At 40.1% G+C, this 133,830-nt stretch overlaps 1 long non-coding RNA gene across 1 annotated transcript; it reads right to left on the bottom strand.

Annotated features, from left to right (window-relative positions):
* Window positions 1–31,609: 31,609 nt before the first annotated feature.
* On the bottom strand, window positions 31,610–84,598 carry LOC141598210 (uncharacterized). Its single transcript, XR_012523329.1, has 3 exons — window positions 84,508–84,598; window positions 31,840–31,900; window positions 31,610–31,691 (listed from the first exon to the last, which is right to left on the bottom strand). It is a non-coding gene; the product is annotated as an uncharacterized LOC141598210 (long non-coding RNA).
* Window positions 84,599–133,830: the final 49,232 nt, after the last annotated feature.

Below are 133,830 nucleotides of genomic sequence, written 5' to 3'. Positions count from 1 at the left end.
TGGAACCGTTCGAATACCTCGCGTCATGTCAAGACACAAAGTAGTGACATGAACACTAAGTAATCGTTACCCTTAGCATTCTATGTCTAGACTGACTGTCGTGGATGCCAATGAACACGGGTGCTCACGGAGATCTGGAGTAAGGGGTGAGGGTACGTATTAGGAAGCTCTTTTGATCGAACACCTAATCCCGCCCGCCTCGATAGCGGCCTCTACTAATTATTAGGGAAGTTATTCGTACTTGATATATCGTCGTCTATATGCATGCAATGCAACATCCAAGTTTTAATCCTAACATGTGAGAATTAGGCTAAGTCGGTTGACACGTAATTAGCATACAATTGGGTCGAAGTTGGAATTTAATGTTGATTTACATGTGAAAACATACAAATGATAAAAGAAATACAATAACTATAAATTACAATAACGAAAATTACATTAATTACAACGGAATAGGCGATTTATGTCGAAAATACCTTTAAAACGGATAATTTGAGAAAACGAATAAAAGAATGAAGTTAAATAAACGAACAGGAATTAGCGTGATATTACGGATAATAGTCAGTTAATACATGGACTAATTAAACTAGGTCAAGGCAGAAACGGAGTTCAGAGACGAAATCATCCTGGAACAGCGCAGCGAGAGATCGCGCCCTGCTCGGAAGAGGCGCGGCCCGATTCTTTGCGTCTGTTCCAAGGGTGAGTTCTGGCTGTGAAGCCGGAACTGCAAATCGTTAAAATCGGTTTTAACGGTGTTTTCGACATAAATCTTACAATGGTGATACGATGAATAAAATACGATAAATAAAAGGATTATACACCCTCAGACTTACATGTTGACGAAACGAGAAGGAACTAAGATATCGATTAGTGAATGCTCGACGCGAATGCAAAGAGAGTGCCCTCGTAAGAGGAAAACGATTGATTAATTAAGTTGATTATTGGTGTAGTTGGTCAAATTGGTCGGTCATGCAACGGAGAGGCTGGTACCCGGAAAGATCCGAGCTTACGTGGTCGGAAGTCCAAGCACGTAGGCGCCAATTAGTAAGAACGAAGTCTAGAATGCAAAGGGAGAAGAGAAGGGCGGACACTCGCGTGAGAAATATGAGGAACGAAAGCTCCTATTTATACTAATCACGTGAAGGAATAGGGTTTCGGAGACTCTTTGGAAGTGAATCTCGGAAAGATATAAAAAGATACGTGGAACATGCAAAGAAGGGCTCGGGAAGAGGCGCAGCGAGCCCCATGCGTCCCTTGGAAGAGGCGCGACTGCTGCGTCTATTCCCGAGAGGTTTCCTCTGGCGCTCAAGAAAGATTTCCGCGTTTGAGTTATGGTAGGACGGAAATAATTCGATTATCTTATGAATATTACGAGATATTATTTGCCAAAAGATAGAATTTGTGAAATATGGAATAGAAATATCCGGAACATTCCAGAACATTCCGACTCGGGATTTAACAGTTATCAGAAAATGGAGACGGTTTTTGACCCGGACTCCGAATGTACTCTAATTACTGCCAAAATGACCGTATCAGGACGTAGATGACAACTAAGAGGTCGACATTAATATTTGAGCAATCACTTGACGATAATCTTACGAACTGTCACAAATCGTTCCGCGAATCAAACATGCGGCCCAATCATCACCGGGTGGTTTGCGGGAGGTGCAGAAATGAGGTATCTACAGAGCCCCCACTTTGACTGAGGCTTGGACAAGGCGAAAGTCAAAGTATAGCCACCAGGTCAATCGAAGATTACAACCTGACGACTATGGCGATGCGAGGCGGCTCAAGGGGTCTGAACCAAGGACCTGTCGTCGGGAACATTTTAGAGTCTGTTGACTATCGGGGAGGGTCGTTTAAAGTCCATTAGACTACGTAAGGAAGCTCGCCAGCCATAAGAAGAGACCATACCTGAGATACCCCCGGGCGAAATGGAACTGAAGACGCTTCGGCAAAACTCTTTGGTCTGAAGATAACTTGGTGTCTGAAGGTATTAGGGGTCACAGGGAACTTTGGAGAAACTCTGCGGGGAAACAAGAAATACTGAAAGCAGCAGGACGTCGTAGAAACTGCTGGGGAATCCGCTTGCGTTAGTCTCAAGCGAACTCTGGCAAAACTTGAGGTTGAATCTGCTTGCGTCGTTCTCAAACAAACTCTTGCTGGGGGAATATTTTGACGACTAGGAACATCTAAATCGTCGTGGGAGAAATCTTGAGTGAGCAGTACTGCAAAATACTACCGCGTTGGATATAATGATCTTGAGCAATACCGCAAAATACTGCTGCGCTGGATAAAATGAATTTGGACAATACTGCAAAATACTGTCGCGTTGGATAAAACACGGGCCGGAACGAAAGGAAATCATCGAAACGGACCAAAAGAATATAATAGCGTTGAAGAAGAGGCGCGCCAAAGCTGGGCCCACAAATAACGAACTCATAACGAATTTTTGAAAATCCGTATGGAGGGAACACAAGGAAGAGGCGCAGCAAGAGCTGCGTCTCTTGGAAGAGGCGCAGCGCCTGCTGCGTCTTTTCCCCAATTTGGCTATTTCTGCGTAAAAACGCGAACTCAGAAGGATTGTATTTCATTATTTCGAAACACAATTCACCCATTTCTCTCTCAAATCTTCACCAATTCCGTCGAGGTTTCATCCAAAAGCCTGCATTAAACATGACTAATCGAGGTATGTGTTCCAATCTTGCATTAATCATCTACATTTGTTGAATTTTGAGCCGCGAAAACTAGGGTTTTCGACCCTTTTGATCGAAAATTTGGGGCTTTTCCCCCAAATGATTTTGCTATGCCAAATTGATGTTAGAAATGGATAGTAGGCGATGTTAGGAACATAACCATGTATTTGCTTCGAATTTTCATCGAGTTTTGAGCCTTTGCATGAATTTTGAGACGGTTTTTACAACTGAACCGTAAATTGCTTCGAAAATAGCCTTAGGATTGCCCATTGGCGATGAAATTTGATATTTGGGATCCTTGGATGATGGGTAAACTTTCTACCATCTCGAAATTTTGGTTCGTGACAACTTTTTCAGGACACCTTTCTAGGGCATAATCGCCGTTATAACGAAATGCTGCCGAATTTTCGACTTGAACCCGGAACTAGGCTTTGACTTGGACTTGACTTGACCCAATTTATCACATGAGTGATTGGGTTGGCGGGAATATGGCCAAAGATGGCATGGAAAGGGCGGTTTTCAGGGCTCTGAAGGCTCGAAAACTCCTTAACAAAGGCTTGTCGTCATGTGACGCGGCCTGAATTTACTTTAACGTTGCAGGTGATGAGGCTTCTACTTCCGGGAGGACTCCCATGGAGATAGACGCCAGTACTGTTGAGGAGGCTTTAGAGCAGGCCTTCACCGCTGCGGTGATGGCCACTGGAGACGAGGCTCACGAGGAGGAGGCCGTCGAGGAGGAGGAGGAGGCCCCGAGACGGGCCAACGTTGGGCGAGGAGGTCGTCAGCTGAGAGGAGCTCCTGCGTGGGCTGAGACTTGGGAGAGTAGGCACCTTGTGTGGGCTGCAGAGGGTCACCTGTCCTACAGGACGGTGAAGAGCTTGGTAAATAAGAATTCACTACTCATTACCTATTCTCTTTCGTTCTTTTTGTCCAAACTTCTTGCAAATTTCATTCAAAACTAAAGATAGCTTTGTTTCAAATCATTATAGGAGGCTGGGAACATCAGGTCGTTCTCGGGTTACACGACGGCGATGGAGCACTACGAGCGGCTGTCGGCGGAGGAGAGGGCCATGATCGAGCGTGGAGCGTTCGGTCCTCTAGTTCAGGTCTGGAGGGATATCGTGAAGAGGAAGTTGCGGGCTAACCTTAGCCTGGTCCGCGCTTTCTTGGATCGATTCTGGATACGACTTCCACGTTTCACCCGCCTTTCGGTGAGGTGGGAGTTACTCGGAGGATTACGGCATGATTTCCAGTCCGTCGTGTGGGACCGAGGAGATGGTGTGGCGGAGACGCCATGAGAGCGGACTCGGCCGAGGCGAGGAGATTGATCGGTGGAACTTATCGCCGAAGGCTGTTGCGCGATCTTGGGTTTGGTACCCGTACCTACGTTCGAGACTACTTTGCGGGAAGACCCCGGCGCCGGTGACGATCGATGGGAGGGAGACAGCCTCCTCCTCCTTGTCACCGAGCGGGGCTCGTTTGTGGCTTTGGTGGTTCCTGTCTTCGATTTACCTCGGAGACAAGGGCGAGAGGCTATCGACGAAGCTCCTTCCCTTTCTTTCGACCCGAGTTCCCTAGAACGCTGGGACTGGGTCATCCTTCTTTGGTTTTGCGGTCCTCATCCGCTTTATGAGGGCCATGGTTCGTCCGGAGTTGATGGAGAAGGGGACTTCTCCCGGCGCCGTCGGACTGGACTACTTGTTGGAGGTATGAACCTTCCTTTAGACCAAAGTAAACTCCTTTCTTTATTGAATCACGAAAGATCGTCATTGATTATTCTGTTTTAAGGGCGTGGGTGTACTCTTACTTCCCGAGTCTCGCGCCCAAGAGGACGGAGCCGCTGGAGAAGGCTTATCCCGTGGTGAGGGATTGGGTCATGTCTTGGACGAAGAGCAAGCGCTCTTCGCAGAATGTCTAGCGGCGGGATGTGAACGCCCTTCACCGAGCAAATGAGTATCCCACTCGTATTCATTTATATTTCTTATCCTTTGCCTTCACTTGATCATAGGAATGATTTTTGCCTTATCTTGTCGCAAAGTGGGTGCCTGCACCTTGGGCGGAGTACGCTGGAGCGCCTCCTTTTGTCGCCGAGGTCCTTCGACCTAGGAGCCCGAGTCTTCTTTGTTGTGGGACGTCGATGGGTCCTGTGTGGTATCTGGGCGAGCGTTTGGCTCGTCGGTGCTCTCGGGACGCGTTGACGGTTCCCGTCGATCCTCCCGGACGATGTTTAGGAGCCTTCGAGGCCGAGAGGGAGGCGGACTTGGGCGGTGCCGGTGGCGACGACCTTCTTCTCGTCGGCGAGGACTACTCGGCGTTCCTTTACGGGAGGTTGGCGTACTGGCCGGTAGTGGTGAGTATCTTTTACTTTTTCTTGATTTTGATTTTGAGGATTGCGACGAAAGATCATCGATTAACGAGAGCTATTTGTCTTTGCAGGAGGTTGAGGCGGCGGGCATCGAGCCCCCAGTGTACCCCGAGACCCTTGAGTACACTGACGCGACTGGGAGGACGACGATATCCGAATTGCGTGACTTTGACGTAGCCGTGACGGATGCTGGCTTAGATGATTGGCAGCATCTGATTCGGAGGGTAAGCCTCCGACTTGTATGACTTTCGTGTAAGAACACATTTGGTTGAAATTGTTCAATTTACTGAGACTTTCTTTTGAAATGCAGGTCGCGCCATCTCGGTTCGTGGCACTATGGAGGGTGGCCAACCGGCTACGGGCTACCGCCATCGAGGCACTCGTCGGTGGTCGAGGTCGTCAGGTATGAACCTCATTTGATTTCTTTTGATTTTTGATTTTCAGTTTTGTTTGAATTGATTGGCATGAGCCAATTTATTGCTGTTTATAGGCTGGTCGTGAGCTGGAGCGAGAGTTGACCCAGTCTCGGGAGGAGACAGCTCGCTTGTTGAGGGAGCTCGAGTTTCGGGATGCCGAGATTGCTGCTCTTGCGGCGAGGGTTCTTTGAGTTGGAGGGTGCCCAGATAGTTCCGTGTAGTTTTGTACATTTGGACATCTGATTTTGAACATTTTTGGACTTTGTTTGGGCGCAAGCCCCCGCTTGTTGCTTGACTTTTGGACTTTGTTCGAGGCGCAAGCCCCGGTTTGCTTGTACATTTGTATATACGATGGCCCGAGTGCCTTTGCTTTGCCGGTCGTGTTGCTTGTACCGCAGTTAGTTTTTGAACAGGTTTGGTAGATAACGGTTTACGCCGTCATGCTGCCAAAATTTACATAGAAATCACGCAAAACATACATTTTATACATATGGCCTTTGACCAGCGCAAAATGAGACTCGAAAGAGCACGAAAAATGCAAAAATGCAAAAATTTTGTCGGAAATGACCGGACGGTAGGGAGGGTTACCCCCTAAAAAAAAGAAAAAAGAGAAATCTGTAAGTGTAGAAATGAAATGTTAAAATGAAAACAAAAGAAAATTATTTCCAAAATGAAATTTACTTCCTAAAAAAAGAATTTAAGTGTCATGAAATGGCGAAGGTGTCGATGTCGCCTCGAAATGCGTGCCCGCGAAAATAGGAAACTTGAAACATGGTAAACTGCTCGTATTTACCAAAATAAAATCCCGTAGGAATAGGAAATTATTCGTTACAGAATTAGGAAAGATCCAAACGCGGAAATCACAGAAGTGAGACTGGGGAAGAGGCGCAACATGAGCTGCGTCCCTTTGAAGAGGCGCAGCAGGTGTGCTGCGCCTGTTCCCAAGCTTGTCCGTTCTGGCGGATTTTTGGAAACAACAATTAGTATAAATAGAAGCGTCGACGGGGCGTTAATTCACACAATTCTTCCGTCTCTTCCTCGTCCATTCTCATAAAATTCTCAAAATAATTCTTCAAGAGAGAATTGTCATCATGAATACTTTGGAGATCCGCTTGAAGGAATGGACCAACGAGTTTTCGAATGTGGAGAAGCACGACATGGGTGCTTATAACCTTGGGTCTTTGTTGAGTTTGAAACTCATTAAGATTGTAAAACCGTTCTTGGATGCTTGCCTTGACTATTGGGACCCGAATTATCATGTTTTCGCGTTCCTGGGAGGTGACATTTGCCCATTTCCTGAACAAATAGCTGCTATTGGTGGATGGGATCCTGAACATTTACCTGCCATTCCTTCCACTTCACAAGGGTATAAGAGCAAATTCAGGACTTGCTTGGGTGACCGGACTTGAGGTGGATCGTCTAGTTACCCCGAAAGGCGTGAGAATGTTGGATTTTATTGATCGATTCATCAACAGGGTTGACCCTACTGTCTCTCATGTTGCTAGGAGGAGAGCATTTGGCTTTTGTTTGTTGGATATGTATGTCTTCCAAGGGCATGTTGACGAAGACTTGAGAGGTGACCCTCGTCTTTTGTGCCTTATCGAGCAAATGGAGCTGCGCAGGAGCCCAGCTTGCTTATGCTTAGGAGAGATTATTTTGGGCTTGGATAATAGGAAATCCAACCATGATCTGCCATTTTTGGGGAGTCCCGTCATCTTACAGGTAAAGACACCTTTCTTTCCATTTTTTTTTTTTTTTTTTTTTTTTTTTTTTTTTTTTTTTTTTTTTTTTTTTTTTTTTTTTTTTTTTTTTTTTTTTTTTTTGGTGTCTAATACTTGCTTTTGGTAGGTTTGGCTTATGGAACGGCTCCGACTGCTGGAGCCCCCAGTTCATGCACTTTCCTATCATTCCCGTATGATTGCGATGAGGACGCCGTTGTACATGGTGGACTTCACCCGGGTCTGTGACTATTGGAAGAACAAACTGAAGAATGATGATGGCCCGTTGATTAGGTGGGTTGTACCGTGGTGGCACCTCAAGTCCGTCACTGGAGTGTCTTCTTTGGATCCCACTAGGTCCGTGCGCATTCCGGGATTGGAGTTCATGGTATGCATCTTTCCGGAAAGATTGATGAGGCAAGTTGGGCTGAAGCAGACGATCCCGAGGCTTGACACCGTCCCGCAGACTTCTATGGCGCTTACTATAGAGAGCCGAAGAGAGTGGGCTATCAAATGGGCCCAAAGGAACATGTGGTTCTTGAGTTTCTCCGCCAATGCTTTGTGGGTGTCGGATTCCTATCTGAGGTGGAGAAAGGCTGCGACTTCGGAAGAGCGCGAGAGACTAAGGAAACGCGAACCTGTTGACTACAAGGTGCGCGAGGGCGAGAAAGAGAAGGAGAAGCATCTGACAGAAGGAGAAGAAGAAGCCGGTTTTCAGGTCATTCACCCTTCAAAGAAATCAAAGACTACTCCTGTCGCGGAAATGGTGGTTAGCAAGAATGGCAGAGTCAGGCCTCGAGAAAGACCGTTGGTGATTAGGTCTGAAGTGGTGCAAGAGCGCCCGGCTCGAGGTCGTGACAAGAAGTATGACAAGAGTGACAAGGGCAAGGGGAAGATGGAGGAATCGCCCGAGTCCTTATTTATTATTTGATTATTATTATTATTGTTGTTGTAATAAAAAGGAGGGATTTTTAGAATCCTAGCCTATTCTATTTTTATTATGCAACGTACTATTATTATTAGAAAGCGAATGGAATAAAAAAGGTTGAATGGTTATGAAACCGCTGTGATTTTCTTTTATTATTCTTGTCGAATTTCAAATGCAACGCAAATGTCCTTCTATTTACATTTTAGGTATAATGGGTTGAATCCTGTGAAGGATTGCCTACGTATTCACTTAAAAAGCGAAATCAAACCCTTGCGCGTAGTTCGAGTAAATGTAAAAGAATAATTGTCCGAAGCAAGAGCTTGTAATGAACATAGAAACTAAGCATGAGCTTTTGCTTGTTCTCAAGGTGCGAATTGTTAGGTTCATATACCTATTATTAGACTCCTCTAATAGTGAAATAATTAACTTGTTAATTATATGTTCTTTAGATCTAGTGCATGCATAACAAAATATAAGATTTATAAGAAAAACAATGTTCCTTACATTGATATGTGTTTCGAAATTATGGGCACAAGTAAGGTCACCTTCCTTCACTTGTTCTTGAGCTAAATAATGATGGATGATCCTCCTAAGACTCCAAGTATAGAAGCCACTCCAATAAATTGCACCCAAGATTAATCCCAAAAATTCCTACTAATATTAACTAGATATATAGTAGAAATATTTCCTTAAAAATACTAATGTTCTTGTATTACTACCTCTAGTAATATATATTATAAGTATTAGTATTTGTAGAGAGTTATTTGATATTGCATGTGAGGAAAGTTTAGAGAGAAGAATGAGCAAAACAAGCAAAAAAACATCAAGTGTCAAAAATGAGCAAAAATTGCCCATTTTAAGACACCAAAACCGGTGGCCTCAATGGCATGGGAGAATCTTTCCCATTTGTTTTTTAGCTCTTGTTTAGCATGTGTAGAGTATAGGGAACAATAGTGTAAGATATAGCATGATTAAAGCTACATATGACAAGTCACAATCGTGCTTTAATCCAAACAATTAAAGACAAAAGAGCATCTTGTGCTCTCTTGTTTTGGCCGAAATAATGGACTTGTTTTGGTCCATTTTGCCTTTTGTCATTTGTCCCACAAATGCTTATAAGTCATATGTTTAACTATCTTACATTTTTAATTATTAATGTAATCATTTAACACTTAAATATTCCAATTAATAATATAATATACACTCCACATTTTGAGTAGTATACTACCATTATATCAATATATAATGGGTCCCATAATTACTAGTTAGTTAAAATTACAACTTCTTGTAACTTTAAATAACTAATTACCTCTACCTCAAAACTTATATTAATACCTCAACTAATTTAGTAATATAACACTTAATTACTAAATTTAATCTTTATTTAATCACATTAAAATAAGACGCAAAATTGCACTCCCATAATTAAGGAATTAATTAATTCGTATCGCATACAATTAATTAAATATCTATTTGGGCCTCATCCTATAGGTGTGACCTAAAGGGATAAACTGACCACCACCGTCACACGACAGTAATGTCAAACTCTAGTTAGCCAATCATTACCGATTAATGACGGTCAGTTGACTGTATAAAGAATCATCCCTCACGTATTCTTAATTTGAGATTTAATTATGATATTTAAATCATGTGATCGCACTATTGTTGAGGACACATTTCCCAACAATCTCCCACTTGTCCTCGACAAGTGTGCGTCACCAATTCTCTTGTCCTATTACAATCTCCCACTCAATGCAAGGTGTCTTGCAGGTCGTACTTACATTTGATCATATCTTGAGTGGTTTTCTCGATCTGGAGATTAACTGTATGACCGAAATTATCTATCATAGATACCTTCCGAGCGTGGCCACGCATTTCCAGTTAACTACTCCTCGAGTGGCCTTGAGATTTCAAACAACCCTGACAAGGGGTGGACAATTCCTATCGCCCTATTCCCTTCGTTCAGCCACAGTCCATCATAACCCAAAGTATACCCAGTTTGACCTCATTTACGAAATCGTAGAGTATAAATCAAAGCTAGTCAGAAGTTGTGCTAACTTGGGCGAATAGTCTCTAGTCAAAAGAATTGACTCATAAGAATACTATAGTAGCTCTTGCCACGACCAGGCTTTATAAATTACCAGAACTCTATAAGCGGTCATCGCCGACGATTGTCCCATACATCCGCCTATGTGATCGACTAGTCATCCCATATGACTCTATGGCACTTGAACTTGCCATCATTCGCATCACACTCTAATCACTTGGAGACGTCACCTCATATAAGTAACTAGGGGCGAATACCATGTCAATCCAGTTCACTTTAATGGGGTTCAATTTGTCTCTACAACCCATTCGGATATGACAAGGTAGCGGGTGAGTTTAATAAAACTCAAACGATAAATGTGATTATCACATATGAATAGTCAATACACTTATACTACTTCATATTCTATAATCTCTAGTGTATTAAAACACTAGTTAAAATGCAATACAAGCTTGGCAAGTGGATATACCCGATATCCATATATTCCAACTTAATTAATTGCTATGTCCTTCCATTCAATGTCATCTCTTAATGACATGAATTTCTCTAATAAGTATATGTCTAGACTTCATACTAGACTTGAGCTCTTTAACTTGAAAGAAGCTCCCACTGTTATCACATAACATGTGATAAAGTCATTTGTAGAGAGATTCACCCTTAATCCCTACGTTGACCATTTTATCACAACTTACTTAGATTCCTTTTGTAGAATTTGCAATGCGCGAAACTAAAACACCTTTCTTAGTCTCTTACTCCTTTGTCAACAATTCATCCTAGGATTTCAACAAATCTCTTTTGGTTTGGAAACTAAAGTTTGTGTAACCCTTCAACACTTAATTTAGTTTATCATTCAAACATGTGAATGAATCCTTAACTCTTCTCAAGAATTTCAAGGATGTTCTTTAAGGCTCTCACAAGCCATATCATGGGAATTATCTTGTTATTGACTTATAATGCCCTAGGCATATTTTTCATCACAGCATGTGCGTCTGTTGGCATACGTAATTGTTCTAATGGCGGAAACATTAGCAATCGATTTCATGTAATCAACAACTTAATGGGTTCAGTGAACGACTATGATTCCATCATAGTAATTCCACTTTCATCATCATGAATAAGCCATTCATCCTTGTTGATGTTAAACAGATACGAAAGAACTTATCTTCATAAGACTCTCAACTCTATGCCAATTTACTCTTACATAGATTCAAAATCTAGAATACTTTGCATCCCTTTCCAAGTCTTCCAATTACTCTTACCAGAAGAGAGCATTGGTATATTATTCTCAATAAGTAATATGTTATCAACATATAAGACATGGAGAAACAATTATAGCTCCCACTTAACTTCATGTATATCATGATTCTTCAATCATGTGAATGAAACAATTCACTATAATCACATGAACGAAAAGTATAATCCTTTAATGCTAGCTTAAGATCATCTTGTGATCACTTAAGATAGCTACGCATAATATGTTAGGATTCTTAGATCTTCATCTAAGGATTTGTGTTTTAAACACTTCATTCTCTAAATTCCCATTTTAGAAAAGCGAATTATATTTGCCATTCTTCATAAAAATGAAATGCGGCAATTCCTAACACAATTTATCTTGATCAACATCTTCATGTAAATTTTATGCATTTGTGTACTCTGGAGTTCTATTTACTTTTGAGGAGACCTGCGCCTTAAAGTAAATCTACTCTTGAGCAACAGTTTTCGGATTGTAATGCTTCGGCTCGTATGTAACAAGGTCATGATACTATCACTTTCACAAAGTAATATTTTTGAACAATAAGACATGTGCGATAAACTCCCACTGAACTATGCTCTCATACTATCTTCATAGATAATAGTTCAATACCAACTCCCACTCTATAATTCAATTACTTTCACAAAGTAACATTTCAACTATAAGAGATGTTTGTGACGATTCAATCTACTCCCACTCTATCTCTCAGAAATATATCAATATTCATGAGAGATAGCTTTGTGAGTCACAAACATATATATTTAACGGAGTTTTAGGAGTTTATCTAGACTATGTATTAGCTTTTAATGGGCCATCCTAACATGGCAGCTAGATAATATACGAGTCTTATCCATGTCATCTCTTTAATAGACTCTCTATTCTATGTATCTCATGGTTGACCATCCAATTAGAATTACTTGTCCGTTTTGGATTGCAAATTCCCAAAATTGAGTTCATCAACTCAAACCGACTCATATTATTTTGATCTTATGGGTAGTGACGCTAGGTCATAATCCATCTTTAATAAATCAAATTTATTACTTAGATCTTTGCCACTACGACTGGGTCGTAATACTTAGAACTTTATTCAATTGGTTCTCTACGTCATTTTAGAAATTTCTCAAATCTCTCAAATGCTTCACCTTTTATTTGATCAAGTAAATATACCCTTATCTACTTGAATCAATGGTAAAAGTGACGAAGTAGTCATAAATTCCCCTTGCGGTGATGCTCATTAGAACACATACATCGGCATGTATTAGTCTCAACAAATCACTTGCTTGTGTCCCTTTACCACTAAAGGAAGTACAAATTATATTGCAAAGGAGACAAGATTCGCATATTCCATCTGATTGAAAATCAAATGGTCCAATAATACTAGTCGACACTAGCATTTAATGCGTTTCTCATTTATGTAACCTAATTGAAAAATCAAATGTACAGAACATTTGGATTACCTGTTATGAGTCTTTTGGTGCGTATTATGTAGATATCTTTACATGAGTTGGAACTGTCTAAAACTTGTGTATCATAAAGATATGTGACATGGCTCACATCCATGTCTATTTTCAATAAAATACAATAATTGTCTTTGAGGACAAAATATTGATCCTTTCATGTCTCACATGGAAATAATATTTTAGACTAAGTGGGAACATAATAACAATTATGTAAATCATAACTCAAAGCTATTAGCAAAAACAAGTATATAAATTTCTCTTGAAGTGGCGGCTACCCGAGCTCCCTTTCATTATCGCAAATTCATATCACTCTTGTTTAGCTTTTCCACATTTCCAAGTCCCACTTGGAGTAACAAGCCCAACTTTGATATCTTCTAAATACTTGGGGCAAATATGCTTCCATTGGCCCATGACATTAAAATAATGATATTCATGGTAGGATAGGATACCCATCTTGGTTTTGTGGTAGTCTCACTATCAACTTCCAATTCACAATCGGATTTGGGTTTCTCACCTATCTTTGCTCTTCCTTTATTAATACCAATACTCCTTTCATTTGCAAGTACACTCTTGCTCGAACTCCCACTTAATTTGATATTTCTCCTTGTTTCATCAAACAAGGATATCTTGTAATCTATGAGATTCCCCTCATATGAACCTCTTACCTGAGAGGTAGGCATGAGTATGTGAGTGGGAGGTGAAGAAGTAGTAAAAAGACAAAGACTTCCATCCTTACTAAAGCCAACTCGTAATTCTCTAATCGTATTATTGTCATAATCGGAGCATTTTTCATCGTATGATCGGAGCTATGAATTAAGGTGATGGATGTAGGAGTATAAGATGAATTCATTGCAAATAATTAACTACAAAAACGGAAATGAAGGAAATAATTATCATCTATCGTTTTAATAATACTCGTAAATTTAACTAAAAGCATTGCATTTATATAGTGACCTCCACCCAACTACATAAATGATTCCGAGATCCAAATTCATATCAACTCGGGCACGGTGAGCCGATTCATCCCTTATTAATATAATTCGGTGGATTAACTCTTTAATCGATTCTACTTTTAGAACTCTCGGTCGATAAAAATTACTCTAATTCTCATGTTTAGCCCGGAACACATGCGACTACGGTCAACAATACTTCCGTTGAGCTCAATCCAAATTTCGATGTAATAACAGTTTATTACCCCACTTCGCCAACGTAACAAGGTTTGTATTACGGTGAAGCCGGATTAACTCCCTTGTGAAATTGGTACTTCATGGGTTTCTACTATTTGGTAAGGCTTTTTCTCAATTTTTAATATGTGAGAGGTCTTGTCAATTTATTATCTATCACGTTTTAAGTGAACTAAAGCGGTGAACTACGATAATTATAATTGACACGGTCGATGACTCGATATGATATGCATGTATTGATATGGCGATTTGGCAATGCATGTAACATATTAAAAGAAATGCAAAGCAATAAATAAAATTCCTAGTATGGCCTTCCTAAAAATAGAAAATCAAATAATCTATTACATATTCGGAAACCAACTCCTTTGGTCCCTTGAATCTTCAATTGGCACGTTCCCAAGACACCGTCTTTGTCGGATCACCTTTCCGAATGGCACCGTCTTTGAAGATACTCCATAATTACAAATAATAATAAAAATACAAAGCTATTCCTATTATACATTTGTAAAATGGAAAAACAAATGAAATAAAAAATAAAAAAATAAAGGTGATACGAGATCACATTAAATTACAACCGAATCAATATTCCCTTTCATTACGGGTAATATCGATTAAAACTAAGGCCATACTAAGATAAAATTACATAATTCAAAATTATATAAATAAAAGACATTCAACAATTGAAATATGCAGCATTATAATATGTACCTTTCATGCAAAATCATTTGCCAAATCGCCCTATTTAATTTATGTCGTACATATAGCCCGGTTTCATGGAAATGCGTGATAATAACCTTTTAAAATCACTAATTAACACTTAAATCAGATCTAAGCCCAAGTTAATTATCCTAACACATTTTAGGACTCAAAAATTAGTCATCACTAAATTTTTGATAATAATTCAACTTGATTTAATTTTATGCTCATTTTTGACCTTAAAAACACAATATTTATGAATTAAATCCAAATTAAATCATAAAAGTTTCAAAATTTGAATTTTAAATTTTTTAACATTCTGGAATAATTGCATGACCCTCATAATGTCAAAAAACATGGTTAAAATTTTCGAATTAAATTTGAGAAAATATAGTTGCATTTTTATCGGTTTTATCTCATAAAATGTATAAAGTATACTAAAATTAAACCAATAATTTAAAACTTTAGATCTGATTAGTGGGATAATAATACAACTTAAAATAATTTTCTCAAGCCATGCAATACGTTTTAGCTAATTTTTGCTAAAATAGTCACTATTTCTGCCATTTTTACTCAAAAATCCATAAATCATGCTAAAGAAGATATTTAAATCTAGAAATTTACATACTCTCTGTAAATCTTGCATGTGACATCATATTAGAAGATCATGGCTTAATTCGAAATTTTACTATTTTAACCATTTTACCTCTTTTAATCCATTTTTATCTCATAAAAATCATAAATCATGCAAAATTAATCAAATTAACTCGTCCTTTTACACACAACTTGTAAAATATGCATGTGAGGTCATATAAATTTTCCAAAGTCAGAAACGAAATTTAACTATTTTTAGCATTTTAATTCCCATTTTAGTCATAAAAATGTAATAAAATGACCAAAAATCCTTAAAGTGAGCAATAAATTTCCATGAATCATAAAAATGACCTAAAAACATTTTAGGACCAGAATATATAACATGCATGGTGATTTCGTGGCTTATACTTACAAATCACAAATTTTTAAGTTTTATATGTTAACCTTTTAACTCGGAAAAACAATAACCGATTATGCATGCAACATCCTATGCTCTGATACCACTTGTTAGGTTCATATACCTATTATTAGACTCCTCTAATAGTGAACTAATTAACTTGTTAATTATATGTTCTTTAGATCTAGTGCATGCATAACAAAATATAAGATTTATAAGAAAAACAATGTTCCTTACATTGATATGTGTTTTAAATTATGGGCACAAGTAAGGTCACCTTCCTTCACTTGTTCTTGAGCTAAATAATGATGGATGATCCTCCTAAGACTCCAAGTATAGAAGCCACTCCAATAAATTGCACCCAAGATTAATCCCAAAAATTCCTACTAATATTAACTAGATATATAGTAGAAATATTTCCTTAAAAATACTAATGTTCTTGTATTACTACCTCTAGTAATATATATTATAAGTATTAGTATTTGTAGAGAGTTATTTGATATTGCATGTGAGGAAAGTTTAGAGAGAAGAATGAGCAAAACAAGCAAAAAAACATCAAGTGTCAAAAATGAGCAAAAATTGCCCATTTTAAGACACCAAAACCGGTGGCCTCAAAGGCATGGGAGAATCTTTCCCATTTGTTTTTTAGCTCTTGTTTAGCATGTGTAGAGTATAGGGAACAATAGTGTAAGATATAGCATGATTAAAGCTACATATGACAAGTCACAATCATGCTTTAATCCAAACAATTAAAGACAAAAGAGCATCTTGTACTCTCTTGTTTTGGCCGAAATAATGGACTTGTTTTGGTCCATTTTGCCTTTTGTCATTTGTCCCACAAATGCTTATAAGTCATATGTTTAACTATCTTACATTTTTAATTATTAATGTAATCATTTAACACTTAAATATTCCAATTAATAATATAATATACACTCCACATTTTGAGTAGTATACTACCATTATATCAATATATAATGGGTCCCATAATTACTAGTTAGTTAAAATTACAACTTCTTGTAACTTTAAATAACTAATTACCTCTACCTCAAAACTTATATTAATACCTCAACTAATTTAGTAATATAACACTTAATTACTAAATTTAATCTTTATTTAATCACATTAAAATAAGACGCAAAATTGCACTCCCATAATTAAGGAATTAATTAATTCGTATCGCATACAATTAATTAAATATCTATTTGGGCCTCATCCTATAGGTGTGACCTAAAGGGATCAACTGACCACCACCGTCACACGACAGTAATGTCAAACTCTAGTTAGCCAATCATTACCGATTAATGACGGTCAGTTGACTGTATAAAGAATCATCCCTCACGTATTCTTAATTTGAGATTTAATTATGATATTTAAATCATGTGATCGCACTATTGTTGAGGACACATTTCCCAACACGAATTTAGTTTATTTGATGATATGAGGATGACAAATTTGTCAAAATGCAAGAGCATGGTGACACTTAGCTTATTTCAGCTGGGCCAGGGGCCGTTTATTTAGTGCCACAAGAGCGACACATGGGTTTACGCGAGGCGCGTGTGTGGTCCTATTCTAGGCATAGTATCGTTTCAGTTGGTCAAGGTTTGTGGGGTTTGAAAATTCATTCCCATCTAGGTCTGTGATTCTAACCGCACCCCCTGGGAGTATGGATTTGACTAGATATGGTCCGGCCCAATTAGGTTTGAATTTTCCCCTTGGGTCGACAGGTAAAAGAGCTCTAACCGATTTGAGTACTAGGTCTCCTTCTTTGATGTTTCTTGGCTAACCCTTTTGTTGAAAGCTCGTTTGATACGTGCTTGATAGGTTTGGACATTATGTAAGGCGCGTAGCCTACGTTCATCCAGGAGGATGAGTTCTTCGTATCTATCCTTCTTCCAATCGGCTTCAGAGATTTGGCTTTCTAGTAGAATACGCAAGGATGGTATTTCTAGCTCGACTGGTTGTACGGCCTCCATGCCGTAGGTCAAATAGAAAGGAGTAGCCCCAGTGGGCGTCCTAACTGATGTACGGTATCCCCATAGGGCAAAAGGTATCTTGCTTGGCCAATCTCTGTAGTTGTCAGTCATTTTCTTGAGAATTGTGACAACATTCTTGTTTGCCGCCTCTACCGCGCCGTTAGTCTGTGGTCTATAGGGCGAAGAGTGGTGATGCTTAATCTTATATTTGGCTAGCAATTGCTTGGAAGTGTGACCCATTATCGCTAATGATCTCATGTGGGCAACCATATCGACAGATGATGTTGTTTTGTATGAATTTTGCCACATTTTTAGCCATAAGACCAGTGTAGGAAGCTGCTTCTACCCATTTGGTGAAATAGACAATCGCCACTAGATTGAAACAGTGACCTTTTGTTCCGGCTGGGGTTATTTTTCCGATTATGTCAATTCCCCATGCGGAAAATGGCCAAGGAGATGTCATCGTGTATAGCAACGAAGGAGGGACATGTTGTACATTCCCGAAGATTTGGCAATTGTTTTAATGTCTCACGTATTTGATGCAATCGGATTCCATTGTGGTCCAATAATACCCTAAACGTGTGATTTTCTTTGCCATCATAGGCCCACTCATGTGGGGACCGCATTCTCCGTCGTGGACTTCTTCCATCACCTTTCGTACCTGTGAATGATCGAGGCAACGTAGGACTACACCAAGAGGTGTTCTTTTGTATAACTCTCCTTGCATCAGGATGTATTGGGAAGCTAATAGGCGTATAGCACGTTGTCCCCTTTTGTCCATATCCGGTGGATAGGTACCATCAAGCTTGAAATTCAGGATTGCTTGGAACCAGGGTTCCTGTGCGATTTCCTCTTCATCGGTGATTTGATGGACGTAAGCCGGTTCTGATCGTCGTTCGATACACAAAGGCATTTCCATCATGTGATCTGGCATATTTATCAAAGATGCCGGTTTAAAAGAGCGTCTGCAAATTGATTTTCCTCTCGAGGTAGGTGTAAGTAGGTTACGTGATCAAAGAATTGAGCGACTCGGTCTATCCTAGCCTGATAGGGTGCGAGGCTATCACTTCGGATTTTCCAGGATCCTGTAACTTGGTTGATGATCAGCGATGAGTCCCCATGTACTCGGAGGTTTTTGATGCCTAAGCTTACTGCCGCTTGCAGTCCGATGAGACAGGCTTCATACTCTGCAGCGTTGTTTGTCACCTCGAAGTCGAGTTTGACAGCAATTGGTGTATGCTCACCTTCAGGAGAAATGAGCAACACTCCTATTCCGAATCCTCTTAAATTTGATGCTCCATCAAAGTATAGATCCCAGGAATCTACATCTGTTTGAAGTATATCCTCGTCGGGAAATGACCAAGTATCTATGGTTTGTGCGTCGTTGATAGGATTTTCTGCGAAGAATTCGGCGACGGCGCGACCTTTTATAACTTTTAGTGGCACATATTTGAGGTCGAATTCTGAGAGCATCAGAGTCCACCTTGCAAGACGTCCGTTGAGGATGGGTTTCTCGAAGAGGTATTTGACTGGATCCATTTTGGAATATATTTTGACGGAGTAGCTAAGCATGTAGTGACGTAGCTTCTTCGTTGCCCACACAAGAGCGAGGCATGTCTTTTCGAGTTGCGAGTATTTGCACTCATATTCCAAGAACTTCTTACTTAGATAGTAAATAGCTCTTTCTTCACTTCCTACGATTTGAGCCAAAGATAGCACCCATGGCGCTTTCGATTCTTGTGAGATATAAACCAAGAGGTTGATCTTGTTGTGGCGGCATGAGCACTGGTGGTTTAGCCAATATCTCTTTGATTCGGTCGAACGCCTTTTGACAATCATCATCCCACATGGTGTGGTCTGTTTTCTTGAGTTTCTTGAAGATAGGCTCGCAAATCATTGTAAGTTTCGATATGAATCGACTTATGTATTGCACTTTTCCCAGAATCCTCTGACTTCTTTTTCTGTTTGAGGTTGTGGCATCTCGATCAGAGCTTTGATTTTTGAAGGATCTATTTCTATACCTCTTTGACTAACGACGTATCCCAGAGTTTGCCGGATGTTACCCCAAATGTGCATTTACGGGGTTGAGTCTCATGTTGTACTTCCGTAGCCTTGCGAAGAATTTGCGAAGGTTCGCAATATGTCCCTCTCTTTCCTTGGATTTGACGATCATGTCATCTACATATACCTCAACTTCTTTGTGCATCATGTCATGTAGGAGTGTAGTTGCGGTGCGTTGGTATGTAGCTCCGGCGTTGATCAATCCGAATGGCATCACTGTATAGCAATATGTTCCCCATTGGGTGACGAATGCGGTCTTGTGCATATCTTCCATGGCCATCTTGATTTGGTTATAACCCGCATATCCATCCATGAAGGATAGTAATGCGTGGTCTGCAGTGTTGTCTACCAATATGTCAATGTGGGGTAGAGGAAAGTCATCTTTTGGACTCGCTTTGTTTAAGTCCCTAAAGTCAACACAAACACGGATTCTCCCATCCTTTTTGGGTACGGGTACTATGTTAGCCACCCAATCCGAATACTCGGAAACTTTGATGAACCCGGCTTTGAATTGTTTATCAACTTCTTCCTTAATCTTTAGAGCCCATTCTGTTCTCATTCGTCGAAGCTTCTTTCACAGTTTGAAACCTGGCTTAATCGGAATCCTATGTTCGGCGATATCCCTGTCGATCCCTGGCATGTCTTTGTAGGACCAAGCGAAAACGTCTTTGAATTCATTTAGGAGGTCTATGAAATCGGCCCTTTCGGTAGAGCTCAAGGTAGTCCCTATCCTAAGTTCTTTGGGTTCTAGTTCGGTTCCTACGTTGATGGGTTCGGTATTTTCTATTACTGGTCCCCCTTCCCCTTCTTGTAATATTTCTTTGGCTACGTAGGGAGGTATTTCGGTCAAGTCTAGGTCTTGGTCATCCTCAGTGTCATCATAAACAGAATTGCACTCGAAAGAACACAGAGAGTAAGCAGAACCTGATTTATTCATATTAAGATTTGAGTAAAGTTGAAACAAAGAAGCGAACTGATCCATGGTCAGTGGTGGCAAAGGAACAGTAGTTGGGGCATTTTCCGAACTACCGTGACTACTCGAGGCTAAGCTAGGAGAAACGAAGGGAGTGGGGATGACAACAGGAGTAGACTCTCTAATGACTTCTCTAGACTCCGACTCTGACTCCGACTCCGATTCGAACTCATCGTCTTCTGGTTCTCCTTTGAACATCTCTCCTTCTCCAGTAGTGAGCTTGAAGAGTCTTCCTTGGTTGTTGGTCCATTTGATAGATTTTCTCCATCCTTTCTGCTGCTTTGTGTCGATTTCTGTGATCAACGCGGCGGGGTTGAAGCGATCGTCCTGAAGTATCATAGTAATGATCTCATCCTGCGCGGCCCTAATGAATCGATCTTCTCCAAACAATAGGCTCACAGCTTGCTCGTCGAAGCAAGGTGCTTGATGGGTTTTGACGGTAGGAACCGTTTCGGGAGGAATGAAGTAGCAATCGTGAAAGATCTCGATTCCGGCTAATTTCCTCTCAAGATAATGCCAAGGTTCGGGAAATCCATGGAAGAGTTCTGAACTTCCTTCTTGAACGAAGTACCCATTTAGAGTGGGGAGATATGGTCTCATTTGGACTCCCACGTGCTTGCGATTTTGGACTTGAGCGAGCATTTCGAGAACTTCTTCTTTTGTGGGTTTGTACCCTAGTCCAAGTGGTATCCTTGTCGAGTTGCCTTCCTTGTATGGTGCGAAGGTGTTCTTTCGAATTGGGTTCAAAGGCATTCCAGGGAAGTATCCCTGAGATTTGAGTATGTGGTTGACCACCAAGTTGGAGTAGGGATTATAGTATAAGGGTGCCAACTCACTTTCTATGACATTCACACTTTGGAAGCCCCCAAGTTCGTATATGAGATCTGCAAGGACTTGATTGTTTGATTGTTTCTCGATTATTGCCTTGATGGGTGACGAAGTGATCGTCACAACTTTGCCATTTAGTGGGATCTTGATCTTTTGATGAAGGGTGGATGTTACTGCTTTGGAAGCATGAATCCAAGGCCTTCCCAGAAGTATGTTGAATGAAGCTTCGATGTCCACTATTTGGAAGCTAACTTTTCGTTCGATTGGTCCCGTGGCTATGGTTAGGCTAGCAAGTCCAACCACTTTTCGTCGTGTACCGTCATATGCACATACACCTTGATTTGTAGGAGTCCAATCCGACTCCTTCATGCCTAGCTTGTATGCCGTTTTGAGGGGTATGACGTTAACCGCGGAGCCATCATCTACCAAAGTCATTGGCACAGTTTTCTTTAGACAAATGACAGTGATGTATAGAGCAAGGTTGTGACTAGCGCCAAAAGGTGGCAAGTCTTCATCTGAGAAAGTAATAGGATTACTTAGCTTCGGTGATTCTTGGAAGACCAAGTTGACTACGTCTTCGGGAGTGGAGTTATGTGCTACATTCAATTTGGCCAAAGCTTGCAGTAAAGCTTGGCGATGCGGAAATGAGCTTGCCACTAGTTGCCGGGGCCGAAAGATCAGCCTTGGTTTTCTGTAATTGCTTGAGCAAATGATCAGTGGGGTCATCTTCGTTGTCATTTGGTGTGATGACGTTGGTTGGACCGTTTTGAGTAGTGCTTTGATATGGGCGACCCGAACGAGTTAGGTGATCCACATCTTGGTCTTCACCATTTTGGACTATTTCCTTGACTAAGGAGTTTTCAATGAGGTATTCGTCTTCATCGTCATCGGCCCAAACCCCATTGACTGCAGCTAGTTCTTTCATTCTCATGATGTCACTTTCTAGTCGTATGATTTGATCGACTAGTTTATCGACCACGGTGACTACTTCTTGCATAGTGGCATTTTGAGAGAAGATCAATGGTACGCGTTCTTTAGCTATTGCGTTGGGATTGCGCAAGGCCGTTACCATGTTTTCTAGTTCCCACACTTGTCTATCTACACTCCTTGCCCATGTGATGAAGTCGGAAATGGTAGGGGAGATAGTAGAGTAGAGCCTTTCTTTCTCAATTGCATGAATTTCATTTTCGGTAGGAGAAATGAGGTGTGAGTAATCTAAGGTAGATTCGTCACTTGTAATCACTAGAACTCCAAGAGGATTCTGAGTGTTGTTGGGCTTACCTCCTGGTGGAATTGGGAGTCGACCATCTTCAATCATATCTTGAAGCACGTGTTTCAACTTGTAGCATTTTTCTGTGTCGTGCCCTTTGCCCCTATGGTATTCACAGTAGGAATTTTCATCCCAGAATTTGGACTTCTTTTCGGGTTCGGGAGTAGGTCCAATGGGTTGGAGTTTACCTTGCTTCATTAGCCTTTTTAGAGCGTTGGAGTACGTATCCCCAAGGTTTGTGAACTTCCTTGGTGGGCTAGTTTTCTTGGATGGCTCGAGAAGGTTAACCTCATCGGTCTTGCTAGTAGAGCCGTATGAACGACTCGTGGACCCTTGATATCCTCTACCTACCGTTTTCGACAAGAGTCCTTTACGGATGTCATCTTCAATTTGCGTCCCTAGTACAGTTAAGTCTTTGAAAGTCTTGATGTTTTGATATCTCAAATGGTTGGCATATATGGGCTTGAGATTATCCACAAACTTTTCCACAAGAGTAGCCTCATCCGGGCGTTCAACTAGTTGAGTACTAGTCTTCCTCCACCTACTTAGGAAGTCGGTGAATCCTTCTTTGTCATTTTGGGTAAGAACCTCTAGAGTACGCATGTTGACTTGGATCTCGGCATTATCTGCGTATTGTTTCGAGAACTCAATTGCGGCGTCTTTCCAAGTAGCGACCTTTTTGTGATCTAAAGTGTAGAACCATTGCTTCGGAATGGTGTCAAGAGATGAAGGAAAGATCCTTAAGAACATCTCGGGTTTGATGCCTTTGATAGACATGTAGTCCTTGAAGGCGCGGATGTGGTTCAAAGGGTTCTCATGTCCTTTAAACTTAGGGATATCCGTCATGCTAAAGTTAGTGGGCATTTGGAATTGACGGCTTCATATTTGCGATTGTTTTCCCTATAAATGTCATCCCCCTTAAGGTACATCAATTGCTCCTCTAGGTATTGGAGTCTCTTCTCGGCTGCAGTTGTTCCTATGATAGGATTCTCATCTTTAGACTCGTCATCGGAGAAACGTAGTACTTCACCTTTAAGGGGAGGCAACCTTCCCTCTACATCAAAGATACGGCCTTCGATAAGTTCAAGGCGGTCATAGGTTTGTTCTTGAGTGATTTGCATTTGGGCTAGCGCGGCTAGGATTCGATCATTACTCTCTTGAATTTGCTGGAGGTTTGTTTCATCACTTGATCCGGGCATCTTGGAAACTAGATAAGAGATCGGCAACGAATCAAAACACGATCGACCATTCTATCACACTTGCTAAAAGAGGAAAAGTTTTGACTCGTGAAGTGGGTGTGTGCCACTTGTGTTGAGTGGATTTTGAAGAAAGACAAGGTCTTTGAAAATGTGTATCCTAGTCAACTGTAGTGTAGTTGTAGGAGTGGACACGAAGTGAGGTTTTGAAATGGGCTTGTGGCCCGAAATTTGACGCGACAAACGGACGGAGTTTTGACCGGATTTTGCGCTAATTAAAGGCCCTATTTCGAAATTCTTGTTTGAAAATAAGGATTTTGATTTTTTGAAAATTCGTCATGGTTTTGTTTAGAAGTGGTGATCACGTAGGGTTTACACATTTATACAGGCATTATAACGGGATGCTGAGTGCATTTAGAAGGGTTTTGGTTTAAAGGGTAGGTTGCCATACCGAACCATCAAACCCGAAGTCTGTGGAGAGGCTCGTGCCAAACAAGAGTAAGGCCGATTCCTAGTCCATTTCCTCAAGTAGTGAAGGCCCTTGATACAAACAAGAGTAAGCATCATGGTATGGATAACGTCAATCGCTATCCATCCTTAGGCCCAAATAAGAATTAGGACCGTTTAGACGGGACGATTGGTCGAATGGGTTGGGTTGGGCCTAGGAAGGCCGAATTAAACGGTCTAGGAAGACCGAGTTATGAAAACCGACAATTGTCTTGTACAAACTATTCTCTAACCTTGTTCGAGTTTCACCCTAGCTACACGTAAGTGTATAATCCCCAGTGGAGTCGCCAAACTGTGGACAGCGGGCCGCCCACGGGGGCGCTTGGTGAAGGTCGGAAAAACAAGCGTTTGCATTTTGTATGGAGTCGCCACCAATTTTTATGGGAAATTGGAACCGTTCGAATACCTCGCGTCATGTCAAGACACAAAGTAGTGACATGAACACTAAGCAATCGTTACCCTTAGCATTCTATGTCTAGAATGACTCTCGTGGATGCCAATTAACACGGGTGCTCACGGAGATCTGGAGTAAGGGGTGAGGGTACGTATTAGGAAGCTCTTTTGATCGAACACCTAATCCCGCCCGCCTCGATAGCGGCCTCTACTAATGATTAGGGAAGTTATTCGTACTTGATATATCGTCGGCTATATGCATGCAATGCAACATCCAAGTTTTAATCCTAACATGTGAGAATTAGGCTAAGTCGGTTGACACGTAATTAGCATACAATTGGGTCGAAGTTGGAATTTAATGTTGATTTACATGTGAAAACATACAAATGATAAAAGAAATACAATAACTATAAATTACAATAACGAAAATTACATTAATTACAACGGAATAGGCGATTTATGTCGAAAATACCTTTAAAACGGATAATTTGAGAAAACGAAAAAAAGAATGAAGTTAAATAAACGAACAGGAATTAGCATGATATTACGGATAATAGTCAGTTAATACATGGACTAATTAAACTAGGTCAAGGCAGAAACGGAGTTCAGGGACAGAAATCATCCTGGAACAGGCGCAGCAGAGACTGCGCCCTCTGGAAGAGGCGCAGCAGTTGCTGCGTCTGTTCCAAGGGTGAGTTCTGGCTGTGAAGCCGGAACTGCAAATCGTTAACGTCAATTGATGATTTTATGGATCGATTAAATTATTTACTCGGATGAAAGTGATTAATACTTTTATTACATGTCAATGATGGTCATGAAAGCGATAAACATGAACGAGACGAATGCAAACGGATTATTTACATGAAATTATGATGAAAACATTAATGAGTCCTCTATTGAAATAAGTCAATTGGGCTAAATATGACGGATATACAACGAATATGCGAAGAACATGCGAATAAACAGATGAAAATTATATCAATGACGAATTCCAGAAACTCAATATGAACAAATCGAATCTCCAAAACCCGGGTTGAATTTAATGACGAAAACCCGCAAATATGAATTATTTAGGATTTAAGCCGGATTTGAGACAATTAAAACGTATTAATGAATGATGAATTATATGATACAATATGCATGTGAATTATCAGTGACGATTATATCAAAGAATTAACGGACGAACAAATAACAAATAAAAAGAAGCGAATTACAGAGGACGAGGAAGAAGAAAAGAAGCAGGAACTGCGGCAGCCTCACGAAGAGGCGCAGCAGGAACTACGCTCCTTTGAAGAGGCGCAGCAGTTGCTGCGTCTTTTCTCGACGTCTGTCTACTGGAAATCCGCAAAAGCAGAGTTTTAAAGCACGGTTTTAGAAATCGGTTTTAACGGTGTTTTCGACATAAATCTTACAATGGCGATACGATGAATAAAATACGATAAATAAAAGGATTATACACCCTCAGACTTACATGTTGACGAAACGAGAAGGAACTAAGATATCGATTAGTGAATGCTCGACGCGAATGCAAAGAGAGTGCCCTCGTAAGAGGAAAACGATTGATTAATTAAGTTGATTATTGGTGTAGTTGGTCAAATTGGTCAGTCATGCAACGGAGAGGCTGGTACCCGGAAAGATCCGAGCTTACGTGGTCGGAAGTCCAAGCACGTAGGCGCCAATTAGTAAGAACGAAGTCTAGAATGCAAAGGAAGAAGAGAAGGGCGGACACTCGCGTGAGAAATATGAGGAACGAAAGCTCCTATTTATACTAATCCCGTGAAGGAATAGGGTTTCGGAGACTCTTTGGAAGTGAATCTCGGAAAGATATAAAAAAGATACGTGGAACATGCAAAGAAGGGCCTGGGAAGAGGCGCAAGATAGCATCGCGTCCCTTGGAAGAGGCGCAAAGACTGCTGCGTCTATTCCCAAGAGGTTTCCTCCTGCTGAAGAAAGATTTCCGCGTTTGAGTTATGGTAGGACGGAAATAATTCGATTATCTTATGAATATTACGGGATATAATTTGCCAAAAGATAGAATTTGTGAAATATGGAATAGAAATATCCGGAACATTCCAGAACATTCCGACTCGGGATTTAACAGTTATCAGAAAATGGAGACGGTTTTTTGACCCGGACTCCGAATGTACTCTAATTACTGCCAAAACGACCGTATCAGGACGTAGATGACAACTAAGAGGTCGACATTAATATTTGAGCAATCACTTGACGATAATCTTACGAACTGTCACAAATCGTTCCGCGAATCAAACATGCGGCCCAATCATCACCGGGTGGTTTGCGGGAGGTGCAGAAATGAGGTATCTACAACAGTCGGCCTGTGTGATCGACTAGTCATCTCACATGACTCTATGGCACTTGAACTTGTCATTAATCGCATCATACTCTAGTCACTTCGAGACGTCACCTCATATAAGTGACTATGGGCGAATACCATGTTAATCCGGGTTCACTTTAACGGGGTTCAATATTGTCTCTACAACCCGTTTGGATGTAACAAAGTATAAAAGGAGTTTTTAGATATAAAAACTCGAACGACAAATGTGATTATCACATATGAATAGTCAATACCTGATTACTATTTCATATTCTATAATCCAGTTTGATCTTGAATGTAGTTGTTCATCTCAATTCAATTGAAATGACATGACCCATTGATATGACCATAATTAGAGCATATTTAGTCTCCGAATTAGCCTTGTTCCCATGCTCTTTAGTGCATATTTGGGTCATTTATTGTCTTTAGTTCTTTGTTTTGCATATTCTTTGAGGTTTTGATCCCTTGGTAGGAAAGGAGTGCAAACCTTGCATTTTCATGGCAAAACGAGACTAAATTTATAGAATTCAAATGATCAAGCATCAAGGAGAGACAAGATTAGAAGGCCTTTGTACATACTATAGTAAATGGGCAATGATGAGAAAAGATCCTTGCATCCCCGAGGAAATCCCCAAGGATCTATGAAGAAAAAGGAAGAAAAGAAGAAGAAATGAAACTGCACAGCAATCCGTGCGGATTGTCCTGAAGACGCCTGTCCTCCACCCTTACAATCCGTGCGTCTTCACTCCAAGACGCCCGGGCAGCAACTCCAGAAGACGCCCGTCTTCTCCCCAAGACGCCCGGGCAGAGACCCTAGAATCCGCCCGTCCCATGTTAAAGACGCACGGATTCCCAGGCAGACAATTTCGTTTCTTCAACCTTCAAGAAAGATGCCCATCCATCCAAAAATACCGGCGTTTCCTTATGTAGGGACTTAATCGTCATTTAAGCCCTTAGTTAACCCTAATTCCTACACCTAATCCCCACTATAAATACCCCATTAGTCTAATTAGAATAGCATGTTCTTCTTAGCAATCTTTAGTGTAGTTAATATCAATCAAATCTCTCTTTAATATTGTAATCAACAATTAATCAAGTTTTAATACAAGTTTTATTTCCTTAATCTCTCTCTTGTTCATCCTTTATTTTGGGTAATTGAAGATTATTTGGGTTATTATTGGGAGATTGACAACCTCTCAATCAAGCATCAAGTACTTCTTTTATTCTTTGCTTTATTATTGGAATCATTAGTAGGTATAATTCTCTTAATCCCTTTTTAATTATTGTTAACCACTTTCATTTATTCATCATGTTTCACTTTGTTGGTATGATTGACAACCTTGCTAGCATGTTCAACATGATAATGAGTGAGTAGTTCCTTAGCTAGGGTTAATGGGTAATTAGGGGTAACCAACATGGGGAATGATTCATGCTTAAATTAATATGCTTTCATGGTTTATTTGCTTGCTTGTTTTGATCTCAACTCATGCACATGTTATATTTGATGAAATGCGAGCCTAGGAATCCTTGCATTTTTTACCCATCACCTATCTTTTCAATGAGACTTGTAAGACATAAACCAACTCGAGTCTCGTTAGACCATGCATGTTGTTGAGTAGGGAAGACTAAGTCGACTTGTAGGTGTTGTACAATCTAATCGATTCGGCTCCGAGACCCAAACTTTCCTAGGATTGTAAGAAATAAACCAACTCAATCCATGACAACAATAATTGCTTGCTTATAATTTGAGAACATGTTTGTATGATCAATTCCCATGAATCCCCTATGACCCCATGACACCCTAGTGCTTTTTATCAATTGTTTACATCCCTTTTAATTCATCTTGCTTGTTTACTTTCATTGCTATTTAGTTTAGTGATCTTCTACATCAACCCTAATTGTGATACCCCTAAGACACCGCTAGTTGCAATAGAAATCTCATCTCAATTCCCGTCCCTTGCGATCCGACCTTTACTTGCCTCTTTACTAATTGTAGAGTTGTTGGTGAAGTTATAAATTGTGTTTTGGTCTAGGTGCTCCTAACGACAAGTAACCGAAAAGATATAGTCCGACCAGCCATAATGTTATGCCTATGAGAAGGCTTTGGTTAGTAGGTTTTATCAACTTCTTGTAACTTACTCAACCTTACTACACACTCGTTTTCCTTTGTAATGTATAAATTTGCATTACAAAACTTTCTGAGTGCGTGTCGAGATCCAATCAAGACATAGGCCCTCTAGCCTTAGAATAGCTCCCACTGTTTTCACAGTGTGCGGGACTCATCCCTCTTGCACATCCTATGATTGCAAGTGTACTCAATTTCCATTGTAAATATTTCTCATTGTTCTTTATTGCCTAGAACGATTCTAAAAAATCTATTTCTTAAACAACATAGTCACAATGGTACCTTAACCATCCTAATGTGTTTTGATTATGGTTTTGTCAAAAACCATGCGCAATCTCAATTGTCAATTGTCATTTGTGTAACACCCTTACATAAAATTGCACCAAAAACACTTTGCTTTACATCCTTAATGCTTCTGCAAGCACTTAAGGGTAATTTTTATGGCATACTTGGTAACTATTACTTAAATTCGATTTGAAGCAATTCATCATACTCAAAGTATATGAAGTGTTATACATCATTTCCTATTTAATTGATTCGGCAGCGGAAGTAAATGGAATCAATCAAATATGTTCAATCTTGATTGAACTAGTCATGAATCAAGTGTTATACATCATTTGCTATTCAAGTATGATGATCACTCAAGCAAAAGGCTCGATCAAGTCTATAACAAGCTCAAGATGAAGAGTTTATGATCAAGATAAAAAGAAGATCCTATCACTGAAGATCTCCAGGAAGATTAGCTAGTATAGGTCTTTGATCTAATAACAGTATCTTAAGTAGTAATATTGGGAAGATAAAGTTATAGCTATTTCACCTATAACTTTACTTACCAAACTTAAGGTTATAGTCATTCCTACTATAACTTTGGGTTGCATTTTAAAGGCACGATTTTAATAATTTTAAAATATATTTTTCAAAGCTTAAATCATAAAATCTTTAAAGAAAAGTGTGCTTATAGTAGAGCGAGATTTGGCACATAATTAAGTCGAATGAGTTTGAGGTTATCCTATTGATTAGTAAAACAACTTATGAGTTGTCATGCTATCTAGGGTTTTCCTTCTACTCTTATCTAAACCCTAATTATCTAACCTAATATCTTACCTAGGATTTCGAGTTGGGTGCCCGGCCTGTGAGCCGTTTTTCCTCCTTGTTCAAATACTCCTTGTACAAGTTAGGGTTTGGAATAAATCTAGTGATAATATTTGTTTAGAGATTTGTTATCTCTTTTATATTATTAAGATTTATTCTTTCCTATCTTTTAGGATATTATTGTTGTAAAGATAGAAGAATAAAATTGAGTAAATCTCAAGGTTAATATTTGTTAGAGATAATCTATCTCTTTATATTATTTGATTTATTCTTTCCTATCTTCTAAGATATTGTTGGATTAAATATAGGAAGATTAGATTGCTTTCTTGCTCTCTATTTCACACGAGATCAACGGATATCTAGGGTTTAGGTAAATATCTTAGATAAAATATTTGTTAAAGATATTTTATCTCCTTATATTTATTCCATATCTTTTACTAAGATTTTATTAGAATAAATAAATGGATTAAGATCTTTTTCTCACTTAGATAAGAATTAAAGTAGATCAAAATAATATTTGTTAGAGATTTCTTATCTCCTTATATTATTTTTATTCTTTCTTATTTTCCAAGATTAAGGAAGATTTGACCTAATCTCCTTCTTGCCTCTCACGACACACATACACGCCATCTAGGGTTTTATTCCTAAGTCTATATCTCCTCTCTACTATAAATACAAACACTTATTCATTCTTTCAAATCACTTTTCAAATACTAGTTGGAAAGGCGTGCTACGCACGCGGCATCCAATTTTTAATTTTTTTTCAAAATGATAAAATTATTCAAAGACGTCATACACAATGGACACATGCTTTATCTAAACATCATGAGTAATACATAGAGTACATGTGTGCGCATTCTCGATTATACATATGCTTCTATTTATACAACGGTTTTATGTAAAATACACGATACATTTATGTCGTCGCTTAAGATAAGTAGTGTCTACCGTGATGGCATTAGCTGACGGTATTTACGCTTTAGCACATACATATGTTTAAAATATTCTAGGTCATAGTAGACGAAATCAAGAACATCAAGCTCATTCATCTCACAAATAAATTGCATCGCTTGGCCGATGCAATTTTGATGGAATGAATTAATATTGAGATTTATTTGAGCCTTGTAAACAACATTCGTTGTTTTGTATTCAGATATGTCCACGAGACGAGATACCTTCGTCCTGACAGAAAGTAGATTGCCAAGAGTAAACGTTTGCACTCACAATCTCCCATCAATATACAGACTAAGAATTATTGACGCAAAATATGTAACATACTGAACCATCTCACGGCAGAATAGGTTACTAACGAAGAATACATGGATATTACCTTACTCACGACCGAGAGGATTTGTGTCTCATACGCAAAGGTAAATACCATCGTCATAAACCTGTAAAAATAGGACAATGATAACCATAAGTGTGAAACACAGACATTGCGCAACACACTATAGAAGTTTCCCATAACGCAAATTGTTAGAGATAATTATGAGCAAGAGTTCCTCTTAAGCATACAGTAGGGTGGAAAGCATTATCGTACTTTGTTTATAGTTCATATCTCAAAATGCTTTAACCCGTAAAATATAAATCAACAAACTAACATGTGGGTGAAGCGATGGCTTATAATCTCACGTCAGAGAACATTATATTTGGCACAAAAATTTAAGGTCATGATTGAATCTTAAGCCTTATCAAAAGTCTGATTGATAGGCGAGTCATTGTATATTGGAAATTGATGTAAATTTACCTATCACAAAACAAGACAAACAATCCAATCGGGTCTTTGCGTCAATTAAAATTCCCAAAGCAAGATCTCCCCTAATATTCTAACAATGAACATTAAACTGGAGTATAATACACGTTAATTCGTACATTCAAGGACAACAAACGGGAAAAAGTTGAAAATAATCGATTGATATGGCGCTCTTATATCAGGATACAAAAGTAGCTAACACAAACAAATTTAACGCACGAGCTCTTCATGTCGAAACTCACCAAGCAAATACCAGCTAATCTAAGGCTTGAGGAATTCATTTGTATGTTGTTAAAGAGTTTTGTCCAAGGAACAGCAATGAAGTTTTGGGAAAAGCAAACATGTACATGTTGAAACACAAGAAACAACAAGTTAAAAAAAACTTGACTGTTAAACCGAAATACAGACAGATTGTGACTAATGCATAATGCATGGATAATACTGTTGGAGTAGTGTCCTCCACAATAAGTGCGTTTACATAATAAATCTCGTAAAATGAATATCAGGGATTTATTTATTTATTTGTGAGCTGGTCATCGTTAATCGGTAATGATTGGCTGACTAGAGTTTGACATTACTGTCGTGTGACGGCGGTGATCAGCTGATCCCTTTAGGTCACACTTATAGGATGATGCCCAAATTGGATAAATTAATTATTTGTATGAGATACGATATAATTAATTCTTTGTATTAATTGACTTTTAATAAGTCGTGTGAATGTATTATTTGATGACGGGTTACGAACTCGGGCCAAGAGGATTTATTATTTAATTATGTCATAATTAATTAATAAATATAAATTAGAATTTATTAATTAATTGTTAATTAATTAAATTTATACGATATATGTATAAGTTTTGAGGTAAAGATAAATTAGCTATTTTAATTTACAAGAGGTTGTAAAATTAGCTAAATGGGGTAGTATTAACACAATATATGTTGATAAAATGGTATCATGATTACTTAATAGTTAAGTAATCATTAGTGGTTAATTTGTATTATTTAACTGTTAAATAATTAAATTAATATTTAATTATGTAAGATAGTTAAATATAAGACTTATAAGCATTTGTGGGACAAATGTCGGAAATCGAAATGGACCAAAATATTACATGTGGGTTGATACTTGTATAAGATAAGTGTTATTACATGTGGCATAACCCACTAAGAAATGTTTAACTCATTTCTTTACATTTTGTTCTCTATAAATACCCCACTATTTACACTCATTAGATGATGATTTTGGAGACCAAAAAAAACCTCAAAATAGACCATTGGTCGTGCCATATTGAAGAGAAAAAGAGAAAGAAAAAAAAACCTTATTTTCTTCATATTTTCTCATCAAAAACTTGATCAAATTGTGAATCATCATAAAAAATAATTCACTAAACTATAATATACATAAACTAATATTATTAGTGTAATAATATTACATAGTATACAAGGTTATCCTACTAATTATCTAGTTAGTAATTGTTAGGATTTTTGGGTTTAATCTTGGGTGCATCCAAAGGAGATTACCTATTTTGGTAATTGTGGTGTATTTGGAGGATCATCCATATTCCTATAGCTCAAGAACTAAAAAGGTAGGAGACCTTTGTAGTGCCTTTACTTGCCTTAAACCATTGTAAGGATTTTTGTCTTCAGATGGTTTTATATCATTTTTTTATATTTTTATTTGCATGCATGTAGATTTAGACCATATTAAATTAATTTGTAATTTTAATATCATAAGATGAGTATTAATGTGGTCTAATTGACTAAAAAGTGGTATAAGAGCAATGTTAAATACATGCATGTTGTCTTAAGACGATTTTAGTAATTTATGAGATAAATTAATAAAATTGATATTATGTTACTAAAATTAGTTTTATCACATAATATGGTCTTGCATGTAAATAATCTAGTCTTAGGATGATATGGGACGAAAATTTGATTTTTGTTAAATTTTTCCACTTTTTATAACTTAAAATGGCATAAAATTGAGTAAAAATGCATTAAAATTAATTATGAGTTAATTAAAATTGATTGCATGTTAATTTTATGCATATTTATTTAGAAATAACCACATGCATGTTCTATTTATGAGGTAAGTAGATACTTTAGATTAATTTGATTAATTTAGATAGTTTATTGAGTTTTATTTGATAAAAATCGGTAAATAATGGTTATTTTGTAAATAAATATTGATTTAAATTTAGGGCTCGAAATTTCTGAATTTTTAGCTCCTGGAAATTGTTCCAAAATGTACAAAAATTTATTTTAAGTCATTTCAATTTTATGGTTTGATTTAGAATTAAATCGTAAAAATTGTCGCTTTACCGATTAAATTGTGAAATCATTTTAAATAAATTTTAAAAACAAAAATTTTCTTTTGCATGGCATATTTGGTGTAAGACCAGAATGTTCATGGCTTTGAAATTTATTTTTCCATAAATTTTTAAATTAAATGGAATTTTTGTGTGATAATTGTGAATTATTATATCATTTTTGTCATAATTGTGTTTTAATTCCCATATAAATTCAAGATAATTGTTGAGAATAATTATTTTGATATATGACCAGATTAGTATGATGAGTATGTATTAAAATTGTTTTAAGAATTGATTATGAATTTTTATTGGTAAAAATTCCGTCAAAGCAAGCTCAAATGATCGTTGTTGGTAAGTTGGACGATTTGGCATGTCATTTTCCATAATGCATTTTATTATTCATTTGGATGAATGTTTTTTTTTTTTGCATTATAATAATGTAATTTTTCCTAATATGGCCATAGGTAGAAGTTGGTATTTTCCGTAATGTAAAGGAATATCGACTTGTTTTATAATAATTGCGATTTCGTATCGTCTACTTTGTAATTAATTAATAGTTTTATTTTAATTTTATTAAAAATTGTATAATAGGGTATTGTTATGTAATTTAATTATTAGTAATTAGATGAAGTATCTAAAGACGGATTTTCATGAAGACGGTGTTTTCGGAAAGGCGTTCCGAAATCCTAAAGAAGAAGGCCAATTTATGAAGACTCAAGGGACCAAGGAGTTGGTTTCCGAAGTATAATAATTTTAGTTAATTAGATTAACTAGGTGGCCATATTAGGACTTGTTTGTTTTAATTCTTTTATGCATTCATGCCAAATCGTCACTACATGTTTTATTTTTGTTGTTATCGATTTAATTGTCGAGCATTCACCAATTTAGTTCACTTAAAAGTGATAGACAATTAATTTGATAAGATCTCTCACATTTGTTTAAAATTGAGATTAAGCCTTGCCAAATAATAGCACCTATGAATCCCTTCTTCATTAGAGGTAGGTTCGGATCACCGAGGTACACTCTTTTTACGTTGGGTAAGTAGGGTAATAAAAGTTATTACACGTGAAAATTGGTTGGACTCAACTGGATAAATATGGGCTGAATCGGTTCACCGTGCCCATATTTATTCTGGGGCTAAAAGATAGATTTTAAGAAAATCCGTCAACCAAGAGTTCTAGTAGTAGAATCAGTCAAAGTTGTTGACTCACCAAATTTATATAAATGTGGGTTGAATTGGTCCACCGTGCCCGTGTTTATATAAAATTGGATCTTGGAATCATTTATATAATTCAGTGGGAGATCATTATATAAATGGGAACTTGTTAAATAGTTTCACAAGTTAAATATTTCTAGACGATAAATGTTAATCTTTCCTTTATTTCCTTTGTAGTAATCACGATGACTTCTACTAGTGAAACCGTCACCATAGCTAGAGATTCATGGCTACGTTCTTTTATGGACAAATATGTTTTAAAAGCCGACGGTAGTAATTTTAAATATTGGGAGGAACAACTTCGATTAGCGGCCGCAGGTGATGGTAAATTACGCTACCTTGTCGATCCCTCTCCCCCCTTCGCCTAGTACTAGGGCCACTGCCGATGTAAGGGAGGCTTTTTCAAATTATCAAAAGGAATCCACTGCAATAAAAAAATATTTTGTTTTTTTCAATGGATCCTGCTTTACAAAGGCAATGTGTCAAGTTTCGCGATGCACATGAAGTATTCTCGAGGCTTTCTACTGTGTTTTCTCAAGCCCCGATAATAATTCAGTATGACACCGTTGTTCGTTTCTTTGAGGCTAACCTCAAAGATGGTCAACCTGTAAGTTCACACGTACATAAAATGATTGAGTACGTGGAAACTTTAGAGGGGTTGGGATGTAAAATCCTCGATGAACTAGTGGTGGACCGAGTGCTCCACTCTCTCTCTCACGTCAAAGGATTTACCCAATTTAGGGTAAATTATAATATGACAAACATGAGAAAGAGTTTACATGAGCTCCATTCTCTACTTGTACAAGAATAGAAGGACATGGGATTGAGTGGGAGTACAAGGAAACATGTGCTTGCGATTAACGTGAAGGGGAAGAAGCAGTTTAAGAGGAACGCAAGTAAGAAGCCCGTTCAGGTGGAGGGCAAAGGTAAAGCAATTGCGAATTGCTCTACCAAGCCAAAACCTATAAAGGGTAATCCTCTTAAGGATACTTGTAATTATTGTAATAACAAGGGACATTGGAGACGTAATTGTACAAAGTACCTGGATGACATAAAAGCTGGCATTGTGAAGCCGACATGTAATTTCTCAACTGAATCTTTTATGATAGACATAAATTATGCTTCAAATACAACTTGGGTATTAGATACTGGTTGTGGTTCTCACTTGTGTAATCATTTGCAGGGCACTAAAAAGCATAAGAAAGCTAAACAAGGGTGATGTCGATCTCCGAATGGGAAACGGGTCTAAAGTAGCTGCCGTCTCAGTAGGAACTTATGTACTTAGTTTAGCTTCGGGGTTGGAGTTACATCTTAATAATTGTTATTTTGTACCAACGCTATCTAGAAATATAATATCCGTATCTGTGTTAGACACAGAAGGGTTTTCCTTTGTAAATAAAGACAAGTGTTGTACTTTTTCCCTTAATGGGATTGTATATAGTCAAGCTATTTCAATCAATGGTATTTATATTCTAGATACTTGCAACGATGTTTATCATTTAGATAATAAAAGACTCAAAACAGGTGATCCTGATCAATCTTATTTATGGCATTGTCGATTATGACACATCAACGAGAAGCGCATTAAAAGACTAGTGTCGACTAGTGTAATTAAACCTTTTGATTTCAAATGATTTGGTACATGCGAATCTTGTCTTCTTGGCAAGATGACTCGTTCACCTTTTCTAGGAAAAGGATCTCGAGCTAGTGAGTTATTGGGTTTAATACATACCGATGTATGTGGCCCAATGACAGTCACTACTAGAGATAATTATGACTATTTCATTACTTTACCGATGACATGAGTAGATATGGGTTTATCTACTTAATGAGGTATAAAAGTGAAGCTTTTGATAAGTTCAAAGAGTTTCAGAATGAAGTAGAAAACCAATTAAATAAGAAGATTAAAGCATTACGATCAGATCGTGGTGGGGAATATTTAAGCAGTGACTTTAAAGATCACCTTAAAAACTGCGGTATTGTATCTCATTTAACTCCTCCTGGCACACCACAATTAAATGGTGTGGCTGAAAGGAGGAATCGAACTTTATTAGATATGGTTCGATCGATGATGAGTCAAACAGAGTTACCTAAGTCATTCTGGGGTTTTGCCATTTTATCTGCTATACAATCACTTAATAAAAGTCCCACTAAAGCAACTGACAAAACTCCATATGAGATATGGAAAGGGAAAGTCCCGAATCTGCGATACATGAAAGTATGGGGTTGTGTTGCTTATGTCAAGAGCAAGTCTGATGATAAGCTTGCACCTCGTTCTGAAAAGTGTATTTTAGTAGGCTATCCTAAGGAAACTTGTGGATATTACTTCTACAATAGTAACGAGAACAAAGTGTTTGTGGCTCGTGAAGCTGTCTTTCTAGAAAAAGAGTTTATTTCTAGAAGACAGAGTGGGAGAAAATTTGAACTTGACGAAGTTCAAGAGCCACAAACTGATTTGACAATACAGGAAGATGTTCCTTCTACGTCTGAATCAGTTATTGTTCCCTCTAAACCTAGGAGGTCAGAAAGGGTTAGTCGCCAGACTGATAGATACCTTGGTATTATCCTGGAAGATGGTGACCATTGATACCCGTCGTTGTGAGTACCAAAAATAATATTTATAATACCTATTAAAACTAACAGAAGCTAGTGGTAACAGGGTCGAACCACAGAGAGGCAGATGTAATTATTAGTTATCTAATTTAAGTCTAAGGTAACGAATGTGGGGGTTGAGTTGATTTGGTCTATAGCTAAAACAATAAAATACAATAAACTAAATAAACGGATGAAACAGATATTAAAAAGGGTGCTAAGGATGGTCGGTTCACTGTAGTTTCGGCGGCAGCAAACTAGGTAGGTCTAAAACAAACACGTGAGACGGGAAAATAAGAGGTCCTCTCGGTCCACTCTTACAAGTAACATCTTTCGATCTCGCTACAAGTCCCTAATATCACTAATACTAACTTTCGTCCTGAAAAGTGACTAAAAGGCTAAACTAACTTATCTTCCGATCTCGTTAATCTAGTCGTCTTAATTAGGTAGGCTATCTCCCTTCCCTATCTTTCGATCTTTAGTGGGTCGGTCAAAGCCTAAACATTCAACTAGTCGCGTGCACTCGATTCGTCAAAAGTAGAAATTAAATTAATTAAAACGAAGCATATCTCATGAGGCCAGTCGATCGACCAAGGTAGGCGGTCGATCGACTGTGGCGCGATTCAGGGTTCCCTGTTCTAATGCCGCCTACACTAAAGATTCCCTACATTCTAGCACATGGTATTTAGCTACTCATGACTACGATAAAAACAACAATAAAATTGATTAATAAAACTACTGAATTCATGCTTGAAATAATTGAACAAACAAATAGCATAAGATGATGGTTTCGGCTTTGGGAAACTAACTAGCAATTCCTATACTACGAATGAAATAAGCAACGAGACAGAACAGAAGAATACCGAAAGGGAATCGCAGGCAAAGATCCAGAACCGAAAGCGAAAGTAACTGTCTTGAACACGGAATAAAATTTGGAACCCTAATTCTCAATGCTAAACTAAAACTGAATAAAAACTCGACAAAAGGGAACTGCCTTATGCTGAAACAAAAGCTACGTTATATAGGAATACAACGTAGTTCTTATTTCCTAAAACCTAATACAATGGGCTTCAAACTTCTCGATCTTTTAATTCATGTCTGAAAGAGCGTCTTGGTCGATCGACCATACAAGGCAGTCGATCGACTGCTCTTCGCTGAACAGTAGCTACTGGAACTCGTGGGTTGGTCGATCGACTATGGGCATCGGTCGATCGACTGAAGTAGCTGATATTTGACTTCTAACTTCTCGTGGATTTGTCTTTCGGGCCTCGAAATGCGCACCAAGCTCGTTCCTTGAGCAAATACTTCACGTCAAATGAAATGCAAGATACTCGGGGACGGATTTGGCTCAATATCTACTCATTTCCGCATAAATCTGCAATATTACATAAAAATACGAAAGTAGACGAAATGGGGCAAATAGTAGCATTAAACCACATAAATGAGCTCTGAAATGCGTGTAAAATAGGGTGTAAAACATCATATAATTGACACGCATAAAACTTCCCCAAACCAAACCCTTGCTTGTCCCCAAGCAAGAACTAGACTCGATCTTAAAACCTAATGGAACGAGTTCAATCTCAGAGCGAAATGCACAAGTAAAACCTAAACCATTTTAATGCAAAAACCACAATCAATTAGAAATGTGAATCATGCAAACGAGTTATGTAGTCGTCAAAAACCGCTGAACCGTCAACTATAGAGACTTATCAAATTGGACTCTCACGGGTCGCTCAAATCACTCAATAAATACAGGTGAATATATGTGAAAGATAGAAAGAATTCATTTTGTTAGTGACACTCACCTAACTACGACCTAGAAGAACATGCCTGCAATATAATATGAAAGTAATCTCTACAACCGTACATATGCATTCCAACCGAACAAATGACCATAACACATGCCGAGGTAAATAAGGGATATGTGAGGTAATGGGCAGGAAAGGCAAAACATTTATGGGAATGTGGGGGTACAGGTGATCAAGCTAGTACCATAACAAAACCATATGACAATATCCACTTCTTGCTCAAACTTCAATCCACACGGTGCTATAGCAAGCACAAAACTCACAATCTCCGAAATAATCAACTCCCCATAAGATACAAATGAAACATGGGAGCAAAAATCGCCATTTGAATAAAGACTTGAATCATGCGAATTGATTTCTTTTCTTCTCGGGCATCGGTCGATCGACCAAGTAGAGCAGTCGATCGACTGCATTAAACAGTACAACACTCTCTTTTTCGTTTTCGAATCATTTTTCTTCTCTTTTTTTTTCTTTGTTCCTTTTTTTCCTCTTCCATTTTCCCAACAACATCTCAAAATGAGCATATGCCACCAAAAACGTAGTAACAATCCCAAAAACTAAACTACTAGCTTGACAAGGGCAGGCTAAATGTAAACGGGACAAAAAGGCTATTTTTGGCAGTGTGGGGCTTATGGGTACGATGAGAAAAAGGGGACCTCTACCACATGTGTCAACAAACCACAAACCGAATGCACACAGGTATTAAGCAGATTAAGTTCATATTTATGTAAATTAATGAAACATGTCTCATAAGGAGTAACTACTCACATCCTAGATAAACTGGTCATAGATGACACCAGTTATAAGCTCTAACAACTCATAAAATGATGTAGTTTTCCAAATTTCTAAGTCAAGTCCAAAGTCCAGCAGGAAATATAACGAAAACTCGTAGACTACGCAATTGATTATACTAATAACATGTCAATTAGCAAGGCTTAGGCGATAAAACAGATGCAAATGCAATGTCATCATTGAAATATTACCGTTCCGACTCAACCTATATGCTAAAATAAACGTGCATTTTTTGAATTTTTCAATTTTTTGAATTTTTTTTGTAAATATGGAGAAATTAAACAACAATGCAAGACAAAATGTAAACATGAATGCAAAAACATATGAAATGCAACGCAAAACCCTTCCCCAAACCAAATCGCACAATGTCCCCATTGTGCAAAATCATGTAATGAAGAAAAGAAAAACGGGAATTTGCCAGAAAATTAAGTAAACAAGACATGAAGTGAAGACATGGAGACTCACAAGACTTTAAGTGCAGCAAAAGGAAACCTCCCCAAACCAGCGTGAGCTAGGAGGTTTCAGTAGCCAGCAGTGCTACTAATAGGTACCTGAAAAGACAACAATACCACGCATAAAACCGAGAAAGCAGAGTGGGAGCGGTAATTACGTGCATAAGATGAAGAAATTGAAGAAAACAAAATTATGTCGGAAAATAAAGAGGAGGAAAGACTCCCTCAATTCCGCAAAACGACCAAACACAGCAGGGGAAAGGTCGTGAACAGGTACAGCAGCGACAATGGTCGATCGACCATAGCAGGCAGTCGATCGACTGGAATGAAAAGGAACAAAAGCTCCTGGAATTCGCACCTCAGTCGATCGACTAGGGTAGGAGGTCGACCGACTGGAAATACTGCTGTAATTTTCTAATTTCTTTGAATTAGCTCGAGAACTTGAGCTAATATGGTCTATAAACCTGCATACACACATAATAACGCGCCCAAAATTGCGCAAAAACCCAAAGCAATAGTCTAAAGTATATAAAATCCTAAGCAAACTTAAAATGCGAAGTCTCGCGCACACAAAACAATAAAAAGTTCAACGAAAGCAATAAAGTGTATAGTTTATGAAAAAGTCTTAATCAACTAATAGTTGATCAAGAATGGCCACGGAATGGCCCACTTGGTCGGCTTCTGGCTATAAGAGGTAGCCTCAATAATGCTCATCTTCTCAGTTGCACTCTTCTCAGCTCCAGCATTCGCAGAACTCAACGGATCAACATGTCGGACATCTTCCCATTCAATTACCTTTTCGAACTCGTCGGAATCTAGATCAGACTCCGTTGCTTTGACTGGCTCATCTTCGGGCTCCTCATCCGTGCCATAGCTAAGGCATCCTAGACCGCCTCTTTGAACTATTGGCTCCTTCACAGCTGGAGCAACATGCGGCTTTTCCTTCCCCAAACCAGCTCCTGCAATATCTAAAACAGAAAAATCTTCCTCCACTTTGCTCCCAGTCTGGGGCGGAGGTGTCACAACAGGAGTAGGGGTAGAGATAGGCATATCAGAAAGTATAAAATAAGATTTCTTTTCAGAAACCGTATTGCAAGTGACGGGCCACATGGGGTCTTTCTTCCTAGCTGTCTGAGCAAAGATAATGGAGTGCTTCCCTACCTTAAATGTCAAAGTACCCGAACCAACATCAATAACTGCACCAGCAGTGTGTGTAGATACCCGGTATCTGCTAAGACTCCACAAACACCCGATGATTATCGGACTACAACATGTTTTGGGATCGCAGCGTTTGATCGACAGTTTGTGTACAACTTTACGTCGGAAAACTTAAAACGATTTCAAAAACAAAACAAAACAAAACATTTCAAAAATACCTGGAGTGTTTAATGCACAACGAGGGGGTCGCAATGACACTAACTAGAGTCAAAACCGACACCGGACCAAAAACCGACTCAAAAATTCAAATCCCAACTCCAACAACGAGTCAAACCGAGTCAACCACAAAAACAAAATATCTTCAAGCCATCTATACTAAGTTTTCCCGGATTCATGTTGGTCAAGTACCAAACATGTTACTAAAAAACCTAGGATAGAACAAATCATGATTGCGTTTGTTGTGATAGTGACAACACAACTCGAAGTGCCGCGACGTGGCTCGCGCCTCTTTGAGTAGCCTAGGTGGCCACGTCGCTCAAAACTCACACAACCACTCATTCTCCTATAAATACCCCTCAAATTCCACCCATTTGAGACTTACTCGAGTGTCCGCCCCCTCTTTTCTCCCTTAAAATTCTCGACTCGACTTCTAAAGTCACAATCCGACGCGTGTTTACGACCTACCGATCGTAAACACGAGCCTTACACATTGTTTGGTACCGTCATCGTGCATTAAACCACTTGACCTACCACTTCGACCACTACACCATCACTAAACTTTTAAAACACTCTTTTTACTTACCAAAACGGTTTTGCTTCAACCCATTTTTCATATTTGTAATCGGTTTTTACCATTTCAAGTATTTTCGAAACCTTTTTGTTTCATTTCACATGTTTTAACCATAAAGCATTTTTCACCCTTGGTTCTTCATACCATGACGGTTAAATCCGTGTTTTGGTGATAATATTTGGTTAATTATATTTAAAAGGTATTTTAAAGCCTTTTATTTCATTTCTTTACATTTTCAAACAAACATATTAGTCACCAACACAAAATCATCCTTGGTTCTACATACCATGCTGGATTTTAACTCGTGTACGATGACGAGTATCGACTAATTACATTCAAAATGGACTTAAAACAATTAGTCCATAATCATTTTTAAAACTATTCATGTCAAGTGTGTCAAACCGAACCCGACACCGAATATTATCAAATGATGATGATTATTCGAGTCTAGTTCTTCAAATCGACAAATGCGGTCTAAACGACCCCTTCAATTCAAACCGGGTTCAAATACCCATTTTCAACATGTTTTATAACGTTTTCTAAAAGTCAGAATACGGCATACAACCGTTGGCTAACCCACGCCTCAAGCAAGCCTTTTCTTTCTCATTTTCAAAACCAGAGGGAGGCCCCTTACACCGTCGGCTGGCTCAAGCCTCTTATAGTCGTCTAGTACAGGGCCTGTTCCCTTCCAGCATTAGTCTGGGACGATCCCGACTCCGGTTAACCCGGATATAGGACGGATCAGATGACTATTCGATTATTCAAAACCATATTTGCAAAATGCCTTACTAAGACAAATGGATCATGTTATGCACCCTAAACCTAATACGGTAAATGGATGTTTAATTTCCGTCTTGCATGCAAATCAATCATTAATCCAACTCGATATCTTATAATTGATATTTGGATTAAATCAACCGACTTAGAAAGCTCTTACATGTTAGGTTTAAATTATTGGATGCGCATTCATGCATTTAAACCGTTTTATCAACTTTTGCATTCAACCAACCAAGATCGATCAGTAGAGGCCGCTAAACGCGGGCGGGATTAGGTGTCTGATTAAAGGGCTTCCCAATACGTACCTTCACCTCTTACTCAGAAACTTTGGATAGTGGACGACCTTATCCAGGGCGTACGAGAGTCATTCTAGAGATAGGATGCTAAAGAGGGACGATTTCCTTATCTTTAGTACCTATGTCAAACGCTGCTTTGTGCTTCGATTTGACCGAGGTATAAAGTGGAATTCGAACGGGTTCCAGGCATCTCACAAATGCTTGGTGGCGACTCCAAACATCTCTAATAGTTTCGAGACCCTTACCGAGACGAAACCGACCGATCTAAAACGATCCGGTCGAAGGCATTTTTACGCCGCCGAGCGTGGCTTTCAAAAGACCGCTATACGTCCACAGATTGGCTGGGCTTGTAGGTGGGCCATGTCCACAGATTGGCGACTCCGCTGGGGAAAACTAGGACACTTACGTCTTTGTGATCCCTAGATGGTGAGACTCGAACGAGGTCTTGGTTGGAATGCATTAATTGATATTACGGTCACGGTCGGGTTCTTTGTCCGGGCCCACAACCTAACCCTTTTCGACCAATTGGGTCGTCCCGTCGGCGTGATTTTTCTCATCCCTGCGTTTCGAATCCCGATTGAGTCAAGCATACCATTGACGTCACACATTTCTGTTTCGTCAAAGAGCTTTCATCACTTTCGAGCACGAGGCTAGGGCACCCTCCTTACACATTTTGTTTGGATTGGTATCCCTCTCGCAAATTGGGGTTTGATTGCTTGGTGTGTAACCCACCCTTCTAGGCCAAAACCCGGGTCAGCATGATGCATAATATAACGAACTGTGAGTGCTTATGTGCTATTTGATCATAAGTCCTTCCGTGTCATTTTCGAACTTTCAAAAACACCCTTTTTGCGCCGTTATAATGGCCATTTCAAACCTCGGTCTTTCGCCGACCGATGCACGCCTTTCTAGGCCGTCATAATGACGATTTTAAACCCGGTTTTGTATAACCATTTCAACACGCCTTTCTAGGCCGTCGTAATGACGATTTTCAAACCCGGTTTTGTATAACCATTTCAACACGCCTTTCTAGGCCGTCATAATGACGATTTTCAAACCCGGTTTTGTATAACCATTTCAACACGCCTTTATAGGCCGTCTTAATGACGATTTTCAAACCCGGTTTTGTATAACCATTTCAAATCACCTTTTTACGCCATTATAATCGTCGCGTCTAGACACGGATTTTAACCCGTTTCGCGCCGACAATGGCTCCCTTTCAAAACCCGAGAAAAGCACACACCCTTTTCTCGAGACACTTTCGAGATCCCGAGGACCATGCACCGTCCCCGAGACCTTTTCGAACATTTCAAACCCGATTTTCAAAACATACAATTTTGAATTTCAAATCCGTCTTGGGAAGCACCATACTGTTTTCCGGGCGACTCAAGCTCAAACCGTCTTTTGCAAATAAAGTTAAGACAACCCTTTCAACTGATCGACTTGCGGAGATTTCTATCTTCGGAAGCCACCGATTAAAGCGACAAATGAATCTTTTTGAAAATTTCTATTTTCGAAAAGTTCAGTCCACCATTCCAATTCCGCCTCGTGTATATCGAGTCAAAGCAAACGTACTTATGGGTCTTTACTTATGAGTCGTCTCACCACGAGACCCGTCCATTGGCGTCGCGCCGTCATGATTGGACTCGTGTCAAAGGTTCGGTCAAACACCGTCACGTCACAAATCGAGTCAGCACCGAGGGACCACACACGGTCACCCCGTCTTATTGAGTCGATCTTTGTCTCGTCCTCTGTGTTGTCTGCGTTCAGTCTTGGAACCGTGTCGGATTGGGTTGTAATGTGAGCCGTTTTTCTGCCTCAGAGCCATGGCCCCGTCTTCAACTTCGTCTGTCAACCACAACAACAATGATAACAACAGAGATGTCACAACTGATCAGCTAGCCAGCCTGCTTACCGCTCTTAAGGTCACTCTGGATCGCGTCGAGACACGTATCGACACCCTCGAGAAAAAGGAAATTGGGGAACACAACACCCCACCTCTGACTGAAACTGAGAAGAGGCTTAAACTCTTGGAAGATCAGCTCCTAGCCCGGGGTAACAACATCCACCTTGAAAATAACCGACGGTTCGAACCTGTCGGGGACCAGTTACCTGACAACTTCACCCTGACTGATGTGCCTAAGTTCAAGGGAGTGGAGGACCCACTCAACCACATCCGCGCTTTCAAAGACTACATGGCCGTTAAGGGGGGTCAAACAGGAGCTCTTTACCTGGATCTTCCCATCCTCTCTGGACCCGATTCCTCGCCAATGGTACTAATCCTTGGATCCGAAAAACCTAACCACTTGGGATGAGATCGCAGTTGAGTTTGCTAAACAGTATGCCGACAACGTCGAAATCCAGGCCAACACCCGTACTCTCGAGGTGCTAACCCAAAACGACAAGGAGGGGTTCACTGAGTTCCTAACCCGTTGGAGGAGGGTGAGTACTCAACTGGTCAGTAAGCCGAGTGAATCAACTATGGTGGAAAAATTTGTCAACAACCTCCGCCCGGTTTATGCCAACCTACTGAGGTATCAAAATATCAAAACTTTTCAAGATCTGCAGATTCTGGGGACACGTATTGAGGACGACCTCCGAAAGGGTGTCTTAGCAAAGACCACTGGCAGGGGTTATCAAGGATCCACCTCAACCGGATCTCGCCCTTACGGTCAGACAAACAAGATTGATGAGGTCAACCTCGTCGAACCATCTGCCAAGAAAACTGAACGCCCCCAGAGAGTGTTCACCAACATAGGGTCGACTTATGCAAGTGCCTTGAAAAGGCTCATAGACCAAGGGAAGTTACAACCGATCGGGCCCACCCCGGACCCGGCCGACGCCAAGAAATCCCGATTCTGGAACCCCAACGCCTACTGCCAGTATCATCGAGGGAAAGGGCATGATACCGAAAATTGCTTCAAACTCAAGCACCTCATTCAGGACATGATTGAGAAGGGAGATTTGCCTATACCCCCACCAACTAAGCCGAACAACAAAACGAATCCCCTGGGAATTCACGCCATCTCTGACGATGAGCCGACCCTAGACTGCTCTCATCTCATCTTACCGATTGACGACGAGGTGAATGTTCTGGAAAAGGATCCTTCAGACGGAGTGTTCGTGTTCAGTGCTGCAACTATGCTCACTATGTTTCAGCAAGTCGAAGAGGCCATAGCCAGCCTCTCTGAGAGAATCACCCGACTCGACGACGCCTATCGTCGACTCATCTTCAATCCCCCAACACCGCGTCCGAGGGAGAATTCCCCAAACATTCAAAACTATCCACCCCAGGATGGATTGCTCCCGCGACCATTCTGGCATAGACCTCACGAGAATCACCCTCAAAATAACTACCCTCAAAATAATTACCCACAAAATAACTACCCCCATAAAAATCGCCCTCACAAAAACATTCCCCACAAGAACTACCCACCGTGGAATACCCCTCCAAGGTATCCTCGAGACCCTGAAATTAACGGCATATGGCGGGATGATGTTGAGGATGTATATGTCATCCCGGGGAAGGAAAAGCGGACGAAGAAAATCGGACACCTCACCCGGCCGGACGTCCCTATCAGAATCCGAGCAACTCAACGGCCGTTCCAACAACGAATGACCAAATCGTCCCGGAAGCGGACACTCAACCAAAGGCTCCCGAGAACTCAATCCTGAGACAGCTCCAGAAAGCAAAAGCCGAAATCTCAATTTGGCAACTGATCGCAACGTCTTTTGAGCACCGACAGGCCTTACTGCAGGCCTTGGGAAAATTAACCGTGCCCTCCACCTCTTCCCCAGAAGAAATAGTGGCACACATGACTAGAGACGCTCCTGATCTGAGTAACCCGGTCGTCTTCTCCGACGAGGATATCCCCCTCTTCGGAGCCAATCATGACATGGCTCTGTACATCACCGTACAATGCCTCCAGAAAAATATACCAATGGTCCTCGTGGATGACGGTTCCGCCGTGAATGTCATTCCTCTCAAAACTGCCCACAGGCTGGGTATCAAGGAATCTGATCTAATCCCAACGAATCAAGGAGTACACGCCTACGACGGCACTAGTCGCAAGGTCGCCGGGCTAGTCACTTTGGCTGTCGCAACAGGGCCGCTGGAAAGGCAAACCAGTTTTCAAGTGGTCGACATCGACGCGTCCTTCAACATGCTCCTGGGACGTCCCTGGATTCACGCCGTCAAGGCGGTCACATCAACGCTCCACCAAAAGATCAGGGTCCCCTTCAACGAGAAAACGATCACGATCCCCGCTTCCCCAATCAAAGCAGTTATGAGAAGAGGGGTAACCTCCCAAGCCATTGAGGAGGACAACAATGAAATGTGGGGTTTCCAAGCCGTGAACGCCATAAATGATGAACCTGCAACCTCTGAGTGTGACCCGTTCACCAACCTCACGATCAACCATATCATGATGCGTCAGGGTTACTTCCCGGGTTTGCCGCTCAATCCACTAAAGGACCCATTGCCTCCCTTGAAACAAGCTAAGGTCCCCAACATCCCCTTTGGGCTGGGATACGAACCTACTGACAAAGATATCCAGGAGATGAACCTCCTAGTCCGAAAACGCAAGAAGCACGGGGTTATCCTCCGTCCCTACCACCTGACTCTCAACGGATACTTTGTCCCCGAGGGAGAGTCTGAACTCTACCACGGCTTTCCGGAGCCAATCTATGACTCTGTGGCCAGGGCTAGATACCCGGGAGTGGAAGTCTTCCAGGACTGCTACTTTATCCCCGACAACATCGAAGCGGCATCAACTGAGTCCAAACCGTCACCATGCCTTGACGGACAAGCTGTCACACTCCTCTTCGGGGAAGATAACATCAAACACCTCGACTATGAGGACATCATCAACGTCGCCCTGAAAGACAATCAGTTTGATCCAACCGCCTTGATCTCCGATACTGACCCGGAGAAAGCTACCCAGGGCTGGAGGAAAACCATCAAGTGGACCGATCGCCAAGGCCGCATTCTCAAGATAACAACTGGAGAAGGCCCTATGTTCAAGGAGGGAAGTGAGGAAGAGTCTGAGTCTGAGTCGGAGTCAGAGTCTGTCTTAGCTCCTAACACTCCAGATGTCCCAGTCAAGGTCCCCTTCCCACTGTTTTATCACAAAGTCGTGGCTGATTCAGAGGCTGAGTCTGCTAGGGTCACCCCCACTCCCATGAAAGGTGACAACCTGGAGCCTGTTCCAGGGGCCACTTCCTCTGTCGTGTCGCCTCTGACTGACCACGAGATGTTTGTCCTTTCCGAGCTTTTCGCTCGTGTCAACTTAATGAACGCTAAGTTTGCTTATGACTCGTCTCAATTTAACTACAATGCAATTCTGAATAATTATGAGGAATTTGACTTGAGTGACTACCCACCTCACTTAGCCAAAGAACTTGACAAACGGGAAACCAGAACCCCCATCATTGAGGAAACCGAGCCTATTAACGTAGGAAGCGACAACACACCTCAAGAACTTAGGATAGGGACAACCCTGGACCCCTCGCAAAGACAACAGTTCATTGACCTCCTCCACGAATACAAGGACGTGTTCGCCTGGTCTTACAGAGATATGCCTGGGATTGACAGAGAAATCGTAGAGCACCGGATACCCATTAAACCCGGGGCTAAACCTGTGAAACAGAAGCTACTACGGATGCGTCCTGAGTGGGCCCTAAAAATCAAAGAAGAAGTGGACAAACAGTTCAAGGCTGGGTTCATCAAAGTGTCTGAATACTCGGATTGGGTGGCCAACATTGTGCCGGTACCAAAGAAAGACGGAAGAATTCGGGTTTGCGTCGACTTCAGGGATCTGAACAAGGCGAGTCCAAAAGACGACTTCCCTTTGCCACATGTTGACATTCTGGTAGACAACACTGCCGAGCATTCTCTCTTATCATTCATGGACGGGTATGCCGGGTACAACCAGATTAAGATGGCTGAGGAAGACATGCACAAAACTGCGTTCACTACACAGTGGGGTACATATTGCTACAAGGTCATGCCTTTCGGCCTCATCAACGCCGGAGCAACCTATTAGAGAACCGCTACCACTCTCCTACATGATATGATGCACAAGGAGGTAGAGGTATATGTCGATGACATGATCGTCAAATCAAAAGAACGGGACGGCCACATCAGTGCCCTCCGGAAATTCTTCGCTCGTCTGCGGAAATATAACATGAGACTAAATCCTCAGAAGTGTGCATTGGGGGTCACCTCTGGAAAACTCTTGAGACATATCGTTAGCAAAAGAGGCATTGAGATTGATCCAACCAAAATCAAAGCCCTACAACAAATGCCTCGGCCTAAGAATGAGAAGGAGATTCGGGGATTTCTCGGTCAGGTCCAGTACATCAGCCGGTTCATTGCCAAGCTCACTATGATCTGTGAACCAATATTCAAGAAGCTTCGTGCATCCGATCACACCGATTGGGACGACGACTGTCAGAAGGCGTTCGACCGAGTAAAGGAGATCCTATCCAAACCTCCTGTCCTCATGGCACCTCAACCGGGGATTCCTCTATCCCTGTACCTGACTGTTACCAACACATCCATGGGAACAATGCTAGCACAAACAGTTGGCAACGAGGAGCGAGCCATCTACTACATTAGCAAAAAGTTCATTGAGTACGAGATGAGGTATACCTAACTGGAAAAGACATGCCTTGCCCTAGTATGGTCAACAAAGAAGTTGCGGCATTACATGCTCAGCTACACGGTCCACATCTACTCCAAGATGGACCCGGTTAAATACATCTTCGAAAATCCCGTACTAAACAGAAGGCTGTCTAGATGGACACTCATGTTGTCCGAGTTTGAACTCAAGTTTGTACCCCTCAAGGTTATCAAGGGAAGAGCAGTCGCTGCTGATTTCCTAGCAGAAAATCCCGTCAACGAGGATCCAACGACCGACACATGGTCACTTCCTGACGAAGACATCCTTTGTGCCGACTCCGACGCATGGGACCTATTCTTTGATGGTGCATCTAATCTGAGAGGCTTCGGGGGTAGGAATCCTTCTAATATCACCAGAGGGAGAACATGTTCCGATCTCGGTCAAGCTGGACTTCGCCGTCACCAACAATGCCGTTGAATATGAAGCATGTCTCATCGGCCTACAAGCAGCCATCACACTTGGCATCAAGAGACTGAGGGTCCATGCCGATTCCTCGCTCATCATCAATCAGGTATCCGGATCATGGAAAATCCGATCTGACAGCCTAGCTCCCTATCAAGCGAAGATCAATCAAGAGGCCGAGTTCTTCGACCAAATCGACTACTTCCACTTGCCGCGAGAGGAAAATCAATTTGCTGATGCCCTGGCAAAACTTGCCGCGCTCGTCAACATCCCCGACGACATGACATCGATGCCCCTATGTGTCGAAAGACAGAGCGAGCCAGCTCACATTTGTGCTATTATCGACGACGAGGAAAGCCATGATGAACCCTGGTACCAAGCCATCCTCAATTATAAAACCAAAAACGAATTCCCTCCCAACTCTGATCAAAGAGGACAAAGAACACCCCAAGGAATTCTCCTCCTTTGCATTGACCATCACAAAGCCAAAAAAGTCATGGGAGAGGTTCACGACGGAGAATGTGGCCCTCACATAAGTGCAATGATGCTTACACGGAAAATCATGCGGCTAGGTTACTACTGGACAACCATGGAAGCCGATTGCCGTAACTACGTCAAACATTGCCACAATTGCCAAATCTCCGCCAACATACAACACATACCACCATCCCTTTTATACACCATGACATCACCCTGGCCATTCTCAACCTGGGGCATCGACATCATCGGGAAAGTCAACCCGGTAGGCACCAAGGGGCATTGCTTCGTCCTCGTCGCCATCGACTACTTCACCAAATGGGTGGAAGCACAGTCATATGTAGTCTTGACCGCCAAACAAGTGGCCAAGTTCATTCAAAACAACATCATCTGTCGGTATGGGGTACCCCATGAAATTATCAGCGATCAAGGCTCTCACTTCCGGGCGGAAACTCAAGCTTTGCCGGACAAATATAAGATCAAACGGCATCGATCATCCCCCTACCGTCCCCAAACTAACTGAGCGGTGGAGGCAGCAAACAAAACTCTTGTTACCATTATCAAGAAAATGCAAGACGACTACCGCGATTGGCCGAGCAAACTCCCATTCGCACTCTGGGGATACCGAACCTCCATTTGAACACCGACAGGCGCCACGCCCTTCTACCTAGCATACGGTATGGAGGCGGTTCAACCGGTAGAATTAGAGGTCCCATCCCTACGCATCCTACTGGAGAGTCAAGTCCCTGAGGCGGAATGGACCCGTCGAAGGTACGAACAACTCACTCTTCTAGACGAATGGCGACTCAACGCCTTGCACAACGTCCAGCTATACCAACGACGTATACAACGGGCATTCAACCAGAAGGTCAAACCCAGAAACATCCAGGAGGGCGACTTGGTCCTCAAGTCAGTTCGAGCACCATTACCCGTCGATCCGTGGGGAAAATTCAAACCCAACTGGGCCGGACCATACCTGGTCAAGAAGATACTTTCGGGGGGCGCAGTGAGACTGAGTGACCTAGACGGGGAGGACTTTACAAACCCGACCAACCTAGACCAACTCAAGAAATACTACCCTTGAACCATAGCAACCAACAAACTAGCCTAGTTTTGCAACTAGCAACCACCTCAACCCTTTTCAAGTCAAGTTCCTCAATATGTTATGATTTGAAATTGCATGTTTTATCGAGTCTAAGCTGCGGCACCTTGCCCATTTCGAATGTCCTTTGATCCATCAAAGGCAACGTCCATTTGCACTACAAAAACAAACCCCCTGAACTACGAGCATGGTTTGATTTCACCTCTTCAGGTGGATACGTAGGCAGTCCCTCTTATGCCTGAGGGATACAACCACAAAACCCAATTCTAATTTACAAAACATTTCGAACTACGATCATGGTTTGATTTCACCTCTTCAGGTGGATACGTAGACAGTCCTTTCTTACACAAGAAGGATACAACCATCCCCCCCAATAAAAAAAACATCCCCATCAAAAAAGAGAAAGGGAAAACCATTCCCTTTCCCCACAAAATACAAAAATGAGCCTTTCTCCCTTTCCACAAAATACCACTTTCCCAAGTGAAAACGTTTAGGACGATTCAAATTGAATTGCCTTTACCAATGGATGGAAGAAACAAGCGTTCACAATTTTCGACACGAGCAATCCTCTTATTTAATTAATAATGGGAGGGATTACATTTTCAACAACAAATAAAGCTCAACGAGTCTACAACTTGTCAAAGCTAAGGCGTCCACTAACACGCCTCACATAATAAAACTAGCACAAAACACACAATAACTAGCTAGTACAACATAATAAAAGCTCACAACAATAATACAACATAATAATAGAACGGGTAATGGAGATCTTCACTCTTCCATTCTACCCTTGCCTTTTCCTTCGGGGTACATCTTCCCCTTGTTCTTCTTGTTGGCCCGCCTAGCATGGACTTCTCCCTCGGAACGGATCCTAAACAGATCTAAGACGGCGACGGCCTCCGGTCTAGCACAAGACCCCATATTTGACCCAAGGCGAGCCAATGCACGGCGGTCTCATCACATCGGGGGTAGCTCCATCAACATATTCCTCAAAGAAGGCACGGTTGGCCTTGCCAACCTCTCGATACTTCAAATCGACAATCTCGTCCTTACGAAATTTGGATCTCTCTTCCAAGGACGGAGAACGTGACCATTTGACATAAGCGGGAGTCACCCATGTCGTGGCAATGGGGTTTGGTACCTCCCAAAGGGGCCGAGCGGCCCACTACCTTTCAAAGAATTCCACGAGCTCGGAGTTCCGGAAAACATTCTCTTGGACAAGAGTATCTTGAGCGGGCACCTTTTGTTGACGCCCCATTTGCCTCATGAGCCTTTCGGGGTAAATGAAGGAAACAACCTTCAAGCCCACCACCATCAAAGAACGAGGACTAGCACCCGAAGCGGGCAACCTCGTGAAGGACCTCAAGTGCCACCACGGCACCACCCAACAGATATGAGGACCAGCCTCCTCCGCCAATCTTGTGGCCCAATAGACCTCGGTGGAAGCAAAACTATCCGGGTACAATTTCTTCCTCATGGTAAGGTGACGGAAGGAATAAGAAGAAGGATTAACCGGAGGCTCTACATACCTTAGCCTCTCCAATAGCCACACTTGGAGGATCCTTGGCGATCCAAAAGAGGAAGCTTCTCCACAAGGGCCATCCTTGTCCAAAACTTGGATAATCTCTCCAAGCACCAACCATGATGGATCTCTATCATGCTCCATTTGCTCAATCACATGGATAAGGGTCATGCTACCATGGCATCTCGGCCCCTCCTTCCTCAAGACATCAACAAAGAGGTACACATGGACAAGGCAAAATGCAAGAGCCCTTTTCCTAGCAACCTCCGAGGCATTAGCATCTAACCGATTCGAGAAGATGTTGATAAGAGCCAACATATCCACACCATGTGGAGCAAGAAGAAAGTTGATTTGGCTTGTTGACAAGCCTAACATGAAAAGGAATTTCTCCTTGTAGCACAACCGAGTCGGAGGAAGCACCGGAGCACAACCCGGCCACCCACCAATGGCTCTAAGTTCTTCAGCAAGAGGACAAATTTCACCTTTCGGGAAAACAAAAACATGATGCTTCGAATCCCAAAACTGAGAACATGCTTCAAGAAACGAAGGTTGCACCTTGACTTGACGAAGCACCAACAATTGACCAACTCCCATACAATCGAGTTGATACTTCTCGGGAGGCGACAAATCCCGACACCATTGTCGCAATGCATTCTCAAAAGCATCCATGAAATATTTTTGTCGAAGAAGAAGAGGTTTTGTAGAGATGTTTTTGTGTTTCGGATGACGAAACAATGAAGCGCAAACGTCCCTATTTATACAAAATGATCAGCGCATTTTTCAGGAAAAGAGGAGAGCTGGCTTCCATCGCCAAGCTGCTCGCGCCTCTTTCAGGCTTCCCCAGGATTCCCGCTGTTGACTTGTCTATTTCAACATGTGTTTTCTCCTGACACCTCAAACCTCCCGCCAGGAACCTCGCGCCTCTTCAAGATGATTCCGGGAAATTTTGTGTTTTTTCACACTCATATATTCTTGTTTTCGCGTTTTACGAAATCCGACACGGTTTCCATGACGCAGCTTTAAACATACGGATTTTTCTTTCTTTTTTTAAGGGGGGAAGGGCTAGTCGCCCCGATCCGCGATGGATCGTTTCCATGTCGATCGAAATTCAAAATTTTTTTTCGCTTTTTCGCAATTTTCCTAAAAAAAAAATCAAAATCGAAAATTGATAACACGACATCAATTTTCCTCAAAAATCCAAGCACTCACAAATTCGAGTCTTGACATCAAAAGCCAAATATACTCGTAAAAATCCTTTTCTAAAATTCTTTTCTGACGGTTTGAGTTTCATATTTTTTCGAGTCAATTTTCAAAATTTCGATGCAATTTAATTCACGACACGAGTTAATTGCTCAAATTTTCAGCAATTCCTTTGAATTCCGAACGTGACGATTTGTCACGGAATTTTCAAAATTCATTTCAAATTTCAAATTTTAACTTCAAGACATCTTGGTTAATTTTGTTTTCAATCAAATGCTTTTACGTGTTTGCGTTTATGCGTATGTGCTATCTATCGCATGTTTTCTACAGCTAACAATGCAGGAACTGGTGCAAAGCAAAAGGAGAATCAACAGCCGACAACGCTCCTCCGAAACACAACACAAAAAGCCAACAATCACAAAACAAACTACAGTCCAAAAACACATATATACAAACCGCCTTACGCAAAATACATCGACAAACGTCTATCATACAGACACTAGGCCTAAAACAAACGTCTATCATACAGACACAGGCCTAAAACAAACGTCTATCATACAGACACTGGCCTAAAATAAACGTCTATCATACAGACACAGGCCTAAGACAACGAACTGGGGGCTATCCGCCACCTACCGAACTAAGCACTCTCTATCCTCTCAAACGGAAAAGAAAGAGAGTAACATGGGAAACAAAGGAGCAACAGCGGAAGCAGAGGTGGTTACCATGACGGTAACAACTCGTTCCTGCTCCATGAGAAAAAAGAAGACAGTGTCTTGCAGACTTCGGATGATGATGAGGCCAAAAACCATGATGCGATGCACCATTCCGATACTGAACCCCACTCATCAGCCACCCTGTCTATGAGCCACAACGAAAAGGACAAACCGGCCATATCAGCCGCCTATCCCCCTCTACGGAAGCATCCTCCACCACCGCCTCGAATACGGCAGCCTCCTCGGCCACTACATCCCCTCCAGGATCGACTTCCTCCTCCAAAGACTCAACAACGGATCCCATCGGTCCCAGACAATACCCTGCGATAAAAAAAACAAACAAATAAAACGTCAGCCGAAATTTCGGCATTACGACGGCATGAAATGGATAAATCCAAAAACAACAGACTCAACCTGCAATACAAAAACAAGGGGCAATCCCGCCCCAAACCACTCACAAAAAAAAGACACAAAAACGACTCGCCCCTCTTTTCAAGCAAAAGACGAGTCAAAACCACAAAAACGGCATTTCAAGACCCATACAAGGTCTCTCAATAAACCAAAATACATTCCCGACACAATGGGGATTTTTCTACGGTTCAAAAAGGCAATTCACACGCTAATTTGAGACCAAACCGGTCAAAATTCAAAGACGACCGCAAAAGGCAAACGTGATTTTATCACGCCTCAAGGTGACCTAAAATACCAATAAGGTCCATTTCAAGGCAAACTGACTCAATTCAAGCCCAAACAGACGCTTATTTTGTCAGACGTAAGACCGTCGCAAAAGGCAAAAATTCACTTTTGCCCACAAACACCCAACGAAGGTCCTTAAATGGCAAACACGGGTTTTCCCAACTACAATGCAACCTAGTGGGACCCACTACCCGAGCAAATAAACTTGGCATTGTGAAATGAGACGGTTTCTCGCCTCACTCACGTTTTTTTTTAGCATAGGGAGCGGGAACGGGGACCAAAACTCAAACTAAAAGCACCCATATACTCCTAAACAGGTTTCTAACCTAATGCAAACATCAATTTCACTCGAAATTGGCTCAATGAAAAACGCCCAATTCGATTTTTAGGGCAAAATTTCGCCCTAATTTAATCAAGCTAAAATCGACAAATTTGAAAGGATTCAAGAGGGAATACTTACCTTGAGATGACATTTGTTGACAATGGCATAAGAGAAATCAAGCTAGATGGTCCTTTAATGGCGATTTTGCGAGATTGTTGAGGTTGAAGATGAATGATCATCCGCAGCTCAACCTCGCGTCTTTTTAACAGAAAATAGGGAAGCCGGCTTCTATCGCCAGATGGCTCGCGCCTAAACCAGGCCTCCTCTTTTCTTTTTCAGCGAAATTTGGGCTTTGGCCCAATTCCCCACAACAAATTCGAATTTTCGTTGACGATATTGAATGTCGTCATTTCCTCGAAAACAAACAAAACCAAATAGTGAAAATTCAAATTCGCTATTTTCAAAAACTTCAAGCAAACGGTGATCGAAACCGCCAACTTCAAAAACAATAGCGAAAATTCAAAATCGCTATTTTCCTCCAACTTCAAAATAACAGCGAAAATTCAAAAACCGCTATTTCTCCAAATCACATGTCAACGGCGGCACATAAACCGTCACTTCGATCAATAGTGAAGATTCTAAATTCACTATTTTCATCACATGTCAACGGCGGCACATAAACCTTCACTTCAGTTAATAGTGAAGATTCCAAATTCACTATTTCTTACAAACGTCAACGGCGGCACATAAACCGTCACTTCAAACGCTATAGCAAACTCAAATTTAATATTTTTTTCCTTCAAAATTAGAACAAACGACGATCAAAACCGCCACTGCAAATTCAAGCAAACGAATGGTGAAGATTCCAAATTCACTATTCCTTCAAATACCAGCAGGGGGCTTCCTCGCGAAACCCACTCATTCCAAAAACGGTGATAATGAAAATCCAGATTCACTATTTCTAAAGCGGCATCACGAGTTCGCTACTTTCAAAACAAGCCCATTTGACGCGGCTACTCCCATGGTCCATTAACCGACCTTACAACGGCTGGCGAGCCTTTGTCCGCACCCTTTCAAGGACAGATCCCGAAGATGCCTCGGGTACATTTCCTTGTCGCGGCTGGCGAGCCTTACAATGCATCGCGGCTGGCGAGCCCTCCTCGGATACTCACCACGGCTGGCGAGCCTTTGTCCGCACCCTTTCAAGGACAGATCCCGAAGATGCCTCTGGTACATTTCCTTGTCTCGGCTGGCGAGCCTTACAACGCATCGCGACTGGCGAGCCCTCCTCACATACGCACCACGGCTGGCGAGCCTTACAACGCATCGCGGCTGGCGAGCCCTCCTCACATACGCACCACAGCTGGCGAGCCTTTGTCCACACCCTTTCAAGGACAGATCCCGAAGATGCCTCGGGTACATTTCCTTATCTTGTCTAGTGAGCCTTACAACGCATCGCGGCTGGCGAGCCCTCCTCACATACGCGCCATGGCTGGCGAGCCTTGGTCCGCAACACATCAAGGATACATCCCGAAGATGCCTCAGGTACATTTCCTTACCGTCAGCTGGCGAGCCTTTGTCCGCACCCTTTCAAGGACAGATCCCGAAGATGCCTCAGATACATTTCCTTGTCGCGGCTGGCGAGCCTTACAACGCATCGCAGCAGGCGAGCCCTCCTCATATACGCACCATGGCTGGCGAGCGTTTGTCCGCACCCTTTCAAGGACAGATCCGGAAGATGCCTCGAGTACATTTCCTTGTCTCGGCTGGCGAGCCTTACAAAGCATCGCAGCTGGCGAGCCCTCCTCACAAACGCACCACGGCTGGCGAGCCTTTTTCCGCACCCTTTCAAGGACAGATCCCGAAGATGCCTCGGGTACATTTCCTTTTCGCGGCTGGCGAGCCTTACAACGCATCGCGGCTGGCGAGCCTTCCTCACATACGCACCACGGCTGGCGAGCCTTTGTCCGCACCCTTTCAAGGACAGATCCCGAAGATGCCTCGGGTACATTTCCTTGTCGCGGCTGGCGAGCCTTACAACTCATCGCGGCTGGCGAGCCCTCCTCACATACGCACCGAAACTGGCGAGCATTTATCCGCAAACATGCAAGGACATATCTGAAGATGCCTCAGGTATGACTCCTTCTTATGGTTGGCGAGCCTTTGTACGTAGTCTAACGGACTTTAAATGACCCGCATGGACAGTCGACATACTCTAAAATTTTTCCGACGACAGGTCCTTGACTCATACCCTCGAGTCGCCTTGGCGTCGCCCTTCCCGACGGCAGGTCCTTGGCCTGAATCCTTTCGAGCCGCCTCGACGTCGCTTGGGTCTTCAGGTTGTAATCTTCGATTGACCTGGGGACTCTACTTTGACTTTCGCCCTGTCCAAGCCTCAGTCAAAGTGGGGGCTCTGTAGATACCCGGTATCTGCTAAGACTCCAACAAACACCCGATGATTATCGGACTACAACATGTTTTGGGATCGCAGCGTTTGATCGACAGTTTGTGTACAACTTTACGTCGGAAAACATAAAACGATTTCGAAAACAAAACAAAACAAAACATTTCAAATATACCTGGAGTGTTTAATGCACCACGACGGGGTCGCAATGACATTAACTAGAGTCAAAACCGACACCGGACCAAAAACCGACTCAAAAATTCAAATCCCGACTCCAACAACGAGTCAAACCGAGTCAACCACAAAAAACAAAATATCTTCAAGCCTTCTATACTAAGTTTTCCCGGATTCATGTTGGTCAAGTACCAAACATGTGACTACAAAACCTAGGATAGAACAAATCATGATTGCGTTTGTTGTGATAGTGACAACACAACTCGAAGTGCCGCGACGTGGCTCGCGCCTCTTTGAGCAGCCCAGGTGGCCACGTCTCTAAAAACTCACACAACCACTCATTCTCCTATAAATACCCCTCAAATGCCACCCATTTGAGACTTACGCGAGTGTCCGCCCCCTCTTTTCTCCCTTAAAATTCTCGACTCGACTTCTAAAGTCACAATCCGACGCGTGTTTACGACCTACCGATCGTAAACACGAGCCTTACACATTGTCTGGTACCGTCATCGTGCATTAAACCACTTGACCTACCACTTCGACCACTACACCATCACTTAACTTTTAAAACACTCTTTTTACTTACCAAAACGGTTTTATACCGAGTTTTTTCCGATCAAACGAGTTGTTACACTTACGTCGGTCACTCGCCATAACCAAACATGTAAGTATGAGGGTGTAAAAATACTTTTTTATTATGTTTTCATTTGTTTCATGACTCTAACATGCTAAAACATGCATAACATGAACCAAAACATGGAATAGACGAGCCAAAACTGATTTTTGGTCTGAGGCAGAAGCCTCTTAGGTCGCCAAATGGCTCGCGCCTAAATGGGGGTGCTCAGACTAGAGATCAACCGTGTTTCTTATCGTCATTTCCTTCAACCCATTTTTCATATTTGTAATCGGTTTTTACCATTTCAAGTATTTTTGAAACCTTTTTGTTTCACTTCACATGTTTTAACCATAAAGCATTTTTCACCCTTGGTTCTTCATACCATGACTGTTAAATCCGTGTTTCGGTGATAATATTTGATTAATGACATTTAAAAGGTATTTCTTTCCATTTTCAAACAAACATATTAGTCACCAACACAAAAGCATCCTTGGTTCTACATACCATGCCAGATTTTAACCCAGGTACGATGACGAGTATCGATTAATTACATTCAAATTGGACTTAAAACAATTAGTCCATAATCATTTTCAAAACTATTCATGTCATCAAGTGTGTCAAACTGAACCCGACACCGAATATTATCAAATGATGATGATTATTCGAGTCTAGTTCTTCAAATCGACAAATGCGGTCTAAACGACCCCTTCAAATCAAACCGGGTTCAAATACCCATTTTCAACACGTTTTATAACGTTTTCTAAAATTCAGAACACGGCATACAACCGTTGGCTAACCCGCGCCTCAAGAAGGCCTTTTCTTTCTCATTTTCAAAACCAGAGGGAGGCCCCTTACACCGCCGGCTGGCTCGCGCCTCTTATAGCCGTCTGGTACAGGGCCTGTTCCCTTCCTGCATTAGTCTAGGACGATCCCGACTCCGGTTAACCCGGATATAGGACGGATCAGATGACTATTCGATTATTCAAAACCCTATTTGCAAAATGCCTTACTAAGACAAATGGATCATGTTATGCACCCTAAACCTAATACGGTAAATGGATGTTTAATTTCCGTCTTGCATTCAAATCAATCATTAATCCAACTCGACATCTTATACTTGATATTTGGATTAAATCAACCGACTTAGAAAGCTCTCACATGTTAGGTTTAAATTATTGGATGCGCATTCATGCATTTAAACCGTTTTATCAACTTTTGCATTCAACCAACCAAGATCGATCAGTAGAGGCCGCTAAACGCGGGCGGGATTGGGTGTCTGATTAAAGGGCTTCCCAATACGTACCTTCACCTCTTACTCAGAAACTTTGGATAGTGGACAACCTTATCCAGGGCGTACGAAAGTCATTCTAGAGATAGGATGCTAAAGAGGGACGATTTCCTTATCTTTAGTACCTATGTCAAACGCTGCTTTGTGCTTCGATTTGACCGAGGTATAAAGTGGAATTCGAACGGGTTCCAGGCATCCCACAAATGCTTGGTGGCGACTCCGAACATCTCTAATCGTTTCGAGACCCTTACCGAGACGAAACCGACCGATCTAAAACGATCCGGTCGAAGGCATTTTTACGCCGCCGAGCGTGGCTTTCAAAAGACCGCTATACGTCCACAGATTAGCTGGGCGTGTAGGTGGGCCATGTCCACAGTGTGCAGGAATGGTCTACCTAGAATAATAGGAATGTGGGCATCTTCGGGCATATCTAGTACCCCGAAGTCAATAGGGAAGAAAAACTTTCCTATTTGTACAGAAATGTCCTCTAAGACTCATATTGGCTGGACCGCAGAACGATCAGCCATCTGTACTATCATGTTCGTGACTGCAAACCTATTCAACTTTAACTTCCTAGCAAGACTCAAAGGCATTACACTAATACTGGCTCCTAGGTCACACAAGGCCTTCTCAATAGAAAAGGTGCCAATATTACATGGGACTGAAAAACTACCTGGGTCTTCTAGCTTAAGGGGTGCAGTATGGGTCAAATAAGAGCATGACTCCTCACTGAGTGCGACAGTGTGCACAGTTTCAAGTGACTTCGTTTTAGACAAGAGTTGCTTCATGAATTTCATGTAAGCAGGCACTTGATTTACTAACTCAAGAAAAGGAACTTGTACATTTAAGCTACGGATAACATTTTCAAACTTATTAAATGATACATATTCCTTTGTCAGCACCAATCTCTCCAGATAGGGGGCTGAAAGTAGCAACTTAGCCCTCTCCTCTAAATCTCTCATGCCGGCATCGGTGGATTTAGGCTGAAAATCCACCACCTTCTTCTTGTTGTAGCATGACCCTTCTTCAGACCATCTCAAATGTGAACCATTAATCGACAAAGGGTCGTGCCGGGCCGAACCGAACGGACCCATCAAAGATTCGGTCTGGCCTCAATATTTTCGGGGCAGTAGTACCCCGAAACAAGTGGTCCCTCAAGTTATCGGGCATCGGAGGACGAAAAGAATCACCTTCAGCAGCTTGGTCAGTCGATCGACCATGTTGGTCAGTCGATTGACTGAGTTCTACAGTTCCAGAAGCTGTCTCTTTGCGCGGACTGGTCGATCGACTGGGTATGTCAGTCGATCGACTGACATACTTGCTGATCCTCTTTTTCTTGTTATTAATCGTTACAGATTTCTTTTGACTCGGTTCCACCTCATCTTTTTCAGCGACATCCTCAACCATAGCGGGCCCATCAAGGGTAGAACCACTCCTCAAGGTAATTGCATTTAAGATCTCCTTTTGATCAATTTGAGTCGGTAAATGTCCCGGAGCTCGAGTTGAATTCTTGCTAGCCAATTGGGCAATTTGGCTCTCCAACATCTTCATCCCGGCCTCTCTAGCTTGGGATTCTTTCAACAACAAATTCTTCAACTCGGCAAACTCGGAATTTTGGGATTGCTGTTGCTGCTGAGGAACATATGGAGGCTTTTGGAACTGTTGTTGCTTATGAGGGGGCACATAATTCTGCTGCTGTTGTGGAGGTTGAGTCGGATTCAAGACATTTTGGCTGCTCCACCTCAGATTCGGATGGACATTCGGCTCATATTAAGTGTTTGTCTGCCTATAATGTTTAAAGGCAGCACAGGACTCAAAGGGATTAGGACAGTTGTCTGAAACATGTCCCTCGGCTCCACATCTTTTGAAGACGAAAGGACCGTCTGAAACAGCATTCACATGGTAGATCCCCCTTTTTGAAGCTTCTCCCAACTCGTACTTATCAAATCTCGCCGTGAGAGCCTCTAATGCAGCTACTGAAGGAGATTCAGCAGCTCTCCTTTGATTTCCCCTGGAATTTCCATACTCAGCTTTATGGGTGGCCAAGTCATCAATAATCTTCCACCCCTTAGTTTCTCCCTTATTCTCCTGGAATCGGCCACTGGCTGCCGCATCCAGGATAGCCCTCTGATCGTCATAGAGCCCATTGTAGAACTTAGGCTCCACTTCTCAAACCCATCATGCGGAATGGTTCGCACCAGCTTCTTGAAACGGACCCACGCCTCATGAAAGTTCTCATCCGGACCCTGTTTAAAGCTCGTGATCTGAGCTCTAATGGCATTTGTCTTCGAGGCAGAGAAATATTTCTTTTTGAATGCCAAGGCCAAAGAATTTCAATCGGTGATCCCATTAGCAGCTCGATCCAGGTCTCTATACCACTCCCTTGCAGCATCGCGGAGTGAGAATATAAACATTGTCTCCTTCACCTGGTCCTGGGTCACACCGGTCGGCGGGGGTATAGAGCAGCAATAATCAATAAATATCTTCATATGCTTGGCTGCATCTTCATTTGCAGCTCCCCCCCGAATTGGTTTCTCTCAACCAAGTTGATATAAGAAGGCTTCGGTTCGAATTTCCTATCAGCTCCCGGTAATTCGAACCCCTTATATAGATTTGCAGCTGCCGGCTCAGAGTGACTTGCTACAGTCGCTTCTTCAGCCATTTCTAGAAAATCTGGAGAAGTGACGGTCTCAGCTGATGAAGTGGAAATGGGAGATGAAGGTGGGTCCTCCTCGAACAGCTCGTTCTCGTAGTAACTAGACAGAGTACTCAGCTCTTCCTCTGTCGGCAATATCCTAGATGATCGTCTCAAATCGCGCAAAGTCTTCTCAATCTCAGGATTGAACGGTACTAATTCACCATCCTGTGACCTGCGCATAAGAGGAAACTACAAAAAGAATATGAGAATAGCTTAAGGAACGAATGTCCCCTAAACTAAGAAACAGACTAAAATAAAACAACTAAAAATTAGAATAATTGCCTCCCCGGCAACGGCGCCAAAATTTGATACCCGTCGTTGTGAGTAACAAAAATAATATTTATAATACCTATTAAAACTAATAGAAGCTAGTGGTAACAGGGTCGAACCCACAGAGAGGCAGATGTAATTATTAGTTATCTAATTTCAGTCTAAGGTAACGAATGTGGGGGTTGAGTTGATTTGGTCTATAGCTAAAACAATAAAAGACAATAAACTAAATAAACGGATGAAACAGATATTAAAAAGGGTGCTAAGGATGGTCGGTTCACTGTAGTTTCGGCGGCAGCAAACTAGGTAGGTCTAAAACAAACACGTGAGACGGGAAAATAAGAGGTCCTCTCGGTCCACTCATACAAGTAACATCTTTCGATCTCGCTACAAGTCCCTAATATCACTAATACTAACTTTCGTCCTGAAAAGTGACTAAAAGGCTAAACTAACTTATCTTCCGATCTCGTTAATCTAGTCGTCTTAATTAGGTAGGCTATCTCCCTTCCCAATCTTTCAATCTTTATTGGGTCGGTCAAATCCTAAACATTCAACTAGTCGCGTGCACTCGATTCGTCAAAAATAGAAATTAAATTAATTAAAATGAATCATATCTCACGAGGCCAGTCGATCGACCAAGGTAGGCGGTCCATCGACCGTGGCGCGATTCAGGGTTCCCTGCTCTAATGCCGCCTACACTTCAGATTCTCTACATCCTAGCACAGGGTATTTAGCTACTCATGACTACGATAAAAACAACAATAAAATTGATTAATAAAACTACTGAATTCATGCTTGAAATAATTGAACAAACAAATAGCATAAGATGATGGTTTCGGCTTTGGGAAACTAACTAGCAATTCCTATACTACGAATGAAATAAGCAACGAGATAGAACGGAAGAATACCGAAAGGGAATCACAGGCAAAGATCCAGAACCGAAAGCGAAAGTAACTATCTTGAACAGGGAATAAAATTTAGAAACCTAATTCTCAATGCTAAACTAAAACTGAATAAAAACTCGACAAAAGGGAACTGCCTTATGCTGAAACTAAAGCTACGTTATATAGGAATACAATGTAGTTCTTATTTCCTAAAACCTAATACAATGGGCTTCAAACTTCTCGATCTTTTAATTCACATCTGAAAGAGCGTCATGGTCGATCGACCATACAAGGCAGTCGATCGACTGCTCTTCGCTGAACAGTGGCTACTGGAACTCGTGGGTTGGTCGATCGACAATGGGCAGCGGTCGATCGACTGAAGTAGCTGATATTTGACTTCTAACTTCTCGTGGATTTGTCTTTCGGGCCTCGAAATGCGCACCAAGATCGTTCCTTGAGCAAATACTTCACGTCAAATGAAATGCAAGATACTCGGGGACGGATTTGGCTCAATATCTACTCATTTTCGCATAAATCTGCAATATTACATAAAAATACGAAAGTAGACGAAATGGGGCAAATAGTAGCCTTAAACCACATAAATGAGCTCTGAAATGCGTGTAAAATAGGGTGTAAAACATCATATAATTGACACGCATCAACAATGAGGTTTTACTTTTAGAAAGTGATGAAACCAAGACCTATAAAGCAGCTATTATGAGTTCTGACTCTAAACTATGGCTCGAGGCCATCCAATCCGAAATGGATTCCATGTACGATAATCAGGTATGGGACCTGGTTGACTTACCTAAAGATGTTCGACCTGTTCAGTGTAAGTGGATATTCAAGATTAAAATCGGTATGGATGGACATAAAGATGTCTACAAAGCTAGATTTGTTGCAAAAGGTTTCACTCAGGTTCATGGTTTACACTATGATGAAACTTTTGCACCAGTTGCTATGCTTAGATCTGTTCGAATAATGTTAGCGATTGCTGCATTTCATGATTATGAGATATGGCAAATGGTTGTCAAAACCGCTTTCCTGAACGGGTTTTTGAAAGAGGAAGTGTTCATGACACAACCTGAGGGTTTTGTGGATCCTAAAAATCCTAACAAAGTATGCAAACTTAAGAGATTCATTTATGGTCTTAAGCAAGCGTTAAGGAGTTAGAATAATCGTTTTGATCATGTTATTAAACAGAATGGTTTTTCTCGAAGTGTTGAGGAACCATGTTTATACATGAAGTTTAGTGGGAGTAAAGTTGTTTTCTTGCTTCTTTATGTGGACGACATATTACTCATTGGGAATGATGTTGATATGCTTGCTTCTGTTAAGAAGTGGTTGGGAAATCACTTCCAAATAAAAGATTTGGTAGAAGCTCGGCGCATCTTGGGTATCCGGATCTATAGGGATAAATCCAAAAGGATATTAGCATTGAGTCAAGAAGCCTATATCGATAATATTCTTGACCGATTCAATATGAAAAAATCCAAGAGAGGTTTTCTACCTATGGGTAGTGGGATCACTTTGAGTAAGTCACAGTGTCCCACTGAGCCTAAGGATATTGAACGCATGAAATCAATTCCCTATGCTTCCGCTGTTGGATCGATCATGTATGCTATGATGTGCTCTCGTCCTGACGTCTCGTATGCTTTGAGTATGACTAGTCGTTTTCAGAAAACTCCAGGTGAGAGTCACTGGATAGCCGTCAAGAATATTCTAAAGTACTTGAGAAGGACTAAAGATTCATTCTTAGTGTTTGGAGGAGAATCTGAATTACGTGTAAGAGGTTATACGGATGCCAGTTTCCAAACCGATAGGGATGATTTGAAATCCCAGGCTGGTTTTGTCTTTTTGTTGAACGGAGGGGCGGTTTCTTTGGAGAAGTTTCAAAGAGTCTGGATCGCTGATTCTACAATGGAAGGCGAGTACATTGCAGCCTCTGAAGCTGCAAAGGAAGCTGTTTAGATTAGGCAATTTTTAGAGGGACTGAAAGTAGTTCCGACGGCCGAGGATCCTATCACTTTGTATTGTGATAACAGTGGGGCAATTTTTCAAGCAAAAGAGCCCAAGTCTAGTAACAAATCTAGACATGTACTTAGGAAATTTCATGTAATAAGAGATTTAATCGAAAGGAAAGAAATTACAGTTTGTAAGGTTGGGACAACTGACAACATCGCTGATCCTTTAACCAAACCTTTGTCTCAAGCTAAACATGATAGTCATGTAGTTTCGATGGGGTTGAGACGAATGCCAGAACTGTTGTAAATTATATGATATATAATAATCAAAATATTATATTTATTATTTCATATATGATAACTTGCATTTATCGTCATATTCAGTTTTATGTCTGAATTTTATATACTTTGTTTTATCCAAATAGATTGTAGTGACAATGTCGAACTCTATTAAAGTGAATTGGATTAACATTGTATTTTGTCTCTAGTTACTTAATGAGGTGACGTCTCGGAGTGACTAGATTGTAAGGCGATAGATGACAGGTTCGACTGTCATATGGTCATAGTGATGGCTGGTCGATTACATTGGCAGATTGTGAGACAATTTGTCGGCCAGTGACCGTTTGTAGAGTCCTTTTGTTGCTAGGTCGTGGCGAGGATTTCTATTTATTCCTTCGAGTCAATTCTTTAGACTGGTGACTATTTGTCTGAGTTGGTACGGTTTTCCGGTGGCTTTGGTTTTTGTTCTAGGTCGCACCGTAAAAGGAGGCCGATGAGCATTTACTGGGTCATTGTGATCTGTATTGAATGAAGAAAAGGTCAACAGGATTGTCCTTTTAAGTCATATTTTATCTCAAGGTCACTCGAGGAGAGATGGCTGTGAATGCGTGGCCACGCTCGGATACGATCTATAGTAGATTATTCGGTCATACAGTCATACTCCTGATCGAGGAAACCACTTTATGATATGATGAACCCAAGACCTATAAAGCAGCTATTATGAGTTCTGACTCTTAACTATGGCTCGAGGCCATCCAATCCGAAATGGATTCCATGTACGATAATCAGGTATGGGACCTGGTTGACTTACCTAAAGATGTTCGACCTGTTCAGTGTAAGTGGATATTCAAGATTAAAATCGGTATGGATGGACATAAAGATGTCTACAAATCTAGATTTGTTGCAAAAGGTTTCACTCAGGTTCATGGTTTACACTATGATGAAACTTTTGCACCAGTTGCTATGCTTAGATCTGTTCGGATAATGTTAGCGATTGCTGCATTTCATGATTATGAGATATGGCAAATGGTTGTCAAAACCGCTTTCCTGAACAGGTTTTTGAAAGAGGAAGTGTTCATGACACAACCTGAGGGTTTTGTGGATCCTAAAAATCCTAACAAAATATGCAAACTTAAGAGATTCATTTATGGTCTTAAGCAAGCGTTAAGGAGTTAGAATCATCGTTTTGATCATGTTATTAAACAGAATGGTTTTTCTCGAAGTGTTGAGGAACCATGTTTATACATGAAGTTTAGTGGGAGTAAAGTTGTTTTCTTACTTCTTTATGTGGACGACATATTACTCATTGGGAATGATGTTGATATGCTTGCTTCTGTTAAGAAGTGGTTGGGAAATCACTTCCAAATGAAAGATTTGGGAGAAGCTCGGCGCATCTTGGGTATCCGGATCTATAGGGATAGATCCAAAAGGATATTAGCATTGAGTCAAGAAGCTTATATCGATAAGATTCTTGACCGATTCAATATGAAAAACTCCAAGAGAGGTTTTCTACGTATGGGCAGTGGGATCACTTTGAGTAAGTCACAGTGTCCTACTGAGCCTAAGGATATTGAACGCATGAAATTGATTCTCTATGCTTCCGCTGTTGGATCGATCATGTATGCTATGATGTGTTCTCGTCCTGACGTCTCGTATGCTTCGAGTATGACGAGTCGTTTTCAGAAAACTCCAGGTGAGAGTCACTGGATAGCCGTCAAGAATATTCTAAAGTACTTGAGAAGGACTAAAGATTCATTCTTAGTGTTTGGAGAAGAATCTGAATTACGTGAAAGAGGTTATACGGATGCCAGTTTCCAAACCGATAGGGATGATTTGAAATCCCAGGCTGGTTTTGTCTTTTTGTTGAACGGAGGGGCGGTTTGCTGGAGAATGGAAGCTGAGTACATTGCAGCCTCTGAAGCTACAAAGGAAGCTGTTTAGATTAGGCAATTTTTAAAGGGACTGAAAGTAGTTCCGACGGCCGAGGATCCTATCACTTTGTATTGTGATAACAGTGGGACAATTTTTCAAGGAAAAGAGCTCAAGTCTAGTAACAAATCTAGACATGTACTTATGAAATTTCATGTAATTAGAGATTTAATCGAAAGGAAAGTGTGGACAAGGCCCTCGGGAATTGCGTCCGCGGGATCCACACTAGGCATAATCGACTCGAGGTTCTTTCGAATCGAATTAAGACAAATTAGAGTCGCCACCAAGTTTTTTGGGAACTTGGAACCGTTCAAGTCAACTTTACACCTTTCATAGAAAAACATAAAGCCAATCGACTACGAGTGATTAAAGATAAAGACTTGTACCCTATATCACTCGATTTGAATGACTCTCGTAATCCAATGGTATTTTGACGGATCCACAAACCATAGATCTTGAGTAAGGGGTGAGGGTACGTGTTAGGAAGCCCATAAGGACACCTAACCCCGCCCGTCGATAACGGCCTCTACTAAGTCAAGTGTCGGATTTCAAACAAGGTCATAGCTACTACGATATATGATATGCAAACATCGTTTTAAAACACTAACATGTGAAGTTTCTATGTTGATTTAGATGCAACTAAATTAACTTTGTCAAAGTTGTAATTTAGCATGTGGGTTGATTGATCTAACAACATATAAACGAAACAAACAAGGCTTGATGGGAATGGGGGAGCCGTTGGGATCTACTTTATTACAACCCAGGCATTTCATGCCGACACAACGATAAATTAAAGATACAACTCGATCTAAATACAATTGCTATATACGATACCATACACGACACACGGCCATTCGGCCTAGGAAAACGTGCACAAAGGGGTGGCCCACGGCTTACATGACTCACGGCCTTGGGTCACTCCTCGTGATGCGTGCTTTCACTTAATCTTATCGAATTAGACATTGGGTCACACACCAAAGATGCATTAGCATAAATCGGGCCATGTTGCTTTAAACAACGTGCGATTTACTACGCTCTTACTTGCATTGGGGCACAACCATCTAACCAAACAAGACTAAGGTTTTTGAAAGAGGTTTTGACTCGATAAAAGAAAGCTAACTTGAAAATTACAACTAGACGAACAAACGATAAATTACAAGCGACAAAACAAATAAAGAACAAACAATTCATAAAAGCAAAGCAAGAAAGACCAAAGGACACGGCCAAGCCACGGCCACTCTAGACACGGCTACCCTAGGTCCTAGGTCAGGTTCATTAGTTAGATCAATTGATTGCGAAACAAGTTCGAAAGCGGGCTAGAAAACTAGTTAGAAACGACGTTGATCGATGAAAAGATGTCTTGCAAACGTGTATTCTACACGGCCTAAAGGGGTCCAATTAGGTCAAGTTCTCTAATTAATTTAACTCATCGAGTATTAATAAGACGGTGCTAATCACGCACTCTTATACTAGCGAGAAATTAGGTGAAAGAGAGAGAGGCATTCAATTAAGTTACAGAATCGTCAGTTGATTTTTAAAGCTATGTCGATGTACCCTAACATGTCTAATTAGGTTATTAAATTGATCTAATGTCATCTAAACGAGTTATATGTTAACAATCAGAGGTCGAACTAACATGTGAACGGTCCTAGGGTGGGTCGAATTACACGAAACAAGAGAGGGGTCAAAAGCGAAAAGCGAAGTTAGAATTTGTTTTATTAATGCCCTACCTTGAACACGAGGATATGTAAATGAGACGGGGGTTACGACCGACTGATATAGCGGATTTCTTTCCCATCTCAAGTCAATGCGGGTGTTCATGGTGGTACTTTAACTCATACTCGGACTAAACTAGTTTCATAGTTAATAATAACAATCGATAAACAAAATAAAACGAAACAATAAAAAACAAACATAAAAAAACGAAATAAAAGGGAGAAAGAGGAGGATTTGATGCACGCTCAACCTACATGTATCGTTGACACCGTCTTGGGTCGTAATCAATGGTAGATTTTATCTCGAGAGGACGTCGTCGACGAAGAAACAAAGCAAACAACACGTTTTTTGCAAATCTGGACAGCAACTTTCAAACTGCGATTTCTCTCTCCTTTCACGGTGAAAATTCGATTTAAAAGATGTTTTGAAAACTAGAAAGAGAGGAGAACAGAGATCTTAAAACAATCCCTGCTCGTTTTGAGTTATTGGGCACGAAAAACGAGCACAAACAGAACTGGACAGACAGAAAAGCACAAAACAGAGTGTATAACACTCTGTTTTTCGAGGGAATTCGTGTACTCTCAAGGGCAATTTTGCTCGTAAATATTTGTCTAATGTGTGGATGGATGTTGTATGGTTAATTTGGAACAAGAAACTCGAATTTTGATGGAGGTTTGAAGGGGGAACGAAGGGTTTCAAAGAGGACACAGAAACTGATTCTCAGTTTGTAAGTCGGTTTTGTGGAGGGTTTTTGAGAGGCAATTAGGGTTTGTTTCTGGAGTTTAAAGCTTGTGAATGACGGTTGTATCTATGGAGAACTTAGAGGAATGAATTTATGGTGAAGGGGGGTATTTATAAGGAGTTAAGGTAGGGTTTTAGAGGGGAGAGGCAGACGGGCTCCGTTTGCACATAGCTGCTGTCCAGCAGCTTTTGTGAGGGTTTGAGAGGTTTTGTGAGGGGTTTTCTTGGTGGTTAAGCTAAGGTAATATGGGTAGGATACTTGGGTATGGGTTAGGGTTAATGGGCACGGGTTTTGGTGGTATTTGCAGCGGGTTTTGGGCTCGGGATTTAGCACGCAAAACAGGGGGGGCTGCTCGTGTTTCATGCGGGCTGTTGGGGAGTGTATGGGACGGGATTTGGGCCGTGGTTAAGGGGGTTTGAACTGAGGTTGGATGGGTAGAGGCTTAGGTTGGTTAGTGTACTCGAGATTCGTGCCAACTCGTAAAGAAAACGGGCTCAAAAACCGAGCTATAATCGAGCTCCAAAACGCGTGTTTAAAACGAGTTTTTTTCGATTTTTAAATCGATTTTTCAAATCGATTAACACATTAAAATAAATGATTTTTCAAATCAAATATACTCATAAAATGATTTTTCAAATCAAATATTTATTTTATTTTCAATAAAATAAACTTGAGAAAATAAATTCAAAATAAAATAAAAAAATGAGTTCACTTAAAAACATTTAATTTAAATATCATTTAAATTAATAAAATACTCCGTCGACAACGCTCATTCTACATCGTAAAACGAACCCAAATAATGACAATGACAACTAATAAATACATGTGTCCTATCATCATCGGGTGTTTGTCGGGTTCTCTATAAATTCCAATATCGACGGATACGGGTATCTACAGAGCCCCCACTTTGACTGAGGCTTGGACAAGGCAAAAGTCAAAGTATACCCCAGGTCCCTTTCGACCTGAGGATTCTGCGGGTCGTTTATAGTCCATTAGACTTGCGTATATAAGCTCGCCAGCCATAAGAAAAGATCATACCTGAAACTTCGTTGGGGATTGACTCTTGCTTCTGTTGTGTCAAGTTGTCATCGTTGGTCATCGACCCATAAAATTGCATATATGGTGGATTGAGCCTTATCCTTAGGCACCTACGTATCCGTTTCTGACGGAATCAAACCCGCGTCGTAGTTCGGCAACTCGCCGACACATGCCCAAAGTTTATCATCTGCAAGGCGTATGTCCAAAATTCATCATCTGCTGACATTTGCCAAAAATTTATCATCTGCTGGCGCTTGTCCGAATGGGACGGGACTTTCCAAGGAGGTTGTCGCCGCTTTCATCATTTGCTTTCAGCTACGGAATTCTTCCATTTCATACTCTTGTATTGAATTGAATTCTTGGTGGATGTTATCCTTTACATCTCGATAATGGTCTCTGAAGCCAACCAACGGCCAGAGCCCCCAGATTTGAATGGCTCTAAAGTCGAAGACTTTAGAGCCCCCAGTTGAAGCATATCCTGCTATATTTGAAACATAGAAAATGTACTAGCAATAATCATCACATAAGCACATTTGGATCATCGATCTTAAAATTGGATTATTTGAAATACTGGGTCATCGACCCGAAAATTGAATTTGAAAATTTTGAATAATTGGGTCATCGACCCGAATTTTGAATTTGACATCACTTGGAATGTTGGGTCATCGACCCGAAATTTGAGTTTGAAAGACTGGGTCATCGACCCGAAATTTGAACATGTTGAAAATTTTGAATAATTGGGCTATCGAACCAAATTTTGAATTTGAAATGAATCACTTGGATGTTGGGTCGTCGACCCAAAATTTTATTTTGAACTTTGAGATTTGAACCTTGACTTGAAATGTACCACTACTTGGATCATCTATCCCATAATTCGCAAAAAGTTTTTGAAATTTCGGAATTCTGAAATCTTTGGCATTTTGAAATCGAACCTTGACGGGTGAGCAGGAAATACGACTCAGACACACTGTATGACCCGTAAACAAACGTGGGCGTAGCCCGCTACCGTAAAACAAAAAAGGAAAATAAAACCGTAAGTGTGCACGGGTTTTAATTCAATTATTGACTTGTTAGGGGTAGAAAGGTAAATTGGCCATTACGGCGCCAAAAGATGGCAAATGGGAATCACAAGGTCGTCGAACTTGGGACGGAGATATCGTATGGCATGAGCGTGCTCCCGAGGGCACATGGGAATCAAGATCACTTGGCATTGACAAGGTGGATTAAACTCACAGAGCAACAACGTTGGCTTCGCCTGAAAACTAAACACGATCGATTTTATGAGAACACTTAGACATCATACATCACTCTTGTTGGGAACATTCCGTCACTCTTCTCCTCACCTCCTTTCTTTTCAGCGAGTTTCATCATTTCTTGCCACCGCCTTCTTTCTTTTCAGCGGGCTTTTACTATTTTTTCTTCCACGCCTTCTTTCTTTTCAGCGGGTTTTTCATATTTTCTGTTCCCAACACAAACCCACATCTATGTGACTCAGCATCTTTGCCTACACCGTTAGATAAAGCTCATTCCAAGACTTGATACTATTCATCCGAACCTATATCCTTATCCTAGCTTACATCGAGTACTAAGACCATCTCAAACAAATTTGGCTTCATTTGGACTTGGTTAAGACCCGTAAGAAACCGACAAGATGACAACTTGGTTGATGAGTGGATTGAATCCCTTGTTCAGAAGGACTGCCTACGTATTCGCGTGGAGCGAAATCAAATCCGACATAGTTCGATGTTGGTGCATAAACATGGCATTTTGATTGTGTGTACACACTCAAAGGTTTCACCTAAGGTATCATGTCGTATCCCATTCTAGCCTGTAAGGTACCGTTGTATCCCGTGTCTAGGGTTGGTACAAAAGGTTTTGATTCTTTGGGATGTGGAGCTTGGTAAAAATAGGTTGGAATGGTTAACCATCATTCTGAAGGTTTGTTTTGTGGTTCTAAGGCCAAGGGCTATGGCTGCTGATGTGGTTGGAATGGGTGTCTCGGGTTTGATGAACCACAAGTGCAAATGGGTTGAAAAATGACGTGGGTTCAAATTTCCATGTCTGGACCCTAAAGGCTAGGTATAACAACACAAGCGGAATGATTCTCAAAATTCCCGACTATCCCCTTGTAACTGTCTCAGGAAGGACTTAGGGGTAAAGAGGTTACTACTTAAGCTTTTGGGCTTCGCCCATTGAACTTCAACTATGGGTACTTGACATGACTTCTGGCTTCCGTAACTACGACATTCAACCAAAAAGCATTCCGCAATAACTTCAACATCTTTTTTTCTTTTTTCTTTTTCTTTCATCTTTTTTCATTTTTCTTTTTTTTTTCATTTTTTCATTTTTTTTCATCTTTTTCTCTCTTTGAAAATGATCTTCTATTCATTCTCTTAGTCATAAATGGATACACCTTGAAAACTGGGCTTCGCCAACTAATTTGGGTAAGAACTAACAATTCCTTGTTAGAACGGGTTGATATCTTCTCTCTTCGAGATGGGATGATTTTGTTGGGGAATGGGCTTACCTTCCTTCATCGATATGGGAAACAAAGAGCTAGTCCGGGTTTGTCATAGAATCATCTAAAAGCTTGTCATAAGCACTGGTTCTGATGGAGGTTTTCTACCGCCAGACATAGAATAGGTAAAGGAATCAAACACGGGATCCTATTGCACCTTACGTTTTGAAACGAGACATATTTCTACCCCAGGGATGCCTTTTAGTGTGTTGTGCATTTTATCATGTTTTCGGAATGATTGAGGATTGAAAACAAGAGATATTTGGAAACGAAACTGCGACTTTTTATTGGGAAGGCAAATGCTTAACAGACTCGAAGGAACGATTCCTAGGACACACCCTAGGTCATCGTGGAACAAACGACTCAACTTCAAGAAAAGAAAGTCCTAGACTCGACTCGACTCGACTCGACTAAGATAAGAAAACAGATCCCGACTCATAATTTTCAAATCTGGTTTTGAGCTTTCTCTTGTTCAGCTGTCAGCTTAAATGCTCGGCTCTGGTTCTTGATCCCTATGATGGTCTGCCTCCATCCCGAGGTAGTCCTCTGAGGATCTACGCCAGTGATGTAGGTTCGTGAATCGAATTGTCTTTTATTAACTTCGTTAATGAGAGGAGTACATTCTAGAGCAAGTCTCCCGATTTGAATTTCATTCTTCGGGTTTGGCAAGAATTCAAAGCAATACACAAATATTTTCCCGATAAACACCCCTTTCAAGTGACATGGGCGGATAAGATGGGAATAATCGACATTGTCTTCGACAGAAACAAAGTTGGCGTGATCGCCAAATGGATTGGTGATGTTATTGGGTTTTATGGCAGGGATTGGGAGCGTCCCGTTCTCAATCATGTCTTGAATTTCGTGCTTCAGTCGATAGCACCTTTCAGTATCATGGCCTTTCCCTTGATGAAAGGCACAGTAGGCATTTGGTTTATACCATTTACCTTGATGATCAGCAGGAGGGTCCGGAGTTGGACCAATAGGCTTCAGCTTTCCTTGGGCTATGAGCCTTTGGAGAGCGTATGTATAAGTGCATCCGATATCGGTGAATGCCCTAGGTGTTTGGCGCTGCGACTTCTTGGATTGCCCTTCAAAGAGATTGATGGCTTCATCAATATGGACGGTTGCTGGGGCCTTGCCCTTAGACGATGAGGCCCCTTGGTACCCTTTCGGCCTTTCAGCCTCTGCCCTTATGACATCATCTTCTATCTTTATCCCGATTCTTATCAATTCTTTGAAAGAGACAAAATTCTGGTATTTCAGAGCATTGCGGTAAATAGGTCGTAGATTCTTTACGAACTTATCTACCATTTCAACTTCATCAGGGCTTCTTGGCTAATTTCACGCTTTCAAATACGCCATCTTGCAAAGAATTCAGTAAAACCTTCTTTTTCTTTCTGTGTCATCACCTCCAATGTTCTTATGTTGGTTTGAATCTCGACATTATCAGCATAGTGCTTGCAGAACTCCACCGTAATATCTTCGAAAGTGTGGAAGTTCTTAAGGTCCAGATTGTAGAACCACGCCTTCGGGTGTTCATCCGAGATTGAGCGAAAATTTTCGAGAGCATGTCGGCAGTACTCCCTTCGATGCTAAGTACCCTTTATAGGCCTTAACATGGTGGATGGATCTTCTGTGCCCTTGAACTTTGGGATGTCGGTGAGTACCATGTTCGGGGGCAACTTATCTGAATCGGGGCATAGGCCCTAGCATTTTCATAGTGGATGTTCTTCCCCAGGAGAGAGTTTCAGACGGTCTTCGATGAACTTGAACCGTTTCTCCAGATTAGTCAGCGGTGGGGTAGATGGAGGGGAATCTTCACCCAGCTTAGATTCGATTGCATCCATTCGGGTCATCATGAGGTTCATGGCCTCAGTGAGTTTGTTAACAGCATCTTCCATTGCTTGACGTCGGGTTTTTGGCGGCCTTTCTACAAGAAAACCCCGAACCGAGTCAATATTTAAAGTAAGAGCCCCTGCACACTTAAGGACACGACACCAACTTGACTTAAGCAAAGACTCGACTTGAGACTGACTAACCAAAGGTTCGACTCACGGTTGGATTTAGACCTCAATTCATTTTAGACTCGACAGAACGACATGACTCAAACTGTCATAGCACGATTCTAAACTGGACTCGGTGTGACTAAAGCCGTGATTGTACCGACATAGTCCTTAGGTTCGAGTGAAACGCCCTAAATGGCCTAGCTTGGACGTTTCTGTGGACTATCCTAGACCAATTGGTCGACCCACATGACTCGAAGCCCAAGAGGTGAGCTTGGGCGACCCAACAAGGTCGGGTTCTAGACTCTTAGAACGAAACACGCCTGGCCTAACACGGCCAGGACCCGGACACGACTCGACGCACTTCATGCTTGGTTGAGGTTCGAGAAACATTTTGGATTGAATTTGAAAAAAACGAATGATTGATTTGAAAATGAGATTTGAAATGGGCAGCATGCCGGCTATAAAAGCTTATTTTGGGCCGAAAAATCTAGTCCTATTTGGGCAGCATTCCGCGTTTTTTTAAAACCATGCTATTTTGAAAGTAAGTTGCTCAAAAGTTCGGTTTTGAAATTGATATGGAAAATTTTGAAAAGACTCGGGAAATTCATTTCGCACATTGTCATTCACATGTTATAAGGATGTATGCTCCTAGACATCTCTAAGTCTCGGCAAGTCTTCTACAAGAAGGTCTATGCCCTCCATCCTTTTTGGGTCTTATAGAGCAAGGGCCTTTAGGTAGAGTACCTAGAAGAGCATCCCCACCATCAAGAACCACGACGAGGAGGAGCGGAAGCAAGCAATGTGCAAGTTCCTGGCATAGTGGGACGTCGCCCCCCACGCATCACAAAGAAACGCTGGGACGGCCCGGGAAAGTCCTTAAGGGTTTATGCATGAATCGTAGCACTATGAGTAATGTTTTACTTTCCAATACTTTCTTTTCAAGTTTCACCTCGGAGGAAAAGACCCTAGAAACAAAGTGTAACTAGTCCTCTTTTCCCAAATGAGTCGCCAAATCGTGGACAAGGCCCTCGGGAACTGCGTCCGCGGGATCCACACTAAGCATAATCGACTCGAGGTTCTTTCGAATCGAATTAAGACAAATTAGAGTCGCCACCAAGTTTTTTGGGAACTTGGAACCGTTCAAGTCAACTTTACACCTTTCATCGAAAAGCATAAAGCCAATCGACTACGAGTGATTAAAGATAAAGACTTGTACCCTATATCACTCGATTTGAATGACTCTTGTAATCCAATGGTATTTAGACGGATCCACAAACCATAGATCTTGAGTAAGGGGTGAGGGTACGTGTTAGGAAGCCCATAAGGACACCTAACCCCGCCCGTCGATAACGACCTCTATTAAGTCAAGTGTCGGATTTCAAACAAGGTCATAGCTACTACGATATATGATATGCAAACATCGTTTTAAAACCCTAACATGTGAAGTTTGTATGTTGATTTAGATGCAACTAAACTAACTTTGTCAAAGTTGTAATTTAGCATGTGGGTTGATTGATCTAACAACATATAAATGAAACAAACAAGGCTTGATGGGAATGGGGGAGCCGTTGGGATCTACTTTATTACAACCCAGGCATTTCATGCCGACACAACGATAAATTAAAGATACAACTCGATCTAAATACAATTGCTATATACGACACCATACACGACACACGGCCATTCGGCCTAGGAAAACGTGCACAAAGGGGTGGCCCACGGCTTACATGACTCACGGCCTTGGGTCACTCCTCGTGATGCGTGCTTTCACTTAATCTTATCGAATTAGACATTGGGTCACACACCAAAGCATGCATTAGCATAAATCGGGCCATGTTGCTTTAAACAACGTGCGATTTACTACGCTCTTACTTGCATTGGGGCACAACCATCTAACCAAACAAGACTAAGGTTTTTGAAAGAGGTTTTGACTCGATAAAAGAAAGCTAACTTGAAAATTACAACTCGACGAACAAACGATAAATTAAAAGCGACAAAACAAATAAAGAACAAACGTTTCATAAAAAACAAAGCAAGAAAGACCAAAGGACACGGCCAAGCCACGACCACTATAGACATGGCTACCCTAGGTCCTAGGTCAGGTTCATTAGTTAGATCAATTGATTGCGAAACAAGTTCGAAAGCGGGCTAGAAAACAAGTTAGAAACGACGTTGATCGATTGAAAAGATGTCTTGCAAACGTGTATTCAACACGGCCTAAAGGGGTCCAATTAGGTCAAGTTCGCTAATTAATTTAACTCATCGAGTGTTAATAAGACGGTGCTAATCACGCACTCTTATACTAGCGAGAAATTAGGTGAAAGAGAGAGAGAGGCATTCAATTAAGTTACAGAATCGTCAGTTGATTTTTAAAGCTATGTCGATGTACCCTAACATGTCTAATTAGGTTATTAAATTGATCTAATTTCATCTAAACGAGTTATATGTTAACAATCAGATGTCGAACTAACATGTGAACGGTCCTAGGGTGGCTCGAATTACACGAAACAAGAGAGGGGTCAAAAGCGAAAAGCGAAGTTAGAATTTGTTTTATTAATGCCCTACCTTGAACACGAGGATATGTAAATGAGACGGGGGTTATGACCGACTGATGTAGCGGATTTATTTCCCATCTCAAGTCAACGCGGGTGTTCATGGTGGTACTTTAACTCATACTCGGACTAAACTAGTTTCATAGTTAATAATAACAATCGATAAACAAAATAAAACGAAACAATAAAAAACGAAATAAAAGGGAGAAAGAGGAGAATTTGATGCACCCTCAACCTACATGTATCGTTGACACCGTCTTGGGTCGTAATCAATGGTAGATTTTATCTCAAGAGGCCGTCGTCGACGAAGAAACAAAGCAAACAACACGTTTTTTGCAAATCAGGACAGCAACTTTCAAACTGCAATTTCTCTCTCGTTTCACGGTGAAAATTCGATTTAAAAGATGTTTTGAAAACTATAAAGAGAGGAGAACATAGATCTTAAAACAATACCTGCTCGTTTTGAGTTATTGGGCACGAAAAATGAGCACAAACAGAATCGGCAGAAAAGCGCAAAAACAGAGTGTATAACACTCTGTTTTTCGAGGGAATTCGTGTACTCTCAAGGGCAATTTGGCTCTTAAATCTTTGTCTAATGTGTGGATGGATGTTGTATGGTTAATTTGGAACAAGAAACTCGAATTTTGATGGAGGTTTGAAGGGGGAACGAAGGGTTTCAAAGAGGACACACAAACTGATTCTCAGTTTGTAAGTCGGTTTTGTGGAGGGTTTTTGAGAGGCAATTAGGGTTTTTTTCTGGAGTTTAAATCTTGTGAATGACGGTTGTATCTATGGAGAACTTAGAGGAATGAGTGTATGGTGAAGGGGGGGTATTTATAAGGAGTTAAGGTAGGGTTTTAGAGGGGAGAGGCAGACGGGCTCCGTTTGCACATAGCTGCTGACCAGCAGCTTTTGTGAGGGTTTGAGAGGTTTTGTGAGGGGTTTTCTTGGTGGTTAAGCTAAGGTAATATGGGTAGGATAGTTGGGTATGGGTTAGGGTTAATGGGCACGGGTTTTGGTGGTATTTGGAGCGGGTTTTCGGCTCGGGATTTAGCACGCAAAACAGGGGGGGCTGCTCGTGTTTCATGCGGGCTGTTGGGGAGTGTTTGGGACGGGATTTGGGCCGTGGTTAAGGGGGTTCGAACTGGGGTTGGATGGGTAGAGGCTTAGGTTGGTTAGTGTACTCGAGATTCATGCCAACTCGTAAAGAAAACGGGCTCAAAAACCGAGCTATAATCGAGCTCCAAAACGCGTGTTTAAAACGAGTCTTTTTCGATTTTTAAATCGATTTTTCAAATCGATTAACACATTAAAATAAATGATTTTTCAAATCAAATATACTCATAAAATGATTTTTCAAATCAAATATTTATTTTATTTTCAATAAAATAAACTTGAGAAAATAAATTCAAAATAAAATAAAAAAATGAGTTCACTTAAAAAAACATTTAATTTAAATATCATTTAAATTAATAAAATACTCCGTCGACAACGCTCATTCTACATCGTAAAACGAACCCAAATAATGACAATGACAACTGATAAATACATGTGTCCTATCATCATCGGGTGTTTGTCGGGTTCTCTATAAATTCCAATATCGACGGATACGGGTATCTACAGAAAGAAATTACAGTTTGTAAGGTTAGGACAGCTGACAACATCGCTGATCCTTTAACCAAACCTTTGTCTCAAGCTAAACATGATAGTCATGTAGTTTCGATGGGGTTGAGACGAATGCCAGAACTGTTGTAAATTATATGATATGTAATAATCAAAATATTGTATTTATTATTTCATATATGATAAGTTGCATTTATCGTCATATTCAGTTTTATGTCTGAATTTTATATACTTTGTTTTATCCAAATAGATTGTAGTGACAATGTCGAACTCTATTAAAGTGAACTGGATTAACATTGTCTTTTGTCCCTAGTTACTTAATGAGGTGACGTCTCGGAGTGACTAGATTGTAAGGCGATAGATGACAGGTCGACTGTCATATGGTCATAGTGATGGCTGGTCGATTACATAGGCAGATTGTGAGACAATTTGTCGGACAGTGACCGTTTGTAGAGTCCTTTTGTTGCTAGGTCGTGGCGAGGATTTCTATTTATTCCTTCGAGTCAATTCTTTAGACTGATGACTATTTGTCTGAGTTGGTACGGTTTTCCGGTGGCTTTGGTTTTTGTTCTAGGTCGCACCGTAAAAGGAGGCCGATGAGCATTTACTGGGTCATTGTGATCTGTATCGAATGAAGAAAAGGTCAACAGGATTGTCCTTTTAAGTCATATTTTATCACAAGGTCACTCGAGGAGAGATGGGTGTGAATGCGTAGCCACGCTCGGATGCGATCTATAGTAGATTATCCGGTCATACAGTCATTGTCCTGATCGAGGAAACCACTTTATGATATGATCACGTTCAAGAACGACCTAAAAGACATCTTGCATTGAGTGGGAGATATTATTGGACAAGAAAATTGGTAACGCACACTTGTCTCAGACAAGTGGGAGATTGTTGGAGTAGTGTCCTCCACAATAAGTGCGTTTACATAATAAATCTCGTAAAAGGAATATTAGGGATTTATTTATTTATTTATTTGTCAGCTGGTCATCGTTAATCGGTAATGATTGGCTGACTAGAGTTTGACATTACTGTCGTGTGACGGCGGTGATCAGCTGATCCCTTTAGGTCACACCTATAGGATGATGCACAAATTGGATAAATTAATTATTTGTATGAGATACGATATAATTAATTCCTTGTATTAATTGACTTTTAATAAGTCGTGTGAATGTATTATTTGATGACGGGTCACGAACTCGGGCCAAGAGGATTTATTATTTAATTATGTGATAATTAATTAATAAATATTAATTAGAATTTATTAATTAATTAATTGTTAACTAATTAAATTTATACGATATATGTATAAGTTTTGAGGTAAAGATAATTAGCTATTTTAATTTACAAGAGGTTGTAAAATTAGCTAAATGGGGTAGTATTGATACAATATATGTTGATAAAATGGTCTCATGATTGCTTAATAGTTAAGTAATCATTAGTGGTTAATTTGTATTATTTAACTGTTAAATAATTAAATTAATATTTAATTATGTAAGATAATTAAATATAAGATTTATAAACATTTGTGGGACAAATGTCGGAAATGGAAATGGACCAAAATATTACATGTGGGTTGACACTTGTATAAAATAAGTGTTATTACATGTGGCATAACCCACTAAGAAATGTTTAACTCATTACTTTACATTTTGTTCTCTATAAATACCCCACTATTTACACTCATTAGATGATGATTTTGGAGACCAAAAAAACCTCAAAATAGACCCTTGGTCGTGCCATATTGAAGAGAAAAAGAGAAAGAAAAAAAAAACCTTATTTTCTTCATATTTTCTCATCAAAAACTTGATCAAATTGTTGATCATCATTAAAAATAATTCACAAAACTATAATATACATAAACTAATATTATTAGTGTAATAATATTACATAGTATACAAGGTTATCCTACTAATTATCTAGTTAGTAATTATTAGGATTTTTGGGTTTAATCTTGGGTGCATCCAAAGGAGATTACCTATTTTGGTAATTGTGGTGTATTTGGAGGATCATCCATATTCCTATAGCTCAAGAACTACAAAGGTAGGAGACCTTTGTAGTCCCCTTACTTGCCTTAAACCATTGTAAGGATTTTTGTCTTAAGATGGTTTTATACCATTTTTTTATATTTTTCTCTGCATGCATGTAGATTTAGACCATATTAAATTAATTTGTAATTTTAATATCATAAGATGAGTATTAACATGGTCTAAATGACTAACAAATACCTTACGCACGACCAAGAGGATTTGTGTCCAAATGCAAATATCATCTTCATAAACCTGTTAAAATAGGACAACGATAATCATAACACAATGCAAAGATAACAATATATTTTTTGCTAAAAAGTATTAAAATAGAACTGTTTGCTATCATTATAGGCTTATAGCACAGCTATTTTGTATTCTATTTAGTACTCCATACGTATTACTTCCTAAAAATTTAAACTTCGGCATTGGTCAGACTATACAAAGAGAGCTTTCTCCAGCACCAATAAATCAAGGGAAATGCAACATTACCAAACTAAATCCACTAGCTTATAATTCATGTTTACACATTTGCTCGCATCTTTACACATTTTCTCTAAGGCAAATGAAGCAATCAAAAAGAGCATGAATATATCAATTTGAGTAAGTAATAATGTAAGATGCTCGTATATAGAGACACATAACCGATGTACAGAAACAATGGATTAAGGATCCCTTTGACAATTTAAGGGGGACATGTCTTTTATTCCCTTTCACTACCACTTATTATTTCATATCCACAAAATGAGGGTCAGACTGCCAAAAACTGCATATTGATCTGCTTTTGCCGTTTGATTATCATTTCCATTACAATACAGATTTACGCAGTGGCGGAACCAGGATTTTAAGGCAACGGGGACGGATATTTTCAGCAGGGGCGAAAGGGAAATGTTACAAGGGGGCCTCAATAAAATTCGAAAATTTTAACTAAAAATTTCGAAATTTTCAAAAATTACCTATATGTAACACTAAGAAAAAGCGATTTTTTTTTGCAAGAAATGCAACTCTTGCATACACTACAATAACGAAAGATAAACTTTTGTATTATTGTACTCCCTAATATTTTTGTTTTCCATTTAGAATTCCAAACGAATTGTAAGCTCTATAACAAACATAGTTTTACATGTGTATATTCTACTCGATTTTTTTAAGCTGGAACACCGGATTCCTAAATAGGCATGAGGCCAGTAAAGAACAAGAGGCAATCCCACATTTTACGTCACAATAGGAATTAAAAAAACCTTAGAAAGTGAGGCACTGACACACATAAGGATATGTCTTGTTCTATTTTCGATGAGATTTCATTTGCTTAACCTATAAAAATAGGAGCAAACAAACTGGGAGACGATTGCACTTTGATAACCCAATCATTATCACAGCTCCAAATTTATAGCTAGCCAAGTCAGACTTGAATATGACCCGCTAAAGAACGAAATAAAGTACAGATAATAAGATAACCATTTCAGCAAATGCTCCATAAATTGAGTAAGATCAAAGCTTCAATTCTGGCTCTAAAAATTGAATGACAAAAAGCACACGCAATGGAGGGTTTTACATGGAGAGGTAGTAATATACATGAACATGAAAATTTGATGATAAATAGTCATTAAGATAGCATTGTCATTCCTCTACGACAATTAATCAAACACTTGGTGTTCACTAATCACTATAAAATGATATTCATGTTCAGGTACATAAGACAAGGACGACTACTATGTTATATTAAAAGAAGATGAGCATGCTTCATTTACCTTCATTTTAAAACGGTCCAAATGATCACACGACATTGATGTGTTCTCAAAGGGTGGTAGACGGTAATGAACGTAACTTGATTTCCCTAAAAATTGAAATAGTTTCGACCGAACAAATAACGGAAACCAGTATAAATTAATTTCAAGGATCTAGCAAAGTCAAACACCCTAAATTAGATGTATATTTGATTTATCAGTCTTTGTTTTTGCATTTTTTTTGTAGAACTGTCGAACTAATGAAACGGATAGGAACATAGGGAGAAATTTCGGGTAAATATGAATAAGAATTGCAGGCTGTGGAAAGTATTGAACGAAAAGAAAATACAAAAAATAATACAACGATGGCATTGACCGTAAATATAGTTGCAGTCCAAGGGTATGAGCCCCGCCAAAATAGCAAAACCCCTTATTCTCTTTTTATATAAGATATAAGATAAGCTTTTCGAAATATAAAATATTCCTCGAAAATAATTTGAGTTTAAATTCTAGTCAAGTATTTTTATTGTTTTGCAATTGATAATCTTTGTACAAAATGTCATGCTCTTTAATTTGCGTATTATTTCTTAAGGTTACGTTATAAGATAATAGTACTTCATATTGTTTCTACTCGTTCAATTGTGTGAACACTTAGAGGAACAATCAAGTGCTTTCTTAGTAACTTAAGATAGTCAAATCGAATATCTAGTGATATTCAAATAGAGTTATAACTAGAGTTAGTTATACGAGTGGGTTGATAATTTTGTAATCCGGAGAAAGGTACTAAAATTATTAATCGAGAATAGTGGACGTAGGCTTCGACGTGTGAAGCTGAACCACTTCAAATATCGTGTGTCCTTGCAATTTTCTTTATCGTTCATTTCATTACATTTATAATCGTTTAGTTAATTAGATAAAGTTTAATCAATAAACTTTAAGTAATTATTTAAGATATAATAAAAAGTGGGCATAAGTTTTTAAATACTCAATTTAACAACCCCCCCCCCCACCCCCTGAGTATTTCGACTTGGATAGACTCTTCAGATAAGTTGTAGTTAGTTAAGATGGTTACAAGTTTGGGGGATGCAAATACCATCCCAATTGAAATAAGGAGTTTAAATGTCAAAAACTAAGATAAGTGCAAGTGATGACAACTAAGAAGACCGCTCCCAAGCCTTCGATTCAAGCATGCAAACCTGTCAACATTGCTTCCCATATGGCCGGAAATCACCATATGGTTCACCACAGACATTTAAACCCAAGTGTAAGCTTAACGATATAAATGTTCAATAAATGCAATAACTAAGTCTACTTACTCGTGTTACAATGCAAAGACAATAACCATCATTCCAACAACGTATACAAATGCATGACAATCATCCTCCAACATACATCTCCATAAAACGGTGGCTGAGACACGCCCAAGACGCCACAACCAACACAAGGTACTCATAACACGTCTGTGGTATCGGGCCCGAGTGCGACCCGAGTCCCTCGCCAGACGTCGTGCCTCAACCACACGAGTACCTCTATATCCCAAGTACTAAATGTACACATCCCCCCTGCAGTGGGAAGCTCCAAGTGTGACTTGAGCGGAAGACGGTTTCTCAACCGCCTTCTATCTCCAAAATCGTAACCTAGAATCCTCTAATATCCTCCATTGTCAACCAAACCATCATCAAGCCAACCAAGTCCAACTAAAGTGTGTAGCCCTGCCAAAATACCCATCAAAAAGGTACTCCTCGCCGCCAATGGGGGACCGCAGCCGTTCCTACCTTAGCCCTGCTCATCTCCTCCGAGCGATAAACCCATGTTCATTAATGTGCACATTCCTTCTGTGGCGGGTTCCACAGAAGGCGAATCAAGGGCGTGAAGCCACTCCCGCAAGTGACTTCACTCAGCCAGGGATGCACCCCGAAGATCACAGACAGTTATACAACCAATCAACAATATACTATCAACAATCACCAAAACCAATCAAACACCGATAAGAGATACAACAACAACAACAACAACAACAACAACAACAACAACAACAACAACAACAACAACAACAACAACAACAACAACAACAACAACAACAACAACAACAACAACAACAACAACAACAACAACAACAACAACAACAACAACAACAACAACAATAACAACATCAACATTATGTAACCAATACTGAGTAGGGAAAACCCTACCTAAAATAGCAATCACCAACAGAAAATCTAGCAACTAATCAGAAAGTCTCCTCTACGAATCCTCCTCCTAAACATTCATACATACAATTATACAAGGAACTTACCCCTAACACAATGATCACAAAGGTGTAAAGAACAAGATGATCCGACAAACCTAGCTTAGGGATTTGCCAATAATGCGAGAGAAGCAAAGCACGTAACCTCTAATTGTCTCTTGAAATGTTTAGGATGTTGAAAACATGTTTAAGAAATAATGACGAACCCTTTAATATTAATCTCGCATTATTAACAAAACCCGCCAAACTCAGCCCGTAAAAAACACTTACTCGATCGAGTAAGTGACTTACTCGATCGAGTGGCCCTTACTCGATCGAGTTTCCAACTTACTCGATCGAGTACCCTACAGGCTGTCTACTATTTTGCGTCAAAAACTACTCACTCGACAGAGTAAGCCAATCATTACCGATATGTGTGGACCAGTTGACTGTAAATAATTACATCCTACATGTATTCTTAAAATGAGATTTAAACATGTGATCGCATTATTGTCGGAGGACACATATTCCAACAGGTTACAATTTTGGGGGATGCAAATACCATCCCTTTAATACAACCCAATTGAAATAAGGAGTTTAAATGTCAAAAACTAAGATAAGTGCAAGTGATGACAACTAAGAAGACCGCTCCCAAGCCCTCGATTCAAGCATGCAAACCTGTCAACACTGCTTCCCATATGGGCGGAAATCACCATATGGTTCACCACAGACATTTAAACCCAAGTGTGAGCTTAACGTATAAATGTTCAATAAATGCAATAACTAAGTTTACTTACTCATGTGACAATGCAAAGACAATAACCATCATTCCAACAAGGTATGCAAATGCATGACAATCATCCTCCAACATACATCTCCATAAACCGGTGGCCGGGACATGCCCAAGACGCCATAACCAACACAAGGTACTCAGAACACGTCCGTGGTACCGGGCCCGAGTGAGACTCGAGTCCCCTGACAAACGTCGTGCCTCAACCACACGAGTACCTCCATAACCCAAGTACTAAATGCGCACATCCCCCCTGCAGTGGGAAGCTCCAAGGGTGATATGAGCGGAAGACGGTTTCCCAACCGCCTTCTATCTCCATAATCGTAACCAAGAATCCTCCAAGATCCTCCATTGTCAACCAAACCATCATCAAGCCAAACAAGTCCAACCAAGGCAATTATTCAACCATACTAACACAACAAATATATTTTATTTTTTTGGGTAAAGGTAAGCTTCTCATTAGAATCAATGGTTTCCCATACAATTACAAAGTATTCATTTCATACACCCTCATAAAAATTAATGCTGCCTAATGTACTCAATCCAATTTAAAGCCCTAGTATTGCGACTTTTGATCTGTAATTGCCCTAATCTCATTTTCACCTCATTCTTGACCCGTTGCAGAATGCAACCAGGCCTACTGACATATCCATCCACCCTGCTGACATTCCTTGCATTCCAAATGTTGTACATTAGACTTGCTAAGATTACAGCAACGATTTTCTTCCTACAAGCACTATGCTCACGTAACTGAACCCACCACTGAATCACTTCCAGACATGGAAGCTCAAGCACACACCAACTGGCAACCAAATCTTTGCATTTTTGACTGAAAATACAGGAAAAAAAGAGATGTTCATGAGACTCTTCTTGTAATCCACACAGGAAACACCTATTACTCGAATGATGTGCATCCTTATCGCCCTATCCTGAGTTGTTAACCTCTGATGAGCAATCAACCAACATAAGAAGTTTTGTTTAGGGATGATCCACTGATTTAGCACCCAAGGATATCAAGATACCTTGTCCATCTCTGGTTTCAGCACCTGATAACCTGTCTGACTGTTATAATGCTCTATATCCGCATTGAAAATGTGATCTTTAAGTAAATGCTTAACCTGGCAAATTTTACGCCAAGCCCAGCTGCTGCCACTCCGAGGTTCATACTCATTCCAGCAGGTATTCTTTATGTAGATGGCATGCACCCATTTTACCCAAAGATGGTCAGTCTTTTGGGCCACCCACCAAGCATATTTTCCTATAGCATCAAGATTCCAAGCATGAAAGTCTCTCACCCTAGACCCCCGATTTCTTGCTCGCATATTGTCTCCCATGAAACCAACATTGGACTCTCCTTGTTATCAGTGCCATACCATAAGAAAGCTCTGCAAATAGCCTCCAGTTTGCTAATAACAGTTTTGGGAAGGATAAAGATTCTAGCCCAATAACTGTGCAAGGAATTAAGCACAGCTTTGATCAATACAAGTCGTCCAGCATAGGAAAGCTTCCTAGACCCTAGACTCCTTATCCTGTCAACAATCTTATCCACCAGGATATTGCAATCCATAACTGACAAACATTTTTGGGAAATCAGTAACCCCAAATATTTGAAAGGAACAAGACCTCTTTTTCATACCAGTTGCTCGCTCTATTTCAGTCACCAACTGAGCATCAATACCATTATAATAGAAGCTGGACTTGCTGCAATTCATGGAAAGTCCAGAGGAATTTGAGAACAGCTTGAAAGCTTGTAGCATCAGACCTACAGAGGCTCTATCCCCTTTACAAAAGAGGATGAGATCATCAGCAAAACACAAATGGGACAAATTAATTCTGTTACAAAGTGGATGGAATTTGAACTTGCTATGTTTTTGAATCACCATGATAATTCTGCCGAGGTATTCAAGACAAAGAGTAAACAGCAGGGGGGAGAGGGGATCCCCCTGTCTAAGTCCTCTTTTGCCTCTAAAATACCAAAAGCTTTCTCCATTAACAGCCAGAGAGAAAGAGGGAGTAGTGAAGCACTGAACCAGGAGCTTGGTAAACTGATCAGGGAAACCAGTGGCTCTCAACATATCTTCTACAAACGCCCATTCCACAAAGTCATAAGCCTTTTGTAGGTCCAATTTCATCAAACTTCTGGGAGAACAACTCTTTCTCTTGTACAATCTAACCAAGTCCTGACAAATCAGAATATTCCCTATAATATCCCTCCCCTTCACAAAAGCACTTTGAGAGGGATTGATAATATGAGGTAAGACCTTGCCCAATCTGGTACAAATCACTTTATAGAGGCATTTATACATCGTGTTACAGCATGCTATGGGCCTGAATTGCATAACATTCTCAAGTATAGGAATCTTTGGGATTAGAGGAATGACTGTGGCATTGCATTGATTCAAAACTTTCCCAGACTGGAAAGCACTCTGAACAGCAGAAATAACATCAGCTCCAACAACACTCCAGTTGTCCTTAAAGAACTGACTGCTATACCCATCAGGGCCTGGGGCTTTTGTTCCTGGGATGCTAAACATAGCAAGCCTTACTTCTTCCCCAGTAACAGGAGTAGTCAGGAAAGAACAGTGTTCAGGAGTTAGACAATTCCCAAACTTGACAATCCTCTTATTAAGAGGCTTTACAGTTTTTGAGGAACCTAACATAACCATGTAATACTCTTCAAAAGCTTTCTGGATGGTCTCAGGGGTGGAACATAAATGATTGTTAATCTCCCTCACCTGGTACACTCTATTTTTAGCCCTTCTATGCTTAATGCTAGCATGGAAGTAGGTCGTGTTGTCATCTCCATACTGTATCCAGTCTCCCTTTGCTTTTTGTTTCAAATATTGATCCCTGGCCTTCAGTAGATCCTCTAACTCCCTAGCACAAACTCGTTCAGAGTTACAGTTATCCTCATTTAGTGGGTCATCAATCAGCAATTGTTGGAAATGATTCAGGGACAACTCAGCTACATGAGTGAGGTTTTCAATGTCAGCAAAATTCTCCCTGTTTAACATTCTTAGCCCAGCTTTAAATCCTCTCAACTTCTGGACTACTCTAAACATAGGAGTGCCCAACACAGGTTGTTGCCATGCAGTCCTAACAATATCACTGTAAGTAGGGGCCAATGACCACATATTGTAATACTTAAACGCTCTCCCTTTCTTTTGTCTTTCTTCCTCAAGGTAAATGAGCCCTGGGCAGTGGTCAAACATTCCCTCAGGTAGAAAATGAACATAGCTATCAGAAAAAGTGTCCATCCAGTCAGCATTGATGAAGACTCTATCCAATCTACTATAAACTTTTGAATGATGCTCATGCTTATTGTTCCAGGTGAAGAAAGCCCCCTTTGCACTAAGATCAGATAACTGACAGTCCTGAATAGTCTGCAGCATAGGCCTAATCTCGGCATGAGAAATAGGAGCCCCACCTATCCTTTCATTGCTTGCCATTACAGAAATAAAATCCCCAGCAACAATCCAGGGACCCTTAACCATATTATGATAAGATCTTAAGCTCTCCCATAAAGGAATCCTTTCAGCAGCTTTGTTCAATCCATACACAATAGTCATCCAAAACTTTTGCCTTCTAATTTTATCATTCACCTGAAAATGAATGCTCTGAATCTGGACATCCAGAATATCAACATCATATGCAGTAGGCTCCCACAGAAGCCAAATGCGTCCCCCTCTATGTAAATTGTTATTAGTGCAAATAGCCCAGTGATCTCCTAAACTATTCCTTACTTTATTGCCATTACTACTTCTTATTTTAGTTTCTAACAGACTACATAACCCCACTTTATTTAATAATAAGCTTCTCTTTATTTCTTGTTGTTTTGTAGGGTTATTCATTCCTCTAACATTCCATATGCAACACCTATCCATTGTTCACATATGACTTGCTAGTACCACCTTTTTCAAACAATCTATTCTCAATTATCCCCAATCTTGTTTTCTGCAAAGACTGTGATAATGATTCCATTATAGACACTCCTCCTGGTGTGAGAACACCTGATCCAGTCCTCTTTTCACCCCTATCATTCCTCATCAGCCTGGTTAAGAATCTCCTAGGGAGAGAGCTCTCCACCAGTGGGATTGCAGGTACAACAACCGGAGTCATAGCCACCTCAGTGGCCTTGGGAGTCCTAGGAATAGGGTCCTGCGCAGGGACCTGTACAGGTGCTTTCTGTACTGGTTTAGGAGCAGCTTGCTGCTGCTTATGCACAGGTGCTACTTTTGGTTTCCAGACTTTCCTAGCCACAGGTTTTGGCATTCCCTTCCTACAGTTAACAGTTAGATGTCCTAAACCCTTACAAGCAGTGCACTGCAAAGGGAGCCAGTCATACACTACCTTAAGCTGTTTAGACACCCCATGTTCATTAAGAAAGGTAATAACCTCAGGGAACTCTTGCCCAATATCCACCTCAATCATTATTCTAGCAAACCCTAAGAAATTCCTGTGGAAGGTAGCATCATCACATTTGATGAACCTGCCTACCACTCCACTTAACTTCTTCAGGCATTCTAATCCCCAATACTTAACATCCAATCCATATAATTTCATCCAAATTGGAATTCGTTTTACATCATGCTTGATTAACTCAATATCCTGTGTCCATTCCTTAACAATAACAGGCTTGTTATCGAAAAGTAAATGTCCATTGTTTAACACAAATTGTTGTTGCTCTTTAGTTTTAAATCTGACCAGAAAAATACCATTAGGCATAAAAGAAATCTTATCAATACCCTGAGCTTTCCATACGCGGTTGACAAAACCAGTGAGTATTGAACTCGGAGGATTCGCACGAAGCACGTAACAGAAAACAGAGGATGACCAGAACTTTATCTCCCCCGCAACATCCTCCTTTGTAATCTGGATCGTTGGTTGGACGCTCGTTGTTGCTGGAATTTGCAGGACTGGTTCATCATGATCAGTTTCTTCCTCCTCTAGTATCATCTCTAGGTCATCATCAAGTTCCTGTGAAGAGAATTGCAACTGTCTATGGTGTGATTTTCCGTTCTTAGATGATGAATTCAGGTTGAAATCAGCTGTTTTTTGTGAATTTTTTGTGGTTTTTTGACGTGAAGTTGATGAATTTTGAGGATTTTTATTGTTTTTCTTAGATCTAGCCATTGCTTAAAGATTAAGCTAAACGTAACAGAAAACGCGAAGGGAGGTTTCTCTCTCTAAGTTCCTCGTAGTAGTTCATAGGGAGTTTTCTCCACACAACAAATATAATCATGCTCAATTCTTCATTAATTCATTTCTTCTCATTTAATTGCTCCTTAACATGTTATAATGCAATGTAACCAACCTTGTGACCCTTCATCATACTTACCTTCACATAATCAACATAAAGTCATATTATGTGATAAATCCTAATTATCAAGAACATGTTATAATGCAACTACCATGAGACAAATGTAATTAATGACAATAAATGCACAATTAAACACCCATATCATTATAGCTAAGTAGGGAAAACCCTGCCTCAAGCTTATCTTGCCAAATCCTAAAGCTAGCCACTAGAAGTGCTTCTCAATGTAGCTTCCTACACAATTAATTACTACATTCATTACCATAATCTACTATAATAACTATACTAATTAAACCCCTCAATTAACCATCTTAATTCCATAATCTAATTAATTAGATTATAACTACTAATGATAAAATTAAGGTAACTAACTTAAGATTAAGGAAATAAAACATAAACCGACTTACAAAAGGATGAATGAACAAGAAAGGAAGAAATGATAAGAAATCTTCACTTGGGGAGGTTGGGTGAATATTCTAGAGAGATTGTTGAGAGTTTAGAGAGTGGTGGGAGTATGGTTAGGAAGGGTTTTGGGGTGGAAATCTGAAAAGATAAGCCTTGAAAGCGACCTCCCACCAAACAAACTTCCCGTATAAGCTGAACTCGACCGGCACTCGGTCGAGTGGGCGGTCCACTCGATCGAGTGGGGGCTCCAATCGGTCGAGTGGATGGTCACTCGGTCGAGTGACCACTTTTCCAGACTTCCAGCCTACTGCCAAGGCGAACTCGGTCCTCCACTCGGTCGAGTGGAACTGCACTCGGCCGAGTGGACCCTTTACTCGGTCATGTGCTAACTTTATAAATGCGAGGTATTACAGTCAAGGGGAAGGTTTAAGGAGCATTTATAGAGAGGGGAGAGTGTTTTAGAGTAAGAAGGAAGGAGAAAAAGAATGAAGAGGATAAGGGTTTGGATAAGATGATGCCCGAAATATCATTTCTCGGGTACAGCAGAGTGCCACTCGACCGAGTGACCAGTTCACTCGACCGAGTAACACTCACTCGGTCGAGTATACTCTTAACTTGACCGAGTGCCACTCACTTGATCCGCTAGCGGTTCTACTCGGTCCACTAGAAGTCTACTAGGTCTAGTTTAGGTCTTACTTGGCCTCGTGGGAGGGGTCATCATTTACTTCCGAGTATACGTGGGTTCCCTCACGTGTCCCTAGGTCCTTTGTAGGTGTAACACCCCCATACTCCAAGTGTCTTACCAGGACCACTTAAGGTATAAGAATGCTACCATCTCGGTTACCCGAGGCAATGAGAATCAAATGGACAATAACGAAACGTACTTAAATAGTAATAAAGTTAAGTGATACAACTCAAATCCAAAATTGATAAAATAAATACAAAGGTTCTCAAACTGTCAAACAACTAAACAACAAAAGAGTGTTCGACACAGCGGAAGACTTCTAAAACAGCAACGTGGTGACTCATCCCAGCTAACCCAAATGCATCGTCTCATACCTACTCAATAACTGCTCACCATCCTCGAATGGATCACCACAGTTTTAAAAACATTTAAACGGGGTCAATACTGATTACATAAAATACAAAGCTGCAACAAAACGATAATACAGTCAAACAATCCCCAAACTCCGTCATATCTCCACACATGTGCACATTCCTTCTGTGGCGGGTTCCACAGAAGGCAAATCAAGGGCGTGAAGCCACTCCCGCAAGTGACTTCACTCAGCCAGGGATGCACCCCGAAGATCACAGACAGTTATACAACCAATCAACAATATACTATCAACAATCACCAAAACCAATCCAACACCGATAAGAGATACTACAACAACAACAACAACAACAACAACAACAACAACAACAACAACAACAACAACAACAACAACAACAACAACAACAACAACAACAACAACAACAACAACAACAACAACAACAACAACAACAACAACAATAACAACAACAACAACAATAACAACATCAACATTATGTAACCAATACTGAGGAGGGAAAACCCTACCTGAAATAGCAATCACCAACAGAAAATCTAGCAGCTAATCAGAAAGTCTCCTCTACGAATCCTCCTCCTAAACATTCATACATACAATTATACAAGAAACTTACCCCTAACACAATGATCACAAAGGTGTAAAGAACAAGATGATCCGACAAACCTAGCTTAGGATTTGCCAATAATGCGAGAGAAGCAAAGCACGTAACCTCTAATCGTCTCTTGAAATGTTTAGGATGTTGAAAAGATGTTTAAGAAATAATGACGAACCCTTTTATATTAATCTCGCATTATTAACAAAACCCGTCAAACTCAGCCCGTAAAAAACACTTACTCGATCGAGTAAGTGACTTACTCGATCGAGTGGCCCTTACTCGATCGAGTCCCCAACTTACTCGATCGAGTACCCTACAGGCTGTCTACTATTTTTGCGTCAAAAACTACTCACTCGATAGAGTACCCGTAGACACATAAAACCGTAATATTACAGTCTTCCCTCCTTAAAAATAACTTCGTCCCCGAAGTTCAACCCATAGACAAAAACAAAACACCTTATCACCACTCCGACACAACATCATGACCAAAACTCAAAACAAAACTCAAAACAAAACTCAAAACAAAACTCCCAACCAACACCCAAACCGACTCAAAGCAACTACTAACTATACTAAAACCAACATAAAACATACAAAAACTCTATGCAACCATCTTCTTCCCCCCTAAAAGAAACATGGTTACGTCCCCGTAAACACACATACCTGATCAAAAAGAGACGGATACCGCTCCCTCATAGCCTCCTCTGCCTCCCAAGTAGCCTCCTCAACCTCATGGTTAGACCAAAGAACCTTAAGCAACACCGTTTCCCCATGTCTAGTTTTCCTAACCTTCCTAAAACTCTATGTCACAACGATGTAAATCTGCATAACTCTTTTGTCGATCTTGGGCCGCTTTCATCTTCTGTCTGATCAGCTTAACTTGTTTAACCATCTCCTGTACCATCTCTGGTCCCAAAACCACTGCCTCAGCTCTATCATCCCAGCAAATCGGACTCCTACATCTCCTCCCATACAAAGCCTCAAATGGTGCCATGCCTATACTCCTGTGATAGCTATTGTTATAAGAAAACTCAATTAGGTCCAATCTCTGTTCCCATCTACTACCAAAATCCATAACACAAGCTCGCAACACGTCCTCTAAAGTCTTGATGGTCCTCTATGTCAGGCCATCTGTCGGATAATAAAACACTGTACTCATCTTCAAAGTAGTTCCCATCAACTCCTACAACTCTTTCCAAAACCGTGATATGAACCTCGCATCTCTATCAGACACTATATCCTTAGGCACCTCATGCAAACGAACCACATGCTTCCTATAAGCCAAAGCTAACTGTATCTTGGTCCAAGTATCTTTCATCGGCACAAAGTGAGCTGACTTAGCTAGACGGTCAACTATAACTCATATCATGGTATTACCCAGTTGACTGCTCGGCAAACCCACTATAAAATCCATAGAAATGGACTCCAACTATCACTCAGGTACCTCAAGAGACTGAATCTTACCTTATGGTCGTTGGTGCTCCCCTTTAACTCTCTGACATGTCAAACAACGAGCCACAAACTCAGTTGTTTCCTTCTTCATCCCATGCCACCAGAAAGTCTTTTTCAAATCTTTATATAGCTTGTCACCGCCTAGATGTACCGAATATGGTGTGCAATGAGGCTCTGTCATGATCATCTTCCTCAATTCCTCATCATTAGGAATATACCATCTCCCATCGAATCTCACACTGCCATCTGTATGAATAGAGGTCTTGCTCCACTGTCAAGTCCCCTATTGCATCCCCTTTTTGTATCATATGTATCCCCATCTTCCCCACCTCATTTCTCAACCTCATCAAAGACTTAGCTGTGCAAAGAGAATGCAAACTCTTCCTTTAAGGTCGCCCCATAAAGATAATGCCTCCAAATCTTGAGAGCAAACACAACCGCACCCAACTCTAGATCATGTGTCGGATAGTGGTCCTCATAAGGCTTCAATTGCCTAGAAGCATAGGAATTTACTTTCCCGTTCTGCATCAACACGCAACCCAACCCATTCTTTGAAGCATCTGTGTACACTTCAAAGTTCTCACTCCCTTCAGGTAATGCTAAGATTGGAGTTGTGGTCAAACGCTCCTTTAATGTTTGGAACGCCGTCTCACAACTTTCATCCCAACAGAACCTGTTCTCTTTCCTCATCAAAGCTGTCATCGGTTTGGCTATCTTGGAAAAATCTTTCACGAACCGTCGAGAGTACCCTGCCAAACCCAAGAAACTCCTGATCTCAGCCACATTCTTCGGTGCTTCCCACCGAGTAACTGCCTCTATCTTTGCAGGATCCACAGCAACACCCTTCTTTGAAATCACATGGCCTAGAAAAGCAACTTCCTCTAACTAGAACTCACACTTAGATAACTTTGCATAAAGCCGATTGTCTCGCAAAGTCTGCAATACTATCCTCAAATGTTCCTCATGCTCCTCCTTAGTCTTAGAAAAGACTAAGATATCATCGATAAAGACCACAACAAACCGATCCAAAAACTGACTAAAGACCCGGTTCTTAAAATCCATGAACACTGCAGGTGCATTAGACAACCGAAACGGCATCACAACATACTCATAGTGACCATACCTCGATGTAAAAGTTGTCTTCGGTATGTCCTCCTCCCGAATCTTCACCTGATGGTAACCCGACCTCAAATCAATCTTAGAAAAGATCGATGCACCGTTCAACTGATCAAACAAATTATCTATCCTGGGCAAAAGATACTTGTTCTTCACTGTCACTCTGTTCAACTCCCTATAATTGATGCATAACCTCAAACTCCCATCTTTCTTTTTCACAAACAAGACTGGTGCTCCCCATGGTGATATACTAGGTCTAATGTATCCCTTCTCAATCAGATCATCCAGCTGTTTCTTCAGCTCCTCCAACTCCTTAGGACCCATATTGTACGGTGCCTTAGAGATTGGCCCCGGCCCCGGTTTTAACTCAACACTGAAATCTATCTCCCTCTTCGGTGGCAAACCCGGTATCTCATCTGGAAAGACATATGGAAACTCTCCCACCACTGGTATCTGCTCAACTTTCGTACTCTCCATACTATGGTCTCTCACATGGCATAAGATCCACGGACACCCCTTCCTCAGATAAGACTTCAAGGTCACTGCTACAATCAACTTAACATTGGTTTGACAACAAACCCACGGTAAGACACACTAATCCCCTTAAGACCTCTCAAAGAAACCCTCTTTTAATGACGATCTATCTTAGCCTTATACTTACCCAACCAGTCCATACCAACTATCATCTTAAAACCCTCCAAAGGAAACTCTAACAAGTCCACTGGTAGGTCAACCTGCCCAACTATCATAGACACGCCTCTATACAACCGCCCACAAGATACGGACTCACCCGACAGTATAAAAACTTCCTCTTTTACAGACTCATACTCCCTCAAACCCAAAAGCTTAGCATGACTCAATGATACAAATGACTGTAACGCTCCCGAATAAAAAAAAAACAAAGGTAAAGACTCCATTAACTAGAAAAGTACCCGTGATAACGTGAGCATCATCCTCAGCTGCTTTCTTCTCCATCATGAACAGTTTACCACTGGTCTTCTGCCCACCTCCCTGGACAGTACTAGCTGAGGTAGATGGCTTAGCAGCCGACCCCTGGTTGTTGTTGTTCGTCGCCGATCTCTGGTATAAACTACCGCCATTGCGGTTAGCCCCACCATTGTTGTTACTCTAACCACCCCGGTTATTCCACGACCCAGCCGGCCTATTACTAGCATAACTCTATGATGGACCCTGAGAGAAACTCCCCTGTGACGGTCTCTGGAAACCCCCACTCACAGCACTGGTACATTCATGCCTCTTGCGGCCCACACCGCCACAGTTAAAACAAGACATACCCCAATTGCTACTACCACCACCACGGCCACGCCCATAAGAAGCTCCGCCGCTAGACCCCGACCCTAAAGAGTAGGCTCTCATCTGGTTATGGCCTCCCCTCTTGTAACTAGACTGACCACCACCCTCACTCTCAGCCTTCCTCTTCTCAGAAGCTCTCTCCCGGTTCTCCTTGGTCATATCTACTAACCTCTCACCTCTCCTGTCACGCGCATACACTTCCTTAACGTCTATAAGGACCCCTACCGGCAACTTCTACATGATCTTGGGTGTCAACCCCTTCTCGAATCTCAATGCCAAGTTCTCTTGGCTCAGCCTCATATCCTCTGCGTGCCTAGATTTCTCGTTGAACGTATGGTAGTACTCAGCAACTGTCATGTCGGAAGTCATCTTAAAGTCATCAAACTCCTCCCTCAGCTTACTACGCACATGTTCCGGCACAAACTCTCGCCTCATAGCTGTCTTAAACTTATCCCATGGTATAGTAGGTAACCCCTGTTTCACATATAAGTCTAGAGCACTCACCTTAACCTTATCCCACCACTCACCAGCTGTTTCCCTCAAGTAGAACGCATCTTGTTCCACTCGAAGTTCCTCTGGGCAATGAACCAAATTGAGTATATTCTCTATCTCTCTATGCCAATTGTCTAGAAAAATTGGAACCCCTGTTCCCATGTACTCCTTAGGATTAAAACTCACTATGTATACTTATTTTGGAGTGATTTGGCCCCGCCTCTTTATCTTTTCCCACTTTCTTCAAAGCCTCAGTAAGAGCATCTTGGTGCTCCAACATCTTAACAATCTCATCTATACTCATGTTCTCTGCCCTGGCATACAACACGGTTCTTTTTGGCGGCATCTTGGAACTATATAAGAAAAGGTAAACATGAACACACATCCCATACCTCAAAACACGAAAACGACATGTACAGCACCTGCTCGATCGAGTACCACAACCCACTCGATCGAGTTGAGGTCACTCGATCGAGTTGCCCACTTACTCGATCGAGTGCCTTGACTCCAGAACCTGACCAGAAAGCACCCAAAAACGTAATCGATCGAGCCACCTCCTTATTCGATCGAGTTTCCCCCACTCAATCGAGTGCCTAAACCTGCTTGATCGAGTGCCCAAAAACACACTACTGCACAAAAACGAAAAACTACCTACTCGATCGAGTCACATCCACTCTATCGAGTCACTCACCTACTCGATCGAGTGCCCCCCACTCGATCGAGTCATGCTGACTCGTACACTACCCGCATACTTATCTCAACACATTCCCACCAACTATACTTTTAGGCAAAACGACAAACATATATATATATATATATATATGTATGTATATATATATATATATGTATGTATATATATATATATATATATGTATGTATATATATATATATATATATATATATATATATATATATATATATATATATATATGTATATATATATATATGTATATATATATATATATGTATATATATGTATATATATATATATATATATATGTATATATATGTATATTGATGTGACCATAATTAGCGCATATTTAGCCCCCGAATTAGCCTTGTTCCCATGCTTTTTAGTGCATATTTGGGTCATTTATTGTCTTTAGTTCTTTGTTTTGCATATTCTTTGATATTTTGATCCCTTGGTAAGAAAGGAGTGCAAATCTTGCATTTTCATGGCAAAACGAGACTAAATTGATTAAATTCAATGACCAAGCATCAAGGAGAGACAAGATTAGAAGGCCTTTGTACATATGATAGTAGATGAGCAATGTTGAGAAAGGATCCTTGCATCCCCGAGGAAATCCCCAAGGATTTTATGAAGAAAAGGGAAGAAAAGAAGAAGAAACCATGCTGAGCTACAATCCGAGCGGATTGTCCTAAATCCGCCCGTCCTCCACAACCACAATCCGTGCGTCTTCCCTCAAAGACGCCCGGCTAGCAGCCACAGAATCCGCCCGGATTCCCCTGAAGACGCCCGTCTTCCCCTGCCTGAATCCGCCCGTCCCGACTCCAATACGCACGGATTCCATCAGACAAAAAATTTCGTCTTCTCCAAGCTACAAAGAAAGAAGCCCTTCCTTCGAAAAATACCGGCTTCTCCCTGCTCAATCTAAAAAGTGTAATTACTAGTTTAGCCCTTAGTTAACCCTAATGCATCCACCTAATTTCCACTATAAATACCCCATTAGTCTAATTAGAAGAGTATGTTCTTCTTATCAATAATTAGAGTAGTTAATATCAATCAAATCTCTCTTTAGTATTGTAATCAACAATTAATCAAGTTTTAATACAAGTTTTATATCCTTAATCTCTCTCTTGTTCATCCTTTATTTTGGGTAATTGAAGATTATTTGGGTTATTATTGGGAGATTGACAACCTCTCAATCAAGCATCAAGTACTTCTTTTATTCTTTGCTTTATTATTGGAATCATTAGTAGGTATAATTCTCTTAATCCCTTTTTAATTATTGTTAATTACTTTCATTTATTCATCATGTTTCCTTTTGTTGGTATGATTGACAACCTTGCTAGCATGATCAACATGATAATGAGTGAGTAGTGACCTAGCTAGGTGATACGGTCGTTATGTACCAAAAATAAAATACCTAAGTACTACTAACAGAAGCTAGTGGTAAGTAGGGTCGATCTCCACAGGGAGGCTAATTTGCTAATTATCTGTTTAACTCAGTCTGTCAGGATGTCAAAAAAATGGGGGTTTTTAAATATGATTTTCTAAACTAAAGAGAATAAGGAGAAGAGAAATAAAAGGGAGGAAATAACAGATAGAGAAGAACAGCTAAGACAACGGTTCACCATAATCATCCGATCAAGTAATCTAGGTCTCAGGTCAATGCAAATGCGGTCTAAGGGGTAGCGAACGTCACCTTTCGGTCCTTAATTCACCCTAAAGTGTAAACAGCTTAACTTTCGCCCTCACTGCAATACTCTATTGTTCGCTACTAGTCTAGCCTTTTCCAACCTTTCGGTCCAGGTCAAGGATCACTAAGAATTAAAGGTCTAACTGCGTCGACTCAATTAGGCGATTCAATTAATTGTAGCATTTAACCAACAAAGACAAGTTACCAGATTAACCTAATAAATCGATTACTCTCCCTTCATATTATGGATCCCCTATAGTCTTCGCATAAGAAAATTAGCTACTCATGATCATTGAATTATCAATAACAACAAATAGATAATTAAAACTAGACATGATGATGAAACTAATAAGGATAAATAAGCAATTAATTGAAAGAGGCATTATAAGAGAGAGAATTAATCTAAGATGCATAAATTAAATAAGAGTGTAAGAAAGATTAAGAACAAACTAATTATGAATGAGAAATAAGGGAGGAAAAATTACAATTAATCCGAAAAATAGAGGGAAAAGAAGAAGCGTCGTTCCTCTGCCTCCACCAAGTCCAGGGAATGAATGATATTCTTATTAGGTCTAAACCACTCTTATTTATACTAAGTAGTATTATTATTAATCTAATTATTCTCGACTAAATTCTTCTCGCTGTAGCTAGTACTCGATCGAGCATATATCTACTCGATCGAGTACTTTTCCTGCTTTGCGCACTGAATTTCAAACGGCTGCCATTTCTTCGTTACTTGGGCAAATAGGGCGATTGCGGTGGCGTTGGAAAGCTAAGAGGACAAACTTTCATCTCCAATTAGAATAACCTGAATATCTGTTGTAGAACTCGAGATATGGCTCTCCAAAGTAGACACTATCAATTTGAAGTTCTTCCTTTGCTCGCCTAGCTATCTTTCTTCTTTGTGCATCCCAAAATAGCTACATTCCCGCTCCAAATTCACTCTTCCTCCAAATGCATGCTAAAAGGACGGTAAAAGGCTCGATTTAGCTCCTCTTCGGATAATTCCTGCAAATTACATAAAACGAACCAAAATAGGATATTCGGGGGTATTTGTAGCTAGATGCTACATAAATAGTACAGAAATGCGTGTAAAAATGAGGTAAAAACCTTATATAAAAGACACGCATCAAATCTCCCCAAACCAAACCTTTGCTTGTCCCCAAGCAAATATGAATGCAACTAAGAAACAACAGTGGAACGAGACCAACGCATCAGCTACAAATCACCCACGAAAACCAATTTAATGCAACAAAATGACAAAGTGGCAAATGAGAAGTGCAAACGAGTTAAATCAATGTTTCGAACTTACTGAACCGTCGACCTTGCAAGATTCAAAAGATTCGGACTCTCACGGGTCGCTCGTCACTCAAAATTTGGCACAAGGTGAGTATATATGTGAAAGATAGAAAGAAGTAAGACACTCGCCTAACTCGACCTATAAGAACATGCATGCAGTTAACATGAATAAAGTCTCTACAACCGTACATATGCATTCCAACCATACTAATGACCAAGACACATGCCGAGGACTTACATTTGGGTAAGTGAGGTAATGGGTAAGAAGGGGCTAAAATGAATTTGGATATGTGGGGTTAATAGCCAGGCTAGCAACAACGAATCCAAATATAAACTGCATCCCAACTTCGTACTCAATATAGCAAGATGAAACGGTGCAAAACCATGCACTAAACTCACAAAACACCAAGAATCGTCAACTCCCCATAAGATATAAAAAAGACTTGGGAGTGAAAATCTTTGTACAATTCTCATTTCTTTTCCACATGATTTTTTTCTTTCTTTTTCTTGTTTCGTTTTTTTTTTTTTTTCATTTTCTTTTCATTTTTCGTTTCATTTTTTTTTTCAACAATTCTTTTATTTCTGAGGGGTAATATCCGTATAATACCCTTAAATTATAGGACTATAACGTAAATTTAATATGCAATTTATTGTCATAAACGAAAAACAACAATGAAACGATAAAGATTAAGAATCAACCTCGGGTCCTTTGTAGTGCGGCGTAAAGAACAGAAATCAAAGTAGATTTCCTCCTAATCGTTGCACCCAAGACCGTCTGAGACTATGCCCTTGTGCTAGAATTACTCTCTAATTGACTTGCAATATTGAGAGAGTTGTTATGTGAGTTTTTCCGATGTGAGATCTGAATTTTTGAGAGGCAATGTTCTCAAAACCCTAATGATTTTTCAAATGAATAACAATTAGGTTACAAAAGAGAGAGAGCTCTCTTTTGTTTACTTGGTTTGGCCAAACCGAGTGGAAGAGGGGGAAATGGGCTTTCATTTTCTCCTTATTTTAACTCGTGGTCCGATGCTAAAATGTATATGACGCGGTCTTTATTATAAATCGTCATCGGTTATCGGTTATTAAAACATCAACTAATGACACGGATTAGTTGAATTATTAATACATGTCCGACAAAGACAATATTGTATAATTAATTCAATATACATTAATTAAATATAATCGTTTATATTTAATTTACGAATTAACTGTTTAATTCGCCTTAGCCAATTTTATTTAATCCGTATTAAATAAAATATCTCAACATCGCATTTTTGACTAATAACTCGGACTAACTGCTTAGTCAATTTTCTGGCATCAACATGACTGTATTTTCATACCGTCACATCTCTCAAACGTATCCTATAGGTGTGACTTTTAGGGACCAGTTGATCACCGCCATCTGTATGACAATAACGTCAAACTTATCTAGCAAGCCAACCGTTATTGATAAACGTGGACCAACTGATTATGATACACAAGTATACCCTTTGATCCTTTTAGAGATTTATAAGTCCTTGCACTAACTGTAAAGGACACCAGCCCCAACAAGCTCCCACTTGTCCGTACAAGTGTATGTGCAATGACGTTATCCGCACTAACAGGAGGACACAGCTCCAACAAACTCCCACTTGTCCGTACAAGTGTACGTGCGATAACCGATTCTCATATTCATTTAAAATTTCTCCCACTCAATGTAAAACAATTTGCAGATCCGAATCCGCAAAGGTCGTATTTTACAATCGATCTGTATCTAGAGTGGTTTCCTCGACTAGAGAGTAACTCAACTGATAAAACGAATTCGTATTCGAGCATGGCCATGCATTTCGATTCTGACTCCTCGAGTGGCCCTGAGAAATATCGAGTACCTGATAAAGGCTGAATATTTCCTTCAACTCGACTCTTTCCGATCTAAGCACAGCATGAAATGACCCAGAAAAAATATACTTGGCCCCCTGTTACGGATGACCGTGAGAAAGAAACCAAAGTCACCCAAAATCTGCCTTAGTCTCAAGAGACAGTCGATAGTCAAAAGAATCGACTCTTAGGATCACCATGGAGGTCCTATCCACGACCGGGCACCGAATGTTATAAAACATTTAGGACTCCACGTCGATGTCACAATTGTGTCCTACGAAATATCCGTATAAATCGCCTCTGTGATTGGTCAGTCAACCGGTTGACTTATGGCTCGTTGAACCCACCATCAACCAACGTCACAAAATAATTACCTTGAGTTATCAGCTCACGTGGGCAATTAAGGACCAAAAAATATAATGTTTGTTCAGTTCACTTTGTGGTGTTCAAAATTGTCGTACAATTCCACATGAAAAACAAAATATATCAAAACGATGATGTCGTATAGAGTACACAAGAAAATGAATCTAATCCATAAAAGAGTACTACAACTCAGGAACACGTTTAATTCCCATGGAATTAACATGCCCTTCATGCTTATCTTGTCGTGATGGTTTAGTGAGAGGATCTGCTATATTAACATGTGTAGCAATCTTTTCTATCACTACTTCCTTTTGCTCCACGTAATCTCGGATTAGATGAGCTTTCCGTTGTACATGTCTAGACGCGACATAGTACTCGGACTCGATCGTAGAATCTCTTTGTAACACTTTGTTTGGAACTCTTCCACTGATCGTAGCGCCATTAAGAGTAAAAACGAATCCAGTCGAGATTTCGAGTCATCTCGATCCATAAGTCAATGCCCAGTCTTTAGTCCTCCGTAGGTACTTAAGAATGTTCTTGACAGACCATCCAATGTGATACACCGGATGCTTTGTTGGAATCGACTTGTCATACTCAATGCATATGCCACGTCGGGACGTGTGCATATCATGGCATACATGATTGATCCTATAGCCGAGGCATAAGGAATCCGTGTCATGCGCTCTTTCTCTTCCGGTGTCTCGGTGCCGAGACTTGCTCAAATGCACCCCTGGAGCCATAGGAAGAAACCCCTTTTGGAGTTAGTCATCTTTGAATCTATCTAGGATCTTGTCTATGTAAGACTCTGACGAGAGATAACATCCGACGTGATCTATCTCGATAGATACGGATGCCCGAAATTCTTTGTGCCTCACCCAGATCTTTCATCCGGAAATGGTTTTTCAACCATACTTTCACCGAAGTTAAGAGAGGTATGTCATTCCCAATCAGGAGTATGTCATCGACATACAATATCAGGAAGACAATCTTTCTCCCACTTGACTTGATATATAGACATGGTTCCTCGACTGATCGAGTAAATCCATTGTCTTTTATCACTTGGTCGAAACGATGATTCCAACTCCTAGAAGCTTGCTTAAGTCCATAAATGGAATCCACCTCGGATTTCATGGCCTCAAGCCAAAGCTTTGAGTCGGAACTAGTCATGGCACCTTTATAGGTTGCGGGTTCACTACTCGTTAAGAGTAGAATGTCATCTATGTCATGTTCCTCGACCATACCAATGTATCTGTCCGGAGGAATAGAGACTCTTCCCGACCTCCCAGGTTCCTCAGGAATATTCACCGCAGTCGGGATTGAAGGAATTGGTTCCTCCAATGGTTGCTCGGTATTTGGTTCTGGAACCTCCGACAGCTCGAAGGTTCTATCACTCTTTGCATTCTCGAGAAATTCCTTCTCTAAGAATGTCGCCCTAGCCGCAACAAAAACACGGTGTTCGGTTGGCGAATAAAAGTAATGACCAAGTGTTCCTTTAGGCTAACCTATAAAGTATGTCTTGACCGATCGCGGGCCGAGCTTATCCTCGTGTCTCCACTTGACATAAGCCTCGCAGCCCCAAACCCGTATAAAGGACAAGTTAGGGACCGTTCCCTTCCATAGTTCATATGGAGTCTTGTCAACAGACTTTAGACGGACTTGGTTAAGTATTAGAGCAAATGACAAGAGCATAATCCCACAATGAGTCGGGCAACACGGTGTGACTCATCATGGATCGAACCATATCAAGTAGTGTTCGATTTCTCCGTTCGGACACACCATTCAACGAGGTGTTCCGGTGGAGTTAAGCGTAAGGCAATCCCACCGTCTTTAAGGTGTTGATCAAACTCGTGAGAAAGATACTCGCCACCACGATCCGAGTGCGGTGTTTTAATCTTTCTTCCCGATGAGTTCTGTACCCTATTTCGGTATTCCTTGAATTTCTCAAAGGATTCACTTTTGTGCTTCATTAAGTAGACATAGCCATATCTACTTAAATCGTCCGTGAAAGTGATGAAATACCTATAGCCTTCTCGTGCAGTGATTGACATAGGCCCACACACATCCGTATGTATGAGTCCTAATAGGTCAGCAGCGCGCATTCAAACACCTTTGAAGGAAATTCGAGTCATCTTACCGATGAGACATGATTCACACGTGCCAAATGATTGAAAATCAAAGGCCGAGATAGCTCCATTCTTTATGAGCTGTTTTACGCGTTTCTCATTAATGTGTCCCATACGGCAGTGCCATAGGTATGTTTGATCTTTGTCACCGACCTCTAACTTCTTATTCATTACGTGTAATATTTCGGTGGTCTGATCTAAAACATAAATTCCGTTCATGGAGACTACCTTGCCAAAAATCATATCGTGTAATGAGAAAATGCAATTATTATTCTCTATTACAAATGAAAAACCAAGTTTGTCAAGTGCAGAAACTGAAATAATGTTTTAGAAAGACTGGGTACATAATAGCAGTTATATAAAAATAACTCAAATCCGCTAGGAAGCTGGATCACGTATGTTCCCCTAGAGACGGCAGCCAATCGTGCTCCATTCCCGATACGCAGGTCCACCTCACCCTTTACGAGGGGTTCGATGTTCCGGAGCCCCTGCACATGATTACACAGATGAGAACCACAACCAGTATCTAGTACCCAAGTTCCGTAACTTGTGTGGTTAATCTCAATCATATGAATAAAAGTAGAAAAGGATGAAGACATACCAACAGGTTTAACGCGACCTGCTTTTATGTCCTCATGATAAACAGGACATGTGCGCCTCCAATGCCCAGTCTTGTGGCAGTGATGGCATTCCATGTTTTCGGTTTTGCTCTTTGTCGCGCCTGATGAGTTACTTGCCTCACCAGGCCCACTCTTACCTGATCCTGACTTCTTGAACTTCGGTTTACCTACAGCTAGGTCTGCTTGAGCTTTGCCCTTACCCTTGCCCTTGTTTGACACAACGAGAACATCCTGTTTCGAGCTCCCACTGAACTTCATGTCCTTCTCGGTCTGTACGAGAAGGGAGTGCAGTTCATAGGGACTTTTCTTCAAATCATTCATATAGTAATTCGCTCTAAAGAGCGCAAAACCATCGTGGAGTGAATGAAGCATGCGGTCAATAACAATGTTCTCGCTGATTTTACAATCAAGCGCCTCCAGTCTCTCGACATTCTCAATCATGCTGAGAATGTGTGGGCTAACCGGTTGGCCCTTCTGGAGTCTCGCATCAAAGAAGCGAGTGGTATGCTCATAGGTCACGATTCTCGGTGCTTTCGAGAATTCCTTGGTGAGCGTGGTGAAAATCTTGTTTGCACCTTGGGCTATGAAGCGTTTCTGCAAATTGGATTCCATTGCAAAAATGAGTACGTTTTTAATCGCACCCGCTTCCATGACGAAGTCGCTATACGTGGAGACCTCGTTAACTCGAGCCGTGGGGCCTGGGGTTGGCGGGAGGGGCTCGATCGGATACTTGAGCTTCCGTCGGCGGTGGCGGCATTCCGTAATGCCGCCTCCCATTCCGCGAAGTTTGATCCATCATTCTTCAGTCTAGTAGACTGATTCATCTGATTCATGAAGATCCGAAGCCAGGACTCACGGTCCAATGTGGCACTTGGCATTGGGTCATCGAGGATGCCAGCCATTATGTTATTAGCAGTTTTAAAAACGTGATCTACGCTGAAAAAGAAAGAAAAACAAAAACGAAATAAGCAACTCATCGAGGTGATTTAAGTCTATTTAAAATTCATTTTAATCGTGTAGACTCATTGCACTTCCATAATTGATCTCCCTCAAGAATAATACAAGTGATCCCAAGACTCAATTTCCGTAAATTGATAAGCCAACTGTTTAGCTAGTTCTTCCGTAAGAACTCTTGGTCGATAGATTTCCGTAAATCCTATCTATAGTCCACCATAATCACAGGATCGTACGAGTGACCATAGTGTTGAGATAAAATAAGTCAATCAGTTCCAACTTACCCGACGTAGAAGGGGTCATATTATGCCTACCGACGAAGAAGGGATTCATTGGAGTTTGACCTATAAAGACTATTCTCAATTTTTTTTTTATACGAGGAAGATCCCATCAACTTAGTTTTAATTCATTTTAAGTGAACGAATAACTAGCATTACGTGAATTAATTAACTTAGGTGATGGCTTAAACTTGATCGTGTGACATAAGAATGTCAAAGGAAACTAACGCGTGACCTCTATATGAGTCAGTTTTCATGCAATTATTAGGTGGTTTGGTTTTTAGGCGGAAAATGATGCAATCTATCGTTACGATAAAATAAATAAAAGAATGCAATACGTAAATAAAAATTCCTAGTGTGGCCTATCCTAGTAAAAAGAACATAATACAACTTTGGAATCCACCGTTGGACCCGAGAAGCTTGTCTTGATGTTCCATCTTTTTCATGCAGCGGGAGTGAGCATCCGGTCTCCATCTTTGGTCTTCTCAAAAATTACAATTAAAATTTACAAAAATAAACCTATTTACATTCTAAATAAAAACTGTAATTACAAGGGAAAAATAAAAATGGAGATACGAGATCTCAAAATACAACCAAGACCGTGTTCCATCATTACGGTAACACGTTCTACTAAGGCCACACTAAGTTACAACTGATTGTAAAAAAATTAAATATGTAATTAAAAGCATTCAAAACATTCAAAATAACGATAAATGAAATGCATCAACTAAATTAAATTTATTCGTGACATAATTCCGTAATTATGTTAAATTTATCCAAACCACCTTTAATGATTAAAATTATGTGACAAAACCGCTTTAATCAACTTAATTTTAATCCATGATAATCCGTTACTTTAAATCGTTTTAAAGTAACTAAATTGTACGTGGGTGAACCGTTTCACTATCAAGCGAATGCATAAATCCGTATAATGCAAAAATGGCCGAAAAAAAAAAAAAAACAAAACAAAACAAAATTTTTTTTTTTTCTTCACGGCTGAGCGTGAACAGTACCAAAATTTTTTTTTTTTTTTTTATTATGCTGCTGAAAACCGAGAGCAACAAAAGAACAAAAAAAATTTTCGGCTCAAAAACGTGAGCAACAAAAGATCAAAACCCAATTGCAATTTAATCTAATCCGTATAGAATTGAAATTACAATTGATACAGCTTTAACATATTGCAATAATTATCGATTAAAATTACAATATGCAAAGAACAAATTGGAAACAAAAGATCGACTGATCTAGCAAGAAATGTGTGGCACGCATTTCTAGGCAAAAAAAAGCAGAAAAAAAGGCCGAAAAAACAACAATGGCCGCACGGTTTTCCAGGAAAAAAAATTAGCCGAGACAAAATTTGTGCCGCACGAAATTTTATGTCAACAATCGATAGATCTTTAACATATTGCAATGAATATCGATTACAAAAACAATATGCAAAGATCAAAAAGAAAACAAGACAAAACAACAACCATAACCGTGTAAACTGGACACGGTTCCTAAGACAGAAAAACGCAAAAAAAAAAATTTCTGCCGAGACCAAATGGCTGCTGCCGCACGGTTTTCCAAGCAAAAAAAAAATTATCGATTCGAATTCGTTTGATGAAAAACACATAGAAAAATTTACGTGGCCTTGCTCTGATACCACTTGAGGGGTAATATCCGTATAATACCCTTAAATTATAGAACTATAACGTAAATTTAATATGCAATTTATTGTCATAAACGAAAAACAACAATGAAACGATAAAGATTAAGAATCAACCTCGGGTCCTTTGTAGTGCGGCGTAAAGAACAAAAATCAAAGTAGATTTCCTCCTAATCGTTGCACCCAAGACCGTCTGAGACTATGCCCTTGTGCTAGAATTACTCTCTAATTGACTTGCAATATTGAGAGAGTTGTTATGTGAGTTTTTCCGATGTGAGATCTGAATTTTTGAGAGGCAATGTTCTCAAAACCCTAATGATTTTTCAAATGAATAACAATTAGGTTACAAAAGAGAGAGAGCTCTCTTTTGTTTACTTGGTTCGGCCAAACCGAGTGGAAGAGGGGGAAATGGGCTTTCATTTTCTCCTTATTTTAACTCGTGGTCCGATGCTAAAATGTATATGACGCGGTCTTTATTATAAATCGTCATCGGTTATCGGTTATTAAAACATCAACTAATGACACGGATTAGTTGAATTATTAATACATGTCCGACAAAGACAATATTGTATAATTAATTCAATATACATTAATTAAATATAATCGTTTATATTTAATTTACGAATTAACTGTTTAATTCGCCTTAGCCCATTTTATTTAATCCGTATTAAATAAAATATCTCAACATCGCATTTTTGACTAATAACTCGGACTAACTGCTTAGTCAATTTTCTGGCATCAACATGACTGTATTTTCATACCATCACATCTCTCAAACGTATCCTATAGGTGTGACTTTTAGGGACCAGTTGATCACCGCGATCTGTATGACAATAACGTCAAACTTATCTAGCAAGCCAACCGTTATTGATAAACGTGGACCAACTGATTATGATACAAAAGTATACCCTTTGATCCTTTTATAGATTTATAAGTCCTTGCACTAACTGTAAAGGACACCAGCCCCAACAATTTCATTCCCTTTGATTCTTCCACCATCCTCTGAAATCAGATAAAATAACCATATTGCAATAGCACATTCCAACAACTACTCATCATTAGCTCGGCTAGGGTAGGAAGTATTATAGAAAGTAGTTAATAGGACAAAAAGGCAAATTGGCTATGTGGGGTTCATGGGTAGAATGAAATAAGGGAACTGCCTCTCCTAACATGTGTCACCATCCACAGACCGAATGCATACAGGTATTAAGAAGACTAGACTCATGCTTATGCAAATTGATGTTACATGCCTTAAAGAGAGCACTACTCACATCCTAAATGAAACCGGTCATGAATGTCACCAGTTTATAAAGCTCTAACCTCAGAATGTAATGTAGCTTGTCGACATAATGAATCAAGTCTATTCGTTCAGACAAGAGAGAAACAAAAACTCGTAGATTATGCACATAATCATGCCAACTAAATGTCAAGAATATGCAGGGCTCAAGTAAGGGTTCAAAGTAGCGTCAATGTTCAAACGTTCCGACTCAAATTAAACATGAAATTTTTTGAAATTTTATGAATTTTATGATTTTTGAAATTAATTAAAACAACAATGCATGCGAGAATAAATAAACGTGCAAGCAAAAATGCAAGAAACATGCAGACACAGATATGGATGCATACCTCCCCAAACCAAACCGTACAATGCCCTCATTGTACCAAAAATAGGGAAAGAAATGCAAACTGAAAAGGAGAGGATAAATGGAGTCGGAGAACTTACAAAACGTCATATAGAGGAGCCTCCCCAAACCGACCATGAACATGGGAGGTCAAAGAAAGTCAAACAGTAGCTCCATAGACGGAAAACATCAGCTGGGAGTCAAAACTACTCGATCGAGCACTTGGAACAGCTCGATCGAGTAAACTGGCAATGGGAAGGATTCGATCGAGCAGAAAACCGGTCGATCGAGTAAACGTGCATTTGCTTTTGGTCGATCGAGGACAATTATCACTCGATCGAGTGAAAACTGCCCCAAAAAGTGCTCGATCGAGGACAAAACCACTCGATCGAGTACTTGGTCCTGCAAAAACACGCATACCAAAGCTAGAAAAGCATGGGAAGTTCGCAAAACAGCGTATAAAGTTCAACAAAAAGCTAAAGAGAAATAAATAGTTCAACAAAAGTTCAAAAAAATAGTCCGGGCTGCCTCCCGGAGAGCGCTGGTTTATGAGGTCCCGCACGACCTTTTTCCATATCATCCAAAAGCACAAATCATCGGCCTACTACTAGGCCTCTGACTGGACGCAGTAGCTTCAGCAATCGTCAGGCGGACATCCGGCCTCCACAGCTTGGCAATGTAAGAACAACAGCTTCCCACAGCATCTGGGTCCCAATCTATCACCTCATCACGCAGCTTTTTCCTAGACGGTGTGGCTTTATCAACACCTCCTCCTGGGTCGTCTATCCAGGCAGTTCCCGACTTCATGCTAAGAGCACCCATCTCACCTCCCGGGTCTTTGAACTTGTCAAGACCTGTAGAAAGAGAAACAAAGACATGTTCCTCCAATTCGCTCCCAGAATGGGGCGGAGGCGTCATAAAAGTAGCAATTATATGTGACTCAGAAGGGCTATCAGACGGTGTATCAAAGGACTCTTTATGAGGGACATCATCACATGGCGTGATGTGCATGGGTTCCCTAGGGTCATCAGACTTAGTAAAAACCAAGTCCTCCCCTCCGACCTGAAAGGTAAGTGTCCCAACCCCGACATCGATAATTGCGCCAGCAGTGCACAAAAATGGTCATCCCAAAATAATGGGAACATTGCGGTCTTCGGGTATGTTTAAGACAATGAAATCTGCGGGAATATAGAAATTCCCGATCCTAACAGGTACGTCATGTAATGCTCCTTTGATTCGTACATAGGAGTAATCAGCCAACTGGACAGTCGTTCTAGCGCGCGTAAACTTAGTCAGTCCCAATTTCAACGCCAGCGACAAAGGTAAAATGTTGACACTAGAATCGAGGTCACATAAAGCATTATCAAACGAATGGGTCCCTATAGAACATGGTATAGAAAAACGAACTGGGTCAGACATTTTGGGCGGGGTCCCATTTCGAAGAAGTGCGCTGCACTCTTCAGTCATAGCAACATTCATTACCGTCTCACTAGCATCCCTCTCAGACCAATCAATTTGAGAAATAAAATTAGCATAAGTAGGTACCGAGTGATCATCTCATCGTAATGAGCGACATTGAAAGCTCGTATGCGGTCCGAAAATCTACGGTGTGGCAGCAGTCGTTGTGGATAAGGAATTGACTGAACCGTAATACTACTCGATCGAGTAGTTTCCTCATCATCTATAGTCAGTTGAGGATCAGTGACTGGCTGAATGAACACTTCTTCCTCAAGAGTCTTCGATCGAGTGTTTACATCCTCTCGATCGAGGGTTACAAAGATCGATCTCGTTCGATCGACGGTTTTATCACTCGATTGAGTGATTTCTTCAGCAATTTCAGTCGATCGAGTAAAAACTCCACTCGATCGACCATCCTCAATTTCTGTAATGCTTGATCGACCATAATTATCACTCGATCGAGTGATGGGATGAATAATTTCACTCGATCGAGTTGATTTTTCACTCGATCGAGTGTCTGCATTGCACGCAGCAAGTATTAATTCCAAAAACTCGTCTAAACCATCCTCCGGGGTATCTTCATGAAACGGAATGGTGTCGGTGTTGATAGCATACACCGTCTCACATTGCTCTTGCTCGGTAATTAATTGATCATACCGAGTCTCTAGCTTCTTCATACGGCTATCAAATTCCGCACTAGAATTATGACACTGTAGTGCAAGTGCCAATATTGTTGACTTCAGTTCTTCCACCTCATCATTCCTAGCAGGTGAAGGGGTTGGTTGTGGTGGAGACAAATAACAAGGCTGTTGATAGCCTTGTTGCAGAAACGGTTGTGGTCGAGGAGCGACATCATAGTAACTACCACAACCCCAAGAATCTTTCGTCTCCCAATTGGCAGATTTTTCAGTTTGAGCTTCAAACTGAGCAATAAGTCGGGAAACGGACGTCATCTTGGCAAAGAATCGAAAGTACTCAAGCCTTCCCTTCGATAATCTTTCTCTAAAAACTGACTAATAGACACTGTAGACCTATCAAAACAAGAAGAAAAAGATTAGAACGGCCTCAAGGTACTCAGTCTTCCCTTGAGGCGAAAAACAGACAAAATTAAAACAGATAAAAGCGTCGCCTCCCCGGCAACGGCGCCAAAATTTGATACGGTCGTTATGTACCAAAAATAAAATACCTAAGTACTACTAACAGAAGCTAGTGGTAAGTAGGGTCGATCTCCACAGGGAGGCTAATTTGCTAATTATCTGTTTAACTCAGTCTGTCAGGATGTCACAAAAATGGGGGTTTTTAAATATGATTTTCTAAACTAAAGAGAATAAGGAGAAGAGAAATAAAAGGGAGGAAATAACAGATAGAGAAGAACAGCTAAGACAACGTTTCCTCATAATCATCCGATCAAGTAATCTAGGTCTCAGGTCAATGCAAATGCGGTCTAAGGGGTAGCGAACGTCACCTTTCGGTCCTTAATTCACCCTAAAGTGTAAACAGCTTAACTTTCGCCCTCACTGCAATACTCTATTGTTCGCTACTAGTCTAGCCTTTTCCAACCTTTCGGTCCAGGTCAAGGATCACTAAGAATTAAAGGTCTAATTGCGTCGACTCAATTAGGCAGTTACAATTAATTGTAGCATTTAACCAACAAAGACAGTACCAGCATTAACCTAATAAATCGATTACTCTCCCTTCATATTATGGATCCCCTATAGTCTTAGCATAAGAAAATTAGCTACTCATGATCATTGAATTATCAATAACAACAAATAGATAATTAAAACTAGACATGATGATGAAACTAATAAGGATAAATAAGCAATTAATTGAAAGAGGCATTATAAGAGAGAGAATTAATCTAAGATGCATAAAATAAATAAGAGTGTAAGAAAGATTAAGAACAAACTAATTATGAATGAGAAATAAGGGAGGAAATATTACAATTAATCCGAAAAATAGAGGGAAAAGAAGAAGCGTCGTTCCTCTGCCTCCACCAAGTCCAGGGAATGAATGATATTCTTATTAGGTCTAAACCACTCTTATTTATACTAAGTAGTATTATTATTAATCTAATTTTTCTCGACTAAAATCTTCTCGCTGTAGCTAGTACTCGATCGACCATATATCTACTCGATCGAGTACTTTTCCTGCTTTGCGCACTGAACTTCAAACGGCTGCCATTTCATCGTTACTTGGGAAAATAGGGCGAGTCTGGTGGCGTTGGAAAGCTAAGAGGACAATATTTCATCTCCAATTGGAATCACCTGAATATCTGTTGTAGAACTCGAGATATGGCTCTCCAAAGTAGACACTAGCAATTTGAAGTTCTTCCTTTGCTCGCCTAGCTATCTTTCTTCTTTGTGCATCCCAAAATAGCTACATTCCCGCTCCAAATTCACTCTTCCTCCAAATGCATGCTAAAAGGACGGTAAAAGGCTCAATTTAGCTCCTCTTCGGTTAATTCCTGCAAATTACATAAAACGAACCAAAGTAGGATATTCGGGGGTATTTGTAGCTAGATGCTACATAAATAGTACAGAAATGCGTGTAAAAATGAGGTAAAAACTTTATATAAAAGACACGCATCACTAGGGTTAATGGGTAATTAGGGGAAACCAACATGGGGAATGATTCATGCTTAAATTAATATGCTTTCATGGTTTATTTGCTTGCTTGTTTTGATCTCAACTCATGCACATGTTATGTTTGATGAAATGTGAGCCTATGAATCCTTGCATTTTTTACCCATCACCTATCTTTTCAATGAGACTTGTAAGACATAAACCAACTCGAGTCTTATTAGACCATGCATGTTGTTGAGTAGGGAAGATTAAGTCGACTTGTAGGTGTTGTACAATCTAATCGATTCGGCTCCGGGGCCCAAACTTTCCTAGGATTGTAAGATATAACCCAACTCAATCCATCACAACAATAATTGCTTGCTTATAATTTGAGAACATGTTTGTGTGATCAATTCCCATGATTCCCCTATGACCCCATGACACCCTAGTGCTTTTTATCAATTGTTTACAACCCTTTTAATTCATCTTACTTATTTACTTTCATTGCTATTTAGTTAGTGACCTTCTACATCAACCCAAATTGTGACACCCCTAAGACACCACTAGTTTCAATAGAAATCTCATCTCAATTCCCGTCCCTTGGGATCCGATCTTTACTTACCTCTTTACTAATTGTAGAGTTGTTTGTGAAGCTATAAATTGTGTTTTGATTCGGACGTGACCCAACGACAACATCTATTAAATTGTGAACACGAAACGGACTCCGATCAAAAATGACGCCGTTGCCGGGGACGGTGTTAACTTGATTTAGATTTTCTTATATTGTTATTAGTTGTGTCTTTCTTTGCCTTGGGGAAGTAAAATTCCTCAAGGTTTGTTCTAATTATTTTCAAGTTGTTCGATATTTTGCAAGATGGACCTTATAGATTGTTTTGTAGAGGACCACTTAAGTATACCTTTCTTCAAAGATCCCATGCAAGCATTGGAAGCCTTGGAAGCAAGTGAGGCTAAAAATATGTATTGGGAATTGGAGGCAGATCTTTTTGAGGCCGCTCTAGCTAACAAAGAACTTACTCATGCACAATCCGTATTGGTGCATAACATCCTTGTGGAAGCATGTCAACCCATAGAAGATGAGCAATCCATCCTAGAAGATATTTTACAAGCTCAAGAGCAAGAGGAACCCATCATGGAATTTGAATATGATGAGGTTGATGAGAATGAAGTTGAATATGCTATGAGAATGGAATGCCTAATGGAGATGGAGCAAATTCTCAATGAAACTCCAAAGGAGGAAAGTGAGGTACAAATTCCTACTTTAAAACCCCTTCCCCCAAATTTGAAATATGCTTACCTTGATGAATCAAAGACCAAACCCGTGATTGTCAATGATAGACTTGATGAGAACCAATTGGAAAAATTGCTTGATGTGTTGAAACAACATGAAAAGGCTATAGGTTATAGTCTAGATGACCTTAAGGGGATAAGTCCCAACTTTTGCATGCATAGAATTCATCTAGAGGAAGACAATAGACCTACCATTCAACCCCAAAGAAGATTGAACCCCCACATGCAAGAAGTTGTCAAAGGAGAAGTTATGAAATTGCTTGATGCGGGAATCATATATCCCATATCGGACTCTTTGTGGGTTAGCCCCGTCCAAGTGGTACCTAAGAAAGGAGGTACCACGGTAGTGACAAATGAAAAGAATGAACTAATACCCACAAGAATGATCACCGGTTGGCGTATGTGTATTGACTATCGAAAATTAAACTCCACAACAAGAAAGGATCATTTCCCCCTACCATTCATTGACCAAATGCTTGAGAGGTTAGCCTCCAACAAAATATTTTGTTACCTTGACGGGTATTCGGGATTTTTCCAAATCCCTATACACCCGGATGACCAACATAAGACCACCTTCACATGCCCTTATGGTACTTTTGCATATAGGAGGATGCCTTTTGGTTTATGTAATGCCCCCGCCACTTTCCAATGATGCATGATGAGTGTCTTCTCCGATAACTTAGAGACCATAATGGAAGTTTTTATGGATGATTTTAGTGTTTATGGAAAGGACTTTGACTCATGTTAGCATAATCTTTCTCTTGTATTGCAAAAATGTGAAGATGTTAATCTTGTTTTAAATTGGGAAAAGTGTCACTTCATGGTCAATGAAGGAATTGTTTTGGGTCATTTAATTTCGGAAAAGGGCATCGAGGTCGATAAGGCTAAAGTTGAGGTGATAGAGAAACTCCCACCTCCCGTGAATGTTAGAGGGGCGAGAAGTTTTCTCGGTCACGCGGGTTTCTATCGCTGTTTCATAAAGGATTTTTCAAAAATAGCAAAACCCCTCACTCAACTTTTGCTTAAAGATGCCCAATTCCAATTCACTGATGAGTGTGTTGAAGCCTTTAATAGAATCAAGGAAGCACTAATCTCGGCACCGATCATCCAACCTCCAAATTGGGAATTACCATTCGAGATTATGTGTGATGCTAGCAACTACGCCGTTGGAGCGGTTCTTGGCCAACGGGTAGGGAGAGCTCTTCACGCCATCTATTATATAAGCAAGACTCTTGACTCCTCCCAAGTGAATTATGATACCACCGAGAAGGAGCTTCTTGCCATTGTCTATGCTTTGGACAAATTCCGTTCCTACTTGCTTGGATCCAAAGTGAGTGTATTTTCGGATCACCGTGCTCTCCGACATCTCTTGATAAAGAGGGAGGCAAAACCAAGATTGTTGAGATAGATTTTGCTTCTTCAAGAATTTGACTTAGAAATAAGAGACAAGAAAGGAGCCGAGAATGTAGTGGCGGATCATTTGTCAAGGATCCGGTTTCATGATGAAAATGGAGAAACCCCGATCAATGACTCATTTCCCGACGATATTTTGATGGCCATTCAAACACAACTCGAAAGGCACATCACCCCAAGGTTTGCCGATTATGCTAATTATATTGTTGGAAAAGTACTCCCTCCAAATTTGAATCACAACCAATGGAAGAGATTCCTATTCGAAGTGAAGAGGTACTTTTGGGACGACCCAAACCTCTACAAAGAATGTAGTGATTGGCTCTACCGGAGATGCATCCCACAATGGGAAGTCCAAGGAATCTTGGAAGGATGTCACTCATCACCCTACGGTGGGCAACATGGAGCAAGGAGGAACGTTGCAAAAATTCTTCAATCGGGCTTCTATTGGCCTACAATGTTTCAAGATACAAGAGAATTCATCATTCATTGCGATGCTTGTCAAAGAACGGGGAATATCTCTTGGAGGAACGAAATGCCACAAAGGGGCATTCTAGAGGTGGAGATCTTCATTGTTTCGGGGATCGACTACCAAGGTCCCTTTGTGACATCCAATGGGAATAAGTACATCTTTGTGGCCGTAGACTACGTCTCAAAGTGGGTGGAGGCCATTGCCACTCCAAATGATGATGCAAAAATGGTCACCAAGCTCTTCAAGAAAATAATCTTCCCAAGATTTGGAGTTCCTAGAGCAATGATAAGTGATGGAGGAACGCATTTCCATGAGAAGAAACTTGCATCTCTTTTGACCAAATATGGTGTTCAACATAGAACCGGCTTGGGATATCATCCTCAAACAAGCGGTCAAGTTGAAATTTCAAATAGAGAGATCAAACAAATCCTTGAGAAAGTTATGAACAAGACCCGAAAAGATTGGAGCACAAAGCTTGATGATGCTCTTTGGGCTTATAGGACGGCCTATAAGACTCCCATAAGAGCCTCCCCTTACAAGCTTGTTTATGGAAAAGCATGTCATTTGCCAATCGAATTGGAGTACAAAGCTTTTTGGGCAATCCGAGCACTTAATCTTGATCTCAAATTGAGTGGTCAAAAGAGGATGATTCAAATTCAAGAGTTGGAGGAATTCCGACTACAATCCTATGAGAATGCAAAGATTTAAAAGGAAAGAACAAAATTACTCCATGACAAGAGAATTAGACAAAAGGCCTTGCACAAAGGGGACAAAGTCCTTCTATTAAATTTCCGCTACCGACTTTTTCCGGGAAAGTTGAACTCTAGATGGATGGGTCCCTATGTGATAACCGAAGTTGGAAAATATGGAGATTTTTAACTCAAGGCGGAAGATGGAAGCAAGTTCAAAGTCAATGGTCAAAGATTGAAGCCATATTATGAAGGAGCATTCATTGGAGAGGTCGAGGTCAACTACCTCGGGCCTTCTCACCCTTGAAAGAACCATCAAAGGGAGAGTTTGGTGGAGTCCTCCCTAAACCACCACTTGTAAATATACTAACCCTCTAACTTGTATTTATAATTTTATTGCACTTCTTTTGATAATAAGCATGAACTCTTTTCATGAGAGTAAGTGAGGGAGAGTCACTAACGAATTTTTATGAAGGAAGGAACCAATTTTTAAAGTGTGGGGAAGCATCTAAGAGAGGAAAGAAAGTCAAAGGAAGATTTCACAGCTTGAACACGTGCGTGTTCCCCGGAATCCGGCCGTCTTGCCAGAATTCGGGCGGCCTGAGGAGAATCCGTCCGTCCTGCTACGCTGAGAATCTGAAGATTTTGGACTGAAGAAGAATCCGAGCATCTCCGAAGGGAAGACACCCGTCCTGAAGAATCCGGCCGGCTTTGTAGAAAGACGCCCGTCTTTCTACCTGTGCATTTCAAAAAAATTCCAGGAAGAGAATCCGCCCGTCTTCAGTAGAATCCGCCCGTCCCGATAAAAAGGAATCCGAGCGTCTCATGCTCGGGACGCCTGTATTTGTGGCGTTATATTTTTGGAAATTCAGCTGTGAAAGAATCCGGGCGTCTTACCCAGAATCCGCCCGTCCCGAGAAGCCTGAATCCGAGCGTCTTCTGCTCGAATCCGCCCGTCTTCCCACGTTGATTTGACCCGTCTTTTCTTAATTAAAATTACACCCCGCCTCACATTTAGTGACACATCACCCTTCTTTCCACTTGCATTATAAAACCCACCTCCTTATGACTCCCAAGCACATCCAAATCACTCTTAAACCCACAAATATAAAAAAGCCCCAATTTTCTAGGGTTTCCAAAGGCAACACTCAATCAACAAGGAGCATCTTTATTCCTTCACAAATCAAAAGAATCAAGCTCTATAATCAAGGAATGGCACCAAGGAGATCCTCTTTTAGGAATAGGAGGAGACCAAGGATGAGGGGAAGTTCTTCTACCTCCCATGTCAACACATTAAGAAGGGAGCATGAAGAGATTGTAGATCTCACAAGGCTTGATGACTTCTCAAATGTGGAATTTGTCAATGATGTGCAAAGATTAGTCTTCCACCGGCTTCTAAGTAAGAATATTCTTCCCACTAAGTTTTTATGTCATGCTACCTTGAGGAAACTTGGGATTTATCACCAAGTGGAAGCTCTTTTTGAAGTATTTGGTCTCTCAACCCTTTTTCGCATGTATGAACAAACTTATCGATCTCTTGTGTTTGAATTTTTGAGCTTTTTGAAGATTACAACCTTGAACAAAACAATTTGCATAGATTTTAGGTTGGAGAATGTTTCTAGGATGATGACCCTTGTAGAATTCGCAAATGTACTCGGTCTCGATGTTTCGCCTACCCGAACATCGAAGCCAAAGAAGTATAGTGTTGAACCTTTGTGGAGGGCCAAGACCGGCCGGGATTTAATACACACCAAGGAATGCCTCCCTTTTCATATCCAAAATCCGATCATAAGGCTTACTTATCGATTTCTTTCGGGCACTCTACTTGCCCGCCGAGATCCGGCCATAGTGAACCAATTAGACCTTGTGTTTATGGAATCCTACCTCAATATTCAAGGAAGAAATGTGTACCACTTCAATGCACCTCTAGTATTACTAGAGAAATGGGCAAAGTTTAGGAATGGTGATGATGATGGAATGAAACACATTGTGAATGGAGGACTCATTACTAGGCTTGCGAAGCATTTCAACCCGAGATTCAATGAGAATAATGAGTATGCCCCTCTTTTGGGAAACACGAGGATAAATGAAGATCTTCTTCTCATTCATCACCATTGGATAACCCTTGAGGGGGTCGATAAGCGGATTAAGTGGTTAACGAAAGGAAGCGATCCGATATATCTACCAATGAACGACCTACCACGTATCTCCCCGAGAAGAGGACATTTGTCTCCAATCACATCCTACCTCATCCCTCCAAATCCAACCCAACCAAGACAAGCACCACCTCCAAATCCCCAACAACAACAACAAGAGCAACAATCCCGAGATGACAAGATCAAAGTACCTCCCTACCCATTTCCTTATCAACCGTATAACCATCCCAACCCCTTCATCCTTCCCCGTGACGACTTTGTCACGGGAATTCTACAAGATTTGCACTTCCGCCAATACGAAACCAACGTGGACATCTACTATGCACTCTATCCTCAATACCACGATATGGTTCAAAAGGGAAAGATTAGTGAGGAAGGAACATTTCCCTCATGGGCTCAAATGGACCTACTCTTCCCCAATTCGGAGAGAGCAAATGAAGGAGCAAACGGGAGATAAGAGGAGGGAAGCAACAATTCTTGTGGAGGAGACACGGTGGAGCTTGAAAGTGAAGAGGACGAGTTCATGGACCCAAGTTTGAGTGATGCATCAAAGGAGATATGGGATAGCGATCTAGAAGGAGATGATGCCGACCTCTAGAGGATTACTTCATAGCTAGGTGGAGCGGGCGAGAGGCACCCACCTAAGTTTAAGTGAAGTTCCCTCATCTCCTCTCTTTAAATTTAAAGTTTCATGAAAGAAGTTTGTGTTTTGTTAACTTGTATTTTATTTTTCTTGATCATTGTTGGAGTAGTCCTAGCACCATAGAGGACTAACACCTCGGCCCCATTGAGGTGTTCTCATTTTATTGTTCCCACCTTTCAAAATCCAAAATGACAAAATTAGTTTCATGCATTGCATAGTGTGTGCATGAACTACACCCATCCTTGGACATTAGCAATAATGTCTAGATCGGTTTGGGGAAGTTAATGCATACACAACGGGAGGTAATCTAAATTATCCTTTCCGTCATAAACAAAAACCATGCAGCATGTAGTGTAGATTAGTGTAGCTTGCATTTAGTGTAGAAATCATGCATCATGTTTGCATAATTTCCTATCATTTTGGCCATTGAGGACAATGCCCATATTAGTGTGGGGATGGGGAATTCTAACTTAAATTTTATTCAAAAATCCAAAAAGTTGAAAATTTTCGAAAAAACCATAAAAATTTGAAAATTGAAAAACCCAAAAACATGTTTATTCCTTTTGTAGTGTAGTTATATATAAATATATTGTATATATTGTTGTATATATTGTATTTGTTCTATCCTTGTTCACATTGATTGACTACGGCACATCCGAGACATGAGGATCATGAAGACCGCATGGTATGATCTTTCCAATCTCCTTTTTCCTCTTTATGTTAATGACTATGTGGCTTTATTTTGATTGATGCGGTATAACAATGTGAACTTAGGACTTGCATTTAGTTTATATGTCATATTAGTTGGTAGAATCACTTGCATTAGGATGTATATATTAGTTGCATCATGGCATGTAGTTGCATTTAGATAAAACATTTTGAAAAGTGCCTAATTGAGAACTTTGACAAGAGCAACTAAGCCATAACAAATACTTTTTCAACGTAAGACTTTGCCTACTAGAATGGTTGTAAAACACCCTAGGTAGTGTCATACTAGTGTCTTTTGACCCATGACCCAAAGCATAGTCAAGGGTTTGCATGTGAGTCACCTATCCAGCCCCGTGATGCGATGTGGACTTGGTTAACTTGTCTAGGTGACCTTGATTGACCTTGTGGTAAGGCAACCCAAAAATACTTTCTATCAATAAGTTTGAAGTGCTCATTTCGAAAATTTTGTTATGTGGAAGTAATTTATTGCTAAGGAAACCTCAAATGTTATGAAATGTTGAAATATTGAGAAATTTAGTTGTTTTGATGGAGGCGTACCACTTCGATGTGCTTTGGAGAGGGATCCATTGAATTGGGCCCCCGCACGGTTGTGAATTCGACCGCCCAGAGACAGAGTGACTATCACCCCGAAAAGCTATTGTCTAGAGGTTAACCGGTTGCCTAATAAGCGATTGGCGAAAGCAAAATGACACTAGCCCGGAAGGGACAAACCCCATCTTAAATTTTTGAAATGTGAAAGTTAAATGAGGACAATTTTGAATACTAGTCATATCCACCCTTGTTTATAAAGATTTGAGCATTTCATTCCCAAAAAGCCTTTTGTCAAACCACTTTGTCGAGCTTGGAACGATCCATGACCTTTACTTTTGTAGAGAATTCGAGACTTGTCATGTCATATGCTACTAGCATCATAGGGATCATCATTCCACCACCATCCGATCGCTCTTGACGAAAGCATTTGGAAATTGAGGACGAAAGTAGTCTAGTTTAACACCATTTGGAGGTGATTTAGTGCCATCCTCTTAGCCTTAGTAATTTGTTGAACTAGTATTTGTGAAGGATTATATGCTCTTAAATTTGTTCTCTCTTGGTTGCCTCCGCCACTTGATGAGGAAGTGGCTATTCCTTTTGTAGATGCATCCATTATTTGATTTTGTGTCCTTAATGTTTGGATGTGTCGCCATTTTGGCAAGACCCACCTTGCCTTGCAAGAAGGGATCCTACCTCATGGTTGTCTTGTTGTGAGTTGAAGGGGCGGAGTGAGACCCGCTAATTGTCTCATATCGGCTATGTTATTAGGTTAGTTTAAATAATGGTCCTAGTCTTTGTCACCTCTTTACTCGGGACGAGCAAAGGTTCGGTTTGGGGATATTTGATGTGACCATAATTAGCGCATATTTAGCCCCCGAATTAGCCTTGTTCCCATGCTTTTTAGTGCATATTTGGGTCATTTATTGTCTTTTGTTCTTTGTTTTGCATATTCTTTGAGATTTTGATCCCTTGGTAGGAAAGGAGTGCAAATCTTGCATTTTCATGGCAAAACGAGACTAAATTGATTAAATTCAATGACCAAGCATCAAGGAGAGACAAGATTAGAAGGCCTTTGTACATATGATAGTAGATGAGCAATGTTGAGAAAGGATCCTTGCATCCCCGAGGAAATCCCCAAGGATTTTATGAAGAAAAAAAGAAGAAACCATGCTGAGCTACAATCCGAGCGGATTATCCTGAATCCGCCCGTCCTCCACAAGCACAATCCGTGCGTCTTCCCTCAAAGACGCCCGGACAGCAGCCACAGAATCCGCCCGGATTCCCCTGAAGACGCCCGGATTCCCCTGAAGACGCCCGGATTCCCCTTCCTGAATCCGCCCGTCCCGACTCCAATACGCACGGATTCCAGTACAGCGAAATTTCGTCTTCTCCAAGCTACAAAGAAAGAAGCCCTTCCTTCGAAAAATATCGGCTTCTCCCTGCTCAATCTAAAAAGTGTAATTACTAGTTTAGCCCTTAGTTAACCCTAATGCATCCACCTAATTTCCACTATAAATACCCCATTAGTCTAATTAGAAGAGTATGTTCTTCTTATCAATAATTAGAGTAGTTAATATCAATCAAATCTCTCTTTAGTATTGTAATCAACAATTAATCAAGTTTTAATACAAGTTTTATTTCCTTAATCTATCTCTTGTTCATCCTTTATTTTGGGTAATTGAAGATTATTTGGGTTATTATTGGGAGATTGACAACCTCTCAATCAAGCATCAAGTACTTCTTTTATTCTTTGCTTTATTATTGGAATCATTAGTAGGTATAATTCTCTTAATCCCTTTTTAATTATTGTTAATTACTTTCATTTATTCATCATGTTTCCTTTTGTTGGTATGATTCACAACCTTGCTAGCATGATCAACATGATAATGAGTGAGTAGTGACCTAGCTAGGGTTAATGGGTAATTAGGGGAAACCAACATGGGGAATGATTCATGCTTAAATTAATATGCTTTCATGGTTTATTTGCTTGCTTGTTTTGATCTCAACTCATGCACATGTTATGTTTGATGAAATGTGAGCCTATGAATCCTTGCATTTTTTACCCATCACCTATCTTTTCAATGAGACTTGTAAGACATAAACCAACTCGAGTCTCATTAGACCATGCATGTTGTTGAGTAGGGAAGATTAAGTCGACTTGTAGGTGTTGTACAATCTAATCGATTCGGCTCCGGGACCCAAACTTTCCTAGGATTGTAAGATATAACCCAACTCAATCCATCACAACAATAATTGCTTGCTTATAATTTGAGAACATGTTTGTGTGATCAATTCCCATGATTCCCCTATGACCCCATGACACCCTAGTGCTTTTTATCAATTGTTTACAACCCTTTTAATTCATCTTGCTTATTTACTTTCATTGCTATTTAGTTAGTGACCTTCTATATCAACCCAAATTGTGACACCCCTAAGACACCACTAGTTTCAATAGAAATCTCATCTCAATTCCCGTCCCTTGGGATCCGACCTTTCCTTACCTCTATACTAATTGTAGAGTTGTTTGTGAAGCTATAAATTGTGTTTTGATTCGGACGTGACTTAACGACAACATCTATTAAATTGTGAACACGAAACGGACTCCGATCACATATATATATATATATATATATATATATATATATATATATATATATATATATATATATATATATATATATATATATATATATATATATATATATATATATAGAGGAAGGATCAACTAAGGTCCATAGATAAAATAAGTCCATAAGTCCTATTGTGAGCCATTGGATGGAGGGAGATGGATGGCCAAGATCAACCTCCAAAAGTGTGTTTATGTACTAATATCACTCATTCTCTCCTCATTCACTAATCCTTCTAATTAATCACTAATTCACTATAACTTCTTTTCCTCTCATCCATTTCTCTCATATATCACACAACTCATCTATCTCTCTAAAACCCCAAAAAATAAAAACCCAAAAAATCCAAATAAATAAAAAACCCAAAACCCAAATAAATAAATAAAACCCAAAAATCCAATTAAATCAAAAAACCCAAAAAATCCAATTAAATCAAAAACCCAAATAAATCATTCATTCTTCTCTTCCTCATTCACCACCACCCACCACTATCCCACCCGACACCAACTCACCGCCCACCACCGCCGCTACCGCCGCCACCGCACGGCCCCCATCTTTTTTTTTTTTTTTTTTTTTTTTTTTTTTTTTTTTTTTTTTTTTCGTTTGGTCTTTATTTTCATGTTTTGAGTTGTTTTTTCAATTCATTTTTTGTTGTCTTTTATTTTCTTTTATTTTGTTACTTCTCCTTTTTTATTCATTTTCTCAAATCTCTTCTTGTTATACTTTTTTTTAAGATTTCGGGTTTTAAAACTTGTTATTTGGTTTATTTTAGATTTCGGTTTTGTTATTATTTTTTTTTTTCATATTTTTCATATTTATTGTTTGATTTTTTTACTATTTACGACTAAAGTTATACATTTTATGGCCAAAGTTATACAAAAAAAGACTAAAGTTATACAAAAATTGGACTAAAGTTACACAAAAAATTGGACTAAAGTTATACAAAAATGAACCAGAGTTATACAAAAATGAACCAAAGTTATACAAAAATGAACCAAAGTTATACAAGAATGGACTAGAGTTATACATCAAAGGCCTAGAGTTATTTTTTTTTTTACTAGAGTTATACATCAAAGGCCTAGAGTTATACATTGTATGTCTAGAGTTATACAGATTGTGACTAGAGTTTTACATCTTTTGACTAGAATTATAAATACTGTGACTAGAGTTATACATTAAATCCCTAGAGTTATACATTATATGCCTAGAGTTATACATCATATGCATAGAGTTATACATTATATGACTGAAGTTATACAAAAATGGACTAAAGTTATACAAATATGGACTAAAGTTGTATAACTTTAGTCATATAATGTATAACTCTATGCATATGATGTATAACTCTAGGCATATAATGTATAACTCTAGGCATTTAATGTATAACTCTAGTCACAATATTTATAATTCTAGTCAAAAGATGTAAAACTCTAGTCACAATCTGTATAACTCTAGACATACAATGTATAACTCTAGGCCTTTGATGTATAACTCTAGTCCATTTTTGTATAACTTTGGTCCATTCTTGTATAACTTTAGTTCATTTTTGTACAACTTTGGTATATTTTTGTATAACTTTAGTCCATAGTTGTATAACTTTAGTCCATAATTGTATAACTTTAGTCCATTTTTGTATAACTCTAGTCCTTCATATGTATAACTTTAGTCCATATTTGTAAAACTTTAGTCCAAAATTGTATAACTTTAGTCATATAATGTATAACTCTATGCATATGATGTATAACTCTAGGCATATAATGTATAACTCTAGGCATTTAATGTATAACTCTAGTCACAATATTTATAATTCTAGTCAAAAGATGTAAAACTCTAGTCACAATCAGTATAACTCTAGACATACAATGTATAACTCTAGGCATTTGATGTATAACTCTAGTCAAAAAAAAAAAAAAAAAAAAAAAAAAAAAAATAATATGAAAAATCTAAAACAAATCTAAAAATCTAAAAACTAGATCTAAATAAATAACAACATAATAAGTAAATAACAAAAAAAAAAAAAAAAAAAAAAAAAAACCAACAACCCAACCCAACCCGAAATCTTAAATAAACCAAATAACAATAAAAAAAACCAAATAACAAAACCAAATTTAAATATCGTGTGTATAACTCTAATGCACATAGTGTATAACTTTAATAGACAAGATGTATAACTTTAGTCCCAAAAATCAAATAACAATAACAACCAAATAAAAAAATAACAACCAAATAAAACCAAATATGTAACACTAACAAAAAAAATACCAACAATACTTAAAATTAATTAACCAACACCCAAATAAACAAAAAAAAAAAACGAGATCTAAAAATACCAAAAAAAAACAAAATAACAAAAACCAAAAAACAAAGAACAAAATAAAGTAAATCTGAAAAATTAAAAATATGGATCCATAAACAAAAAAAATAAAACAAAACAACATAAACAAAGACCCATAGACAAAGACACAAACATAAACAACATAAACAAAACAAAAAAATTATTCAATTTACTGGAATCGATAAACTAGAGGAATAAGAAACAGAGAAGGAGATTGTGTTTTTGCCTTGTCCTATTGATGGTAATTGATGGTCAATACACTATACTTGCCTAAACTTACGCATAAACAAAACAACATAAACAAAAACAACATAAACACACAAAAAAATGAACGGTTCGAATGGTGGGAGACGGAGGTGGTGCTGGTGGGGTTCGAATGGTGCCGGCTGGTGGAGAACGGCAGGCGGCGGTGGAGAAGGGAGGGAGTGGTGCGGTTGTTGTGGGTGCCGGTGGAGAAGGGAGGCCGGCTGGTGGAGGGTCGGCGGTGACGGGATGGTGGTTTTTTTAGTTTGGGTTTGGGTTTTTTTTTGTTTTGTTTTACTTTGGGTTTTTTTTTTTATGAGCTTGGTTTTTTTTTTTAGAAAGGGTGAGAAGAAAATGAGAGAGAAAGAGTGAATGTGAGAAATGAGAGAGGATGAGTGAATGAGGAAGTGAGTTGGGAGATTAGAATGGTGGTAGAGTTATACACAATTAGGTAGAGTTATACACAATTAGGGAAGAAGATTAGGGAGGGAGAATTGTGACCCTTCAATGAGATGTAATCTCATCCCTCCATCCCTTCCATCCAAGGGCTCTTATAAGGACTTAGGGCCTTATTAGATGTAGTGGCCTTATAAGAACCCTTCTCTATATATGTATGTATATATATATATGTATGTATATATATATATATATGTATGTATATATATATATGTATGTATATATATATATATATATATGTATGTATATATATATATATGTATGTATATATATATATATATACATATATATATATATATATATATATATATATATATATATATATATGTATGTATATATATATATATATATATATATATATATATATATATATATATATATATATATATATATATATATATATATATACGAATGAGGTTAAAGTGAGTCCTCTTAGATTAGATGAGTCAATGAGTCCTATTCTAAGCCTTTAGATAAAAAAAAATGAAGGGTTAAGATTAAAACAAAATAAAAAATTGAGATATAAAAACAAACCCTAATCACACACTCTCTCTCCCATTTCATTTGTTCACACTGCCTCCCTCACTCCCACTTCTCTCTCTAACCACCACCACCAGTCTCTCTCATCCCCCTCTGCTCCACTCCACACGACAGCCACCAGTCCCCACACCACCTCCCTACCACCACAACTACAAACGACCTCAGGCCGGCACCACCACCATCCGCCAGATACCACCACTGCCATGGCCACCATCTGCTGCTGCCGCGCCCCTCACGCCTGCCACTACCGACAAATCTTCTTCTCTTCTTTTTGTTTGGTGTTTTCATGGTGGTTGTTGCCGCCCTTTATCATTTTTCTCTTTTTTTTTGGTGTTGATGGCGGGTTGTTGGGAAATGTGTCCTCAACAATAGTGCGATCACATGATTTAAATATCATTATTAAATCTCATATAAAGAATACGTGAGGGATGATTCTTTATACAGTCGACTGACCGTCATTAATCGGTAATGATTGGCAAACTAGAGTTTGACATTACTGTCGTGTGACTGTGGTGGTCAGTTGATCCCTTTAGGTCACACCTATAGGATGAGGCCTAAATAGATATTTAATTAATTGTATGCGATACAGATTAATTAATTCCTTAATTATGAGAGTGCAATTTTACGTCTTATTGTAATGTGATTAAATAAGATTTAAATTTAGTAATTAAGTGTTAAATTACTAAATTAGTTGAGGTATTATATAAGTTTTGAGGTAGAGGTAATCAGTTATTTAAAGTTACAAGAAGTTGCAATTTTAACTAACTAGTAATTATGGGATCCATTATATGATGATATAATGGTAGTATACTACTCAAAAAGTGGAGTGTATATTATATTATTAATTGTAATATTTAAGTGTTAAATGGTTACATTAATAATTAAAAATGTAAGATAGTTAAACATATGACTTATAAGCATTTGTGGGACAAATGACAAAAGGCAAAAATGGACCAAATAAGGTCCAATATTTCGGCCAAACAAGAAGAGCAAAAGATGCTCTTTTGTCTTATGTTGATGTTGGTTATTGTGTGATTGTGACATATCACACTAGCCTTTACATGCTACATCTTACACCTAGGCTTCCTATACTCTACCTACACTAAACAATAGAGTAAAAACAAAAAGCAAAGATTCCTACCTACCTAAAAAGCCACCGGTTTTTGGCTTACAAAAGAGAGCATTAGTTGCTCATTTTGGTGTTGCTTCTTTTACTTGTTTTTCTCTCAAGTCTTTCCTCATATGCAATTCCTTAAATCTCTCTAAAATACTAATACATTAAATCTATTACTAGAAGTAGTAATAATAGAAATATTAGTATTATTAAGGTAACATTTCTACTATATATCTAGTTAATATTAGTATGAATTTTTGGGATTAATCTTGGGTGCAATTTATTGGAGTGGCTTCTATACTTGGAGTCTTAGGAGGATCATCCATCATTATTTAGCTCAAGAACAAGTGAAGGAAGGTGACCTTACTTGTGCCCATAATTTCGAAATACATAACAATGTAAGGAACATTGTTCTTCTTATAAATATTTCATTTTGTTATGCATGCACTAGATCTAAAGAACAAATAATTAATAAGTTAATTAGTTCACTATTAGAGGAGTCTAATAATAGGTATATGAACCTAACGAGTGGTATCAGAACATAAGGATGTTGCATGCATAATCGGTTATTGTTTTTCCGAGTTAAAATGTTAACA

The sequence above is a fragment of the Silene latifolia genome, chromosome 9, assembly GCF_048544455.1.
Source record: "Silene latifolia isolate original U9 population chromosome 9, ASM4854445v1, whole genome shotgun sequence".
Taxonomy (NCBI): domain Eukaryota; kingdom Viridiplantae; phylum Streptophyta; class Magnoliopsida; order Caryophyllales; family Caryophyllaceae; genus Silene; species Silene latifolia.
The sequence above is the reverse complement of the archived record's forward strand: the minus strand, read 5'-3'. Positions and strand labels throughout refer to the sequence as shown.